Source organism: Miscanthus floridulus, chromosome 6, assembly GCF_019320115.1.
Source record: "Miscanthus floridulus cultivar M001 chromosome 6, ASM1932011v1, whole genome shotgun sequence".
Taxonomy (NCBI): Eukaryota; Viridiplantae; Streptophyta; class Magnoliopsida; order Poales; family Poaceae; genus Miscanthus; species Miscanthus floridulus.
The window spans coordinates 23,302,237-23,425,007 of record NC_089585.1 but is presented as its reverse complement, the minus strand read 5'-3'; the positions used below and the strand labels follow the sequence as shown (position 1 = coordinate 23,425,007).

The 122,771-nt window shown below is 47.6% G+C and overlaps 3 protein-coding genes and 2 pseudogenes across 3 annotated transcripts; 3 read left to right on the top strand and 2 right to left on the bottom strand.

The window, feature by feature from the left end:
* The first annotated feature begins 8,262 nt into the window (after window positions 1-8,262).
* On the top strand, window positions 8,263-9,201 carry LOC136460354 (E3 ubiquitin-protein ligase SINA-like 10; annotated as a pseudogene).
* Window positions 9,202-11,882: 2,681 nt separating this feature from the next.
* Window positions 11,883-13,330, top strand: LOC136457853 (uncharacterized). Its single transcript, XM_066457858.1, has 2 exons — window positions 11,883-12,379; window positions 12,496-13,330. Exon 2 carries the CDS (start codon window positions 12,698-12,700, stop codon window positions 13,130-13,132), a length of 435 nt encoding a protein of 144 aa, XP_066313955.1. The 5' UTR covers window positions 11,883-12,379; window positions 12,496-12,697; the 3' UTR covers window positions 13,133-13,330.
* A 17,744-nt stretch (window positions 13,331-31,074) lies between these two features.
* On the top strand, window positions 31,075-65,169 carry LOC136460353 (E3 ubiquitin-protein ligase SINA-like 3; annotated as a pseudogene).
* A 12,117-nt stretch (window positions 65,170-77,286) lies between these two features.
* On the bottom strand, window positions 77,287-87,564 carry LOC136460351 (putative E3 ubiquitin-protein ligase SINA-like 6). Its single transcript, XM_066460087.1, has 4 exons — window positions 87,532-87,564; window positions 86,972-87,017; window positions 78,135-78,205; window positions 77,287-78,003 (listed from the first exon to the last, which is right to left on the bottom strand). The coding sequence occupies exons 1-4, from the start codon at window positions 87,562-87,564 to the stop codon at window positions 77,287-77,289; spliced, it is 867 nt and encodes a 288-aa protein (XP_066316184.1).
* Window positions 87,565-102,566: 15,002 nt separating this feature from the next.
* LOC136460350 (putative E3 ubiquitin-protein ligase SINA-like 6) lies at window positions 102,567-105,626 on the bottom strand. The gene is made up of 3 exons (XM_066460086.1): window positions 105,512-105,626; window positions 103,536-103,641; window positions 102,567-103,418 (listed from the first exon to the last, which is right to left on the bottom strand). The coding sequence occupies exons 2-3, from the start codon at window positions 103,596-103,598 to the stop codon at window positions 102,567-102,569; spliced, it is 915 nt and encodes a 304-aa protein (XP_066316183.1). The 5' UTR covers window positions 103,599-103,641; window positions 105,512-105,626.
* Between the last annotated feature and the right edge of the window lie 17,145 nt (window positions 105,627-122,771).

Below are 122,771 nucleotides of genomic sequence, written 5' to 3'. Positions count from 1 at the left end.
TGGCATCCCTCCCACTTGAAGAGCAACGCTCTTCTTCGGCGCCAGCGCCAAAGAATGGCCTCGTCGCAAGAATCTGCAAGAGGTAAAAGGCATAAAGTCAAAATAGAAAAATAGAAAAAGGGGGAAAATAGGGGAATCGATGACCTACTCTGGCGCTTTTGGGCGGCGGGAACGTTTTGGGGACGATCCCCTAGATCCCTGCTCCAACTCATCTGGGCGGGATCGTTTCGAGCCTGACCCCTACTCTTGGGCAGGGGGGCTCGTCTCCCTTATCTCCAAGGGCATGATGGCGGAGCCACCCCTCTCTATCGGTACCTCAAGCGCGGCGGTAGGTCCGCCCACCCGCATCGGCTCATGGGGCGCGGTAGTGGAGCTGCCCCCTCCATCAGTGCCTCGGGGGTAGCGGTAGATCCACCTCCCCCCATCCACCGATCCTCCACTGGCACCCTAGGTGAAGCTGTAGATCCTTCAGCTCCCACCGGCCCCGAGGACGGGTCGTTGGTTCAATCCGCCTCCGCCAGCCTCATGGACTCACTTCCCCCCACGTGGAACGGGAAGGGTCCCTATGTGGACAATTAGGTGCCTATCAGCTAATCCTCACCCATCAGGATATCCCAATCCACGTCGGCAACTACCTCATCATCATCGTCATCGTCATCATTGTCATCACTGCCTGTCTCCTCTCCTCGATCCTGTGCTTGCTGCTTCCATAGCATATCCTTCTTCTTGAACTCCCTTGTCCTCTTATCCCACTTGGCCGTGGTGTGATTCACTGCCGCTAGGATCTAGTCCTTCGGTAGCAGAGCCGGGCTATCCCTAAGGATGAGTCTCTTCAACTGGTCTCGCTATCCCGAGGTCAGCATCCAGGGGTCAAAAACTCAAATGAAGAAAAGGCATGGGAAAGGGGAACTTACGAAATCGATGAACCTCGGTTCTGGCCGCATTGGAGGATGTCTCAGCACTAGATATATAAAATCAAGGACAACGTCGGTGGTGTCCTTCGAAGGCTCCATCACCTCCTTGATCCGCCGCACCACTTTGATGGGGGAGCGCTTCATCGGTGAGCGTCGTCCCTTTAGGCAATGCCCCGAGCCCCATCAGGTACAGGGGGAGCGCGCAGCTCATCAGCGGTGCCACCCTCCACATGTGGTAGGTGTTGATGATCCCCAATCCCTTCACACCCCTCTCCTTTAGAGTTTGGTGGGCAGCGAGATGGTCCTTGATCCTCTTCTTGTCTTTGTCTGGGACACCCCACTTCTACGACCCTGGGACCTCTTCGATGAGGCGCCTAGAGTACACCGGCAAGGGGGCGGCCATGTCATCCTTAACGTCAAACCATTGCGAATGCCACCCCTTTTTGGAGGTCGACAGACGCATCAACGGGTAGTCATTCGCCCGGTTGTTGCGCAGATGAATGCTGGCACATCCCATCGGCGTGCTCAGCTCCTGCTTCCCAACCCGCTTCTTTGATAGGTTGACAGCAAAGAAATACCACCATAGATTGAAGTGGAGACTAATCCCCAAGAACCCCTCACATAGGGTGACGAACGCCGCAATATGCTGGACCCCATTGGGATTAAGGTGCTGCAACTCCACCTGGTAGTACTCCAACAGCCCCCAAAGGAACTTATGAGTAGGTACGGTGAATCCCCGCTCATGGAAGAGAGCAAAGGACATGACATACCCTTTGGGCGGTGATGGCTTGTCCTCATCACTAGGCAGCCGCCACTCCTCGATGGCGGACAACGGGCGAAGGAGGCCATGGCGAACGAGGCCCTCCAGGCATTGAGGGGTAATGTTGGATCTACACCATGGCTCTATTGAAATGATGGGAAAGGGGGTGGATGCGAGCTCAACGGCGGCTACGATGCAAATGCGAGCTCAACGGCGATAGCAATATGGGTGCGGAAGGCTTAGGCGATTGGCGGCGGAGGTTGTAGATACGAAGGCGAGGAGGCCAAGTATGAAACCCTAGGGGTGAACCTCGTGGTTTTATAGGGGCGATGGATGCGAGAAGAGCAACCGTGCACCTCGATCTCTGAACCTACCAAGACACACCGCCGCGTCACATCACGGGATACGTGCCCGTGATCCCTATCCTTTCCCACCAAAATCGCGCTGGACGGTTCGCCTTACCAAGCGGATCGGACTCTTTTCCCACAGAGGGGATACGGGTCAAAAAGCTTCTTCTCTGGCCCACATGGGCCCAGGGGTCCAAGGGCCAGCCCAACAGTCTCGATGGCCGGCCCAATGAGGGATGGGCCCACGAGCGACTAGGATTTAGGTACACGAGCATCGATGGGGCCTTGATCCGTAGTCGAGCCCTAGCCAGGCTGACCCTAGACGAAATCCCCATGAATGAGATACCATTGTTCCCTTAAAGCTATCTAGTTGATAAAAACCAAATCTCATAGCCCTCCCCGTGAAGGGCCCAAAATTACCCTCGGGTGATTCTGTGCTCTAGCAAGATGAAACACCCCCCGGGCGATTGTGTCCGAATCACCTAGGGGCTCGGGGGCTATTATCGAGGACCTCATACCAGGGTACCCAATGAGGTGGAACTAATAACCATCGAACATTGACACTTCCGGTCAGCCAAGAACGCTACTGCGCTTCTTGCCCGAATGATGGAAGATTGGTTCTGCCTCGCCTGACCACCGAGGGCTAGACTCCGCCTCGCCCGATCACCGTGGGCTAGACTCCGCCTTGCCTGACATCCAAAGGGTAGGCTCTGCCTCGCCCGACATCCGAGGGTGGGCTCTGCCTCGCTCAACGGCTAAGGGCTAGACTCTGCCTCGCCCGACCCCCGAGGGCTAGACTCCGCCTCGTCCGACCCCCAAGGGCTAGGCTCTGCCTCATCCAATGGCTAATGGCAGGCTCCGCCTCGCCTAATGGCTAAGGGCTAGACTCTGCCTTGCCTGACGCCTGAGGACGACCGAGGGCTAGCTCCACCTCGCCCGACGACTGCACCCTGATCCTTTATAAAGACGAGCACGGGGTACAACAGGACATTCAAGTCAACTGCAGTATCAAGGGCCATGCCCTGTACGCCTGTGGGAAGGCATCACCAGGATACGATGGGACAGGCGCTTTAAGCCCTTTCCGACCTAACAGTGCCCGAACAGTGTTGTAGGCGCTGACTTTTGTCCCACAGTATTGTGGGCGCCACCATCAGTCCTCGAACGTGGATACTAACACAAGCATGCGACAACCACTATGATCCAAGGTAGAATTCACATGACCTATAGTGACAGACGTAGGGTCACTTCCCCGCCTACTCCCCGAAGGGTCGTAGCTTGGCCCTCTGACATGCCGCACCATCCGCCGGTGAAGGATGGGAAGCATCCACTTGCTGACAGAAGCCAGGGCATGGCCCTATAAGGATCAGTGAACACGCCATCTCTGACACAGTCTGCCATGTTAGCAGGACAAGCACACGGGAAAAGGAAGAACCGGCTCCCCCGAAGGACCTTCTCTACCTTTGTTTTTTCTCTTTCTCCCATCTGTAACCCCTGCTTCCCCTTGGTCTATAAAAGGGAGGGAAGGGCACCCCACTAAAGAGACAGACTTTTTGAGAGATCAGTTCGACACACAACACATCACTCATACAGCCAAGCAACGATCGAGCTCTTAGCGTCCTTTCAACCATCCCATCAGAGACACCTATCCCTCTCTCAACCATTTGTACCCACTACTATGAACCTTTTTCGGTACTAATAACATGAGCAGCAGCAGACTGGACGTAGAGACATTCAGCCCAAACCAGTATAAACCTTTTGTCCTTTAGTGCATCATCTGGGCCTAACGCGCAACAATTATAAATTTACTAGCCGGTGTTTGTTCGAAACACCGACATCACTCCTCTGCAACAAACATGAATTGAAACTTTTTCCTTGATGTTTGCAGATACTAGTGTTGAAAGTCTAGAGCAAATTCAACTAGATATCATTGGTGCATCATTAGCTATTCCTTCTCCTCAGATAGAACCAGCTTTGAGCTACTCTTTCAATTTTGAAGAGTATATAGATGAAGATGAAATCAGCTCAACAACCATCTCCTCCAAAGAAGCTTTGTTAGAGAAGACTAAAAATTGGCTAAAAGACATGTTGCCAAAGCTCAAAAAGGACATAGCCGATTTGGTGTAGGATGTAGATCCGGTGAGAAGAACTTTCCTAGTCATTAAGGGTAACTTGCCTTCAAATCTTGCTAAAGTTCTGACACCTTTGTCTAACATTGTGGATCAAGCTCCAAGAGTGAAAAAGGGCTCAGAGAAACCTAGCTGATTGTGAAGCTTTATTGGCCAAGAAGAACTCCAACAAACAAGAGGCCAAAGAGCTAGCACAGCTAATTGATGATTTGAAGAACTCCCCTTTCAAGATTAAACCAGAACTGAACCAACTCAGAGCTAAGCGCGCCAAACTCGAGAAAGAACTAGAGAATGTGAAGGATGCCATCGACCGTCATGAGTCCAACCTAGCTCAAATACCTAATGCCATCAAGCAAAATAAATACATGTTGACCAAAGTCAAAGAGGGTAAAGCCATCCATAGCAACCTCGAGAACATCCCTGGATCAGTTGAAAAAGACAGGCAACAAATTGCAGAAGTTGACGCCATCTGGCTAAGAGCTTTGAAGGCAATCTAGGATGTTTTGAACTTGTAATCTAAATGTCACTATTTGTAATATATATACTGTGTGAAACTAATGAGAACCAGCCTATCGATCTGTTTATCCCCTGATTCGGCTAAAAGAGCCAATTTGAAAATAGTCGATCCTAGACTTCTGACTTCAATCTAATTAAGTCTGAAAACACGACCTCCACTAAGAAAACTCTTTCAACTTCTATCCTCAGTTATCAATGCCGCATTCTCTTCGGCATTAGTGGGGTGGCGCTTCATCCTTCTATTAATTGCGGTTACCCTTTGCACGTCTTGAGATATCCGCCACTTCACTTCGTAGCTATAAATACCACCCGAGAGCCCTGGCCTCAAACACACATCTCGCAATTGCTTCTGTTTTTGCACTAGAGGCGATACCCTTTGGTATCGGCCATTAGAGCCGACAACTAACAAATCGACTATCAAGCATTAACCCAAACACTAAGATAATACTTCTTTAGATATTTTCCATTGACCACTCTATCAAATTCTTCACTCCCTTCTAGCGTTTCAAAATGTAAGCATTGCCAGGCGCACAACGACTAATCCGATAAGGACCTTTCCAATTAGGTGACCATTTGCCAAACTTGCTGTCCTTAGACCCAATCGACAATTTTACTTTCCAGACTAATTCTCCTTCACCAAACTGCTTGTTCTTGACCTTTTTGTTATAATGTCTTGCAACCCTTAACTTATTGGCTTCAATATTCTCAAGAGCACATAGCCGATGACAATTTAAGTCCTCTAAATCATCCATCATTAGATTCTTGTAGACTTCGGCTGTCAAATCATTCTGTAATGTAACACGTCTTGATCCAGTCTGAATTTCCCAAGGAAGAACTGCATTATGGCCATATACTAACTCATAAGGTGATGATTTAATCGATCCATGGCAAGCCTCATTGAGTGTTAAGTATCACTTTCCTTGGTTGCTCCTCAATTTTCTTCTTAATCAATTTAATCATAATTTGATTGGACGCCTCTGCCTAGCCATTAGCCTAAGCATAGTAAGGAGAAGAATTTAATAACTTAATTTCCATACTGACAACAAAATCTCTGAACTCTTCTAATATGAACATTGTCCCCTGATCAGTAGTGATAGTTTGAGGAATTCCAAAATGATACACAGTATGTTCCTTGACAAAATCAACCATATTCTTTGAGGTTACCGTCTTTAAAGGAATTGCCTCAACCCACTTGGTAAAGTAATCTGTTGCTACCAATATAAACTTATGTCCTTTACTTGAAGGTGGAAAAATCTGGTCCAATTAAATCAATTCTCCAACCTCGAAATGGCCATGGTTTAATTATTGGATTCATAGCCGAGCAGGCGATTTCTGAATATTACCAAAACATTGACAATCCTGACACCCCTTGTAATATTCAAAACAATGTTCTAGTATTGTTAGCCAGAAATATCTAGACCTACGAATAATTCATTTCATCTTATAAGCCGATTGATGAGCTCCACATATCCCTTCATGTACTTCACCCATCAACACTTTAGTTTCTTCTTGATTTAAGCATTTAAGCAATATCCCATCGACTGTCTTGTAATATAACTGATCATCTAACAAAACATACTTGGTCAATTTATATCTTAGTTTCCTGGTAACCTTCTGTTCCGTTACTTGAAAGCTAGAAGGCATCAAATGTAATAAACTTGATTTGGAGTATTAACGTGAAACCAGAAATCACGTTGACACTAGAAAAGAAGATAAATAAGAAAACAAAAAAAATTAAAAACATAAATATATATTCATCAGTTCCACAAACTCTAATATTAATGATGATAAATAGTGGATCTAACTTGCTTCTAAAATTTTCGCAAAAAAAACCTTGCTTCTAAATTATTCACCTTTGCTTTTATGAAAACAATATAAACTAATCCTCTAAATATATACATTTAAATTATCTATCACCCACTATGAAGGAAATCTAAATTAAACCTCTAAACTTAAATCTAAATCTCCACTTTTATTATTATATAAGTTATCTAGAGTAGTCGTCTAAATCCAATACTAAAATAAGCTAAATACCCCCTAGATCTACGTCAACTTGACCATTGTGCTATTATTATGGAATAAAAACCCATGAAGTACCTATATATATGAATCAATATTAATATATAAAAATACAATTCAAAGTAAGATACATGTTCTGTGCAATCATGCAGACCAATATACAAAAAAAAAGCATGAGTGATAAGTATATATATTTTCATAGTTTAGTAATGATAAGAAAATGTTTCTTGACTCTCTGGGAGAAAACATTGTTGTCTAGTGTGTCATCATTTTTAGATAATGAAAAGAACAATTGTAGCTTCAACATATTGTGTCTTGGAAAAAGCATCAGCTCAAGCTATTACAAAATACTATTAGCCTAGTTTTCCGAAATCCATGTATTAGAAACAATGTATACTATACTAGCTTCATCCCTGTGAAACTCATTTTATCCTATAAAATTTTGATCATCTCTCTCTCTCTCTCTCTTTATTTATATTGAAATTATATTGAGTTAGTAGTTTATTTTAATGCACACAAAACTCACACCGAGACTGAGAAATCACTAGATATGGAAGCTTCATTTAACTCGTGAAAGGAAACCAAACGAGCACTTTCATAGAGACTTCTCCATATATTTTCCTACCACCATGATTTAAATGTTAGAGAAACTCCAAGAGACCCTTTATATCCTTCCTTATTAATAGGAATGGATATTTGTAGTAAAAAATGTCCTCTAGCAGCTTCTTTAATTAGATCTCGAAAATATTATTATTCTCTATTTCGGATTTCTTGGTAGCCAAAGATGGTGAGTGGAATTTACTCTCTACAATGCATACAAGATAAAGAAAAGTTGTTAGATGTAGGAAAGATATAAAGAATATTTTATGTTCAAATGTAAAAAACCAAATGATGATTTAGAGAGCCAGTTTAAGACTTTGAGTATACTCTAGAGCATCTCTAAACTCTCTAAATCATTACATTTAGATTTCATGACAAGCCTCTAATCAGTATCAAGTTTTCAAAAGGTCATTTGAATAAAAAATGCTCTCTATATTTTCCACCCTCTGATAGTTTTTTTTATATCTCGTGCGTATTATAAAGAGCCAATCTCGCTCTTCATTTTTTGCTAACAATAAATTTAAAATAGTGGATGACAATATTTTTAAAGAATGAATCAAGCTTTTCTATGGTTATATGGAAAAATATACAAGATCTCTTGGAGTTGCTCGCAGTTGCATGCATGCAAGTAAAAAAAAAAACGGAAGCAATAAAGAGGCAGGAAGTTGCACCGGAAAGAGCACCACAGCTGGGAACAGGAGACGCTAGAGCCGAACAGCCGGATCCAGTCCATTTCTGTGATTCTGCCTCCTCGGCTTCGTGTCTTTTCATCTTCAGTCTCACTATAAATCCCCCAACTATCGGCATGAGGTTCTTTCACAAGTATCAGTGTAGGTAAGCACCTTTCCAAATTCCAAACATATAGGAGTATATGTGTATATTTGAATTTGAATACGCATAATCTTCTTCGATAATGCTTGTTTCTTCCTACCTGATACTGATCGAGCAATCCTCGTCTGCTTCGTTCTAGGTGATAAAAGATGACTGGGAAAAAGAGCATGGCCTCCTCTGCTGCTGGCACGGCAAGTGCAAAGAAGCCGAGGACGACGAGGAAAGCGACCAAGGCCAAGGCCAAGGACGTGCCGGTGGGTGGTGGTGTTGGAGGATGAGGAAGAGGAACAGGCAGCTCTGATTCTATCCGTGGAGGAGAAGGACACGCTGGACTGCGACATCTGCTGCTTACCCTTCGAGTCTCAACTTTTCATGGCAAGTTCAAATTACCTTGCATGTACATCTGTTCTTATTCGTTATCATCACATACAATTTGTTTTCTTCTTTACCATGCATACCAGTGCAAGAACGGGCATTCTGGGTGTGCCAACTGTTGCCTCCGCACGAATGGCAAGTGCTGGACCTGCCCCGAGCCCATCGGCGACATCCGCTGCCGGCCGCTCGAGAAGCTCCTGGCGGCGGCGACCACCTCCGCAAGTTCAAGAAGAACGGCTGCTACAAGGCCGTCAGGCTCACGGAGAAGCTGAGGCACGAGGAGACGTTCCCGCGCGCGCCCTACGACTGCCCCGTCGACGGCTGCGCCTACAGCGGCCTGCTGGCTCTGCCACCACGTCGAGCAGGACCACGGCGGCCTCCGCGGCACGGCGGTGACCGTGCGCAGGGACGCGCCGTTCCGCGTGCTGCTGCAGCGCGACAGGGAGCGCGTGTTCCTGCTGCTCAACGGCCGCGACCTGCTGCAGGGGCGCTCGCTGTCCCTGCTCTGCCTTGGCCCGCGCCCCGAGGGCGGCGTGCAGCTGGATTACGAGATGGAGGTTGGCGGCGCCGCGCCGGGCGAGCTCTCGCTGTCGACGTCGGGCACCGTGCCGTGCGCCCGGCGGCTAGAGGGATTCCAGGCCAAGGGGTTTCTCTTCGTGCCGGATGCGTACTGGGGCTCCTCCGGCAACGTCTCCCTCAGAGGTCGTGTCTGACGTCGCCCCATGTTGGTGGACAATAATCAGTTGATTCCCTAGTGGTCAGTTGTTCGTCGAGTCGTTTTTATAGTAAGTACTCCTTATCATGGTCGTGTTCATGGGTTCCCTACCTACTTGCCATGGTCGTGTTCATGAGTTCCTTATCTACCGTCGCACCATACGTGCTGGTGCAAGTACTTTTGTCATGTGCATGTGCATCCAAACCCTAGGTGATTAGTGGTTTTGAGAGTCGCTACAATACATATTTCATGTGCAACATACCTCTGAAACATCTGAGATACTTGAAACATACACTTGCAACATGCGCTTTTAGCTTACCCTAGCAGACGGACGGGCAGGTGGAGCACTGCACAGTGGGATCCGGTGCAAGGTCGCGGTGGAAGAGGATGGAGGAGCCGTGACGCCACGGAGGAAGTGGGGCCCAGGACAGAGTTGGCCACGGAGCGCTCAGGACCCACCGTGTCGGCTCAGGAGGAAGGAGGCATGGTGGGATGAGGGTGGTGGAAGCGGAGAGTGCGGCATTGTGGAGCAGTGTAGAGAGGAGCGGGGACGAGACTCAGAGGAAGGCAGCCGAGAGCGCCGCCTCGGAGGTCGATGCGGGCATCGAGGCTGCGGCGATGAGGAGAACTGCGCAACGAGTGATTGTGTCCATTCTGTTTTTTAGATGGACCATGAGGGGGGAGTAGGCTGGGCTGGTCCACAGGTCTAGGGAGGCACGTCCGGACGAAATGCTCTCACCAAATCATTATCGTTATCCTATTCTCTGTATATCAGAGAGTGGAGTGTCACACGAATATTGAATTTCCTATTGTTGATTAAAGTTTGATCTTATTTCTCGTATGGAGAATGGTCATGCATATGAATCACCGGTATGTCTAGTATCGGTGGATATAGATCAGTATATGAAAATACATCCATTCCATACCGATCAGGTCTTGCAACACAGTACCGCCACATGCGTGAGACATCCAGACTGGCGATTTCTTTCCCCATGAGCTCTTTGACGACCTAGAGGGTAGTTCAAGTGGTATGCCATTGCTAGCCAGTCTAGGTCAATCTACATGTTGTTCAAGGCCCGAGCCTTCGAACACCAGGTTGTCACGCGAGCCAACTCAGATGCGAAATGAAGTGAAAGGAATACGTATGCGAAACAAAATGGACAATTTCATTGATCTTGTCCCTCCCTTTTTACACTCCCCCGACAGGGGTTATTTATACACGCCCGTAGGCTTTTCCCCGGACAAGAATGCCCTTCCAACTACAATCACATTCGGGGAATATTCCCCGACACCATGGGCTTGTCCGCCATTCGAAGTTGCCGCCCGCCTTGGGTGACACCGACCCTGAGGGCCCCAACCGGCCCTGCCTCATGTCGCCTTCCGACTGACCGTACGGGCCCCGGTGAATGGAGGCTACTGGCACCATGAAGGACGACTGGCTACTCCTCTAGCGAAACCTGCAAAAACAATTAAATGGATCACCAGGCGAATAGTCCTAGTCGATGCAATGCCACGGCCAAGCCTTTCCTTTCGCCAAGGCGAGAAGACTGATCCCCGCCTGACGGCGTCGCCTTCCCATTCGCCTAAGCGAAATGACCGGGCCGGCCGCGGATCGTGGGCGACATTGGTGAAAGGGTGCTGTTGAATCCGCCATCGTCCCGCTTTGGCTGAAAGACAGCCTAGCGGCATAAAGCCTTGCCCTTCTGCTTATATGTTTTGCCATTTCGCCCAAGCGAAATGCTAGGTGTGCCTTTACTCGCGAAAGTAGGGCGGCGTCCGGGACTCGACTGGGGTGCCCAAAGGACAGCCCTGCCCCCAACACTACAAATCCTAAAGCAGCCAACAACGGTAGATGATGGTACGGTATATACTTCATACTTTCATGGTGAATTGGTTCATGTTTGTTCAAAACTAGCGAGGCACCAGTTGGGACTTCGTGAATCTCGAGATCTGTCGGCTCGGTCATTCGGAGGTGCTCATCAGGGATAGGGTTTGCGTACGTGTATTCATAGGGGTGAGTGTGCGTACGTATTGTGGGCGTCTGCGTTGTACTGTGTATTTCTAAAAAAACTAACGGGCTTTAATTTGGAAATAACAAGCATGCACATGGAAAAACTGCTATATAAATTAGGATATAATATATACTACCTCCGTCAACAAAAAAATTACAATTTTAGTACAGTACCAAATACCAAATTAAAATATCTTGAGTTATAAATAGAAAATATCAATATTTATAATAAACATTAATAATTATATATATATATATATATACATTTGGCTAGACATTAAACGCCTTAACTAAGAATACATCTAAAATTACATTTCTTATAGATGGAGGTAGTACTCGATAAAAGATGGTGCTTTTTAAGGAGTGAATGGATATTAAATTTGACCACTAAATACATTAAAACTACTAATAAGTTATTTATAATAACAAATAGATGCTATTAGATAATCACGCAACATATTTTTATAGTAATTATAATTAAAAATATAAATGTTGATATCATTTTATATGAATAAGATTTAAAATTTAATTGGCTCCTCGAAAAGGACTCTTTAAACAAGAGAGTCCAAGGTATATAGTCCTTCCATCCAGAGAACAAAAAAATCAGACGTCGTACTTATCTCCAGCCAGATCGACCAATCCTGTCGCCTCGCGCAGGGCTGCGGCGGCCGCCGCGGCCGCCGCCGCCGCCGACAGGCCCAGGCGTAGGAAGGCGAAGCGCAATCGTAGATCTCCCTCCTACCTGTCGTTGCTAGACCGTGATCAGGAGGGCCGCAGCCGCAGCCCCAGCCGTAGGCGTGGGCGCCGCTACTTCGATGACCAAGTAGAGCGCCGCAGCATGAGCCGCAGCCCTAGCCCCATTCGTCGGCGACAGAGCCGCAGCCCTAGCCCCATACGTTGTCGACGTTCCGCGTCGCCAGATCGCCGCAGCCGCAGCCCCAGACGTGGACCCGCCGCGCCCAGGAGCTGCCGAAGCCGGAGCCGAACCCGCAGCGAAGAGTGCGAGGACAGGTTGTGCTGCCGCCGGTCGAGGTCGCCAGGCGACGACGGCGAGCGCTCTGTGTCGCCGCCACCCGAAGAAGACTTCTACTTGCGCATTGATCGCTCCGACGATCTGTTCAAGTGCGCCCATTGCTTCGAACTGCTCTCCTCTCCCGTCTACGAGGTGACCCGTTAATCCCTCTCCATCTGTTGCTTTTTCGATTGATGTTCGCATGCAATCTTCCCTGACCGACTCCGACCGTTTGCGACTCGATCCATCGCCGACTCGTTGATTTGCAGTGCGTCGACGGGCACGTCACCTGCGCTGTCTGCCACGGAAGCACCAACGAGGGGATGGCGAGGGCGACGACAGGTGCAGCAGGTCAGGTGCGGCTCGACGGATTACAGACGGAGCCGCGCCGTCGCCGGCTGGCTCAAATCCATCTTGTTCCCGTGCGGGAACCACGACTACGGCTGTCCGGCCTTCCTCCCGCGTCACAAGATGGAGGCCCACGAGCGATCGTGCCACTACGCGCCGGTCTTCTGCCCCGTCGACTGGCGCTGCGACTTCCCCGGCGGGCCGACGGACGCGCTCGAGCGCCACGTCACGGCGGTCCACGGCTGGACCGTCGTAGGCGTGCGCTACGGCGAGCCGGTCCGCGTCCGCGCCCGCCCGGGCCCGTCGCGCTCCCTCCTCCGCGCCCGGACCTCGTACGTGAAGTCGGCCGCGGGCGGCGCCGGGATGCAGCACCGCATCCAGATGCAATCCAAGGTGTGGGGAACCTCACTCAGGGACGGGGTGCTGTACACCAACCCTGTCAGCGTCAAGGTGCCTGGCAGCATGCTGCCGATGGAAGGCCCTGAGCAAGACTCCGTCGAGGTTCGCATCGTTAAGGTGTCGCCCGCCGGCGCCGGTGACAGTGTTAATAGTAACTAAACAGCTGGGGTCATCTCATGATTCCCTCCAGTAGTTAGTGGGCATTCCCAGTTTGAAACACGAACATTTTCTCCAAATAATGTGAGGATTTCATTAAATTCGTTTCCAATTAATCGATAGGTTTCCCCCACTAGGGCTTGCATTACTCACATACTCCATTACACGGAGGTGTAATAATTTGATATTTGATTCATTTGCTAGTACTATTATCTTTCGTGCTGCCATATATACTCCTACAAAAATTCTTATTTTATGTCTGCGCAACGAACGAGGGTGTCCTCAACGGAAACGTGCAAATCGGTGTGAACGGTTGTGCGAGCTATGAAGGTGTTTTTGGACTATTGTGCTAATTACTCTGGACTCGCTAGCTAGTTCATCTCTCTAAATTCTGCTAGACTAGCTATTTGAAAACTGTGTTGCCTCGTCCTTCCTGTTAGCTAGGCAGGGGTAGCGTGCTCAGACGAGGCGGCAGACGTGACGCCGTCGACGGGCTTGCACATAGTTGATTGATGGTTCAGTCCATTTACAAGAAGCCACCAGTGGTGTCCTATTCGAAGCTACGCAATTAGGTTTTGTTTGGAACATGATGAGATCGTTTCTCCTCTCTCTTGGGCATTATTGAGATGTTATCGTGTAAATCTTTGTTGCAACTTTGAAGCAAGGTATGGGCACATTCGTTAAAGACCGCTGAGTCAGATCTACAAACTCCCACATCGTAGTAAGGACGGGCCTCGCCTCGCGACTCGCTCTAGCGAGAGCCACCGTCGCCTCCACCATCGTTGGTCCCCTCCTTTTAGTGGGGATCCATCGTTTTAATATGTTTTGCCGAGCCGCCGCCACCGCCGCCTCCGCCTCCAACATCATTGATCCCCTCCCTTTAGTGGGGATCCATCGTTTTAATAAGTTTTGCTAGTAGATCCAGTTATTTAGGGTTATGGTCTCTCCATGCCAAGTTTTTTGTGCTGGGGATTTATCTCCTCCTCCCTAGCGACAGTGAGGGGCAAGATGGATTGGTTTTCTTCGTGGCGGCTCTATTGAAGATGAGAGTGACAACTACAGCATCAGCAACTTCCTCGGCATGACGACATGGAGACTTGTTTTTCCGAACGGCGACATCAAGGCAGAGATGATGTCGCCGCCATAGAATAATTTTCTCCAGTTTCTTCTCCATTTTGTTGTGGTTAGATCTGACCACAGTGAAAGGACAAATAAGTCTTTTTTATTCTTCGGTAGCAGAAAGAAAAAGAAGGAAGATACAAGAAAGAAGAAGCTTCTCAACTTCATCTGTAGGAATGTTGGCCATCATTCGTTGGACATCTGTTATCAGGCCTTTTGCCAAGTGTTTGCCTGTGCGGGATCATCCATACGAATCGTCATACAGGTTTGAATTTGAGATTTGGAGCTATACAAAGCGTGAGTACAACATAAATGAAGATTGGTTTCTGGATATACGTAGCATATTCCAGAGTGCTTATAACATGATGATGTACTCAGCTATAATATATTATAATTCTTCTTTCGTCTCAAAAAAGGTATGGGTATCTTTGTTCCACTCTAAGAAGTCTTAGCCTGTTAGTTTCTATTTCCTCCATTCCAAATTATAAGACGTTTTGGTTATTCTTGATTACTATTATTTTATACTAGACATAGTTGTCGGTGTTTCGGACGGGGGGGGATCCTCAACCAACCAGTGAATTTGTTCTGCGTGCTCCCGATTCTGGATGGTGATGCAAAGAGACACAAGATTTATACTAGTTCGGGCAATCGGTGCCCTACGTCCAGTCTGAGAGATCGAACTTGTATTCCTTGCACCGAAGTGCTCGTAGTAGGGGGTTACAAGCTAAGGGGCAGAAGGAACTAGTCCCAGGTCTCAGCAGAGTGTCGTGTGGGCCGTCTGAGACGTTGCTCTCAAGCGGCTGGAATGTGTGCGTGTGTGTTACCCAGTGTCCTCTCTCCCTAAGTGGCCCAAGTCCTCTCCTTTTATAGTTGAAGGGAGGACAAGGACCGTACATGTATTACTATGCGGCGTCGTGCCAATAGGGGTGGCACGTCCGAGCCCTGTGGCCTGTTCCTATGGCGGCGTGGTCGTAGGAGTGGTCCGTCCTTGGAGCACTAGGGCGGCGTGGTTGTCCCATCAGACCCTATGCGTCGTGGGAGCCCCGGGAATGCCTTGGAGCGGACGTGGCGACGAACGTGCAAACCACTGTGTACAGACTGTGCGCGAGGCCGAGACTTGGTCGGTGCCGAGGCTTGCACTGTGGTGGGGGGGTCTCGGCGGGCACGAACCCCAAGGTCGCCGAGGCCCTAGTGTACAGTGCTTTCTTCATTTTTGCGTCTAAACGAGCAGTTTCTTGTTGCATTTGCCGAGCCCCCAAGCGCAAGTTCGGGTTGCGGGGGTCTCGGCGAGGCTGCAGGAAAAAGCCCTCTAGCCTCCGCACGGAGCGAGAGGTTTGTCAGGGGTCCCCTAACTTTGGGTATGATCCTCACGCTTCCTTTCGCTCAGAAGGAGGGGTGGAATGTGCCAGGCTACACTCGATGGGCACGAGCATGGACACTTTCGGTGAGCTGTTAGCGGGTAGTCCGAGTGGAGGCCCGAGCCCCATTCGCTGGGGGACGGCTAGTGGTCCAGAGACGCACTCCAAGAGTACCAGGGGGTTTCTCTAGTGGGTGCCAAGGCCGTTCGTGGGCCTCGGTGGCTCGGTGCCTCCCTATGGTGGGATCCTATTCGGATACTTCCCCGCCGGTCTCGGACACGACTTAGGATGCCCTGAACGACCATTTGCTCGGGCCTGGGCCATTCGTAGGCTCGTCCCGATGTCGTCCCTGACTCTGTTGCCCTGGGGTGGCTATCGAAACCTTTTGGAGGCCCAGCCTTCGAACCCCTGGACCATAACGGGCTCGGTGCCCTTTATCGAGTTTGTAGCGAAACCTCTAGCACGGTTTTGGACTGTTTGCCTTCGTCTTGGGTGTTCTGGCCCTTTCATCTGATCTTCACATGTCCTTTTCATTCAGAAGGAGGGTTAATTTGCCGAGCCCATTCTGGTCTCGGCAAGGTTGCAGGAAAAGCCCCTAGCCTCTGCGTGAGAGGGCTATCGGGAGTTCTCTTGACTTTTTATACGCCCCTCGCGCGTGAGGGTTTGTTTGCCGAGGCCCCTTTGGGCGTGAGCCCGGGTCATGGGGTCTCGGCATATTTGCAGGAGGAGTTCCCTAGCCTCTGCATAGGGCGAGAAGGCCGTCAAGAGTTCCCCTGACTTTTTATGCGACCCTTGCGCTTCCTTTTCGCTCAGAAGGAGGGGTGGAATGTGCCTCGCTACCCTCGATGGGCACGAGCGGTGGCACTTCCGGTGAGCTGTTATCGGGTAGTCCGAGTGGAGGCCCGAACCCCGTTCGTTAGGGGACGGCTAGCGGTCCAGAGACACACTCCAAGAGTACTAGAGGATTTCTCTAGTGGGTGCCGAGGCCGTTCGTTGGGCCTCGGTGGCTCAGTGCCTCCCTATGATGGGATCCCATTCGGATACTTTCCTGTCGGTCTCGGACATGACTTTGGGCGTCCCAAGCGTTTCACTCGCTTGGGCCTTGGCCCCATATAGGCTCGCTCGCAGTCGCCCCTGACTCTGTTATCTTGGGGCAGCTGTCGAAACCCTTTGGGGTCCAGCCTTTGAACCCCTGGATCGTAATAGGCTCAGAGCCCGGTTCCTTCCTATGAAAGGAATAGGCCGCGGGGAAAATCTTCCCTATTGGCTCGGCAACGGGTGGCGCGCCTTTTGAGGCGGTTTCATGGGGAGGCGAAATGACGCCTGCTGCCGTAGTGGCCGAGCGTGACGTGATGGACGGGACGTAACTGTCCTCGCATTTAATGCGGGAAACGTGGGTGCGTGGGCCGACGAAATCGGCTCGTGGTTAACCGCGCCGGACAGGGGAAAACCTCCCTGATTTCGTCGCCCGTTCGTTTCACCTCCTCCCTGCATAAATACCCGAGGAGCCTCGCCCCTCCTCATCTTACCTTGCCTGCATTAGCACCGCCTTCGCCGAGCCGTCGCTAGAGCAGCGGGTGCCGAGAAGAAGAGGAGAGAAGAGCGAGCCTCGGTAGAAAGCGAGAAAAAGCGAGAGCGTGGGAGGGAGAGAGAAAGACTCACCGCTGCACCCGATTCCTCCATCGCACCCATGGCCGGCAACGTCGTCATTGTCGAGGCGGACCCTTGGGATTCGTCGGACGTCACCGAGGAGATGCTCCAGTCGCTTGTCAACGGTGGACTCCTCCGCCCGGTGACAGACCCTAGTAGGCCGAAGTGGATTGCTTCGTACGGTGAGTCGGAGCCGAGGCCCCACGACGGCTACGTCGTGAGCTTCGTCTCCTTCCACGAGCACGGCCTCGGTGTCCCGGCGGACCGGTTCATGCGGGCGCTCCCGCACTACTACGGCGTGGAGCTCCACAATTTTAATCCCAACTCCATCGCTCAGGCGGCTATCTTCGTTGCTGTCTGCGAGGGGTATTTAGGGATCGCTCCCCATTGGGAGTTGTGGCTCGACCTGTTCCGGGCGGGGCACACTACCAAGCCGACGGGCACGTCGGGCAAGAGGAAGGCGTCGAGGGCCGGAGGCTGCACTCTCCAAGTGCGTCAGGACCGCCTGCACCTCTACATCCCGGCCCAACTCGTGTCCTCCAACCGCCGATGGTACACGAGTTGGTTTTACCTCCACAACGACGATGGAGGACTTCCCCCCTACACCGGGCGGATTGTGGGGAGTTGCCCGGAGAAATGGAAGTGGGGTGTCCCGAAGGTCGACCAGCCCAAGCTGGAGCCGCTCCTGGAGGGGCTGGCGAGGCTATGGGGCCATGGCCTCACCGTAGCTGTGGTCATGGCCGCCTTCCACCGTCGGAGGGTGCTGCCGCTGATGGCTCGGCGGCGGTGGCTGTTCGAGATGAAGCCGGGTGAGCCCATTGAGGGCACCCGGATGTCCTCCTCCACCCTCTCTAATGAGGAAATTCTCCGTCGGGTGGGGGAGACGGTAGATGCAAAGTTAAGGGGCGGCAACTTGACCCCTTTCGCGATGCGACCGTCGCGGGGGTTCCTTTCACTGGTAAGTTGAGTGCTGCTGTAGCCTCTGAGCCTCCTCAATCTCTCCTTATCCCTTGTTTCCTTATGCGCGTTTGTCGTTCCTTCATGGGATGAGGGACGTGCGCTCCTCTCCGCCGCCCATTCCTGAGGACGCGGGGCGGTGGGTGATCAATCGCGCACACGCCGATGCGCAGAAGAAGCGAAAGGATGCTAAGGCGGCGAAGCACACGAAGCACATCCTCGCGCGCGAGGAATTGGATAAGCGCCGCCATCAGCAACGGAAGGATGGTCTCCCGTTGGAGGAATCCCCATCGATGTCGTTGTCGACGGAGGCCTCGGACGGGAACGACAAGGGCGAGGGAGGGCAAGGCCCCCTAGACCACCTTCCTGACGTCATGGAGGTGGCGCCCAGGGCGTTGGCAAGTAGCTCGGCACCCCTGGGAAGGGGAGGAGAAGCAGACTCAGGGCCGGCGGTTGCCCGCTCCGGGGCCGACGCCGACACGCCCGAGGCGCGGGCGTTAGGCAAGCGCGCCGTCGGCCTGGTAGGCTCGGCGGCCGTGGTGGAGCAGGTGGCGGTGGAGGCGACGCCACCGCCCCTGTAGAGGATCAAAGGGGCGCCGGGGTCCGCTGAGGATCGACCGGCGCCGATGGATACGGATGCGACGCCACTACCGTCGCCTCCGCCGTTGCGGATGAGTTTCGCTGTGGCGAAGCGGGGGCCGCCCCGTTCAAAGTAAGTGTATTTTTGGCAGGGTCATAGTGTCTTCTGTTCGTTTTTTAGGTCTTGCGCTAACCCTGTAGGTTAATTTTTCTTTAGTCGGAAACGACCTGCGGATGACCTCCCCTTGGCGCCCCTTAAGGCACTTAAGGCAAGCCCCGGCTCCTCCGCCCACTAGGTGGCGGAGGCACAAGCCGCCATTCAACGCGGCGCGGCGTCGGCGAGGGTCGACCCGAAGGGACCGGCCGCCCAAGGAGGGGTTGCCGAGGTGGCCCCTACACAGTCGGATGGGGCCATCGTGCCCTTTGTTGCCGAGGCTCCCAGGGCCTCTGAGGCTGGGGTGATGGACACCACGGCGCCCACGACCGCCGAGACCGCAGTGGCCGTGGTCGGCGTCTCTGCGTCCGCCGAGGCCACTGTGGCGGAGGTCGGAGCCCCCAAGACCGCCGAGGCCATGATGACAGAGGCCGGAGCCCCCGAGGCCACCAAGGCCGTCGTGATGGTAGCGAGGCCGTCTGTGTAGGAGGTAGGGATGCCGGCAGTGGAGGCCTCGGTCATGCCCTTGGTTCAGGGCCCGCCTTTGTTGCGGGAGAGCGCCCGGGAGATAGAGGTCTATCCGATTTCTTCCGACGATACTTCCTGGGCGCGGGAGGTGGTTGACGCCGGGGAGACCGATGCCGTGGAGCAGCCGGCACCGCTCTTGGACGAGGGAAACTCGGCCCTCGTGCGGGTGCGACCCGAGCCTCGCGGGTGGGATCACCCACGGGTACTATGGCAGAGCTGGGACGACCTTGAGGGGGAGCCTTTGTTCGCCCTCGAGGACGTGGCCAAGGGCGGGCGTTGGAGCACCTTCGAGCAGTACCGCGAGCTGGCGGAGCGATCGCTACGGACGGTGCTGTCCGTGGTGGCCGACGAATTGCCCGGAGTCGCCTAGGTTCGTGTTTTCCTTTCTCGCATGACGTTGTTCTTTTCTCGGTTTTGTCGTAATCGATGACCTCTGTTCTGCCTCCTCAGGAGCTCGAGACCTGGTCCCTCGGGAAGTCGGTCTTTCTCCGGTGGGAGAGGGGAATCTAGGACCAGCTTCAGCGACAGAGGGGCCTTCTTGCCGATGCTAACGAGCTTTTATCGGCACAAAGCGCGGAGGTGGAGGACCTTCGCCTTCGCTGTGCCAACGCGAAGGTCAAAGCGGCTGCAGCCCAGACGCAGCTCGCCCCCTTGGCGGCGCGGGTCAAGGAGCTGGAGGAGGAGCTTACCCACGCCGTCAGCGATCGGGATGCCTTCAGGTCCTGGGCCGAAGAGGCGATGGCCTCAGGCAAGGCCCTCGCCGGGCAGCTGGGGGCAGAGGAGAGTGCGCACCGGTTGACCAAAGGTGCTTTGAACGAGGCCCTTACTGCGGTTGAGGCCTCGCAAATCGAGGCTGTGGTTTTAAGGGGGACGGTCAAGGGTGAGTTCCAGTCCCCTTGTTTTGTTTCCTTCTCCTTGTGTTCGCTCCCGAACTTCCTTGTATGACGTAGAGCTAGGGAGTGAAGCTTCCAGGGCGGCCGAGCCCTCTCGAGTTGAGGCCCAGCGGTTGAAGGAGAAAGTTGAGGCCTGTCAGGCCAAGACACGACGCTAGGAGCAGAAGGCCAAGGGTGAGTTCCGTGGGCTTCCGTCCCTAGCTTAGGTTGTTTTTTCTCTGGCTCAACCTCATTCCATTTTCCGTGGTGCAGAGTCAGAGGCGGAGTTCGCTCGGGCTGCCGAGGCTTCCAGCGTGGTGTAGACAGTGCTCGACATCGAGATCGAGGAGCACGAGGCGCTGAAACATGCCATCCTTTCCGCCTACGAGGCCTTGGAGGTCGAGGGGGTTCAGTTAGGCAGCTCCCTTGGGAGTCGCTTGATTGCACTGAGCAGCCAGATGCGCGAGTGACTCTGAGGGGCGCTGCACACGGGTGTCAAGTGGGCGATGGCCGTCATTTCCTCTCACTACCTTGGCATCGACCTCCCGGCCATCAATGATGGCTATGTTCTGCCTGATGATGACGAGGAGGCTAACACAGCGGTCGCGAAGCTGATGGAGGCGGTGGAGGGCCCTGGGACGGCGCTGGCGACGCTCTTCGAAGAGGAGGTGGTTCCTCCCCTACCAACCGCTGGTGCTGAAGGCCCTGAGCCTTGACCTGGGCCCCAGGGGTTATGTAAAAGTAGAATAGGGGTTATTTTTGTATCATAATGTTTGCGGCCGTCGAGGCCTTTACTTTTGAAGTACTTGTGTTTCTTAGTTGTTTTTCTTATGTCTCCGAGCCTCTACCCTCTGTTGCTCCTGATTGGATTTCATTTGCAAGACACCCCCTGGGGCCTAAGCCGTCCCTTGAGCGAGAGGTAGTGAGGGAGTGCCATAGCCCGGAGGTGTAGGCAGTCTCGTGACTCTACTGACCTCTTGCTTAGGAACAGACCTTGGTCCAAGGAGTTTTTGCAAATGATTTGTCAGAGCCTGCTAGAGTCTTGGCATAGGATTTTTTTGCGAAAAACAACTGAAGAATGGTGCGTGGGACTTAGGGGGAGTCCCCCCTCTAGCCCCCGAGGGAGGCTTGGTTCTGCCAAGGCAGAGCTGAGTCTCCCTTGTCATGTTTATTGTGCTGCTGAGACCTACGATGGGCTCGGGGGGTTTCCCGAAAAATTAGACCAACTAAAGAACGCTTTTTAATTGTATTTCGAGAAATGACATATACAATGCTTGGAAATTTAGGGAAAAAAGCGACATAGCTGTTCTATATTCCAGGCGTTGGTGAAGACTTCGCCCTTCTCGTTGGCCAGCTTGTAGGTCCCGGGCTTCAGCACTTGGGCGATGATGTACGGTCCTTCCCATGGCGGGGTCAGCTTGTGGCGACCCTTGTTGCTCTGTGCTAGCCTCAACACCAGGTCGCCTACCTTCAAGTCTCAGCCTCGGACATGTCGGGCCTGATAGCGCCGCAGGCTCTGCTGGTACTTGGCCGAGTGTAGTAGCGCGACGTCTCGGGCTTCCTCCAGCTGATCAAGGGCGTCCTCTCGGGTGGTGCGGTTACTCTGTTCGTTATAGGCTTGCAGCCTTAGGGAACCATATTCCAGGTCGGTGGGGAGGATGGCCTCGGCCCCATAGACTAGGAAGAAAGGTGTGAATCCCGTGGCTCGGCTTGGAGTGTTCCTCAGGCTCCAGATGACCGACGGGAGTTCGGCGAGCCATTTCTTGCCAAACTTTTTCAACCGGTTGTGAATCCTTGGCTTGAGGCCTTGTAGGATCATGCCGTTGGCACGCTCTACTTGGTCGTTGGTCCTTGGGTGTCCTACGGCCGACCATGCCACACGGATGTGGTGGTCGTCGCAAAACGTTAGGAACTTTTTGCCGGTGAACTGCGTCCCGTTGTCGGTGATGATGGTGTTGGGGACCCCAAACCTGTGGATAATGTCAGTGAAGAATAGCACCGCCTGCTCGGATTTGATTCGACTGATCAGACGAGCCTCGATCCATTTGGAGAACTTGTCGATTGATACCAGTAGATGGGTGTAGCCCTTGGGGGCCTTTTGCAGAGGCCCGACCATGTCGAGCCCCCACACGGCGAACGACCATGTGATGGGGATGGTTTGCAGGGCCAAGGCCGGGAGATGCGTCTGCCGAGCATAGTACTGGCATCCTTCGTAGGAGCGTACTAGCTTGGTAGCATCGGCGACCGCCGTCGGCCAATAGAACCCTTGGCAGAAAGCGTTCCCTACGAGCGTCCGAGGCACCGCATGGTGCCCGCAGGCGCCTGCGTGTAAGTCCCAAAGCAGGGCTTGGCCCGCCTCGGCACTGATACAACGTTGGAGGACACCTGAGGGACTTTGCCTATACAATTCATCATTGTAGAGGGCGTAGGTCTTGGCTCGGCGCGTGAGCCATCGCGCTTCGGTTCTGTCGTTAGGAAGCTCCCCCCGATCAAGCCAATCGAGGAACGGGACTCGCCAATCCGCGTCTTGATCAGTCTGCGGAGGCTCGGCGTTGACTTGCAAGACCTCGGGCTCAGTCGAGGGGGTCTCGGCAGCAGAGGGGGCGTCGGGCTTTGCTATGGGTTCCATAGGTGGGCCCTCCTCTATTGTCGTGGTGCAACCGATGGAAGGTTTGTGGAGGTCTCTAGCGAAGACGTTTGGGGGGACCGGGGCTCATGCCGAGGCCATCTTTGCCAGCTCGTCGGCGGCCTCATTGTACTTTCGCGCGACGTGATTTAGTTCGAGACCATCGAACTTGTCTTCTAGGCGTCGTACCATCTTGCAGTAAGCCTCCATTTTGGGGTCGAGGCAGTTTGACTCCTTCATCACTTGATCTATGACGAGCCGCGAATCGCCTCAGATGTTGAGGTGCCGTGCCCCAAGCTTGATGGCGACTTGCAAGCCATTGATGAGGGCCTCGTATTCGGCCGCATTGTTGGAGGCGGTGAAGTGGAGCCGCACCATGTAGCGCATGTGTACTCCGAGGGGAGAAATGAAGAGCAGGCCCACGCCTGCCCTGGTCTTCATCAGGCATCCGTCGAAGTAAAGGGTCCAGCACTCCGTCTGAATTTGAGCAGGTGGCAGTTGGGTATCTGTCCATTCAGCCACGAAATCGGCCAAGACCTGAGACTTGATCGCTTTTCGAGGCGTAAAGGTCAAGGTTTCCCCCATAAGCTCGATAGCCCACTTGGCTATCCTACCCGAGGCCTCCCGATTATGAACTATCTCTCCCAGGGGGAAGGATGATACCACAGTCACTGGGTGTGACTCGAAGTAGTGGCGCAGTTTGTGCCGGGCCAGGACCACGGCGTAGACCAGCTTCTGGACGTGGGGGTAGCGTGCTTTGGTCTTAGAGAGCACCTCGCTGATGAAATAAATAGGTCGTTGGGTGGGCAGAGTATGCCCTTCTTCCTGCCTCTCTACCACTACGGCGGCGCTGACCACTTGGGTAGTTGCGGCGACGTAGAGTAAGAGGGCCTCGTCCATGGCCGGGGGTATCAGGACAGGAGGATTGGTGAGCAGCCTCTTGAGTCTATCGAGGGCTTCTTCGGCCTCAGGGGTCCAGGAAAAGTGCTCGGATTTTCTCAAGAGTCGGTAAAGAGGTAACCCTTTTTCGCCGAGGCGCGAGATGAAGCGGCTCAGGGCCACAAGGCATCCCATGACCCTCTGCACTCCCTTGAGGTCTCTAATTGGTCCTATGTTGGTTATGGCCAAGACCTTCTCTGGGTTGGCCTCAATGCCACGCTTCGAGACTATGAATCCCAAGAGCATGCCTCGGGGGACCTCGAACACACACTTCTCAGGATTGAGCTTGATGCCCTTCTCTCTAAGGCATTTGAAGGTTATCCTCAAGTCATCAATGAGATCCTCAGCCTTTCTGGTTTTGACCATGATGTCGTCTACGTAGGCCTCGACGGTCTGCCCGATGTTGTCGCCAAAGACCCGGGTCATGCACTGCTGGTACGTGGCACCTGCATTTCTGAGACCGAAGGGCATCATTAAGTAGTAGTACATGCCGAATGGTGTGATAAAAGAAGTCGCGAGCTGGTCGGACTCTTTCATCTTGATTTGATGGTAACCAGAGTACGCATCAAGGAAAGACAGGGTCTCGCACCCTGCAGTGGAATCGACGATTTGATCGATTCGAGGTAATAGGAAGGGGACCTTTGGACAGGCTTTGTTCAAACCGGTGTAGTCTACACACATCCTCAATTTCCCATTTTCTTCTTAACTAACACGGGGTTAGCCAACCACTCTAGGTGGGACACTTGATGAACCCAGCCGCCAAGAGTTTCTATATCTCCTCACCGATGGCCCTATGCTTTTCTTCATCGAAGCGGCGTAGGCGTTGCCTCGCGGGTCTGGATCCGACCCGGATGTCTAGGGCATGCTCAGCGACCACCCTTGGTATGTCCGGCATGTCCGAGGGACTCCATGTGAATATGTCGGCGTTCGCACGGAGAAAGTCGACGAGCACGGCTTCCTATTTGATGTCGAGGGTGGCGCTGATCCTCAGCGCTCGGTCGTCGGGGCAGGTGGGGTCGACCGGGATGAGTTTGATGGTTTTAGCGGGCTCGAACGCCCCCGCGCGACGCTTGGAGTCAGGCACCTCGCCACTGAGTTGGTCGAGGTGGGCGATGAGGGTCTCGGCCTCTGCAAGAGCCTCAGCGTACTCGATGTATTCGACGTTGTAGTCGTATGCATGTTCGTACGTGGATTCAATCATGATGACACCGCTAGGGCCTGGCATCTTGAGCTTGAGGTAGGTATAGTTGGGCACTGCCATGAACTTGGCGTAGCACGGACGCCCCAGAATGGCGTGGTAGGCTCCCCTGAACCCGACTACCTCGAAGGTGAGGACTTCCTTGTGGTAGTTAGAGGGGGTGCCGAAGCAGACAGGAAGGTCGATGCGCCCGAGGGGTCGCGTGCGCTTCCCTAGCACGATGCCGTGGAAGGGTGCGACGTTGCCTTGGAGCCTCGACCGGTTGATCTCCAAGAGCTCTAGGGTGTTGGCATAGAGGATGTTGAGGCCACTGCCTCCGTCCATCAGCACCTTGGAGAGTCGGGTGTTGCCGATGATCGGGTCGACGACCAGTGGGTACTGCCCGGGATTCGGAATATGGTTAGGGTGGTCATCTCGATCGAAGGTGATCGCCTCTCGAGACCAGTCAAGGTACTAGGGGGTGGCCACCTTGACCGAGAAGACCTCTCGGCGTTCCCTTTTGCGCTGTCGCGCCGTAAGGCATGCCGAGGGCCCACCGAAGATCATGAAAGCGTTGCGTACCTCGGGGAACTCGTCGTCCTTGCCTTCATCCCGGTCACCGACGCCCTTCTGCTTGGCGTCATCGTCGGGGAGCCCGAGCCTAGCGTAGTAGCGCCACAGCATGGTGCAATCCTTGAGAGCGTGCTTGACCGGGCTCTGGTGGTAAGGGCAGGGTTTCTTGAGCATGTCGTCGAAGGGCCTAGGGCCTTTGAAGCCTCGAGGATTCTTGCGCTCTGTGGCCACGACCAGATCAGCCTCCAGGACCTCCCGCTTCCCCAAGCGCCCCTTTTTCTTTCTCTTAGGGAGGTGGGAGGCTGAGGCCTCGGGGGCCTCGTCCCTCTGCTTACCCTTGGTGTCGGTGTCGAGGAAGATGGCTCCGATAGCCTCTTCACCCGAGGCGAAGCTGGTGGTGATGTTAAGGAGCACGGCAGCAGAGCGCGGCACGTTGCGACCTAACTCTCGGACCAAGTCCCGACAAGTGGTGCCGGAGAGGAAAGCTTGGACGATCTCCAAATCACCGACGCTGGGTAACTCGATGCACTATTTGGAGAAGCGCCGGATGAAGTCTCGGAGAGACTCGTCTGGCTTCTGGCGATAGCTCTTAAGATCCCAGGAGTTCCCAAGGCGCACGTATGTGCCCTGGAAGTTCCCGACGAAGATCCTAACCAAGTCGCGCCAGTCGTGGATTTGCGAGGGAGGAAGGTGCTCGAGCCAGGCTCTCGTTGAGTCCGACAGGAGCAAGGGGAGATTGCGGATGATGAGCAGGTCATCGTTCGCGCCACCTAGCTGGCAGGCTAGGCGGTAATCGGCAAGCTAGAGTTCCGGGTTGGTCTCACCGCTGTACTTCGTGAGATTGGCCGGCTGCCGGAACCGGGCGGGGAAAGGAGCAGCGCGGATGGCCCTGCTGAAGACCCGAGGGCCTGGTGGCTCAGGGGAAGGACTGTGGTCCTCCCCGCTGTCGTAGCGACCGCCTCGGTGTGGGTGGTAGCCCTGAGCGGGCCCCTCGTTGTCGTGGCGTTGTCGTCTGCTGACCACCTCATGGTCTCCCTGCACCTCGCATCGATTGCTGAAGCAGTCCAGAAGCACAGGGACCCTGTGGGCTATTGGCGCTCGGTCAGGCTCGGGACGAGCCGAGGCTTCCCTGTCCTGCCGAGGTGGTGCCGTGGGAAGGTTCGAGGCGCCCCCGTGCCGTCGGGAGGCAGAACTCTCGGCCTGCTAAACCGCAACGGTCTCTAGGAGATCGCGGAGCTCGCCGTGGACCCGCTGCCCCTCTGTGGTAGAAGGCTCAGGCATTGCGCGGACCAGCATTGCCGCAGCCGCGACGTTCTGGCTGGCGCGATTGAAGACTGGGGGTTGCTCACTCCCTTCGTCGTCATGGATGCGGTGATGCACATCGTGGGCCCTCCGTCGGGCACCCCCATCTTTGCCACGGCCTTGCTGTTCTTGTTTGAGAGAGTCTCGAAGCTGCTGTAGAAGGAGTTAGTCTTGTTCGACCTTGGCCTAGAGCTCACGGAGCTGCTCTAGGTCTAGGCGCTGAGGTCGTGCAAGAGCAACGTTCTCATTTCGTGCGGCTGGCAGGACATTGCGTGGGGGCGTGGCAGCGCCCGCCCCTGGATGAAGCGGGGATCGGCTACCTGCCCCCTCATCCTCTTCGCCGGCCCTCGGCATCCCGAGCCTGACGTGAAAACACTCGCGAGTGGGGTCATAAGTGCCTTCGTCGTCGGAGTCGGAGTAGCCGAGGCAGCAGTCACTTGCAGCTAAGAACTGGCGCAAAGCCTCAGGGTCGTGGAGCCTGGAGAAATCCGCTCTAGGCCCTGCCTCGTCCTCATCTGAGGAGTCGGCATGGGTGCTTAGGTCAAGAGCGAAGCGCTGGCGACGTTCCGAGGGATCCTCGTGAGCGGCAGTGTAAGCGTAGGCGTAAGAGGCGATGGTATTTCTCAACCCAAAGGGGTATGGGGATGGTGCCGTTGCCAGATTCTGCTCCGCCGGGGTCGGTTCTTCAGGGAGTGGTGGAGCGGAGCCCGATGACTGGGCATCGCCGCGTGTCACCGGTGATTTTCCTTTATCTAAGCTCAGGCCAGACAGGTCCCCAGCCAGGGACCCTGTGCCAACAGCTGGTCGTAGGATATCGGCGGGGAGTGGCGCGCCGCCCCGGGTTCGCGTAGCGTCAGGGTGGCCCTACTCGCGTCGTGCCCGGTGAGCGCGGCGAGAGCAGCCGCCTGGGCGCCGCCTGCGCACGGGCTGCCGGTGCGTAACTTCATCGTCGGACGGTGGGACTCGAGGTGTGAGGAGTACCATGTCATACTCGTGCCCTAGAGACATGAACTCTAGGCTCCCGAACCAAACTACGGTGCCAAGACGCAATGGTCGTACGGGGTCTGCCATCCAGGACCTGCTGGGATGACGAAACTGACACGCAGACACCCCCTACCTGGCGCGCCAACTGTCGGTGTTTCAGACCGGGGGGGGATCCTCAACCAACCAGTGAATTATTCTGCGTGCTCCTAATTCTGGATGGTGATGCAAAGAGACACAAGATTTATACTGGTTCGGGCAATCGGTGCCCTACGTCTAGTCTGAGAGATCGAACTTGTATTCCTTGCACCGAAGTGCTCGTAGTTGGGGGTTACAAGCTAAGGGGAAGAAGGAACTAGTCCCAGGTCTCAGCAGAGTGTCGTGTGGGCCGTCTGAGACGTTGCTCTCAAGCGGCTGGAATGTGTGCGTGTGTGTTACCCAGTGTCCTCTCTCCCTAAGTGGCCCAAATCCTCTCCTTTTATAGTTGAAGGGAGGACAAGGACCGTACATGTATTACTATGCGGCGTCGTGCCAATAGGGGTGGCACGTCTGAGCCCTGTGGCCTGTTCCTGTGGCGGCGTGGTCGTAGGAGTGGTCTGTCCTTGGAGCACTAGGGCGGCGTGGTTGTCCCATCAGACCCTGTGCGTCGTGGGAGCCCCGGGAATGCCTTGGAGCGGACGTGGCGATGAACGTGCAAACCACTGTGTACAGAGTGTGCGCGAGGCCAAGACTTGGTCGGTGCCGAGGCTTGCACTGCGGTGGGGGGGTCTCGGCGGGCACGAACCCCAAGGTCGCCGAGGCCCTGGTGTACAGTGCCGAGGCCTTGTGCGAGTGGCTAATCGTGGGTACAGCGTTAGGACACAGTGGCGGGTAATCCCCGTCGTACCCTATCCCAGCCGGTATGGCGCGGATCGTGGTCACAGTGTTAGGACACAGTGGCCGGTAATCCCCGCCGTGCCCTATCCCAGCCGGTATGGCGCTGATGCGACCTCGGATCGCGTCGGCCATTCTGTGGCGTTGAGCCACCGTCCGGCTGAGATTGCGGGAGTGGTTGGAGTATTAATGAGACGTGACGTGCTGTCGGGAGGTTGACCGAGGCGGGGGCGACGGGCTGCGGACGAGCCGGCCTCGAGCAGTATGGAGAATGAGGCCTCGCGCGAGACGGAGATCCGGCTCCTTGCCGAGGCCTTGCGCGAGAGGCCTCGGGCGAGGCGGAGACGGCGTTCCCTACCGAGGCCTTCTCCGGAGAGCCTCGGGCGAAGCGGAGTTTGCGTCAGGATGCCGAGACCTCCTGCTCGAGGCTCGAGGCGAGGAGGAAAAGGACCCAGTGGGCTCGGTCGTGGCTCGTGAGGGGCCCACGACTTGCCTTCTAGTTTTTATTTATTAGATGGGACTTTAGCGACCCTTTCGATGTTTGCTTGGGGTACCCCGTTCTAAGGTACCCGACAATAGTAATATCTAAGTGTATAACAAAAAGTATGTATCTAGAAAAGTTAAAATGTCTTATAATTTGAAATGAAATGAAGGGATTACTTTTTAGCTGCAGGCTACGGCTGCACAAGCTTAAGTACATTATGAGAAGTTAATTTTGGTGCAGCAGAGCCGGCGGCGAACACGCCAAATTTTTGTGCTGAGCTACAGCGAATGCACCAGAGTATTGTTTTATAGGGGTAAAGCACTTTTTCAACTTCCAAGTTCAACGCCAGTTTGATTTTCAGCCTTAAACTACGAACTGAGTAACAAACAACCTCTAACTGTCTAAACCGAACAAACTTAATCATGGGATTAGTTTCAAAGGTGGTTTTCCATTTCCTCAAAATAATACAATTATGGGTTTGATCTCTAAAAAATCATAACTTAATTTATTAAATCAGAAAAAATGAACGAGTATCAGTTTTCACCTAAAACTGTTAGCTATATATTGGTACTCTATTTAGAATTATTTGGATCTTATTTCTTTTAAATAAATAATGCGCACAAGTATGACCAATAAAGCAATATGAACAGAAACAAATTAGTTCTAGATAACTCCATATAGATCATAAACATGTAGATAATGTTTTATTTATGATTTTTTAAAATGTAAATCAAAATTTTTTATTATTTTTAGAAAATATAAAACTGCCTTTGTAACCCGCAAGATGACTGAATTTGTTCAATTTTGACAGTTAGAGGACATCCATTACACCGTTTCGCTGTTCAAGGTTAAAAATCAGACTACAGTCTACAGTGCAAGTTGGAGGTTGAAAAATGTATTTTACCTTTTTTAAAAAAAAAGAGAGATATATGTATCTTTGTTCTCTTGTAGCGAATTCTTGAAGCGAATGATGGACGAGGATCTCTGAACCTGGGTTCATTATGTAGTACTCCTTTTGTTTCAAAGTAGGAGCAAGCATACATCTTGTATTTCAAGTAGTCAACTAATTTAAAGTTAAACTAATTTGATATAAAAAATATTATCAGTGCTATAAAAATATTTAGCGTGACTAACCTAATGATACTTATTTATTAGTATTTCTATAAGTATTATGAATATTAGTATTTTTTATATATTTAGTTAAATTTAAGATTGGCTGATTTATCAAAATACGAGACATGAATTTATTTTAGGATGAAAATAGTACTCTAGTATAGTGTGGACCCTTTCTTTGGCCAGGCCCGTGCCCATGGAAGTGTGGCCCATGCGATGGAACAGGCCCATGGAAGTGCTATAAAAAATATGGTCTGTACGGGAACTCGGCAAGTTGGAGGAACTCCGTCGTTTCGTCTTCGGCTCTCCGATCGCGTCTTCACAAGTCGTCGGAGGCTCGGAGCGGAGTTGCTTCAGTTCAGCCACCGTCCACGGCACCGCCGCACCGGCGCTGCAGGTCCGCAAGCGCGGAGCGCGGAGGGACAGGCCGTGGTGGTGGCGCCTGCATCTGGCACCGTTGCACGTGTTAGCCTTCTGCGCTGATGTAGTAGATTCTATCTAGTTCTCCAGTTGATTTATATTCTATCTCCTGCAACTAATGTAGACCGATCGGTGTAGTCCATAAATTGTGCACTCTGTCACTCAAATGCATCAGCGAGCAATGAATATTTTGGCGTGATTGGTTCTCTTCTATCTCAGAAATCAGACACGTATGGAGAACAAGATGGAGTCGAAGGAGGAGGTACAACGACGACGGCTGCAGGAGGAAGACGACAGTAGCAGCAGGGGCAGGGCAACAAGGTGGGTGACGGCCACCGCCGTCGAGATTGAACTGGAGGTTCTTGACTGCCCCATCTGCTACCGGCCTCTCAAGCCTCCGGTGTTTCAGGTTGTTTCCTTTCTCATCGTCTCGATTATTCCTTGTGGAAACTAGAAACACAAACAACACATCGCTTTTGCACGGAGCATTAGCATTATTATTCGTCCCATGTACATATGCAGTGTGCAGTTGGGCATGTGGTATGCTCATCTTGCCGTGGCAAGCTCGCTGGCAGGAGCTGTCACATGTGCGGCGGCGCCACCGGCTTCAGCCGCTGCTTCGCGGTGGAGCACATCGTGGAGTCCGTCCGGGTCTCGTGCGCCAACGCCAGCCGCGGCTGCCCCGCCAAGACGCCGTACCACGGCAAGGAAGAGCACGAGAAGACATGCCAGCACGCGCACGCCGAGGTCAAGGCCGTCACCGGCCCTGCCCCTGCCCCTGACACTCCCGACGTCCCAGAGCAAGGTGGAAGAAACAGAGGCAGCAGAGGCGGAAATTTGGTCGCAGGACTAGTGCTTGCCAGTATTGGTATTCTTCCAGTTGCGATCCCGGTTGTCCGTGGCATCATCATACATTTTAACCTAGCAGGTGCTTGCTCACGCGTTGCAACGGTAGCGACATGAATTTTCATAAAATGTTTGATCTTTTATGAGTACTTTACCCTTGACGTGTCTGTTCACATTTTATCTTATCTTAGGTGTTTGTTCATGATTGAATTATCGGCACAATCAATCTATTAGTTATGCATACTATGACAACTTATTTTATCTTGGGTGTTTGTTCATGATTGAATTATTGGCACAATCAATCTATTAGTTATGCATACTATGACAACTTTTTAGTGTACTAATTATTTTTATTTTTCATGATTGGATTGGAGTCAAGATGATTGGATTCTTGAATGTGAGTATGTAATGGGTCTCCCCGGTAGGGGTGAAAACAGTACGGATATTTTCCGACCGTATTTGAAACCGAATCCGTTTAGAGGTTAGATCTGTCCGTATCCGAGTCTGGATATCCAACATCTGATACCGTATTCGTATTCGAATACTCAAATCGTATATTTATGATGTCGATATCCAATTGTATCCTATTTGACATAGTTGACACTATCTGTATTCGAATCTGAATCCGAATAGAAATATGAAAACAAATGTAATATCGTTAATATTCGTCCGTTTCCGATCCGTTTTCATCCCACTCCCCAGTGGACCGCTGTCGCGGCTAAAGCATGGCAGCAGCGGCACGGCAGCATACAGCAGCAGCGATGAGCCGATGACGCACAGGAACGGGGCAGCGGTTGAGATAGATATATGGAAAAGGGAATTAATCCCTAACCTTCCTTGCCTTTCATTGACTTTCAATAACGGATCCCCTCTATATACAGAGAGAGGTCTTACAAGAGTCCTAATGGCTTTGGTCCTATTTAATTAGAGTCTGTTTTCCTTACCGTTGCTTCTAATCTAATTCTATAATCAGCAATGCTCGGCCACGGGCATCCGTCCGTCCGGACGTGGCTCCCGGGCCTGCACAGCGGACCAGCCCCTCATCTCTCACTCTCTCAGAAAGAAACCCACTCCGCTTCACAATGCACATGCCGAGCCGAAAAGGCCTTCCCAAGTCCCAAGCAACGACTCCGCTACCCCCGCCGCATGACTTGCAACTCGCACCGACAGGGCTGATCTCCATCGACTGCTGCTACCTCTCTCTTCTCCATTCGGATCCGGCTACCGGCATCTCTACTCCACCAGCAGCAGTAGCAGGTAGTTTTCAAAAAGTGTTAAAATTAAAAAAAAATCTCGACGGGCGCTAGCTTGGCCAGAGCGACGGGCCACGCCGACGAGCGCGAGCGCGTGGAGCGATGCCCCCCTGACCCGATCTTGTTGGCTATCGCAGTTACTCACCATGTAGGCTGTGGCCGCCAGCGACGCCGTGTTTCAATGTTTCAGACTTATGTTTCAAATATTTTGTCTGGATGTTGCAAAAGTAGATATGGAATGTTGCATATGTTGCAATGACAAGATACGCATGTTGCAAGCCTATGTTTCAAGTGTTTCATGTGTTTCAGACGTATGTTTTAAGTGTTTTATCTAGATGTTGTTATGGCTATACACGTATGTTTCTAGCCCATGTTTCTAGTGTTTTAGATGTTTCAGACTTTTGTTACAAGTGTTTCATCTGAATATTGCTAAAGTATATCTGAATGTTGTATATGTTGCTATAGCTATATACATGCATGTTTCATCTGTTTCAGATGTATGTTGCAATTGTTTCATTTGGATGTTTTAAAAGTAGATCTCGGGGGAGCACATGTTGTGATGGCATGGTGTGCTGTTGTGTGTGGGTCACCGTATGTTTTCAAAAATATGCTGCTGCTGCTGTGTGGGTCACTGTGCCGCCGTGGGTCACAATGCCGTATGCTGGTGCTACTGTTGTTGCGTGCATGTGGGCGCGTGACTGCACCGTCTACTAGGCTGATGTTGCTGCTATGTGCGTCTGCTGGTTCTGCTGCTGCGTGCATGCGGGCGCGTGACCGCATCTCCTGCTGGTGCTAGGGCTATGTGCGCCTGCTGGTGGTGCTGCTGCTATTGTGTGCATGCGGGCACGTTACCGCGCCACGCTGTTGCTGGTGTTGCTACTGTTGTGTGCATGCGGGCGCGTGAAACAGAGTAGGCTTGAATGGTCCCTACACATGCGTGGGCATGGGCGAGCGAGCCGTTAGCGGCGTGGCTTTTTCTCGCGGGCGCGCGTGACAGAGGAGCCTTGGGAGCAGCGACGGAGCCAGCGGTGGGGCTGGGGGGCTCTAGCCCCCCTACCGATCCTGGGCACGTGGAGCCCCCTAAGCACTCCCTTAAAATTTTATGCATATATGTATTATATAGGAGGGGCTAAGGTTAAGAGAAGATAAAAAAGCCTCTATTCTTTTGTTCAGCCCCTCCTAATTTTTTTTCTGGCTTCGACCCTGCTTGGGAGCTACGTCGTGACGCGCCGTTCGTCCGGATGTCCAGACGCTATCCCTTCCATTCTATAATAGCTTCTAGACCTCTTTATTAAATTAACCGGCAACTATATTATGATGTATCCTCCTACTATACTTAGTACCGACCATGACATCTTTCCCTACCCGAAGAATGAGCAAAAGAAACTTTCGACACTGCACGAATATCACTAACTTTGTAAATGTATAAATTGATGAAAAAGTACTAGAATAATATGAGGATCTTCAGCTGCAGTGAGAAGATATCAAAATTGAAGTTCTTTAGTTGTCACATGTATTTCCAATCAATCAGATAATAGAAAATCCAGAACATTGCTTTCCAAACTGTGCTTCACTACACCAGAAAATGCTTCTGTGGTAACATGTCCTCGATAAAAAAAATGCTCTTCATTGTGGACAATGTTAGTTCTGAACATGTGAATAAGATATGTACATGATATTACTTAGTCTAAAACATGATCATTAACTCAACATAATGTGGAATTTACTTAGATGAGTATAAGTGTATAACCATAGCCTTGTGATGCCATGTATTCCTCTGATATTGAAGATGAGTTGATGTAAATAGTGTAGATTCTTAGTCTTCACCATATTAGGACTTACATCCTCTTGGTTGGTGAGAGCTTGTAGTTTTTCAACAATAGCAATAGGACGTGGAGACCATGCTTCTGAAACCCTCCACAGCCCTTTGTTCTGGTTTAATTGTATGTGGCAACTCATCTAAAGCCCTATTATAGGTTTTGTGGGACTGAGGTTGGTTTCTAGACAGTGAGGTTAGGGCATCCGCAATGGGTGATTTATAAGTTAGCTCTAAGCATTTTTTTTTCATATTTTAATAGAACAGAGAGAAAAGTTAGCTCTTATCAAGAACTAGGCTTATACACACTCTAAGATAATGTGAGAATGTTATGTGGAACTATTCATGTTATGAGCTATATGCTAAAATTAATATTATTAAAGAAGTGAGCTTAGAGCTAGTAGCTAGTTGCCTTAGGGTTTGACACAGACCATAATAAAAGGCTATATTAAGTAATATATTATGCATTGTTCGGTGAAGTTTAACTTATATAGACCATGTCCACATGATCGCCTGGCCCTGGCCTGCATGCGCTGCTCCTCGGAAACCGCGGCGCCAAAGACACGCTGATGCTGCAAGCAGGACCGACATGTTGTGATGATGACCTGATGTGCTTCATCGTCTGGTGGGTACTGTGCAAGTCATGCTGACGCAGTGTATGCATGCTGCTAGTACTGATGGTAGTACATACTTCCTTCGTCCCAATTTAACTGTCGTTTTCGGTGTCTGTGTAACGACTTTGAATCAATTTATATCAAATATGTGCAACATTTGTGTCTCCAAATAAATTTGTTAAAAAACTGGATTCAAAGATCTTTCCAATGATGCTAATTATGTATCATAAATAATAATATTTTTTAATATATATTTTGTTAAAGTTATTTCTCAGAAAACGACAACGATAGATATTCTGAGACTGAGGGAATATACATGCAGTGGTGTAACCCCGGAGAGAATTCCTTCATTGTCATAAAAAATTAGTATTTGCTTCGTTGTCATAAAAATTTCCAAAATTCTCTCAATGCCATCAAATAAATTGTGTGGCCATCTCTCTCAAACAGCACGCAGCAGTGAATCGATCGATGTAGTAGTACTTGGAGACAGTTTCCCCAGGCTTTGCGTCTCGGCCAGTTTGCATGCCAAAATTTTTGGCAAAACACTACTGTAGTGTTTTCGTTGTTATTTAACTATTAATATTTAATCATAGTCTAATTAAATTTAAAAGATTCATCTCGTGGATTTCGTCTAAACTATGTAATTAGTTTTATTTTTTATTTATATTTAATGCTTCATATATGCGTTTAAAGATTTGATATAACAGAAAATCTTGAAAAATTTGACATTTAGAGCTTGGCCACCCTGACCGACCCGTCACCCTCCAGAGTTCATCGCAACCGGACAAGGGCTACGCAACCAACTGATGTATGAGCAGATGGTGAGAGAGACGGTTTCAGAAGGGCAGGACGACGCATGCGAGGCCGTCAGTTTCCTTGCCCATCATTGGATGCCAAACTGCCACAGGCATCCTTGTACCTATACTATAGGTCTGTTTAGTTTTCAAAAATTTTTATGTAGTATTTGCCACATCGAATCTTGTAGCACATGCATGGAGTACTAGATGTAGACGAAAAAAAATTAATTACATAGTTGGGTGAGAAATCGCGAGACGAAACTTTCAAACCTAATTAGTCCATAATTAGACACTAATTACCAAATACAAACAAAAGTGCTACAATAGCCCAAACCTAAAAAATTTTACATCTAAACGCGCCCTATGTTTAATTTTGGTGTTTCATTCAATTCAGATCAACTGATTTGTTTTTGGAGTTATACTCCAGTCTTAGCAATTGAGTCTGAAACAGCTGAATTTCTCTTATATACTAATACTTTCCAGGGGCAGCTAATCTGGAGTTCTGGACACGGATGATGCCATGGTGGCAGGTCAACTACACAATCCAGTTCTGAACTTTTGGATTGACAGATCATTGAGCAGCAAATCTCTGTCAATCTGTTGCTGTCATGTGGAATGGCATATTGGCATGGCTGCCCTTGCCCTAGTGAGGAGTACTGTACAATAGTGGCCCTCCACCTCCAGTACGTGAGATGGTTGTAGCTATCTGTAGCTGGTACGGCCTCGACTGGACATGCACAGCCCAAGCAAGCATGCATGCTCTAGCAGAGCGGAGGAAAGCAGCATGTACGACGTGCTCGCTTGTTTAGTTTGTGAAAACTTTTTCTAAAAAAAGTGCTACAGTAATTATCATATCGAATCTTGTGTTTATAGAGTATTAAATATAGACAAAAAAATTAATTACACAGTTTAGTTGAAAATTATGATACAAATATTTTAAGCCTAATTAATCCATAATAAAACATTAATTACTAAATAAAAATGAAAATGCTACGGCACCAAATTTTCAACTACTAAACACGGACAAACTGGTGATGGCAGCAGTCACAACGTTTCCGAACCGACAGAGCCCATAGCCCTGTCACCTACTCATACATGACCGAACAGTGCCTGGACTGGACATGCTCAGCACAAAGCATGAAGCATGGATGGCTATCCTATCACCTACTCATACACGATGACTGATGAGCAAAGGAAGGAATGGCATGCAGAGAACACCAGTGAACTGAAATGCCCTTTCCATCTCAATCTCATACATGGCCCGAATGGTGCAGTACAGCCTTTCTTCATCAAGGCCTCTGCTCTCCTCCTCCTCCTGCCCCCGATTTTTTACTTTTTAGCTTTTTTTTTTAAAGTTTCTCACAACTAGACCGTGACGAAAAGAATTCAGAAAATAGACCCTAACTAGGCGCCAGTATACCTGACGCCGAGCTCCTGGATTGGGACGAACTTACATGGAAGCTCGACGTCAGTCGTTATGGCGCCGATCATGCTGTTTCATTTTTCTCACGTGTCTGCCTCGTGCGATCCAGCAGTTGGCTGCCTCTCCTCGTGTTATGTGGGACCTGAATCGTAACTCTGATCTTCCCCTGAGATCAATCATCATGCTATCATGCTGTTTCATTTTTCTCACGTGTCTGCCTCATGCGATCCAGCAGTTGGCTGCCTCTCCTCGTTACGTGGGACCTGAACTGTAACTCTGATGTCTGATCTTCCCCTGAGATCAATCATCATGCTACGTGCGACTCCTACACTTTGAACAGCACATCTTCTGTTCCCAAAACCAAGCACTAATCAATCAATCAATCAATCACTTCAGCTGAAGTTGAGTGATGTTTACTCGAGTTGATTGACTGTAGAAGAGACACGACTCGTCACAAGGTTTTCTCAAATTTCTTCGTCCTTGGCAGTACGACCGAATAGGATCAACTACCCTGCCCTGCTGCTCGAAGGAGAAATGGGTTGGTACTCGAATAGAGACCTCGTGATCCGTGCAGATTTCGGGCTGTGCGTCCTGCCCGCACTGAGCTGCAGCTTGCTGCTCGAAAGGTTTTTAAAATGCAAAATGTTCCCGTGATCACATCAGCACGGCACGGAGCGGGTCGCTCGTCCCTGCCGCACGTCGCCAAGGCATGGCGCCGCTGCGCTCTGGTCTCCAGCTGCAGTTGCACACGTCGCTCACCAACACTGCAGCGGGCCAGCGGCGCCAGCAACGGCGTCACCGCGCACCAAAAGCGCCAGCGGCAAGCACCACTGCACCAGCACCAGTGCGCCACCTCAAAGTATACTGTCGCTACACTGCCGGTACGGAAGTGTGCAGGTCGCCGGGTGTAGTGTAGGAGTACGGTACTATGCCAAGTGTGAGGAGTGACGAGTGACGAGTGACGACGACCCTGATCTGAGGCATCGATCAGCCTTGCGAGCGGCAACTACTGGAACTGGCAGTCTGGCGATGGCGTGGCATCTGACAAGGGGAAGGGGACTGCATCGGCGCCAGATGCCATGTGTGTCTCGTCCCAACCCGTGGCGTGGCGCCTGGGGGCTGGGGCAGCCGGGCAGGGCCACTCGGGACGCGAACGCAATACAGGCAATACGCAAGGTATGGGCACGCACGACGGGAGCCCGGAGCGGCGGCCAACTGCTGGATCGCACGAGGCAGACACGTGAGCAACGGCGCAGTATATATGGCGCCGAGCTCGGCGTCAGGACGATTGGCGTTGAATTTTCTTTTATGTAAGTTTGCCTTAGCCTAGGGGCTCGGCGCCAGGGACGCTGGCATCGAGCTCGGCGCCAGCGTCGATGGCGCCGAGCTAGGGTCTATTTTCTGAATTCTTTCCGTAAGGGGTCTATTTATGAGAAACTTTCGAAAAAGTGCTAAAAAGTAAAAAATTCGGTCCTCCTACTCCTTCTCCTGCCGTGTTTAGTTCGCGAAATTTAGGAATTTGGCTACTGTAGCACTTTCGTTTTTATTTGGTAATTAGTGTTCAACCATGAACTAATTAGACTCAAAACGTTCATCTCGTGATTTCAAATAAAACTGTGCAATTAGTTTTTTTTTTCATCTTCATTTAATGCTTCATACACCAAGATTCGATGTAGTGGTTAGTTTTTTTGGCTACTGTAGCAATGTTCTCTGCTGCTTCCTTTTTATCAAGGCCTCGGACACCACACACCAGATATAGAGTTCAGTATTCCGAAAAATGCAGCGCACCATAAATGAATTCTACAGGATTTTGAAATGAATTCTGCGGGATTTTGAAATGAACCTCCTTGTGTATTCTAACAAGTTGTGAGCTTTCTTGGTGTTTCTTTAGATGGCCATCAGACTCATCACACTGTGAACCAGATACTGTTTCAGTGAACCTTTTAAGGGATGCATTAATTCTGAATTCTAGAATTGCAAGTTTACAGCAGCAGCTTCACCATGACAATTCGTAGAGAGAAAATCAGATTTTTTTTTTGTGCATAAGGAATCAACAAGTTACAGAAGCATATATATTATATATATATAAACTAACTGCAAGATGCAGGCTGCAGCGTTGCACACAGCTGAACTCACTCCCAGTATCTTCCTTCGTCGTCCATAACTTCTTCAGCTCCTCACTTCTGGCCTTCTCCAGTTCTCCTGCTTCGACGCCACACTCGGCTGCACTCAGCAGCAGCTGCTACTCTGCAACGCAGTCTGCACACATATGTACTTTTATCACGGCAGCGGACTCGATGTACTAGCACACATATTGTTGATCTAGGTCCATGTTTGATCTAATTTGAAAAATTCAAAAGCATACATAATCTATAGTCACATATTACTAATTCAAGGAGAAGTTGTCTTGCTTAAATATGGAAGTCTCCTCTCTATGCAAAATAGGTGAAAATGAGAGAGAAGGAGACTGTTGCTACACGCTCGCGTGCATTTTTCGCGTGAAAAATCGAGTGACTTATGACTTGCGACGAGCGCGACGCGTACGTGTACAAGCAGGCTATTATTTATGCAGTTTCTATTTTTTATGCTAGGCGTAATGGCGCTTCAATGTGATTGAAACTGCCGTTTTAAACAGAATAAGGTGTGTCAGTTTCTGCTATTTGATTGTAGCATTTTCTATCATTAAATTGGGTAGTTTTTACTGCTTGATGAGGGGAAATTGATGCACTATGAAAGGCCTATAAAACCAGGAGACGTCCTGGTTGAACAGTGCCAATTTTGTTCAAAACAAGAAACAATTTAACAAGAAGAAGGGTCCCAAGACGAATAAGGTTACTAGCCTTTAAAAATAAGAAAACAGAGAAGAAAACAGAGAAGAAGGATTTGAAGAATCTCACCTGTTTTGTGTGCGGTAATCCTGGTCACTTTGCCAAGGATTGTCCTGACCGCAAGGACAGGACCACTGAACTGAGCAAAAAGTTCACTAATGTGACCATTGGCGAGGCCTCGACTTTAGGAGGGTACGGTAAATCTCCTGTTGTTTATTCTGCATTTCAGTCTATCGACTGGTGGGTTGATACTGGTGCAAATGTTCATGTGTGTTCTGATGCTTCCTTATTTTCTTCATATCAAGCAGCAGGGACTTTCAGCGTCCTAATAGGGAAACGGAACGCGTGCTTCTGTTTTTGGTGTTGATACGGTAGATCTGAAGCTCACTTCAGGGAAAACCATCCAATTGAAGAATGTCCAGCACGCACCTGCGATAAACAAGAACCTGCTGAGTAAGTCTCTCCTATGTAGGAGTGGTTATAAGCTAGTATTCGAGTCGAATAAAGTTGTAGTGTCTAAATTTGTGGCTTTTATAGGAAAAGGCTATGATAGCGGAGGCTTGTTCCGCCTAAGTACCATGGACTCTTCTTATCGTTTGAATATTACTACTGGTTTGAATAAAAATTCTACTGATGTATGGCATTCGAGGTTTTGTCATGTTGGTTTTGATACAATTGCTAGAATGTCTAGATCTGAGTTAATTCCTAAATGTGATATAGTCAAGAATTCTAAGTGCCAAACTTATGTGCAAGCAAAACAACTTCGAAAACCTTTTAAGGCATTAGAGTCTGAGAAGAATCTGGCACCACTAGATTTGATCCATTCCAATTTATGTGAAATGAATGGTGTTTTGACTAAAGGAGGAAAAAGTATTTTCTTACTTTTATTGATGATGCAACACGTTACTGTTATGTTTACTTGCTGAAGTCTAAGGATGAAGCGCTGAACTATTTTAGAATATATAAGGCAAAGGCTGAGAACCAGTTAGAAAAGAAGATTATGAGACTTAGAGATGATCGGCGAGGAGAGTATATCTCTAATGATTTTTTCTAATTTCTGTTCTGAGCATGGGATTATCCATGAATTTACACCACCCTATTCACCACAATCAAATGGTGTAGCTAAGAGGAAAAACCGGTCACTTATAGATTTGGTGAACGCCTTATTAGAGAGTGCCGGTATGCCAAAGATGTGGTGGGGGAAGCAATCTTACTATAAATTTTGTGCTCAATCGAGTTATCACCAAGAGAAGTGACATAACTCCATACGAGACATGGAGGGGCAGAAAACCCAATGTCAACTTTCTACGAACGTGGGGATGTTTGGCGAAAGTCAACATTCCAGAGCCGAAGAAAAGGAAACTTGGGCCGAAAACAGTTGATTGCATTTTTATAGGATACGCTCAGAATAGTTCTGCCTATAGATTCTTGGTAGTTAAATCCGATACTCCAGAGATTATAGTAGATACAATAACGAAGTCTAAGGATGTTACTTTCTTTGAGGATATCTTTCCTATGAGACCAAGTAGCAGTACTTTAGAAAATCTAGATGCAGCCATTCCTAACTCTGAACAAGTTGAGAACATACCTCTGCGAGAGAATAATGAGGAGGATAACAATTCAGACATCACTCCGCGCAGGAGTAAGAGACAAAAGGTTCAGAAATCTTTTGGAGATGACTTTATTGTATACCTTGTGGATGACATGCCTATGACTCTAGCTGATGCTTATGCGTCTTCGGATGCTGACTATTGGAAAGAGGCAGTCCGTAGCGAGATGGACTCCATCATGACAAATGAGACTTGGGAAATCACTGAACGTCCTGTTGGGTGCAAACCTACTGGATGTAAGTGGATTTTCAAGAAAAAGATGAGACCGGATGACACGATTGAAAAATATAAAGCGAGGCTTGTGGCCAAAGGCTTTACCCAGAAAGAAGGTGAAGATTATTTTGACACCTATTCACCTGTGGCCAGGTTAACCACCATTAGGGTGCTCATTGCATTAGCTGCTTCCTATGGTCTACACATTCATCAAATAATGTAAAGACAACTTTTCTTAATGGAGAGTTGGAGGAAGAAATCTATATGGAACAACCTGATGGTTTTGTGGCTAAGGGACAGGAGGGTAAAGTTTGCAGATTGTTAAAATCATTATATGGCCTAAAACAAGCACCCAAATAATGGCATGAAAAATTTGATCAAACCTTAACCTCTGCTGGTTTTGTTATAAACGAAGCAGATAAGTGTGTATACTATCGCCATGGTGGGGGTCAAACAGTGATCTTGTGCTTATATGTGGATGATATACTCATATTTGGGACTAACACTGCCGTGATTGACGAGGTCAAATCATTCTTATCTTCATGCTTCGACATGAAGGATCTGGGTGAAGCAAGTGTTATCCTGAATATTAAGTTGATCAAAAATGAGAATGGGATTATTCTAAATCAATCTCATTATGTGGAAAAAATACTGTGTTGCTTTGGCTTTGAGAATGCCAAAGTATCCCCTACGCCCTACGATGCTAGTGTAAAGCTAAGGACAAATAAAGGCGAAGGGTTGGACCATTTGAGATATTCACAAATAATTGGGTCCCTCTTGTATCTCGCTGGTGCAACATGTCCCGATATATCTTTTGCTGTGAGCAAATTAAGTCGTTTTACTTCCAATCCAGGGAAGGATCATTGGGATGCACTAGAGAGAGTGCTACGTTACCTGAGAGGTACAATCGAATATGGAATTCACCATACTGGTTATTCATCTGTATTGGAAGGATATAGTGATTCTAACTGGATTTCTGATGCAGATGCAATTAAAGCCACGAGTGGCTATGTGTTTACACTAGCAGGTGCTGCAGTTACATGGAGGTCATGTAAACAGACCATTTTGACGTGGTCTACCATGGAAGCTGAGCTTGTAGCACTTGACACGCTACTGTTGAGGCCGAGTGGCTAAGAGAGCTACTCATGGACTTGCCACTGGTAGAGAAACCAGTTCCGGCAATCCTTATGTACTGTGACAACCAAACGGTATTGATCAAAGTTACAAGTACTAAGGATAATTCGAAGTCCTCGAGACATGTGAAGCAGAGGCTTAAATCTGTTAGAAAGCTAAAAAACTCTGGAGTAATTGCTGTGAATTATATTCGCAGTGAGAAAAATCTAGCAGATCCCTTTACAAAAGGGCCTGCAAGAACAACGATTTCTGTTGCAAACATGGACATGGGGTTGAGACCCATTTAGTTACAAAGTAATGGCATTTCATTTCCTTTGATAGGAGATCCCTAATTTGGAAAATGAGAAAAACAAGTTACTGTTGTAACAGGGAGTACAGACTGTTAAAAAAATTAAAATTACCCATGTTCTATGAAATGTACTCTCTTCTGTATGGAAGGTTGGCTATTATGCTTTAATGTATTCTAGTGTCTACCGAGGGAAAAGGTATCGTCCTACAGGATACCTAAAATGAATATACCTATGTGAGTTAAACTGTTAGGTCGCAGTTCATGAGAGTGGGGTACTCTTTGGAAAGCTCATGAGAAGATCGAGGAGCAAGACCTTTAAAAGCTCTATTTGGACTTGGCGTTCTTGCAGCCTAGTACCAGTTGGATCTTCAAGAGAAATCTGACAGCAAAAAGCTATGAATTCAAGGCTTAGTCCATTCACAAGCTGCTGGAAGATGGACCTGGTTGATCTAGGTGTAAGTTCAACCCGTACAGGACTTATACTGAAAATCTGGTATATATAAAGAATGTTCAGTACAGCAGCTTTAGAATTGGTGAGGGATTGTTGGATTTTAGGCTCATGTTTGGCCTAATTTGAAAAATTCCAAAGCATGCACAACCTATAGTTCCATATTGCTAATTCAAGGAGAGGTTGCCTTGCTTAAATATGAGAGTCTCCTCTCTATGCAAAATAGGTGAAAATAAGAGAGAAGGAGACTATTGCTACACGCACGCGCAGCTCGCGCGCATTTTTTGCGTGAAAAATCATGTGACTTATGACTTGCGACGAGCGCGATGCGTACGTATACAGCAGGCTATTATTTGTGCAGTTTCTATTTTTTATGCTGAGCGTAATGGCGCTTCAATATGTTTGAAACTGCCGTTTTAGACAGTAATAAGGTGTGTCAGTTTCTGCTATTTGATTGCAGCATTTTCTGTCATTAAATTGAGCAGTTTTTACTGCTTGATGAGGGGAATTGATGCACCATGAAGGCCTATAAAACCAGGAGACATCCTGGTTGAAGAGCATGCATTCACACGCTCACCTTCCCACTCGCTGTGCTGAGCTTCTCGCTGCTGCGCCTCGTCGACCTTTGAGTTCGGCGTGCACCGGACTTGAAGAGAGCGGGATCTTCGAAACCACTGCCGCGAGACTCCTGCACGGGACGGTAATCAGGTTTTTGGGCAGCGTCTATATGCGATCGCTTGGTGATCTGCAACATCTACTTCAACACGTTCGACTACGTTCTGCACGGGATCATTGAGTAATTTCCTTGGGTAATCCTGTTCTAGTCAGTATGTTGCCTATTTACTTGTGTTATATTCTTGTATCATTTTTTATCTATGAGTTTTTCCTCTAAACAAAATCTGGAATGTATTTTAGGCACATATTTCCAACACATACTCCCTCCGTCCACGAAAGAATGTAATTATCACTTTTCGAGGAGTCAAACAGTTTAAACTTTGACTAAATTTGTATAAAAGAGCACTAACATTCATGATATAAAATAAGTATCATTAGATTGGTTATATAATATATTTTCATAACAAATTTACTTAGAGATATAAATGCTAATACTATTTACTATAAAGTTGGTCAAACATTAGCTACTTTGACCGGCACGCTTCCCACAATTGCATTCTTTTGTGGACAGAGGTAGTTTGAACTTTTATCACGGCAGCGGGCGGGTACGCAGCCTCGGCGCCCGTGCCCTACGCGGCACAGGGACGGGACAGCCGGAGCGACGGTGCCAGAGCCAGACCCAGACGTTAAGTCGTGGACGCGTCTCTCGCCTGTCTTTTGCGCCGTGGTTTTCAAGGAGCAGCGCATCGAACCTCGTGCGGGCAGGCCAGGGCCAGGCGATCACGACGCGTCGCTGCCGTGCCAAGGAGCAGGGCGCGACACTGCCGCGCCAAGATCGGTGGCGCGGCAAGCCCTGCCACGTCATCGGTCAGCGATTTCGGTCGTCGCCTCGTCAGCCCGTTGCCGCCCCACCATGCATGGCGTGGCACAGGTATTTGACCGCGCCATGGCAATAGGCGCGGCCAAAAGTGTTAGTTTTAAAAATAAAAAATAGTCAGTGTTAGATTTAGAATTAGTTTTCAAAAAGTATTAAAATTTAAAAAAATCTCGACGGGCGCTAGCCTGGGCCAGAGCGATGGGCCATGCCGACAAGCGCGAGCGCGTGGAGCGATGCCCCCCTGACCCGATCTTGCTGGCTATCGCAATTACTCACCATGTAGGCTATGGCCGTCAGCGACGCCGTGTTTCAATGTTTCAGACTTATGTTTCAAATATTTTGTTTGGATGTTGCAAAAGTAGATATGAAATGTTGCATATGTTGCAATGACAAGATACACATGTTGCAAGCCTATGTTTCAAGTGTTTCATGTGTTTCAGACGTATGTTTTAAGTGTTTTATCTAGATGTTGTTAAGGCTATACACGTATGTTTCTAGCCCATGTTTCATTGTTTTAGATGTTTCAGACTTTTGTTGCAAGTGTTTCATCTGAATATTGCTAAAGTATATCTGAATGTTGCATATGTTGCTATAGCTATACGTGCATGTTTCATCTGTTTCAGACGTATGTTGTAATTGTTTCATTTGGATGTTTCAAAAGTAGATCTCGGGGGAGCACATGTTGCGATGGCATGGTGGGTCACCGTATGTTTTCAAAAATATGCTGCTACTGCTGCGTGGGTCACTGTGCTGCCATGGGTCACAATGCCGTATGCTGGTGCTACTGTTGTTGTGTGCATGTGGGCACATGACTGCACCGCCTACTGGGCTGATGTTGCTGCTATGTGCGTCTGCTGGTGCTGCTGCTGCTGCGTGCATGCGGGCGTGTGACCGCATCTCCTGCTGGTGCTGGGGCTGTGTGCGCCTGCTGGTGGTGCTGCTGCTATTGTGTGCATGCGGGCACGTTATCGCGCTGCGCTGCTGCTGGTGTTGCTACTGTTGTGTGCATGCGAGCGCGTGAAATAGAGTAGGCTTGAATGGTCCCTACACATGCGTGGGCATGGGCGAGCGAGCCGTTAGCGGTGTGGCTTTTTCTCGTAGGCGCGCGTGATAGAGGAGCCTTGGGAGCAGCAACGGAGCCAGCGGTGGAGCTGGGAGGCTCTAGCCCCCCTATCGATACTGGGCACGTGGAGCCCCCCTAAGCACTCCCTTAAAATTTTATGCATATATGTATTAGGTAGGAGGGGCTAAGGTTAAGAGAAGATAAAAAAGCCTCTATTCTTTTGTTCAGCCCCTCCTAAATTTTTTTCTGACTTCGTCCCTGCTTGGGAGCTGCGTCGTGACGCGCCATTCGTCCGAATGTCCAGACGCTATCCCTTCCATTCTATAATAGCTTCTAGACCTCTTTATTAAATTAACCGGCAACTATATTATGATGTATCCTCCTACTATACTTAGTACCGACCATGACATCTTTCCCTACCCGAAGAATGAGCAAAAGAAACTTTCGACACTGCACGAATATCACTAACTTTGTAAATGTATAAATTGATGAAAAAGTACTAGAATAATATGAGGATCTTCAGCTGCAGTGAGAAGATATCAAAATTGAAGTTCTTTAGTTGTCACATGTATTTCCAATCAATCAGATAATAGAAAATCCAGAACATTGCTTTCCAAACTGTGCTTCACTACACCAGAAAATGCTTCTGTGGTAACATGTCCTCGATAAAAAAAATTGCTCTTCATTGTGGACAATGTTAGTTCTGAACATGTGAATAAGATATGTACATGATATTACTTAGTCTAAAACATGATCATTAACTCAACATAATGTGGAATTTACTTAGATGAGTATAAGTGTATAACCATAGCCTTGTGATGCCATGTATTCCTCTGATATTGAAGATGAGTTGATGTAAATAGTGTAGATTCTTAGTCTTCACCATATTAGGACTTGATCCTCTTGGTTGGTGAGAGCTTGTAGTTTTTCAACAATAGCAATAGGACGTGGAGACCATGCTTCTGAAACCCTCCACAGCCCTTTGTTCTGGTTTAATTGTATGTGGCAACTCATCTAAAGCCCTATTATAGGTTTTGTGGGACTGGGGTTGGTTTCTAGATAGTGAGGTTAGGGCATTCGCAATGGGTGACTTATAAGCTAGCTCTAAGCATTTTTTTCTTCATATTTTAATAGAACAGAGAGAAAAGCTAGCTCTTGATCAAGAACTAGGCTTATACACACTCCAAGATAATGTGAGAGTGTCATTTGGAACTATCCATGTTGTGAGCTATATGTTAAAATTAATACTATTGAAGAAGTGGGCTTAAAGCTAGTAGCTAGTTTATACCATTACGGGTGCCCTTAGGGTTTGACACAGACCACAACAAAAGGCTATATTATGCATTGTTCGGTGAAGTTTAACTTATATAGACCATGTCCACATGTTGGCCTGGGATCACATTTCAATGGGAAATCCTATTTCTTATATGAGATTGAGTATTATATATATGAAATTAATTCACATCTATCTCACAGTTATAAAAGATAGTAGAATATATATTTGTTTTCAGGCCATGTAAACAATTCCAAATAGTTTCTTTCTAACTAAGGACATCTTCATAGGTAAAGCCAAACCCAAGAAAACATGAACAAGTAGACCAAGCTTATCGTGCATAAAGAATTTTCCAAGAATATGTGAATTACATAAAATGTTTAGCTATATAATGCAGCAATAAATCACTCCTGATGAATGTAGAATTTAGAAAAACTGGAATATGGATTATATTTTAAGAACTTACAAAATCAGCAAATGGAATGAGAGAGCAAACGGACTCCGAAGGCATGGCATGAAGCCACTAACATATAAATTCAGAATACCGCAGACTAGCAGAGGCGTGCGATTATTATGGCAAATGACATGAAGGGGACCGGGATTGAGTTTTATGGCAAACGGAACGCGAGTTCAACTATGGAATTATACTCAGATATATATAGTTGTCCCCTCTCTCCAACGATCTCGAATCTTTTTTTTTTCCTTCCTTTTGCCCTAAAAGGGTACTGATTTCACCCCGTTCCAATAAAGTATGAACGATTCAATCATAACACAGACTACTGTTTAGGAGCATGCAGCTGGGACCTGGGAGGCGACCGAGAAAGCATGCAATTCTAAGAGGCAGGGTAAGGGGGCCGGCCAATGGCCAAGAACGGCGACGACGCCACCAGCGTCACCTTGGAGCTGGATATCCTCGACTGCTCCGTCTGCTGGGAGCCCCTGTAGGCTCCAGTATTCCAGGTACATTATATTATTTTTGTGTCCCCCCACATTCACAATGTTTTCTTCTTCGTTTATTTTTCAAGTGATCCAATGAAGCAGCCGTGCGTTCTTTGAAGCGTTGAACTTTAGGCTAAAATTCTGTTTCATACAGAAGTCTCGCCTCCATCCAATTCTAGTAGGTCTACTATGAGTCAAGCTATACCAAGTTTGTAGTAAATATAGTATCGATATTTATTAGCCCAAATAGAGTTGAAACACTTGCAACGTACATCTCAAATAGTTGAAACACTTGCAACGTACGTCTGAAACACGAGTAAACATGTGCGTAGCAATTGCAAAACATATGCAACATTTAGATGAAAACACTTGCAACATATGTATGAAAACATATGCAACATCGGGATGAAACACTTGCAACACAAGTGTGAAACATATGCAACACCCAGATAAAACGCGTGCAACATCTATCTGAAACAGCTGAAACATTTAGAACAGACGCTTGCAACATATGTGTATAGCCATTGTAACATATGCAATATCGCGATCTACCTTAGCAACATCCAAATTAAACATTTATAATATGCATATGAAACACTTGAAACAACGTGCTTGCAACATCGGAGGAAGGAAGGGAGCGTGGGGTGTAGCCGGAGAAGCCCTCTCCGGGTTTGGCCACTCTGGATCTCGTGACGTCGCGAGCTAAGGTCAAGCGTCGCGGCGGCGCCGACGTCGACAGCGACCACGACCTCTTGGTGGGGAACGACAATGTCGGCAGCACCTCGACGCGGCAAGGGACGGCAGACATGGCACGGCTCGATGCGGGATGGGGGCGCCGCCGTGAGGCGGCTTGGGGCGGGCGGACAACGCGGTTAGCCACGACAAGCGAAGCGAGGAGTTGGGGATTTCTGTCGGCTGTCGTAGTGTAGATGGAGGAGAGAGCGTAGATGGCCTGTTGGGCCGGTCGCTTTGCTGGAGCGAGCACGGAGTAGAGCGTTCGATTGTTTTTAAGATTCCGGACATAGGTTCCGTAGCATTACAGTTCTTTTTAGAACGAAGGAAGTATGAGTGAATGGCTGCCGAGCAAGTGCATTCTACATAATTACTCCATCAAATCCAGGTTATAAGACATTCCGCATTCGTCAAGTGTCAAATTTTATAATCTTTGATCAATAATCTACAGCTTGTTCGTTTGCTCGTATACCATCGTAGATTATAAGCTGGAACAATATATTTCTCTCACACCAAACCAGCCAGCAGTAAATAATCCATGATCGTTTACGACGAAACGAACAGGCTGGCTAACAGCTCAAATACCTAATGTGTACCACACTGCGCTAGATTCTTCAAATAAGTGCATAACTGTGTATTTCGTTCGTCGTCTGTGCTGACCCTGCATCTATTGTTATAATATAAATATGCATCGAGCAATCATATACTACGCTCATGTATATTTCATCTCCTTTTCTCATCAGTGTGCTGTGGGGCATCTAATATGCTCCGCCTGCCTTGACCACTACCGGAACGAGGAAGTTTGCCGTGTGCCCACGGCACACGGCTAAGCCCAAAAAATAGTCAGCAAAGTCTTTGCCGAGTGTTACACTCGGCAAACGACACTCGGCGTATACAGAGTCGGCAAATATTTCTTTGCCGAGTGTTTTTTATCGAGCGTTCGGCAATTTACCGAGTGTTTTTTGAGCACCGACACTCAGCAAAAAAAAATTTCGAAAAATATATAAAAAAATGCCGCCGCCGCCACCCCGTGGCTCGCCCCGCCGCCGCCGCCACCACGCGGCAAGCCCCACTGCTGCTCGCCACCGCCACCACGTGGCTCGCCCCGCCGCTGCTCGCCCGCCGCAGCCCATCTTGCCCACCGCTTCCTGCCTGGCCCGTCGCCGCCACCACCACCTGTGCAAAAAAAGAGGGAGAGGGAGGGAGATGGGGGAGAGGGAGGGGAGGTGATGACGCCGGGAGGGAGGGTGGAGAGGGAGAGGGAGGGAGGGGAGGGTGCGGCGCCGGGGGAGGGTGGGAGGGAGGGGGCGGCGGCTGGTTGCTTGTATAACGTGCCGAGTTTGCCGAGTGTCGAATCGAGGACACTCGACAAAGCTGGCTTTGCCGAGTGTCAGATCACAGCACTCGGCAAACTAATCATTGCCGAGTGTCTAGGGTTTGGGGCACTCGGCAAATATATTATTTATTTTTTATTTCCTTGTTTTCCATAACGTGTTTTTCCTTTTTTGTTCGATGTACTTTGAAAATACTTTGTCAAATTAACTCAACAATATATATATATATATATATATATATATATGATTTTTCTACGAATATGATTCAATTATTTTATGCAGTTACAGCTCAAATTTAATTTATATCAATTAAAATTCTATAATTACACTTAATAAATTAAAATTATCAAACAGATCAAAAAAATTACCAAAATTTCACATAAAACAACCTATTTCTCTATTGCCTATACAAAAAAATTAAAGTCAAACCCCAATTTGACCGTCACTTTAACTTCAAATCTTACCAATTCCTTCTCAACGCTATAATTCTTCTTCTGTGATACTTCGGTTTGTAAACATCGTACGTGACAAATTGTGCGAAACCTTCTCAATTTTTTACCACAGCCTCCACGTATGATATCATCACATCATGACAAATCTCATGATTTTCAGACTTCGTTTGCTTTTTTAGAATTTAAAAAACATTTGGCCACACGTTCGTGGTCGTGTTTTCTGAACAAGATATTCGAAATTTCTTTTCATTTCCTGGGTAAGACCTCACACTGGACTCAATAAAATGAATATCATTTTTTACTCATTTTATTCTATTATTTGAATCACTTGTAGTTCAAACTTGACTTATAAAAAAATCCTAGAAATATAATAAATTAATTAAAATAGCAAATAGATCCACAAATATACCAAATTTTAACATGGAATACCACATGTTGTATGTTGAGAGTAGAAAAAGTTTCAAGGTCAGAAGAGAAAATAAAATAAAATTACCTGCCGAGTGCCAAATAGTTACACTCGACAAACATATTTCTTTGCCGAGTGCTAGACAATTACATTCGGCAAATATATTTCTTTGCCGAGTGCCTAGTTTTGCCGAGTGTTTTTTTCTAGTTTGCCGAGTGTTTTTTTGCATCGTTAGACGAGTGCATTTATTTTGCCGAGTATTTTTTTCGCAGCACTCGACAAAGAACTTATTTGCCGAGTGCCCGTAAAAATATACTCGGCAAACATAAAAACACTCGCAAGTAGCTGGATTCCGGTAGTGGACAAGCTCCGCAAGAGGAAGAAATACCACTACTGCTCTCGCTACGACGATTACAACCGCAGCTACGCGACAGAGAAGATCCTTGAATCCATGAAAGTTCCTTGCCCGAACACAGAATACGGATGCGACATGAAGACAAGCTACGATCACTGGTAGAGAACCGAGCTTTACTCCCGGTGAGGAACCCCCTCTAGTCCCGGTTCTCCACCCGGGAGCAAGCATCCAGGACTAAAGGGGGGTCCTTTAGTCCTGGGTCAGGAACCGGGACTAAAGGAGGACCTTTAGTCCCGGTGGGTAACACCAACCGGGACTAAAGGTGCCTCCTGACATGCCACGATGGCCGGCATCTTTAGTCCCGGTTGGTAATACGAACCGGGACTAAAGGTTTTTTTCTTTTCTTTTTTCTTTTCTTTTCATTTTTTTTGTTTTCTTTTCAAAATAGGTTTTCAAAGTCGTATTGTACGCTGCTAATTATACATTTATACGCGCATATAGTATGTTTCGGTTCAAGCACAATGAACGTATTAAATCATACAATTCAAGCATAGAAATATATATATATATATATATATATATATATATATATATATATATATATATATATGCATGCATCATATATATATTTACATGCATGCATGCATATGTGTATTTTACATTATATTATTTCATGTGCATATATTACAAAAGATTGCATTATAGTTGTTGTGACATAACAAGTTTCCTCTCATCCTCTAGCTTGGCTTCAATGGCAGTGTTGGGTCGAAGTAGAACTCGCCCTTGGAATCGATGACCTGCTCATTAAAAAATCCGGCTATAGACTCTTGAATTGCTTTGATTTGGTCTTGCCGTATGACCTTTTCCTCCAACCATCGAGTCTACAGGTTTGAATTAAAGGAAAATAAATTAATATATGTACATATATATATATAAAGACATAGTAACACAATCAATAATAATAATTAAATGAATATATAGTGTATTTTTAACGTACTTTGAGTCTCTCTGTAGGAGTTCTTTAGGAGAGCACCTTGATAAACTTGCAAACATAGTAATCACAAGTAGTTGTTCCCCTGTTCCTGCCTCAGACACCACTTTACGAGAAAAAGATTTGTCATCCAATCTGGTGATCCAGGTGAAAGCTATATGTTTAATTAATAAAGATGATGCGATTCAGGGGACTTACTTTCAAAGGGATTACATTCAGTGGCGCTTTGCATTTTTCCATGTGTTGCTTCTCAATAAAGGTTTTCCAAACACTGCCCAATAAAAAATTTGCCACGTCATCAGATATAGTTAATCATCATGTTTGTGTGTATATATAGTTGCTAGAGATCCCGAAATTACCTCTGGATAATATCTATCATATCTTGGTAGTCTTGTTGTGGTTTTCTCATCGAGTCATAGATTATCAAGTGACTTTTCACCAGATCGATGTCCATCAATATCCAGTGATTGCTGCATGTGTTTATAGGATATAACGCATAACACTCATTAATTAACTAGAATCAACATATGAGCCATTAAGGCTATGATCGACATGATTAACACTCACTTGAAGTTATAGGGAAAGAGTATATCCTTCTTGTGGCGTTGGTTCACTAAGAAGTTCATGAGGTTACTCTCTGACTCAGACTTCCAATTAGTCTTTGGAGTAATTGGGTCTTTGAATACTATATAGGGATCAACAAAACCAATTTCATTGCAGCCTTCCTTTCTGAGCTCTGTCATTGTAAATCTGCATATATATAGTACTTGTTAGGATAATTTATATGCATATACACACATATGATGAGTTTAATAATAGATCGAAAGAATTATTACTTACAGGCAATAGCAGCTAATGATAACTTTGTCCAGAGAGGTCAGGTGGCATAGTTGATGAAATTCTGCAAAGTCAACATACATAACATCATCGCCACAGGAACCAATGTTCGTCTCTAATTCTGACACCAACGCAGAAGTCTCCACTGGTAGACGCCTGCATGTACCACTTGTTTAGCAGGTACATTTGCGTCCCCAGATCAGATAAGGCTTGAGGGTTGTATAGACTCTGGCCTAGTACAAATTTTTTCTTCCAAATATCAACCTCCGCCGCACTCTCAATGTTTCCATCACCAAACATCTGGTAAAGGTCGAGACCAGTCTCATCAAGAAATTCACCAAGGTGATCCAAATCGACATCCGGAGGTATGTTTGCCTGATGCATTAATCCTAAATTCGAACCATATTCATTACCAACAACTAGCGGGGGGATTGATTGGTGCGCTTGTTGTCCGAGTTGGGCAACTCCTTTCCCTGCCCGCTTCTTTTTCTGTGCCGCCTCAATTGACTTGGTGAGAGTGCGGTCATAGTCTGATAACGTTGATTTGGACGGCTTACGAGATTCCCGCTGTTGTTGCTGGTAAGAAGTCACCTTTTTTCTTAGAATATCTAGAGCTACGAAGAAGTACGGTTTCTCCGGGTTTCTCCTTGCTTCTTGATTCATTTTAAGTTTGTCATAGAATCTAGACATGTCTTTTTTATATGCATCAGTTCCTTCTTCCTTCTCTTCAGATATTATTTTGGGAATAGCCCTTGGTTTCACGGTGGCTTTCTTTGCAGGCGGGGACTGGTTCTTCGTTTGAGGGGCTGGCCTCTTGCTAGGCTTCTTGGTAGGCGGGGGCGGGGGAGGCGTTGGAGACCTCCTTGGAGGTGTTGGCAGCGGCGTTGGAGACCTCCTTGGAGGTGGCAGGCTGCGACGTTGGAGACCTCCTTGGAGATGGTGTGGATGCAGCCTCGTCTTCCAACACAATGTCATCGTACAGAGCACTATGATGATCTAGGCGATTGAACAATTGGATTTAGGTTGGGGGAGGATCTGCTACAAAAAAAGGAATGACATATTATTATGAGCAGATTATTAATTATTTAAGCCAATACAAATTAATGATGTAGTGTTTTCATCCGCACGTACCTATGGTGAGGTAGTTCAGGAGGAGGTGGAGCCGACATCCCTGGAATGATGATGTAGCGCTTGCGCCATAGAATGAATGTCTTCTCCGCTTCTCCTAGAGTCTTCTCGCCATCACCTCCAGGAATGTCAAGAGGCAAATCACTAAAACCTTTTTCAGCTTTATCTACCGAGATGGTAGCATATCCTTCTTGGATTATATTCCCATGAATCCTTGGTGTCTTGGTTCGGTCGATAGGATTAACAAGACCGATAGCCACCTTGATTGTGGAATTCTCCTTCGGAATGTGTAGCTCACACGTTGTACAAGGTTCAGTGACTGTCATCCACAGGGAAGCGCAGTCCTGTGTCCCCTTGATTTGGTATCTCCGTGGAAGCGCAGCTGCTTTTCAACTGAACAGATTGGCTAATGTTGATTCCTGGCTCTGATGCCTGCTTGCTTGCACTCACTGCTATTTGCACTTGCCTTCTGATTTCCTCCTGCATTCTCGCTTCAAGGTTTTTTTCCCGCTCCTGTGCTTCACGCACCGCTTCCTCCAACCTCTGGAGCCGCTGTGCCTCTTCTTCCTTCTTTCTCTGGCGACTTCTGTAGGAAGGTCTGTCCTGAGGGAATCCATGCTCCCACGAGACACTTCCTTTGCCTCTAGTTCGGCCACCATGTTCAATAGTCCCGATGGCGTATGTCAGCTCATCCTTCTCTCTGTTGGGCCTGAACGCACCACTAGCAGTAGCTCTCTGAGCATAAAACAATCTTTCTGCTGCTTCTTGCAGTCTTGCGCCATAAACGCACTTCCCTGTCTCCTGGTCTAGTGTTCCCCCATGACCGAAAAAACCAATTCTTTGCACGTTCTCCCCACTCGAGTGATTCTGGTCTGATACCCTTGGCAAGAAGGTCTGCTTCCATTTTGTTCCACTTCTTAATGGCAGTCGGGTAGCCACCTGATCCCAAGGTATGGTGGTATGTCTTCTGTTGGGCATTACGTTGGTTCTTTATCACCCGACTCACACCCTCTTCCGAAGTCTTGTACTGTACAAACTCATCCCAATAGGGCCTCTGCTTTGAGATCGGGCCTAGGGACAGTAAAATCTGGTGCTATGTTCTTCTTGACATACGTCGTGTATAGGTGTTTCTTCCAAGTCTGAAACTGGGTGGCCATCTTCTTCATTGCCCAATCCCTAACTCGCTCCTTCAATTCATCACCATCTATTATATCATCATAACCATCTGTTTGGAGCGTGAAATGTACCAAGACATCATTCCAAATTAACGCCTTGTCACGATCGGAGACAAAACTGATATGAGGAGCATTGGTCTTCTTCTTCCATTCACGGGTACTAATCGGGAGCCGGTCCCGTACAAGGTAACCACAGTGGTGCACAAATTTCATTTTATTCGGCCCCCCCGGTTCTCCTGTATCCACATTGAACTCCGAGATGATGAAGCGACCCTCCAATGGCTTTTTGGGACCTCGAACATTTTTACTCTTCGTTGTAGTTGTTGATGTCGATCCAGAGGGCTACAAAACATAAACATTATTTTTAATGTCATGAGCACACATAAGACATATGATAATATATATAGCTAATAATAAAAAATATATACTTGGCCAATATGTTGTTGCTCATTTTGTTCAAGAGCTAAGTACTGACTCCCGTCATCTGCATCCTCTTGCACGTTATTTTTAGCACCATCATCGCCGGCAACTTGAGTGCCAGTGTTGATCAAATTCATCATCAACTCCTCCTCATCCATATTTCTTCGGGTCGGCCATCTAGCTTCAAAAAACAAAACCAATATATAGTACGTCAAATCTTTGCTTATTACATGCGTAAAATCTACGAACAATATGCATTATTAAATCTTGCCCCTCGGTCACGGACGCAATTTCGCCACACTAGGACGAACTACGTCGGTACTAGGGCGAATTAGGGCTATACATAAACGGCCGAGGGCAAATTGCGTCGGTGACTAGGGCGAACCACGTCGGTGATATCAACAGCGCGGTTCGCCCTGGTGTGATTGTTTAGCATTAACGATAACGATAATACGAATGTTGATCAACTAGGACCACGAGAAAGGGCGGTGTGACAAGAGTGGCGGTGCTCCACTCCGCCGTATATATGTCTGTACACATGGGTGAACGAGGGCGGCGGTGCTCCGCCGTATACATAGAAACGCATGGACGAAATGCATATGAATACAAATGACGTATATATACGTGTCGGCGCGGTGGCCGGTGTGCTGACGACGATGACGTGAGGCGGGCCGGGGCGGTGTCGGTGCGTGATGTTGTGATCCTATGTACCATGTGAACCATGTAGTCATTCATCATATGAGAAAATTCTATGTTAATAATGTAAGTGTAAGTCATTATGAAATGTAAGTATATGTGTCTTATTGCTCATATAACCATTACTATTTCCGAAATGATAAGAATTTATTTTCTTCTTCTACAGGCGATCTCTGATGCTATGATATGAAGTTTGAAGATATTCTTCCCAGAAAAAAATATGTAATGCTCATATTACTTTAGCAACAATAATATATTATATCTGTATATTCAAAGTTCACAAATGAAGAAACGTTGAAGTTTTCCTTCATTTGTCTGTAGCCATGCATGCAAGTCCAACCAAAACTGCTAACATCATCACATGTGATATTTTTGATAAACTAAAAAACGCTTAGTTTACAAACTGGGTATCAAAATTGAGTTCCTATTTGACCAGGATTTACAAATAATATATAGCAGTGTTTATTATACAAGCCATGGATTTACATCGATCTAATTAATTTCTAAAGTAATTTCATTAGGTGGTCCTTAATTAAACTTGTCATGAGTTCAGGTCCTAGTGATCTTAAAATGTATTTTTGTACCATAAAATGCAGTTTTTGACACTCTAATTAAACTTGCTAATTTATCCATATAATATCCAAATATTCAAAACTTGCGTTAAGATATGTTTTTTATTTAAAATCATTTAGAGTTCCAAATATCCATTTTTAGTTCCTAGATTTTGTGATTCAAAATTTGGAATTTTCAATCGACCTCGAGCGTTGACATGGCTTACAACAAAGTTGTAGTTTTCGACGTGATCTATAACTCGGCAGTGGAGGGCTCGGACGAATGTACAAAGAGATCGACGAATATATCACCTCGATCGAGCTCGGCAGTGTGGAGGGCCTCGGGCACGGTGGGGCAACGCGCGGTGGAGGGCCTCGGGCGCAGAGGAGGGCGCGGTGGAGGGCCACGGGCGCGTGCGGAGGAGGGGCACGGGCGCGCGCGGTGGAGGCCGCACGAGGAAGAAGAGGGCGGCGTCGGTGTCACGGAAGGCGAACGGACACGGCGCGAGGAAGAAGAGGGCGGCGGTGTTCGACGAGGAAGAAGACGAGCGGATCGATCTGCGCCAGGCGCATGGAGGTTATATATCAGAGAGAATTACTCCCGGTGCCAGCCACCAACCGGGAGTAAAAACCCTTTACTCCCGATGAGTATTACCAACCGGGAGTAAAGGTACCTTTACTCCCGGTGCGTGTTACCAACCGGGAGTAAAGGTATACCTTTACTCCCGGTTGGTAACACGCACCGGGAGTAAAGGGTTTTTTTTGGCGGGCCACGAAACTGCAGCCCACCTTTACTCCCGAGTGGGCTTTCCCACCCGGGAGTAAAGGTGGCCTGCAGTTTCGTTTCCCACCTGTTTTAAGCAATAGTCTTGTTAAATACAATAGAAATGCAATAGTTTTTGTTAAATACATAGTAAATTAAATAAAAGGCATAAAATTATTTTGTTAAAAATATGAATTTTCTTTTTGTTTATTGCACATAGGAAAAATCTATAACCTAACTTTTTTATTTTTTGTTAGAATTATAAAACATAATGTAACTAATATTTATTATTTCGTTAATGCAAAAATGTAGTGTTTAATTAAAATTATTAAAACTATTGGTTTTAGGACAGGAAATTTGTTTTCACATCATTTTAACGTTAATATTTTAATTTTTCATCACTCAGTATCCTAATTTACCTTTTTGAGAGAGAAATCCCACCAAATCAAACATTGATTTAATTTGAAACATGACATAATAAACATCTGAATTCACAATTATTACATAATATCTCAAACACACACTATATTAAATCACTATATCATCAAGTGGGCACAGCAGTGAACTTCTTCTTTACGTATGTCCCTTGGTTATGATCGCTTCGTAACCATGGAGTGTCCTCATCATTTACCAAGATGCTAGGGTCTTTGTTCACTTTGAAGGGCGGAATTCGGTCATCCTTTTCATATTCTTCTGACATGTCCGACTTGTCCTCAATTCCCACGATGACTCTTTTCCCTGAAAGAACTATGTGGCGCTTTGGCTCTTTGGTTGAGTCATTATCGTTTTTTCCCTCTTTTTGGTTTGGTAGACATATCATTGACATAGAACACCTGATTCACATCCTTGGCAAGGACGAATGGTTCGTCTTTGTACCCAATATTACTAAGGTCTACTGTTGTCATTCCATACTCGTTGTCTACTGTTACCCCAGCCTCCGGTCACCTTGACCCATTGGCACTTGAACAATGGGATCTTCAAAGTAGGTGCATATTCTAGTTCCCATATTTCATCTATGCGTCCATAATATGTCTGCTTATTCCCATTCGGGTCTGTGGCATCTATGCGGACACCACTATTTTGGTTGGTACTCCTTTTATCTTGGGCTACTGTGTAGAATATGTTCCCATTTATCTCGTACCCTTTGTATGTGACGATATGCCATGATGGTTGCATAGCCAATAAATACAGTTGCTCATGGATGCTCTCATCACCTTGACATTTTTTTCGCAACCAACCGCCGAAAGTTTCCATGTGCTTATGCGTAATCCAAGCTTCAGTCTTCCCTGGAAACTCGGATCGTAAGAGATCCTTGTGTGTCTCAATATACGGATCTACCAAAGAGGAGTTCTATAGAACTGTATAGTGCGCTTTATTGAAATAATCATCATCCGTACCAATATATGTTTTCCTCCCTAGTGTCCCTTTCCGCTTAGTCTCCCCTCATGTCTCGATTCAGGAACACCAATCGAGTCAAGGTCAGGGAATAAAGTCAACACAGAACTCAATGACCTCTTCTGTTCCATAGCCCTTGGCGATGCTTCCTTCTGGGCGAGCACGGTTGTGAACATATTTCTTCAGGACTCCCATGAATCTCTCTAAGGGGAACATGTTGTGTAGGAACACAGGACCGAGAGTGAAAAATCTCCTTGACTAGGTGAACTAGGAGGTGTGTCATAATATCAAAGAAGGAAGGAGGGAACACTAACTCAAAGCTGACGAGACATTGAACCACATCATTCTGTAGTTTAGCTAGATCAGTTGGATCAATTGCCTTATGAGAAATTGCATTGAGGAATGCACATAGCTTCACGGTGGCTAGACGTACATTTGGAGGTAGAATTCCTCTTAATGCAACTGGAAGTAATTGCGTCATGAGAACGTGACAGTCATGGGACTTTAAGTTACAGAATTTCTTCTCTGGCACATTTATAATACCCTTTATATTCGAGGAGAATCCAGATGGTACCTTGATGTTGTTTAAGCATTCAAACATGATTTCCTTCTCCTCTTTGCTTAGAGTGTAGCTAGCAGGACGTAAGTAATGGCGTCCATCATCTGTCTTCTCTGGATGCAGGTTGTCTCTTTCTCTTCAAACAACGCAGGTCCTGTCAGTGCTTCAAATGTGTCCTTAGGCTTTCCATACACACCCATAAAGCCTAGCAGGTTCACACAAAGATTCTTCGTCAGGTGCATCATGTCGATCGAGCTACGGACCTCCAGGACTTGCCAATAGGGTAGGTCCCAAAATATGGACTTCTTCTTCCACATGGGTGCGTGACCGTTAGCGTCTTTCAGGAATAGGTTGGCTTCCATAGTCCTTTTCCAAAGACGACTTTCACATCATTGACCATATCGAGTACATCCTCACCGGTTCGGTTGCGAGGCTTGGTCAGGTGGTCTGCCTTCCCTTTAAAATGCTTGCCTTTCTTTCTTACGGGGTGATTTGCAGGAAGAAATCGACGATGGCCAAGGTACACGACCTTTCGACATTTTTTCAAGAATACACCTCTAATATCACCGAAGCAGTGTGTGCATGCATTATATCCCTTGTTTGACTGTCCTAAAAGATTACTTAGAGCAGGCCAATCATTGATTGTTACGAACAACAATGCTCGCAGATCAAAGTGTTCCTGTTTAGTACTCATCCCACACACGTACACCTTCTTTATTCCACAAAATGAGAAGTTCGTCAATAAGTGGTCTCAGGTACACATCGATGTCATTGCCAGGTTGCTTCGGGCCTTGGATGAGCACAGGCATCATAATGAACTTCCGCTTCATGCATAACCAAGGAGGAATGTTGTAGATACTTAGAGTAACAGGCCAAGTGCTATGACTACTGTTCTGCTCTCCAAAAGGATTGATACCATCTGTACTTAAAGCAAACCTTAAGTTTCTTGCGTCATTTGCAAACTTCGGGAATTCTTTGTCGATTGCTCTCCACTGGGACCCATCAGCAGGGTGTCTCAACATATTGTCTATCTTATGGTCTTCTTTGTGCCATCGTAACAATTTTACATGTTCTTTGTTTCTGAACAGACGTTTCAAGCGTGGTATTATAGGAGCATACCACATAACCTTGGCAGGGATTTTCTTACGCGGACGTTCGCCCTCAACATCACTAGGGTCATCTCGCCTAATCTTATACCGCGACGCATGGCATACCGGGCATGCATCCAATTTCTCGTACTCTTTGCCACGGTATAGGATGCAGTCATTAGGACATGCATGTATCTTCTCTATTTCTAGCCCCATAGGATAGACAACTTGTTTTGCTTCGTAGGTAGTGGCGGGCAATTCATTGTACTTCGGAAGCATCTTCTTTTGGATTTTTAGTAACTCTCTAAATCCCTTGTCAGATACACCATTCTTTGCCTTCTATTGCAGCAATTCTAGTGTGGTTCTCAACTTTTTCTGCCCTGCATCACAAGTTGGGTACAATAATTTCTTGTGATCTTCTAGCATCCGCTTGAACTTGATCTTCTCCTTTTCACTTTTACATTTTCTTTGTGCATCATGAATGACCTGACAAAGATCATCGGCCGGCTCATCTTCTGCAGCTACCTCTTCTTCAGCTTCTCTCATTGCAGTATCATTGAAGCACGCACCATCAGGAATAATATCATTGTCGTCCCATTATTCTTCTTCACCTTCTTCCATTACAACACCGGTTTCTCCGTGCTTTGTCCAACAAATATAGTTTGGCATGAAACCCGACTTGAACAAGTGTGAATGAAAAGTCCTTGAGCAAGGATATTCCACCGTATTCTTACATATGGCACATGGGCAGCACATGAAACTGTCGCGTTTGTTTGCCTTGGTCGCACGTAACAAAGAATGCACGCCGTCAATGAACTCTTAGGAGCGGCGATCAGCATTATACATCCAATGACGGCTCATCTGCATTACACGACATAAATTTCATATTAAAACCTAGATCATAATTAATTATTTATACAACATGCGTGCCACCACAAAAGATATAAATTTATGAAAGCATCGCTACAATGTAGACAATCCCAACTACCACTAAAAGAACTAAAGCTAAAATATATTTCAGGAGCACAAGGATTTCGCGACCAATCTCAACTAAAATAGATAGATCCCCCGATTGTGCAACATTTTTGGGCTTCTTCGGCTGGATCACTGCCTCATTAGCCGCCGTATCTGCTTGTTGTGCAAGATATTTTTGCACGAGTTCAACATACTCTTTCTCCCAGTAGAAGCCTGAACATCGTCCACTGCCATCCCACTGAAATTAAAGTAAAAAATTAGAACTTTAATCACAACCATCATGAAAATAGGTATAAACTAACCATAATCATTAAATACGATAAAATAACTCACATTGCGATCCGGACACTTGTAGAAGATACGATCTTTGTTGGAACTCTCCTTCTTCACTCGGTACTCCATCACAATCTTCGTCTCATCACGACACTTGCCGCATGGAATGAGAGGAAGGCCCGGCCTAAGTCGCTTTGGAAACCCATGAGAGGCCGAGGACCCGGAAGCAGTTGCCATCTACTCTCTATACTCATTTTTAATACACTATAAATTTCTCCTTTTATAAACAAATAAAATTAACAAACTATAAAATTATCTAAATCTCTAAACAATGATATTTTTAATGGTCATTGTGTTCTCGTCTTTTACTGCGGCAGGTAAGTAATTCACATGATATTTCCGCAAATTAACAGAAGAATGGGAGTGTACACACATAACAGACTACTACGACAATATCGGGACGTGTGAATAAATAACCATCCGTACTAGTTGACCTTGCTTACGTGATCATCTCGGCGAGCATTTCTCCACCGGACGGCACCGTACTTGGCCACGGAAGAGCTCCAATTCTACGAGGAAGGGAACACGGTCTTCCACAACCGTTGCCGCTCTCCCTCGTAAAATCAAAGATCATCCTTGACGTCCGTTACCGCTCGGTAGAGAACATACTCGCCGAAATGAACACGGTCCGCTAGTTCAACTAGTACGGATTTTCTATAATTTTCTAACTATTTTCTAAGTTTTTATTTATATATACTACGTTTAGGTACGGTGATTGACAGACTACTGCGACGATATCGGGACATGTGAATAAATAACCATCCGTACTAGTTGACCTTTCTTACATGATCATCTCGGCGAGCATTTCTCCACCGGACGGCACCGTACTTGGTCAAGGAAGAGCTCCGATTCTACGAGGAAGGGAACACGGTCTTCCACGACCGTTGTCGCTCTCCCTCGTAGAATCAAAGCTCCTCCTTGACGTCCGTTACCGCTCGGCAGAGAACATGCTTGCCGAGCTGAACACGGTCCGCAAGTTCAACTAGTATGGATTTGCTATAATTTTCTAACTATTTTCTAAGTTTATATTTATATATACTTTAACTTTCTTTCATGTAAATATGCAAGCTTGAAGTGATTTTGAGCTCAAATTGCTTACAAATGAAAAAAAAAACCACAATAAAGAACCATAAATATATATAGTGAACAAAATGGCATAAGAAAATGGTGAAAATGAGAGTATGAGATTGGTAACCTTTACAACTGAAGAATCGACGGAGGAATCGAAAAAATCGATGGAGGAATCGAAGAATGGATGGAGGAACAATGGAGGGAGGGAGGAAGCAAGAACACTACTGCAGTGAGCTTTAAAATATGCTGAGCTCGGGCTCGGGGAGGAAGGAGAAGATAGCCGATTTATAAAGGGAGAACATTTAGTCCCGATTGATGGATCCAACCGGGATTAAAGGTAACTTTCCAACCCCGGGCGCAGCCACAGTCCGGGAGTATACCTTTACTCCCGGTTGGAGCCACCAACCGGGAGTAAAAGTATACCTTTAATTCCGGTTGGTGGCTCCAACCGGGACTAAAGGTCCCTGCCACCTCTGTCTGGCGCAGTAGCCGTTGGGCAGAGACCTTTAGTCCCGGTTGGAGCCACCAACTGGGACTAAAGATATCTCCAGTTCCGAGTACAAAAAAAAAATTCCAGGACTAACCATTTTAATCGAAGATTGCTTCTGCCCTGAACCCGGCTGCAGGTTCGCCGGATCAGCCGGAATGCTCGTCGCCCATTTCACCACCGAGCATCGCTGGCCCGTCACCAAGTTCAGGTACGGGTATTTCTTGTGGCCTGACGTGCGCGAAGGGGTACACGTCCTCTCCGGCGAGGACGGGCACCTGTTCCTGCTCAACATGGCGCCGGGGCCGCTGGGCTGTGTCGTCGTCACGGTGTTCTGCGTACGTCGTCCTCGTGACACCGAGCCAAGATTCCCGTGTGCTGTGTACTTGAACTATTGGGAGAACAACTCGTCGCATGCCCAGTCTTCAGAATTCCAAAGTGCCAAGCACGACGCTCGCTGATGGGATACCGCGGGACTGCTCAGTGTTCGTTCTTGTGCCAAGATTCTATCTGGATAAAGAGAGCAAAATCCGTGTTACTATATATTAAGTTTTGCAGGGACAATTATATCAAAAAAAAAAGTTTTGCAGGGACAAACTAGTTCAACCCAAAAATTTAAATAAATGAAGATGTATGGAGAATTCAGTATATCTTAACTTTTTTTGTGATCCTGAATATTTTAACTAACTTTAAGAATTTCTTTGCTTTGGTTCTCAGTGGAGCAAAGAAAGAAGTACGTCCCTGTAATTTCAGAATAGCTAACTAGAATATCTGTTGTAATTTCAGTTTTGTTTTTGTTTTCTCTCTTTTCCTCTTGTAAAACTGTACTCTGTTTTTCTCTTTCTGTGCATTTTCAGTAGGGACATAGCATCTGTTTCCCCCAAAAAATAAATAACGTGAAACCTCTAACAAGTAATAATAAGATATGTATCCATTGGCTACTCTTATCGATATGATTGTGATTCGATCTCCCACATCGGTAGTTAGATATTTACCCTTTTTGCTATTTTTTTCCTTTTTTGGTTGGCGCACCATGACGGGTTCAGTGCCTAGACTCCAAATAGGAGTAATGGTAAGATAGTTTTATCACATATGATGCCATGTAGGTTTCAAGTAACCCATGAAATCAACGGGTTCTTCTGTCAATGTTGATATTAGAGTAAAATTTTCGAACAATCTCTAAACTTGCACAGTGATATTATTCAGGTCTCCAACTCTGTAATTTTGATATTTGAGTCATCAAATTTGTGCAATAGTGTTGTCTGGGTTTCCAACTTTTGAATTTTGATATTTGAGTCAGTGAACTTGTATAATAATGGTGTCATTTGGGTCCCCAACTCGGCAACTCCTGAATTTGATATTTGGATACTTGAACTTGCATGGTGACTAGATCAGTAAACTTGTCCTGGCATTGGTCCAAATAGGCTCTGGTTCACTCAGTAAACTAATGTGACATGTTGATTATGTGTTGACATCAACCCAACACAAACAGAACCCACATGCAATAACAATCTACACACTCTTAAGCTCCTTACTTCTCCGATCCACTGCGCGCTAGCCAGATGGCTTCTCCCAGCTCTAAATCTGGTGAAGGCGTCTGCACTGTAGTCCATCAACGCAACCTTCGGCAAAGGTGCCAATTTGGTGGCCAGGGTCCATGGAGGCGACATGCGAGGTGGCATGATAGGGGTAGAAGATGGTGCAAGAAATATGGCCCGCTACATGCTAATGCCCATGCTCGAGCCATCCCTTTGCTGAAACAGCCTAAGCCATTCACTACTGGATTCAGGTTCTTTGCCAAGTGCCTGAGGCACTCGGCAAAGCACACACGGCAAAAAATTGATTGGCAAAACACTCTTTGCCGAGTGTCTTTTATCGGGCACTCGACGGGGCACTCGGCAAAGAAAAGCAACCGTCACGGCGCCGGTCCCGTTGACGGTCACTTTGCCGAGTGTCAACCCTGCAGGCACTCGGCAAAGATTTTTTTAATTTTTTTTAAAATTTCTTTGCCGAGTGCCAACCCGTGAGGCGCTCGGCAAATTTTTTTTTTAAAAAAATTCTTTGCTGAGCGCCAAACCGTGAGGCACTCGACAAAGAGCTTTTATTTTTTTTTTGAAAATTTTCTTTGCCGAGTGCCAACCCGCCAGGCACTCGGCAAAGAGTTTTTATTTTTTTAAAAAAATTATTTGCCGAGCGCCAACCCGGAAGGCACTCGGCAAAGAGCTTTTATTTTTTTTTTTTTGAAAATTTTCTTTGCCGAGTGCCAACCGCCAGGCACTCGGCAAAGATTTTTTATTTTTTTTAAAAAAATTCTTTGCCGAGCGCCAACCCAGAAGGCACTCGGCAAAGAGCTTTTATTTTTTTTGAAAATTTTCTTTGCCGAGTGCCAACACGCCAGGCACTCGGCAAAGTTAAATTTTTTTTAATCTCTTTGTCGAGTGTTGTAGTCACAGCACTCGGCAAAGCTGGAAAATCTGTTTTCTGGTCGCCCATTTTGCCAGCTTTGCCGAGTGTTGTGACCATTGCGCTCGGCAAAGGGGTCCTTTGCCGAGTGTAACACTCGGCAAAGTGACCCAAAATGGCAATTTTTTTGTATTCCATCATGACAAATACATTCATACAAACATATATCACATATATATCTCATCCATCACATATATATCTCATCCATCGCATATATATCTCATCCATCACATATATATCTCATCCATCCACACATCCATCCGCCCATATCACATCCATCACAATATATAATAATAAGTGCTCAAGTCCATCCAAATAAGTCCACAAGTCCATTAAAGTCCACAAGTGCATCACAAGTATATCACAAGTCCATCACCAAGTGAACAACAAATGTAAAAAATACAACATGCACTCATCTCGGCCACTGCGACTGTGGTGAAGGCCCAGATGCATCATTCGTAGGTGCATGAGGTGGATTATTCGAACCACCGTCAGATGGAGACTGCACAAAGGAGAAAAGATTGCATGTGAGACAAGATTATTTTGATAGCTAATCTAGGACGATAGAGGCCATACAAGCAAAGCACAGGCGAAAGTAAAAAACTTTGATACTCACAGGAGTAGCTGCAACTGCAGAACGCGGAGGCGGAGGTGGAACCAACAGCCTAGGTGGCAGAGACAAGCCCATACGTTGCCCAAGCCCTTGTAGAAAATCCGTAATGTCCATCAGCCTCTGCGCCTGGGCCTGCCGCTCGGCCCTCTCGGCCTCCAGTTGGGCCCCCAGCTCCTGACGTTCCTTCATTTCTTGTTCCAGCCGGGCCTATAATATTTCACTCCAATGTTTCAGTAATACAAAGCTAATTAAGGTGTGTAAAGATCAATGTATGACGAGTAAAACAGAAATAACCTCGAGTGCGTCGACCCGATGCTATGCAACGGTCGGCCATGTGCGAATGGCCGGGCTCTTGCTCATGCTCCGTGCTCGGATCTAGGAGAGAGAGGGAGTAGAGGCCGTGTCGATGACGCCATCGCCAAGCCAGAACCGCCCATGCTTCTTGCCTTGCCCCGCCCTCATGATGGCCTGTCCATCAAAGTCCTGGGTGCTCGGATCGTGGTCTACCCCATAGAGCGACCTCGCCACCTCAGTGTACTCACTGATGCGGGAGTGGACACTAGGGTTCGTATATGCCTCGGGCGGGTCCTCCAGGTTGAAGGAGATGTCGGACGTCGCCTTGCCCTTGTGGGCCATACACCATGCCTGGAAGTCTGAGCAAGCCTAGCCACTATGTGACGCCGACTGCGAGAAAGACAGCACGATGATTAAAAAACAGACAGAACTGAGCGTGACAATAGATAAATCAATTCGCGTACCCGATGCTTGTTTGTATCCGGCGAGGTTGCGGCTACCTTGATGGTGTGCTGGACCTTGCATCAGCAAACGACGGTCCCGGGCATCCCTGTGCATCTTGAGGTACTCCTCCATGAACCACCTGTCCACCATCATCGCCCAGCACTCGGGATACGCTTGGCACCACCAGGGAATCACCTACACGTCATCAAGTATTGGACATATAAGAAGATCAAATTAAACCAACTTAATCTCAAAATGAATCAATATTGATGTTCTTCATTTACCTCAAGGTACTGCTCTCGAGTCAGCTGCATCTCTCTTGCGTCTTTCTTGGTTTTCCTCTCTCCAAGCTTTGACCCGTAGTAGGTTACGATGGCCTGGATACGCGCCTAGTGATGCATGTTGGTGACGAGTTTTTTACAGGCTTTGGTAGTCGCCTGCTCCGCCCTAGCCTTAAATCCCTCCTCGCATCTGTAATAAGTCTGCATACAAAAGCGATGTATCCATTCATTATTTCAAGAAAAGTCCAATGAATGCGACGTATTGAGCAATGTTGTGCAAGGGAGACTTACCCAAAACTCTGCCTTCACCCACGCCGCCTTGTTGGGGTACTCCGCATCGGAGGCGACGACATAGTGGTCAAACGAGTAGGCCAGCTCCGTCTTCGATGCGTACGTGACAATGTCGGGGAAGTGCTGCCTGCACAGAAGACCCAGGATGCCGTTGACTAGCCGTGCGCTACCACCCGACACAACCACCCAGTTCCTGCACAAGTGATTAAGAAAAATTATTAGTTTTTTTCATCATATCATATGAAGTAGTGGTGATAACATATATAGTTACTTATTTTTGTCCTTTGGGGCAAATCACTGGGCGTTGGTGAGGAAGCGGAACCTGTGGGAGGCTCGCGGGACCTCGCAAGTAGACACTCGAAGAGGAGTTGGAGGAAGCGGAACCTGTGCCTACCGCCTCCCCCCCTGTCCTCCTCCTCCTCCTCCTCCGTCTGCCGAACCAGCTCCTTGTCTGACTCGTCCACGGACGCCACCTCCTCCTGCGGCTGGCGGTCCTCCTCACATGGCGTGGGAGGAGACGGCCCCCTCCTGCGGCTAGCGGTCCTCCTCCTGTTCGATCCCTCTGCCACCCCTCCGCCCCCTCCTGCGACCGACGTGGTCTTTGGTAAATCGAGTTCACAGACCTATGACGGTCGCCCACCATCTTTGTTCAATCACCTGCAATAAAAAAGAAAAACAAGACGTAATTAGAAATAGGTGCAAAAATAAACAAAACATAATTACAAAAAATATAGTATTACATGTATTAGAAATATATGCAAAAATAAACAAAACATAATTACAAAAAACATAGTATTATATGTATTAGAAATAATCTTCATGATTGAAATTAGCTGGATCATAGGTCTCGTCATCACTATCAATATTGTCCAACTCATCAACACTATCCGAAGAAGGATTGTTGTCTTCATTGTCATTGCCCAAATGTAATCGCTCAAGCATTTGTATGTCCTTCAGATTTCGCACCTCGTCTCCAGCGTCCTCATCATCATCCCTTTCATTGTCTACTTCCATTCCTATCTCTTCGGTTAAGTCTATGTCAAACCTCCCTTGTAGCCCCTCTTCTTGATAGAACTCTCCATCATATGTGTTTGGGTTGAAGTTGTAATCTTCATCGTTTGGGACAGGTAGTTTACCGTGTGGCGATACCTTGTGCACAATAGACCAACCCTTAAGATGCTCGGTGTCTTTGCACGCGTATGACGTATAATAAACCTGGACGGCCTATTGAGCCACAATGTAGACATCTTTTCCTAGATAAACGGAATCATGTCGAATCTCGACTAGCCCAAGCTTAGGGGTCCATCTCATTACACCAGGATGAAACCAGTGGCATTTGAATATGACAGGAGTAAGAGGTTTGGAACCATAAAATGATAGTTTGTAGATTTCTTCAATTCTTCCATAATAGTCGAGTCCATCAGTGCCGGGCGTAACAACTCCGCTATTTGTGGTTTGTCGATTGGGCCGACTTTGCTCATAGCTTGCTGTGTGAAAACGATATCTATTCACGTCATAACCGGTAAATGACTTGACCCTAACGGCACAGCCGTTTGCAACCTGTCTTAACTCATCACTTATAGGCGCATCAGTTTGGGCTTTCTGTTTGAACCAACAAATGAAATCGGGGCTCCCTGGTCCCACACCCTGTGAAAGAAGGGTATCATTTTCTTGTGGGGTAGGTTGCCTTGATCCATGCCAGGATTGACGAAGAAATTCCCTATACCAACGAGAAACAAGGGGGTTGGACGATGAAACAAGGATATACAGCGAAATGAAACAAGTTCGTTTAGAACTTACCAAATGAACGGTTGCACCTCGACAAGGTTGGTCAACACATATAGCATGATACTGCGCCACTCTTCATTTTTCAATTGCTTAGTGGTCGATGCACTTGCGCTTCCAAGTTGCCCTTGGAAAAGGCTGAGGTTCGATTCATTTTCGCCAACATTGTAACGAGGGGGTGGATTATGAACGTTAGGAAGTTTCTCAGTGTAGTATTTCTCTGTGAAGTTTGACACCTCCTCTAGAATGTATGCCTCTGCAATGGAAGCCTCAATTCTGGCTTTATTTCTACATTTTTTGCGAAGAGTCTTCAGACATCTCTCGATTGGATAGCACCAACGGTTCTGCACGGGCCCCCCATCTGTGCCTCATATGGGAGGTGCACAATCAAATGCTGCATCGACAAGAAGCAGGCAGGTGGAAAGATCTTCTCCAACTTACAGAGCAACACAGGTGCCGCTTTTTTCAAGTCATCAATGACGGTCTGAGAGAGCTCCTTGGCATAAAGCTGGCGGAATAAGTAGCTCAACTCTACCAGCACTTGTCAGACATGCTCCGGGACATAGCCTCGAACCATCGCTAGAAGAAGCCGCTCAATCCATATGTGGTAGTCATGACTCTTCATCCCATTGACTCGCAGAGTGCCTAAGTTAATTCTCCTCTTTAGATTCGCTGCATACCCATCAGGGAACATTAGCTTCTTGATCCATTCAAGTACTTCCCTCCTTTGGTCCTTTTTCAAGACGAAATCGGCCTTAGGCCTTCTCTAGGTCTTGCCACGACTAGGAGGTTGCATCTCTTGATTTGGTCTATCGCACAATGTTGCTAGGTCTACTCTAGCCTTTGGGTTGTCCTTAGACTTTTCAGTGTCCATAAGTGTTGCCCAAAGTGCCTCGGCGACATTCTTTTCAGTGTGCATTACATCAATGTTATGTGGTAGAAGAAGGTCATCGAAATAGGGGAGCCTCGTCATGTCCAAGATATGAGTCCACATATGCTGCTCACCATATCCCACAAAACCACCTTCTTCATTGGGCACGAGAGCACCTATCTGAGCATGAACCTCGGCACCATTCATCATCCATGGTGCAGGGTTTGTCACTTTGACACCTTTCGTAAAGTTCTTGATGTCTTGTCTGAATGGATGGTCAAGAGGTAGGAATTGACGATGTCTGTCAAACAACGAATACTTGCCACCCTTCTGCAACCAAATAAACCTCACACCTTCCTTGCATATTGGGCATGAGAACTTCCCGTGAACACACCAGGCATAAAATATCCCATACGCCAGGAAGTCATGCAGGGAGTAGTGGTACCAAAAGTGCATTTTGAAGGTTGTCTTTGTAGCTCGATCGTATGTCCATACCCCTTCGTCCCAAGCACGGACCAATTCATCAAACACGGGCTCCATGAACACACCCATATTACTCCCTAGGTGTCCAGGAATTATCAACGACAAGAATACATTATATCGTTGAAAGGAGACACCGGGGGGGAGATTAAGGGGGATAACAAAGACAGGCCAACACGTGTATGGGACATCCATCATTCCATAAGGATTGAACCCATCTGTTGCCAACGCGACACATACATTATGAGCCTCATCTGCTTTGTCACGATGTTTGTCATTAAAGCGTATCCAAGCTTCACCATCGGATGGATGTACCATCTTGTTAGGATTGTACCATTTGCCATTTTTATGCCATGTCATCTGTTTCGCGGATTCCTCGGTCATGTATAGCCGTTGGATCCTCGGTAGGAATGGAAGGTACCATAGGATTTTCATAGGGATCGTAAGTTGCCTCTTCTGGCCATCATTAGAGTCTACCTCCAGGTACCTAGAGGATTTACACTTTGGACAGAACTTTGCATGCTCGTGTTCTTTTCTAAATAGGATGCACCCTTTCGGACAAGCATGTATCTACTCATACGGCATCTTAAGTGCTCGAAGGAGTTTCTATGACTCGTACATGATCTTTGGCAGAATGTGGTCCTCCGGAAGCAGGGTGTAATCACGGCCAACATCTTATCGAAGCCAGGTCGACTCAAGTTTAACTCAGACTTCAACCCCATTAAGCGTCCAATGGCATCCAGTTGAGACACCGTTGACCGATCGTGAAGGGGTTTCTGTGCTGAGTCCATCATATCGTAGAACGCCTGTGCGGCTGCCTCCATCTCCTCCTTCTCACGTCCCTCATCGAACTGTCCTTGGTGAAAGTCATCTAACATGTCTGCTACCCCGGCATCAACATCAAAAGCCTCCACCCGTGGTCTCACCACCTCCTCTCTCATACGATGGGCTTCACCATGGTGGACCCACCGGGTGTAGTCCGGCGTAAATCCATTCTTCACAAGATGTTTACACATTTCTACTTTATTTACCCTTCTTCTGTTTCCACATTTGCTGTAGGGACACAAAACTAGGCAATGTCCTTTAGCAGTGTTGCCAAATGTACTGTTCAAGAAAGCATCGGTCTTGTTCATCCATTCCATGGTGTAATCACTCTGACTTCTCCAGCCCGTGTACATCCACTGACGGTCATCCATCCTCTAACATATGTGTCGGCGACTAATGTAACCATCAATTGCATCTACATGGTGTTCCTACTGTCTAATAGATGAGGATAGGTCCTAATCCCACCTACAGATGCGTAGATGAGGTTAGTTTCCATGCTCTACTCCTATCCGAGACAGAATTTCGGTAGCACCTCCCCGCTGTTCTCCAGATACACGTCCTGCCAAAGAAGAGTGTGTATCCGAAGAACAACAGGGAGGTGATGCCGAAACTCTATCTCAGACCAGAGCAGAACATGGGAACTAACCCATCTACGCATTCGCGGACTGTCCAAAAAGCGTGGACAATCCGAAATAGATATGGTCATAGATATGCAAAGATCTGCATACCTCCAACCGTATCTCTTTCGAACGGGAGACGCCTAACTGGGTTACGCGATCTATGACAATGATACGAAAAGAGGGGTTATACCTAGGGTGGCGGCGGAGTCAGGCTAGCGGGGCCGTGGTGGGTCGGTGCAGTGGCGAGACGACGCGGTGCAGGCAGACCGGCACGGTGGCGAGAACTCTGACTCAACTCCGACGGGCTCTTCTCTACAAAAATGAAACAAAATACTATCATTTACAAAAAAAATCAGCAGAACCTCCCCGGCACGGTGAGGTTTCCAAAACCTGCAAAAAACAACGGCATGATGGCCGACAAGCACATATGGCTCAACAGAAGCCATGTAGTTTGGATATCAATCCATGCAGAAGAATATATCCAAGTAGTACCACTACTTGTACTACTACTTTCACTATTGCTACTACTACTACCATTGGTTCTTCTACTACTACCACTATTGCTACAACTACTACCATTAGTTGTACTACTACTACTACCACTACTTCTACTACTACTACCACTAATTCTACTACTAATACTACCACTAGTTGTACTAATACTACCACTAGTACAACTAATACTACTACAACTACCACTACCTCGACAATAATAAGTGAGAAGGCATACCTGACGGGCGACGGGGCAGGGGCTGGCGGAGTCAGGGACGGGGTCGGGCACGGACGGCGTCGGGGCGGGCGGTCCACGGGGCGCGGCCGGGGGCAGGGCGCGGCAGGGGCGTAGGGCCGGCCGGGGTCAGGGCGGTGCGGCCGGGCGCGTGGGCAGCCGGCGGCGCGGCAAGGGGAAGGGTCGGCCGGGGGCACGGCGCGACCGACGGCAGGGCGCGCGGGCAGTGGGCAGCGCGGCCGGGGGCAGGGCCGGCCGAGGGCACGGCGCGTGGGCGCGCGGGCAGCGCGGCGGCCGTGCGGAGCGGGCGCGCGGGTGGCCGGTGGCTGCGTGGGCGAGCGGGCCGGTGTGGGCGCGGCGCGCGGCGCGGAGGCGGGGGCGGGCACGCGTCGGCGTGGGGCTGGCTGGCTGTGACTGCCCGGCTGGCCAAAAACCACTAAGTCCCCACGCCCGCGGCCTTGCCGAGTGCCGGATCAGGGAGGCACTTGGCAAAGATTTGTTTTTTTTAAATTTCTTTGCCGAGTGCCCCAGATCTAGCACTCGGCAAATATTTAATTTTTTTTAAAATTCTTTGCCGAGCGTCTCAGATCTGGCGCTCGGCAAAGAATTTTTTTTTATTTTTAAAATACTTTGGCCGAGTGCCCCTGGGACGGCACTCGGCAAAGATTTAATTTTTTTATTATTTCTTTGCCGAGTGATGCACTCGGTAAAGAGGAAATTTTTAAAAAAAATTAAAACATTCTTTGTTTGCTTCGTACGTGACAACGTGCACAAAATCTTCTGAAATTTTTATCATAGCCTCCACATATGATATCACGACATCTCAACAAGTTTCATGATTTTCGGACTTCGTTTGCTTTTTATAGAATTTAAAAACACTTCACACATAATTTCGCGAACATGTTTCGTGAACAAGATGTCCGAAATTTCGGGTCCGTTCCTGGATACGACCTCTCACAACACTCACTAACATGACTATCAATTTTCGAATCATTAAACTCCATTATTCGTACCACGTGCAGTTCAAATTTCTAATTTCCGTAAAAATTCAAGTAAACGAAATAAAGTAACTAAATATAACAAAAAGCCACAAAAAATCCCCAAATTGTAACTAGGAGTTTCTGGTGCTTTAAAAGGGCTGCACAAAAAAATTGGAGGCCAAAAACAAAAAAACAAAAAAACTTTGCCGAGTGCCGGGGCATAGCACTCGGCAAAGGGTGTCTTTGCCGAGTGCCAGCCATCAGGCACTCGGCAAAGAATGTTTTAATTTTTTTTAAATTTCCTCTTTGCCGAGTGCATCCACAGGAGCACTCGGCAAAGAAATAATAAAAAAAAATTAAATCTTTGCCGAGTGTCGTCCTAGGGGCACTCGGCAAAGTATTTTAAAAATAAAAAAAATTCTTTGCCGAGCGCCAGATCTGAGACGCTCGGCAAAGAATTTTAAAAAAAATTTAAATCTTTGCCGAGTGCCAGATCTGAGGCACTCGGCAAAGAAATTTAAAAAAAAACAAATCTTTGCCGAGTGCCTCCCTGATCCGGCGCTCGGCAAAGAAGGCCGTGACCGGACGCCGTTTTCACGGGCAGCCTATGCCGAGTGTTGAGATTTTGCCGAGAGTCTGACGCTCGGCAAAGAAGTCCTTTGCCGAGTGCCCGTGTTTGCCGAGTGCCCGGCACTCGGCAAAGAAATCTTTGCCGAGTGCAATTCTTTGCCGAGTGCAGCACTCGGTAAAGAAGTTCTTTGTCGAGTGCCCGATTTTTGACACTTGGCAAAGAATTTTGCACTCGGCAAAGTCTCTGTTTCCGGTAGTAATTGTTGCCAATATGCACATGGAAGAAGGTGTCACCGTGTGAGCTCAAGAAAGAGGCAGAGAATACATGGGGTCTAACATATCGGGTCCATGTCAACATAGAGTCATCATATCACGACAACACATGGAGCAAATTAGAGCCTGTTTGAATCAATGCTGACGCCTATGACAAGTTGAGGGACCTAAATGCAATAATGTACAAGCCAAGGAATGAATTATCAAAATTCAAGAGTTGGGAACCCGAATGACACCACAGTATAAATTCAGAGGCTCAAATATCAAAAATCAAGAGTTGGGGACCCAATAACACAAGCACAGGCGTACATGTTTAGGTGCCAGGTCATAGTTTTTAGGATCATCAAGTGTCCAATATAACGACCATTGGGATTCTAGGTTGAGATGGCCATTACACACGTGTGTGAACAAAGGAAAGCACCCACCACTTGATTCATGAATAGCATCTCCTATAGTTTGCAAATGCCAAATGGGTTGGTCGCTTATACGTCTTTAGGATTCAAATTTTGTCCCATAAGACCTAAATTTATATGTGTTGTGTCTCCTATGGCTTCCATGCCAACAGGTACAATAGACACTGCGAAGAAAACAAAAACTAACACCAACAAATCTGTTGGAAATGAGTCACTATAACTCTCGACGGACGGAGGTAGAAGATGAACAATGGACAGATAGACTTGTTGGCGATGAACGCCGCGGTGACGAAAGCTTGTATCTTCGCTTCTATTAATCAAAGCATGACTCAGAACAAGTTGAGCTGACACATAACATTGGCTAATATAGCCCACGGCCTTAGCTCATGCAAGAGCCATGAACTCTGCGTGCATGACGGACGCGCACGATCCACGTGAACCGCTCAGTCCTCTCCTATGCTTGCTCCTCCACTGCATCTCTTCAACGCTAGCTGCTAGCTCTAAAGACTCGGCCACCACCTTAAGTCCTTGACTCAGCTAACAAACTAAAAATAGAATGCATGCACACACACGCACTATACCAGGTAGAGCACGTACTCTTGCCTGGCGCATGCGTCCGCAAGTTGCCCACACGACGGACTGGACTCGGTCCATGAACTCCAACACGAGCTCGAGCACGCGCGCCCTCGACGACCCCGCCTGACACACGCCATGCACGAACATGACGTGGTTTATTCTAACAAAATCGAATGCTTCCCGATCCCGTGAGGCGTGGTGTCGACCGCCGACGACCTCTGGACAAATGGACGTTGACGAAGACGGAGTTGAAGGAGGTCCAGTACGCGTCCGGCACGAACAGGAACCCGTCGGTAGGGTGTTGCCCTGCCCAGCTGCGCATGCAGGGCACGGAGCCCGATGCTGACAGCCAGAGCGCGCCGGGTTCACCGGCGCCGCCCACCTCCTGCTTGTACTCTAGCAACTCGTTGGACGCGGGGCGCGGGCCGAGGCAGACCACCGGCAGCGAACGACCCGAGCGAACGTCCCCGCCGTTGAGCAGCAAGAACACTCGCCGGTCCACCTGGTCCAGGAGCACCATGAACGGCCAGCTCCGGCGCAGCCACACCCACCACGCGGACCTGGCGAAGCTGACAACATAGTCTATGGTGTGCGCGTCGTGGATGTGGTCGTAGAGGAGCAGCCCCGAGTAGGCGCACCCTTGGAACGGGCACTCGAACGGCGCGTGCTGGCAGAGGAACGCCTCGTGGTCCCGCCTCTCGGTGTGCTTGAGCAGCTGCGTGCACCCGTGGCTCCTGAACGAGCAGGGGAGGGCCATGGCGGCGATGACATTCTCCAGCGCCCGGCACCGGATGTCGCCGACGGGCTCGCGGCAGGACGGGCAAGTCCCGTGGATGTGAACGCTGCAGGCATCGCATACGACGTGCCCGTTCTCGCACTGGCCAACAAACGCACGACGAATGACCAGTCAGATTCACCACTGCAGCCGCAAGCGCACGCACGCAGAGTTTGGTTTTGCAAAGTGAAATTAGTGAATGAAAGAAAGGCTGAAAGATGTGAGCTGCTTGCCTGGAAGATGGATCCTTCGAAAATGGAGAGGCAGATGGGGCACTCAAACACGTCCAGTTCCAGATCCATTGCTTTCACTACCCCAGTTATCGACATCACTGCCGGTTCAAAATCGGCCTTCACTACCGGATTTTGAACCGGCAGTGGCATGTCGGCAGTGATGCTCGCTGGCTACTGCTGCCGGTGCTTCACCCGACAGTGATAAGATTTAGAAAAAAAAAGCAATCCAACAAGCATGCTGGCTGGAGCATGCTCGTTACCGCCGCTACCGCCACCATGCTCGCTGGCTACCGCCGCCACTACATCAAGCATTTCATCCAAGAAAAAAATTCATACATCACAGATAAATGACGGATTCAACACATCAGAAAAACTCATCCACAAATCGATTCGTGCATCGCAGACGAAGGAGAAGGGTTCAACACATCACAAATCAACCCATCCACAAAATCGATTCTTACATCACAGAAAAGGGAGCAAATTGATTCACACAACATTATCGTGCGGAGAGACACAGTGCGGAGACACAGTGCGGCTGCCTCCTCCTTCTCCGGCGGGCGCGCGCGGTTGCCTCCTCCTCCTTCGGCGGGCGCCCCCCTCCTCCCCTCAGGCGATGCGGGCGTGGAGGCCGGATCCGGCGGCGGGGAAGCCGGATCCGGTGGTGGGGAGGACGGATCCGGGCTCCTATCCTCGCCCTCACCGCCGGATCCGGGCGCAGGCGAGCGGTGGCGGTGGCCGTCTCCCCACGGCAGCGCTCCTCCCCCTTCAACTCCGGCAGCGGCGTGGACTCCAACTCCGGTAGCGGCGTGGAGGCCGGATCCAGTGGCGTGGAGGTCGGATCCGGCCTCCCCACGGCAGCGCTCCTCCCCCTACTCCGGCGGCGGCGTGGAGGCCGGATCTGGTGGCGTGGAGGCCGGATCTGGCCTCCCCACGGCGGCGCTCCTCCCCCTCCATCTCTACGTCAACTCCGGCGGTGGCTGTGCTCTTACCGGTCCCCGCACGACCGCGCGGTGTGGTGTGGAGGCGTGGTGTGGAGTGGAGGCGTGGTGTTGCCGTGGTCTGTCGGGTTGCCGTGGTGTGGTGTGAGGAGGTGTGGTGTTGGGAGGGGGAGTTGGAGCGGCAGATAGAGTTGGAAGGCGTGCGGAGTTAACGGGGATGAATAAAATTTTCGGGTCCGAGAGTATGCATCAGTGCCGGTTCCGTAATTTAACCGACAGTAAATAGATATTACTGTCGGTTTGAATTAATAACCGACAGTGATGTGGTCCTTCAGTGTCGGTTTTAGCCCAGCCTCAATCATTTTCTCGTTTTCAAGCTCGGAAGCGTACATCACTGTCGATTCTCACGAATCCGACAGTGATGAGGTCGACAGTGATGTCTAAATCTGTAGTAGCGTTTTTGCGCTGCTAGCTCCTTGCTTCTCGCTGTCTCTGGCTCCGGCGGTGCCTGATGGTAGTGAAAACGATGGTAGAAAGCTAAATTAAAAAGGGCAGTCCTGAATGAACACCGTACCCACCACGGCGATCGCTGGAGTTTGAAGAATATAGATTGATTTCTTTTCAGAAGAACTGCTGTTTACTATCAGGCCGTATATATAGAGACCGGTAGCTAAGATATCCTAGAAAATCTTAAGCCTAACTGAACTAGGTAACAAACTAAGGACATCTAATACGTATCCTTTTTTAAATAACTAAGGCACCTGCTGTGTCTACTACGGCTCTTGCTGCCTTCTTGCGCCGGCGCTCATACGTGCATCCGCACATGACACACACACACACACACACACAGAGAGAGAGAGAGAGGAGAGAGATAATAGATATATAGAGAGATATATATATATATATATATATATATATATATATATAGATATATATATATATATATATATATATATATATATATATATATATATATATATATATATATATATATATAGGGAGAGGCTATTCAGTAGCCGGCTACAAAATAAGTTATTCTGTAGCCACCTCCATTTACTATAATTTTATATACTAATTTACCATAATATAAATACATATTTACGATAGTTGGGTTACTATAACACATGGGGATATTTACCATAACGTTATATTAAACCACTTAGTAAGGAGTTACTATAATCTCGTAAAATAACATAGTAATTATCGTAACTCAAAGTGGCTACAGAATAAGTTATTCTGTAGCCAGCTACAGAATAGTAGTTCTATATATATATATATATATATATATATATATATATATATATATATATATATATATATATATATATATATATATATATATAGGGAGAGGCTATTCAGTAGCCGGCTACAAAATAAGTTATTCTGTAGCCACCTCCATTTACTATAATTTTATATACTAATTTACCATAATATAAATACATATTTACGATAGTTGGGTTACTATAACACATGGGGATATTTACCATAACGTTATATTAAACCACTTAGTAAGGAGTTACTATAATCTCGTAAAATAACATAGTAATTATCGTAACTCAAAGTGGCTACAGAATAAGTTATTCTGTAGCCAGCTACAGGATAGTAGTTCTATATATATATATATATATATATATATATATATATATATATATATGCGCATAATACTAACGATTATTTTGCAGCTTCAGCAAACCAGATCGGTCATGGTTGGTTTGCAGTTAAAAAAAAAACTCAATCTTCTCAATGGTGAATCCCGTGCAACACCATTTCATAATTTCGTTGCTTGCAGTTTAAATAAATCCATTCTTTTAATTTCTTACACAAAACATAGCTTATTACCTCCTCAGATTTCACAGTTGAACTAAAGCTGCTGTTACTTATTATTACCAACCCGGCCATTCCCGGCCCAAACAAACAAGGCATTCACTATCGAAAACCGGCACTTTGCCGAGTGCCAGAGACTTTCTCGAGTGTATTTTATCGGACACTTGGCAAAAACAGTCTTTGTCGAGTGCCAAATAAAATACACTCGACAAAAAAAAAAACACTCGACAAAATGCGTCTTTGCCGAGTGTCTTTTTTCTGGCACTCGGTAAAGATGTATTTTGCCGAGTGCTATTTTTCGGCACACGGCAAAATGTCTTTGCCGAGTGACTTTTTCTGGCACTCGGCAAAGATGTATTTTGCCGAGTGCTATTTTTCGGCACACAGCAAAATGCGTCTTTGCCGAGTGCCTTTTTTCTGGCACTCGGCAAAGATGTATTTTGCCGAGTGCCTTTGTTTTAGCACTCGGCAAAGAGACATTTTGCCGTGTGTATTTTTTTGCCCTCGGCAAATCAGTTTTTCAAAGTAATTTTTGAGGCCCTAAATGAATTCAAATGAAAAACTTTTCAACTACAAAGTTGTATAACTTCTCAAGATCTACAAAGTTTATTTTGGTCATTTCTTCATTTGACAAAGCGACAATAACATTGTTAATAAAATATACATCTCTCATATTAGTTTCATGAAAGTAGAAGAGGGATATATAAGATTTGTGAACAATGTTACTAGCACTATGTCGGATGAACAAATGACCAAAATAAACTTTGTAGATCTTGAGAAGTTATGAAATTTTGTAGTTGGCAACATTTTGATTTGAAATCATCTTGTCATGCAAAAACGACGTTTGAATTTGTAAATTTTAAAATTTAAATTTTTCAAAAGACCTCGGATGGAAAAACTTTCTAAATAAAAATTGTAGATCTCCAAAAGTTATGAAACTATGTAGTTGACAATTTTTTGATTTGAAATCATCTTATCATGCAAAACTACGTTTGAATCTCTCAAATTTGAAATTCGAATTTTTCAAACGACCTCGGATGGAAAAACTTCCTAAATGAAAATTGTACATCTCGAAAAGTTATGAAACTTTGTAGTTGACCACTTTTTTATTTGAATTCTTTTAAGGCCTCAAACAAGCAATTTACTCTCGGTTTAGTATAATATATGAGGATAGGTAACGGAATTTAGACATAAGTGACAGTGTAGTGCAGTGGTAGAGCAGCAGACACGCGAGGGAGAGGTCGTGAGTTTGAATCCCGCGGGCCGCGTTAACCACGAATTTAACGCAAAAAATGCACCGACTTCGATGAAGACGGGCGGGCGCTGGCTTGTGGCGGCCTCCCTCGAAAAAATTGAAAAATTTTGCTATTATTTTTGGGTTTTTTCGCATTTTCATTTTGCCGAGTGCTGTTTCGGCACTCAGCAAAGGCTTTGCCGAGTGCCCGACAAAAAACACTTGGCAAAGAAGCCTTTGTCGTGAAGAGATATGAGCCTTCTTTGCTGAGTACAATTGCACTCGGTAAAGCACGCGTCTGCTGTAGTGATTAGAGCATCTCAAGGAGTACTACCTAAAACAGACCCCTACTTCTCTGTTTGAAGTTTTGAAGGAGGCGGAGAATAACAGCACCGCGTCTTTTAGGGGCTGAAGCACGGAACAATACGAATTTGAAAACCAGTTTCCGTGCAAGTGCGATCGAGGCTACCGCATGTTGTTGGTGGATTCAAAGGTACACAGACCGTTCCACAAAATCACAAGCTACGGGCATACCCATCGGGCCGGCAGTCTGACTCTGGTCCAGTCTGACTCTGGTCCAACCTAGGGTTTCTTGCGTTTTACTAGTACAAGCAAATGTGTCCGTGCGTTGCAATGGAACTCAATATATCCTAGAATCGATCCTCATGTCATCGCTAGACGTGAGTTGTTGTAGCTAACTGATACGAGCACGTATCATGAATCTAAATCACATACAAGTGCCAAGCACGACGCTCCCTGATGGGATACCACGGGACTGCTCCATGTTCGTTCTTGCCGAAATTCTATCTGGACAGAGAGCAAAATCTGTGTTACCATGTATTTCATGTACGAACTAGTTCAACCCAAAAAATTCTATATGGAGAATTCAGTATATTTTAACTTTTTTTGTGTGACTAATAATTATTTTAATTAGCTTTAAGAATTTCTTTGCTTTGGTTCTCAATGGAGCAAAAAAAAAGTACGTCCCTGTAGTTTCAGAATAGCTAGCTAGAATATCTGTTGTAATTTCAGTTCTGTTTTTGTTTTCTCTCTCTCTCTCTCTCTCTCTAAAGATCCGGTAGTCCGGTTTTGCATTAAATAAGGAGGGTTACAGAATTTACGTCTCACAAGCACGAGAGGTGCTGCCTCCCGCAGAAGACTGATGCAGGACTGCAGGAGGTTTAGGAGAAACTATGCTAATTACTCGCTAAGAGATGAGCTACCAATAGAGGAACTAAGTACTTTCCCTCTCGCCAAGGCCCAAGGGGAGCATTCTTCACTGATTTCTACGGCCACAAACTGTGCAGACTTCCGAGTGTTCATGAAGATTTCATCATTTCTTTGTTTCCCAATGCACCACAAAGTTAGGATTGACCGCATGTGTGCCTGCTTCATACAAACAGCGGGGAACCAGCCCTCCATGTCTGCAGCATCCGTCCACCTTGATGTGTGCAGATTGTGGCACTTGCTCCAGATAGCAGCATTTGGCCAGCAAACTTGACTACCTCTAGAGTTCAACAACATTACACCTTCCCCATCACCTGTGGCGACAGCCCCACCTATTGATCCACCATGAACTTTCAGCCGATCCTTGCCACCAAGCTCCAAACAGCACATCACCTTGGGTAAAGATTTCCAAACGGGCCGCACGGGCACTACATGGCACGAGCACGGCTGGGCACGGCACGGCCAGGCACGGCACGGTAGCCTTGCCGTGCCGTGCCGTGTAGTGCCGCCGTGCTCAGCCTCTGGCCCAGGCACGGCACTAAGCACTCCAGACCGTGCCGTGCCGTGCCACTGGGCACGGCAGTCCAGCGTGTTAGTGCCGTGCCTTGGCACTAACCCACAAAACCACATCAAAATTTCAGAAAACAGAGAACAGCTCAAATATGAAGAAATCAAAATCAAGAAGAGAACACCAGGCAACAAAATATCAAAAGGAAGAGCTGTGCAATGGCTGCCTCATTAAAAACCTGTCCAGGTAAAACTCACCCTTGTGAGAAACCCTGGACAGGAAAAAAGAGTGCAACCAGCCCCTTAGTGTAATTCAATTGTTCATTACATCCAATCCACAGGTCCAAAGCATCCAAGTCCAACTCGTCGTCTCCGGTCATCCCGCAGAGGCGCAACTCGTCGTTGATCGTCATGGAGAGACCGATGTCCTCCTGCTCATCCGACATCTCGTCGTCGCCGGCCTCCGGTCCCTCAACGCCAGTGGCTTCAAAAAAAGAAACAGATCTAGGGTTAAATCAAGAAGAAGAAAAAGAAGTAAAAAACAACAAAGCAAGATCAACAAGAAGAAGAAGTGAAGAAGAACAGCGAATCAAGAAGAAGAAGAAGAACAAAAAACAGATCTAACTCACCTCGCTTGACGGAGCACCAGAGGCAACGGCGACGACGACATCGCTCAGATCCGGCGTCCTGGTACCTCAACGCATCATAGCGGAGCCCCAATGACGCCGGAGTCCGGCGAGATCGACGAGCGCGGCGAGAGAGAGACGAAGACGATTCGTTGGAGATCTCAACGACTAAGCTACATCGCCGGTCAGAGAGAAGAGAAGGGGTGTACAAGGCCGTGCCGTGTGCCCGTGCAAGCCACCGCCGCTGTCACCAGCCACCGGACGGCGAAAAGAAGAGAGTGAGCGGCTAGGGTTTCGAACGAGAGAGCAGAGCCGAAGAGCGAGGTGCGCGCGGCGCGGAGGGGGAAGAAATGAGCACAGTAGCTTCCCCCGGGCGGCTCCTGGCTTATATAGGCGCCCCACCGCAGCCCTTCATCCAACGGCCAGCGCTCACCGGGGGCTTCATCCAACGGCTCTTAGCCGTGCCGACCCCGTGCCGGCCTTTGGAGCGGGCCGTGCCCGTGCCGTGCCAACGGGCTAGCATAGCGGCCCAGGCACGGGCACGAGGCCGTGCCGTGCTTGGCACGAGCACGGGAGAGGCCGGGCCGGGCCGTTTTCGGACCAGGCCAAATCAGCACCGTGCCCGTGCTGGCCCGATGGGCCAGACCCGTTTGGAAAACTTTAACCTTGGGAAATAAACCTAACTCAACCGGTAGAAAAACGGCCAGCTGACACTAATCTAAGGTACATGGATAAATAATCTAAGTGCAACATCCACTGCATCTGTAATAACACCATCATGGGATCTCCATCTCGGTCGCCCCCGACTCCGCTGCCATTGCAGCTAGGGCCTTGGAGAGCTTCCTGTTGCCCATCTTCGTCGCAGCCTTTTATTGCCTTGATCGCCTGCTCTGGGAGGTCCTGTCCAAACATGTCAACGAACTCCGTGACTGCTGCATTCTACAACTGGCTGTTCATGAAGTCCAGCTCGTGCATGAGCTTGTGCTGGGCACGCTGAGCCACCGGTACTGGAGATGGACGGGCGGCCAAGCGCAGGCTGGAGCGCGGGTGGACGCCATCGTCCTCCTATGGCCTCTGGTACTCGGCCTACTGGCCCACCAAGGTGGAGACGCCGGCGTCGGCAGAACTGGATCCGGCACATCCGTGAACATCTTCTCGCAGAATGAGGCGCAGCCACCATCATCTTCTATCCCCTACACAACAGCTTCCAAGTGCGCTGTCGCCACCAGGTCAACAACATCAGAGTCGGGACTGGCACTCCGGCACACGATGGAACCGAGGGGCCCTGCATCAATGTCAATCCTGTTGACTGCCTCAGCTAGTTCGGCCTCGTCGATGTCTGCTTGAGGGGTGCGAGCAGTACACCGGGCTCAAGGGTGATCTCCTCCTGGCCTCCTCCGCAGTTGGCCTCGGGTTGATGGGCCTCGGGATGGGTGGAGGCACCACCAGACCAGAGACCGGAGAACGAGACATAGGCGGGCGAGCCAGAGTCCTCCTCGCCGTCGTCTGGGGCGAAGTTCGGGGCCGGGGCAGCGATCGCCAGGTCGTGCAGGAACTTGTGGAGCATGGGGTCGTCGTCCCTAGAGACAGGAGCGTGCCAGCCACGCACTCCGGTCCCCAAGTCCTGCTCCAAGAGGGGGTCCACGCTCGCCGGTTCCTGCAGTCGAAGTGTATCATTGGTGTCATAGGTCCTCACCCGACCAGCCGGGGAGCGTGAGCGACGCCACTCCCAGTCTCCCACATCGGTAGTTAGATATTTGCCCTTTTTGCTATTTTTTTTCTTTTTTGGTTGGTGCACCATGACAGGATCAGTGCCTAGACTCCAAATAAGAGTAATATAGGATCTGTTTGGCATGGCTCCACTCCAGAACTTCAGCAACTCTAGCAAAAAATCCAGCCAAACACCCTAGCTCCAAAACTCCATAGAGCTGCCAACTCCATGGAGCTATAGTGCAAATGGGGGTGGAGTTTTGGAGCACCTCTTTTGCTGCTCCAGAACCCTCTCTTTTGAACCTTTTCATGGAGTTGGTGGGTAATTCCCACCTGTGCCACTGATTACACAGAAAACGGTTCGTTTCTATTTTTTCCGAGCCCCCGCGCCGTGACTCCCTCCCTCCCGCGCTGTTGTCTTTCTCCCCCGCAGCTACGGCAGGTGCGGCGCGTTCAGCGTCTGCAACGTGGTCGACGCCACGCCCTGCAGATGCGTCAGGGGGTTCGCGCCGAGGTCGGCGGCAGAGTGGTACATGCGGAACACGTCCGGCGGGTGCGCCCGGAGGACGCCGCTCCAGTGCGGCGGCGGCGCCGGCGGCGGGGACGGGTTCTACCTTCTGCGTGGCGTCAAGCTGCTGGACACGCACAGCTGCGCCGTGGACGTCGGCGCCACCCTCGAGCAGTGCGCGCGCAGGTGCCTGGCTAACTGCTCATGGACACACGGTTCGTCGACGGCGGGCAGGACCTCTATGGGGGTATTAATCCCTATACCCTTACGACTAGGCTTGGGCCGGCTCGGACCAGGGGGTCTGGCCCACTAGAAGACGACGCGCGGCCCGGCCAATCTGTTCGGAGTCCCGCGTAAGGAATCAAGGCAGATTTGGAGATCAAGCAAGATCCTAGTCGATTAGAATAGGAATCCTTATCCGGCCACCTATGGCAATTATAACCGGTTAGGATTAGTTTCCAGATCTGTAACCCTGCCCCCAGACTATATAAGGCGGGCAGGGGACCCCTCTAAAAAACATCTCTCATTGACATACAGCAATACAATCAGACGCAGGACGTAGGTATTACGCCTTTACGGCAGCCGAACCTAGATAAAACCTCGTGTTTGTCTTACGTCACCATCTTGTTTGTAGCTTGCGCATCTGTCTACCGATAATCTACTACCTTGGGCATACCCCTAGGTAAACTGCTGACCATATTTCGTCGACAGTGATGCGTCAGGTAGGGGGTATGCGTACTGCTCTCCAGGCGAACAAGATGGTCATCATCACCGGTTCCACGGCTACGCCGAACGGCCTCACTTTCACCATCGGTCAGATCACCTGGACCACTGGCTCCGACGACTTCATCGCCATGATCACGGAGGAGGCGCGGATTCAATCTGCGTCGACCACTGCTTCACCTGCATCGGCTACGGCTCCGACCACGGTGGATCTGGCTCCGGCCATGCCAGCATCGTCTTTAGCCACGCCGACAACTCGTCGTCCGCTTCCTCGCTACAAAGGGAGGCAGATCGACAACACCGACCTGCTCGACTCCATCGATCGGGTTGGCACCAAACTTGCTAAAACCCTAGCTCTGGTAAGTTCGATTCAAAGTCAACCTAATGAGCAGGTAACCACTATCCACAACAGATCTACCCGACCAGCTCGGGGCAGTCGTCCTGCACGACTCGATACGGATCTCATGGTCACATTTACTCCTGAAGGGCGCTCTGTTCGTCGCCGGCCAGCCCCCACGACGGGTCTCCGGCTCTCCGAGTACGAAGCCTCGATGGAGAACTACCAGGCCCAGCCCTACGACCTGCGCAACTTCGTTAACATGGTCCGGATTGAGGATTATCAAGAAGGATAGGTCCACATAGTTCAAGAGGGTGGCTCAAGCTCCTCGTCCGGCATCGCATCTAATGGCTCCGTCCACACCGAGCTCCAGCATCATGACAATGAAGGCGTTGAATATGATCTGGATATCCCAGACCACGCCCCGGGGTTCCCACGATTCCCATCCTTCCCACCAAGGCGAGGAGACTTGATCAATGTTGTCAGTAATGATGAACCACCAGCAGTTGGTGAAACTGAACAAGAAAGGCTAGCACGCGAAGCACGCAATATTGACCAATTTAATCGCCGACAAATCGAAGCCGAGGCAGAAGAGGAGGCACGACGCATAAGGGTCTAGCCGCGCGACCTTAACAATGCCTTTGACAGGGTGGGGGACAAGCAGGTCTTCAGGACTCCAAGCGCCAACGTAGCTGTTGCTATGGCGACAATGCAACGACTACCCAATACCTCGGAAATCCAGGCAGTTCGTGCTGATATACAAGCTTACCTGACGGCTGTTATGGCCCAGACCGCAGAGATTGTAAATCAAGTTCGGGCTCCATCCGTCTCAGTCGAATCAAGCCACAGCTGCCAGTACTCAAGTCGCTCACAGCCACCCAACCAATGTGGCTCGCGCAACAACGACCCATCAGACAACCGTCAAGGCGAAAACAGTGGCCATGATGGTGGCCGGGACGACAACCGTCGTGGCTACCGGGACGACAACCGCCGAGACAAACGCGATAATTGACGTAATAACCGCGGTCGCAGGGTTAACCAGGGTGGCAACCGGGATCGCCGTGATAGCAATAATGATCTCTGCCATTACCTCCAAGAACGCGATCTGCGCGATCGCATTAACCAAAGAGCCAACGATCGTGCATCCCATGAAAGTTATCGCCGTATGGAATATGATACTACCCACGGCCCTCCGGGTTTGAAACAGTTTACTCCACACCTTCGCAAAGTCATATTCCCTAAGAACTTCAAGCTCGAAAAACTTCAGAAGTACGACGGCAAGGAGAACCCCGAATTATGGGTCATGCTCTACGAAACCGCGTGCAGATCAGCCATGGCTGACGAGCACGTCATGTCTAATTACTTCCCAGTCGCCGTCGGCCATGCAGGCCACCAATGGCTGGTCAGCTTGCTGGCGAACTACTTTGATTCTTGGCAAGAGCTCAAGCAAGCATTCATCGACAACTTCATTGCTACTTGCGAGCAACCCAGCAACAAATATGATCTGCAGCGGATTTAAGATCGCAAAGATGAGCCACTGCACGAGTATGTCCGACGCTTCTCAGAGATGCGCATCAAGGTCCCATCAATCTCCGACAACGAGGCAATCGAGGCTTTCATCACTGGTCTCCGCTTCCACGATGCCCTAAGGGACAAGCTCCTCCGCAAGAGACCTAAATCAGTCACAGCGCTCCTGGCCACTGCTAAAAAATATGCGGATGCCGATGATGCTAGAAAGATAATCATCGAAGAAGCAGCAAGGGTTCCACGCTCTGACCACCCCCCACACCGCGACGACTACCGCGGCAACCATGGTCGGAACGACAATTTTGATCGTCGCAACCAGCGCAACGATTCCCACGACCACCGCGACCAGCATAATTAGCGGTATAATCGCCATGACGATTACAGGGGCAAGCGTGCTTGGGAAGACGACGGCGAGGTCAACACCATTAAAAAAGGTGGCGGACGTCGCAACTACGAAGACGACTACGCCAAAGCATTGAAGGGACCCTGCCAGCTCCATCCCAAGTCAAACCACACCATGGAGAATTGCCATGTCCTCAAATCTATCTACACGCGCCAACAGGCTCTGGATACATCCGACAAGCCTAACGACGCAGGGGAGCAGCGTAACGAGGACAACGACGATGAAGACGTAGATCCTCGTCACAAGTACGTTAAGCCAACCGATCGCGTCCACACCATCATTGGAGGCAAAGTGTCCATCGAGACCAAACGAGAACGCAAGCTGCTCGCCCATGCTTGCTTGAACGTGGCCAATGCTGACAACCTCATCGTAGATCCACGGCTCCCTCCTTGGTCTCACCACGAGATCTCTTTCAGCAGAAAGGGCCAATAGGCTGCAATACCTGAGCCAGGACGTTTTCCTCTAGTTCTCGATCCTTGTATCAACAAGGTTCAGTTCGACAGAGTGCTGATTGACGGTGGCAGTTCCATCGATATACTGTTCAAGAATAGTTTGCCAGCCCTAAAGATAACCTAGGCTGATCTCAAGTCATACGAGGCATAGTTCTAGGGTGTTCTCCCCAGATAGAGCTCCACACCTCTCGGGCAGATCACGCTACCTGTGCAATTTGGTATCCCGGACCACTTCCACACTGACTACATCAACTTCATGGTCGCTGACTTCGACGGCACCTACCATGCTATCCTTGATCGACCAGCGCTCACCAAATTCATGGCCATACCTCACTATAGGTATTTGGTGCTCAAGATGCCTACCGAGAAAGGGGTTCTAACTCTCAGGGGCAATGTATACGCAGCTTATACCTACGAGGACGACAGCTTCAAAATAGCAAAGGCTCACGACCTCTCTATCCGCATGGCCGAGACCACGCTCGATGCCAAGAAGACCCCAGCCGACCACCTGGAGATCCTAGAGCTCGAGGCCCCACGCAAGAACATCAAGTCTAAAGAGCATAAAGCGATCCAGCTGGTCGACGGTGATCCCAGCAAAATGGCCCTTATCGAGGCCAACCTGGATCCTAAATAGGAAGACGCACTCGTCAGGTTTTTGAGGAGCAACGTGAGTGTGTTCGCATGGAAACCCGCTGACATGCTCGGTGTACCTCGGAACTTGATCGAGCACTCCTTAAATGTCGACGGCAAGGCCAAACCTATCAAGCAGAAGCTACGACGGTTCGCTCGTGACAAAAAGGAGGCTATTAGGGTAGAAGTTACATGGCTTTTGGCAGCCGGATTTATCAAAGAAGTGTATTATCCGGAGTGGTTAGCCAACCCGGTTCTTGTACGCAAAAAGAATAATGAATAGAGAATGTGCATTGATTACACTGATCTCAACAAACACTGCCCTAAAGACCCCTTCGGCTTACCTCGCATAGACGAGGTCGTAGATTCAACTGCCAGTTGCGAGTTGCTTTCCTTTCTCGATTGCTACTCTGGTTATCATCAGATCGCTCTCAAAAAGAACGACCAAATCAAGACATCCTTCATCACGCCCTTCGGCGCCTACTGCTACATGACCATGTTGTTCGGGCTCAAGAACGCCGGGGCTACCTATCAACACGCCATACAGGCCTGCCTCAAAGACTAGATAAAAGACGACCTTGTCGAGGCTTATGTTGATGATGTAGTTGTTAAAACCAAGGAAGCATACACCCTTGTTGACAACCTTGAATGTACCTTTGCAGCTCTTAACACATTCCAATGGAAATTAAACCCAAAGAAGTGTATCTTTGGTGTTCCATCTAGTATATTGCTCGGCAACGTCATCAGTCACGACGGCATATGCCCTAACCCAGAGAAGGTAAAAGCTATCTCAGACATGAAGCCGCCCAAAAAGGTGAAGGATGTTCAGAAGCTTACCGGATGCATGGCTACCTTAAGTCGTTTCATATCAAGATTAGGCAAAGAAGGACTACCGTTTTTCAAGCTGCTTAAAGCATCCGAGAAGTTTGAGTGGTAGGAGGAAGCGGACGCTGCCTTTACATAGCTGAAACAATTCCTTACATCACTTTCAGTCCTCACTGCTCCCAGAGAAGACGAAACCCTCCTGCTTTATATTGCGGCAACTAATCGAGTGGTCTCCACTGCCATGGTGGTCGAGCACGACGAGCCTGGCCATGTCTACAAGGTACAATGACCAATATATTTCATCAGTGAGGTGCTCAATAAATCCAAGACCAGGTACGCACAGATTCAGAAACTGATCTATGCCATACTAATCACATCCCAAAAGTTAAAACACTACTTCAATGGATATCGCGTTGTGGTCATGACTGAGTACCCTCTGGGAGACATCATTCGCAACAAGGATGCAAACGGGCGCATCATCAAATGGGCAATGGAGCTATGCCCTTTCTCCTTGGAATTTGCAAGCCGTACTACAATCAAGTCTCAGGCACTTGTCGATTTCATCGTCGAGTGGACAGACTTAAGCACACCTGCCTCTCAGGGGGCCGACGAGTATTAGAAGATGTACTTTGATGGCTCTCTCAACATCGACAGCGCAGGAGCAGGAGTCCTTTTTGTGTCACCATCCAAGGAGCAGCTCCGATACGTCCTTAGGATTTATTTCCCGGTGTCTAATAACGCCGCCGAGTACGAAGCATGCCTACATGGTCTGCGCATTGTGGTCAAGCTCGGTGTCAAATGTCTCTATGTCTATGGAGACTTGGCTCTGGTTATCAACCAACTCAACAAGGACTGGGATACGACCAGCGAAAAGATGGATGCATACTGCAAATCGATCAGAAAGATGGAAGGCAAGTTCTATGGCATCGAGTACACACATGTGGTCTAGGACAAAAATCAAGTAGCAGATGCGCTGTCAAAGTTAGGATCATCCCGAGCCAAAGTCCCACATGGCGTATTTGTTCAAGACCTGCTCATGCCTTCCATCGAAGAAGAAGATCCTGCGGTCGACAAGCCTCCAGACCAGCCATTGGTGGCTACGGTTCCGGCATCAAACACCACCGAACCACCTCCGACCACTAAGGAGCCTGACTGGAGAGTACCTTTCATCAAGTACCTGACAGATGGTAGCGGTTACACCGATCGAATAGAAAACGAACGCCTAATGCGTCGTAGTAAGCAGTATCTGCTCGTTGATGGCAAATTGTGGCGCAAGAACGCGAAGGAGGAAATCTTGATGAAGTGTATAACCCAGGAGGATGGTGAACATCTCCTGGACCAAATCCACTCTGGCTCCTGCGGCAACCACGCGGCCTCGAGAACGCTGGTTGGCAAGGCTTTCCGAGCAGGGTTCTATTGGCCGTCAGCCGTAGCCGATGCAAAGAAGCTAGTCTGCCATTGTAAAGGTTGTCAGTTCTTTGCCAAGAGAATCCACGTACTAGCACACGAGATTCAAACAATACTAGCCTTCTGGCCCTTCACATGCTGGGGACTGGATATGATCGGGCCTTTCAAACCAGCCCCTGGGAAATTTACATGCGTCTTTGTGCTGATCGACAAGTTTTCCAAGTGGATAGAGTACATGCCCCTGGTCAAGGCATCTTTAGAAATGACTGTTGCGTTCATCGACCAGGTCATCCACCGCTTCGGCATACCCAACAGCATCATCACTGATCTGGGTACTCAATTTACCAGGAACGCTTTTTGGGACTTCTACGATGAAAGGAGCATAGTAGTAAAATACGTCTCGGCGGCACACCCTAGAGCTAATGGATAGGTCGAGCGAGCAAATGGTATGATCTTGGACGCACTTAAGAAGAGGATGTACAGAGAAAATGACAAAGCTTCCAGAAGATGGCTCAAAGAGTTACCAGCCGTGGTCTAGGGCCTCAAAACCCAGCCCAGTCGCAATACTGGTGTATCACCATACTTTATGGTTTATGGCACTGATTATGGAGACGGGGATCCTGATCTTCCGTCAGGTGATGGTAACTATCGTTGTGGCGGAGAATGACACACCGATCCGGCTTCAGATCGAAAGATCGAACCCTGCAATCTTAGCACCACAGCTCCTCTGGTTATCAACCGAGTCACGGACTAGATTGACCTCGCCAAGAAGGCTAATCCTTGCCTGCGCAACGAAGAACACAAGCAAGAACAAGAAAGATCGCAACCAAATTGCAGATGTATGATTAATCTCACGAGTTGGGGTCTCACAAACCGAAGAACGGCGAAACTGTTTCTTGACAGAATAATCTAAGCAAAACACCAAACCCTAAAGTAGGTGGTGGCTACTGATTATTAGCCTAAGGGACGTCCAAGGATCCCTCTTCACATCCTAAAGGTGTCCCAACCGTTACAAGGCCCAACAGCCCAAAAGAAGGTGTCGCAGCACCCTGGCAGATTCTGGACGCTAACTTGTTTTGACGATTCCCGTTGATTCGAAGAGCTTTTGACGTGAAACCACTTGGATTGGCTCCTTATCAAATTATCTTTCCATCCATATGTGGATCATCAAAAACGGAGTTCGGATGCGTCCTAGACGTCCGTTTTATGGCAGACTGGTCCTGATAGCCGAGGCAGACTCGAACTCGGATTGGACTGGGCCTCTGGCTTGGCTTGGACGTCCTTGCTGGCCTCCTAAGGTGGTGGCCAAGGAGGAGGATGTCTAAGGCCATCTCTTAGGTGTTCTCCATCTCTTGGGGCGTGCTTCCAACTTGGGCCTGGGTCCCAAGGATGTCTAACAAGCCCATGACGACAGTGTAGCTTCCGCCAGACAATAGCGACAGAATATATTGATGATTTGGAGGCCTTGTTGACGTGATATTGAGATGGAACCAGATCTATTTGAAATCTTATCAAACAAGCTTTCCATCAAGTGCTCATTGACCTCGATCGCACTCCGGATGGATGAGTTATGGCCTTCCCATGAGGCACTGTCGGGCTACCGACGAACCAAAAGTTCAACTTTGATGAACTTCCTTATGAAACATATTTGAACCTACAATCAAATAGTGACATATACATGTGGAACCAAGTGAATTATAACCAAAGCCACTATGCAAATGTAGGAACGAGCGCACCTTATAATCATTGTTCGTATCCGAAGGTGCCATGTCCTCCATCAACTGAGGCAGTGCTCCCAGTGGATATAGCCTTCTGATCGGCATGGTAGAGAACTTCGACGAAGACAAGGCCCAATGAAGTACGGGAGCTAGAAGTGAATAGTGCAGAAGAGAAGTGGCTCGATTCTTGCGTTGCGTACAGCTAAATACCTTGCTGTTTTGTGCAGGTACTACAACAAGAACGTCAAGGAGCGGTTCTTCATGGTTGGGGACCTGGTCCTGAAGTGGAAGACGAATCAGGCTGGCGTCCACAAACTCGCAACCCTATGGGAAGGGCCCTTCATGATCAAGGAGGTTACACGACCAACATCTTACAGGTTAGCTCACCTTGATGGTACAGACGTACCCAATTCATGGCATATCGACAAGCTTAGGCATTTCTCTGCTTAACTACTGAGATATGTACCCCTCTTGTACTTTTGATTTAATTCAATAAAGCTATTATGATTTCTCCAACCACTCTAATGTGTCACTTCGAAGTCTATTGTTATTCTAACTCAACCAGTAAAAACCGACCACCATTCCTTCTTAGATTTCGGAGCAGGTCCTGTCTCCGGTTCCTCCAACGTATGCATGGGATCTACTCTCTACGCTACAGGTGATCGGCAGGTCCTCTCTAGTTTGACTTGTGTGTGTCTACGTGTGCACAAGCTATGCACCTCACACTCTGACCAAAAGACAAACTAGGGCCATACAAACCTTTTAGGATGACGTGTCGACTAAACTGGTACAACTAAACAGAACGCTAACATGTTCTCACTTAGTTACACCAACACGATATCCAAGCTTAAATACGTTTTCTACAAACAAACAAGCTTATGCAGATATACAGTACGTTATTACAAGCTTGCCTGAAAAGGTCCAAGTTTACAATAACACAACTACATCTTCTTCCACAGCTATAGCCTATACTATTGGCTGGTCGGGGCACGCGACACCTGCCTGCTCGCTGGGCCTAACATCGTGCAAGGGTCTCAGAGACTCTGGCATTGATCGAGCTGAAGAAGATGGCCCCATCGATGCTTGGCTGGTCGAGACCGCAGGCTTCGCCGGTTGGCTTAAAAATGACGGCGCTTCCAGCTAACTTGTTGATGGCGTTCCCTGTACAGGTGGTGTCACGCCTCCACATAGGTTAATTTCACCAATTATTTTCGCCGACAAGTCTAGCTGGGTCATCCGTAGCTCCTCAACCTTGTCTGGATCTACCTCCTTTGGATATCCAGCCTCCAGGCGCTTGAGATCGATCAAGGGGTAGTGAGCACGTACCATGCTTAGCACATGTGCGCATGTGTACTCACCCGCCTCCTTCATGAACTCCTGGAACCATCCCCATGCCTTTCGGCATCTCTCGATCAATCCCAGCTACGGTGTCGTTGGCACGTCCTCTGCTAGCGCCGGATCGATGAGGTTAAGGACTGGCAAAATGCCCGTTGCCACCTCCTGGCACTGGTTTTTCCAGGTGTCACGATCCTTGGTGATCTCTTGGCACTGCGCCTTCCAGCCATCACGGTCTTTTATCACGGCCTCCAGATGCTTCTTCTTCGCATTGATTTTTATAACTACAAACCGTACATGCTATTAAGACGCTATATTACGCCAAACTACGACAGGCAACAAAAATGGGCAAAGGGGTTTGGAAAACTTACCTTTCAGCTCCTCTGTCATCTTGGTCGTGTGGTCCTGGAGCTACGACTGGTCTTACGCCAGTTTTCTGTTGTCCTCTTTCAGGCGATCACACTCCATGACCGCACTACTGTTTTCCCTCTTGGAGACAGACCACTTTGGCTTCTAAGCCTGCACTACAGCTGTTACTATCAACAACGCAACAGCACTTGTCAGTAGTCGTTGTGATAAAGTGGGTACTTACTTGTTCTTTCCCGCTCTTTATTACTGAGCTGGACGACTAGGTTCTGGTTCTGGGCCTCTTGCATCGTCTTTTCATGGGTGGTGGCTTCAAGTCGCTGGCGCAAGCGTTCCACCTCCGCCATCAGCTCCTTGTTGCTTGCAGCGATCCCCTCGATCTGGTCGAAGTATTTCTTGTAGTACCTTGCGGTCTTCATTAAGTCCTATGCGCAGATAGCTAAGTAAGACAACCGCGACTAGACAGCGAGATCAGGGGGTGAAGTGAAGCTTACCTGCACTTCCGTCACCAGCCGTTTCGCCGCCCGTTCAACTTTCTTGGTTTCTTTGACCTCCGGGATTTCCTCATGGACAACCCATTGGTCGTTCCGCCAACACGACACATACACATGTTGTCGCTTGTCCAGCGGATGGCCCAGGACCTCCTCCACTTTGTCCTCTTTGTGCTCTTCTTCGGGTCTCGGTGCTGGTCCGACGTCAGCAGCTTCTGCGATCACCAAAGCCTTCCCACGGGCTTCAGCGTCGGTGAATGTGGGTTGTGCTCTCACCTCCGGTTGTTGCTCCTCAGTCTGCTCCATCACCCTCGATGCTGAGAGCACTCATGTCTGTCTCAGTTGGTCCCTCAACCACCAACTCGGGGACTGTTGTCTGACTGCTCCCTTGCTGAGGCCCCGACGGATCTTCTGCTATGGCTTCCTCGGTGGCTGGCTGCTGGGCAGTCTATTCTGCACTTATTGGTGGAGCCACGAAACTTCCGGCTAGCTGGTCTAGACTTTCTGTGGACGCTGAACTAGTACATCCGAGAAAAGTTCAGAAGACAACCATATTCAATGCAAATTGCTAACTTATAATAAGGTTACAAATACTTACATGTTAGAAGCACGGAATGATGTGGTGAATGCGCGTCTCTTCGGCTGCACTTTCTCCACGTGCTGTGCGGGTGACTCCTGGTCTCCCTCTACATCCAGCACTGTCACTAGGCCTTGGTGCCCGACACCTACGCCGCTTGTCCTTCGCGCTGCAGTGGTCGGTGGTGTGCTCGGTCAGGTTGTCGCTCCCGTCGCCGATCGCGTTCCTTGCTCAGGTACTCCCGAGGTCGACCCGGCTGCATCCTTCACCCCCGTCGGCAATGTGGGTCCCATAGTCATAGAGGAGACACCATGCTCCATCGACTCTAGTTGTTTCCTCCTCTTTCGAGGGACAAGTCGAAAGGTGTCTGCATCCTCTCCCTCCTCTGCGTCATCGTCCGACCAGGAAAAAATCGCCTGTCGACGCTTGCTGGCAGGTTTCTCCTTCGGGCCCTCCTCAGGCTCATTGATACTTAGCGCCCCCTCGGTGAGTAGGGTGGTTGCTGATCTCTTCTTCGGCTGTTTGGGGGCAGTCGGCCACTTACCAGCGGCTAGGGCCGCTGCCTCCTCTCCAGCTCCGAGCACCGCCTAGTCGACGTCCTCGTCTTCGATCTCGATGCTGGTCTGGGTGGTGGGACCAGCTCCTTGTGGCCACTCCACTCTAGGGGGTGGCGACGCAAACACTATCGCTCTATCCCAATCATTAACCTGGGTAACAAAAATGGGTGAACACAGTAAGTTTCCACTTATCCTACCACAATATAAAACTACAGGTACAGGGCAAGACAAGTTACCTTTGGGGGAGGTCGGGCAAGCTTGAAAGCGTGCTCGATGTCGTTTAATCTGGCATAATTTGGATCAGCTAAGTTAAATAGCTCTCCAATTCTGGCTTTGACTTCGGTTTTGTCAAGCGCCATCCTGCCTCGTCCTCATCGGGTCCGCGCTACCTTGATATTCATAGCCAGGATGTACTCTCCTCTAGCAGGGCTGGATCTATCAGCTGATGAAGTTCCCGACCATGCTCGGACCATCCAGTTTTTTCCATGGGATCATTCCAAATATTTCTGGAATATGTCCCAGGTGCTCGGGTTTCTCTGACCAGCTTGTCCTCTTCTCCGGAATGTACCCCACGTTGCACAATGTAATCGTGTTTGGCTCTTCGCGGATGTAGAACCATTTCTTGTACCAGTAGTCTAGCGACGTGTTCCATGGGCAGTGCAGGTACTAGGCTTTCATGCCGTCATGGAGGTTGAGGTACACACCCCCAGCTATCTTCGAACCGCCGCTTCCTTTCTTCCGCAGACAGAAAAGATGGCGAAAAAAATCGAAATGGGGCTGGAAGTCGCCATATGCTTCACAAAGATGTATGAAAGTGGTGACAAGGAGGATCGAGTTGGGATGCAGATTGCAAATCCCAATCTCGTAGTAAAGACAGAGCCCCTGAAGAAAAGGATGTACCGAAACCCCAAATCCCCGCTTAAAGAAGTCTTCGAACACCACGATCTCACCTGATTGTGGATCGGGGTACCCCTCGCCCTCCGGCGCATGCCATCCTGTGAGCTCCTTGTTGTGGAGTACCCCCATGGTGACGAGATCTTCAATGGTCTGCTCGTTGCTTCTCGATTTCCACCACTCCTTCGCCATGACTCCTGCTTTCTTCTGCGTATCGCTTTTCGCCATGACTCTGGCCTTGCTGATGAACAAGGAAATGGCAGAGGATTGATTGGTGGTAATTTTGGAGGTATTAGGGTTGGCTAGAGGAAGAAGATGGCTGCGGCTACGAATGGCAATGGGGTTCAGTAAAAAGTAACTTACCTATCTTATACTGTATTTAACCTAAGAGTTATGCCGTTTCGTCTGCCCGAGATTCTTAGGAGACGTGCGCACGCACCGTAGACGGTTATTTTTACAGCCTCGAGATCTATGCCAATATATGTGCCTCTTTGTTGCCAGTGTGGGAGGGCCCACGCTGATGCACCTACTTACAGGTGCCACGCAACTGTTTGCTTGAAAAGACAAAGAGGCAGTATGACGTGCTATACTCATCTACTTCTTTGACCAGACGTGTCAGACTAGACTTGACAAAGGAAGTAAATAAATAAATACAAAAAATAATAGTACAAGTGGCATATAGTTTTTTGTCACACTTCTCGTGCTTGGGGACTGTCGCGACTATCCTTGTGCTCGAGGACTGTCCAGACCACCATCGTGCTCAGGGACTGTCCAGAACACCATCGTGCTCAGGGACTGTCCAGAACACCATCGTGCTCGGGGACTGTTCCGACCACTCTCATGCTCAGGGACTGCTCCGACCACTCTCCTAACATTTCTCGGAGATCGCTCTCCTCGGCTACATGTGATTTGTACTCACATACAGTTGAGAGGCATTTATTTAGACATTACTACAAGGCTGATACCTCACCTTCCAGCAAGCTCGGAGACTACATCGGTACGATGCACCTGCCGGTGCATCTCGTATTGCTTGTACGACGATTGGATTCTCAACTTCAGTGGGAATTCTTTTTAGACCCTGGACCACATGCCTACGTCACCTACTACCAGACTCAGGGACTAAGTGGGCACACTTCACCTTGCGGTGAATGTGCTTATTTTATCAACCCATACGCTCTGACTGTTGGCCATAACTACTATTGTACAAGGGTCACTTACATTTCTTTTCAGAAATACAAGTGGGCACACTTCATTAGGAAAGAAATCTTTTTCTTTTTTCTTTAGAGCACCATGCATTCTTCGGACAACCGGAATCTTTGGCTATAATCGTGGTCTACTGCTTTCTGTTCTGACCAGAATACTGGCACATTCGCTTGGTCAATGTTTCAACCAGTTGGAGGTGACATGAAAACAGATCGCATTAGCCGAAGGAGATCGAACGGCGTGTCACAGCATAATACATGGTGCTCGGGGACTAGCTGTGGGGGTATTAACTCCTATACCCTTACGGCTAGGCTTGGGCCGGCCCGGACCAGGGGGTCTGGCCCACTAGAAGACGACGCGCGGCCCAGCCAATCTGTTCGGAGTCCCGCGCAAGGAATCAAGGCAGATTTGGAGATCAAGCAAGATCCTGGTCGGTTAGAATAGGAATCCTTATCCGGCCACCTATGGCAATTGTAACCGGTTAGGATTAGTTTCCAGATCTGTAACCCTACCCCCAGACTATATAAGGCGGGCAGGGGACCCCTCTAAAAACATCTCTCATTGACATACAACAATACAATCAGATGCTGGACGTAGGTATTACGCCTTTACGGCGGCCGAACCTGGATAAAACCTCGTGTTTGTCTTGCGTCACCATCTTGTTTGTATCTTGTGCATCTGTCTGCCGATAATCTACTACCTTGGGCATACCCGTAGGTAGACTGCCGATCATATTTCGTCGATTGTGTTAGGCTTGCATTGTCTGAACTAGGTATGCCTGAATTCATTCCCTGCTGCTTCGTCATGATTTGATTCACTAGAAATCGATTGCGTTGTCATTCAAATTCGAACTAAATCAATTGACTTATAGCAAAGTAGATGCACAAATTGGCTATGGGCCAAACGGTTCCATACGCGTCCTGTCGATGTAGCAGCTTCGGCATCGCAAGCAAGGCGTTGCTGTCCCTGAGGAAGAAAAGAGAAGAATAAGAGGATGACAGGTGGGACCATGAGTTGGGGGCAAGAATGCCAATTCACCTTCAAACTCCTCTTTTCTGGAGCTGAGGACATCCTCTCAGCCAAACACCTCAATCAGACAGCGCCAACTCCACCTAGAGTTGGCTCCACCTAGAGTTCTGGAGTGGAGCAGCTCCACCCAGAGTTGGAGCCATGCCAAACAGGGCCATAGTAAGACAGTTTTATCACATATGATGCCTTCTAGGTTTCAAGTAACTGATGAAGTCAACAGGTTCTTCGGTCGATGTGATATTTGAGTAAAATTTCCGAATGATCAATAAACTTGCACAACGATATCAATCTGATCTCCAACTCTCAAATTTTGATATTTGAGTCATCGAATTTATGCAACAGCGGTATCTGGGTTTCCAAGTTTTGAATTTTTATATTTGAGTCAGTGAACTTGTATAATGTTGTCATTTGGGCCCCCAACTCCTGAATTTTGATATTTGGATACTTGAACTTGCACAATGACTAGATCCCTAAACTTGTCCCAAGTGTCAGCATTGGTCCATATAGGCTCTGGCTCACTCCGTTCACTAATGTGACGATGTTGATTATGTGTTGACATGAACCCGAAACAAACAGAACCCACATGCAGTAACACTCTACACGATCATAAGCCTCCTACTTTTCCGATCCACTGTGCACTAGCCATGGCTATCCCCAATTCAAAATCTGGTGAAGGCGGCTGCACTGTGGTCTGCCAAAGCGGCCTTCGGCAAAGGTGTCCATTTGGTGGCTAGGACCCATGCATGGAGAAGGTGGCGGCATGCGAGGTGGCGTGATATGGGTAGAAGATGACGGCGCAAGAAAGATGGCCCGCTACATGTTGGGCCATGCTCAAGCCACTCTTTGCTGAAACAATATCTCCATTGTTGCCAAGATGCATATGGAGGAAGGTGTGAGCTCATGGAAGAGGCAGAAAATACGTTGGGTCTAACATATCGGGTCCATGTCAACATAAAAGTCAGCATGCCACGTCAACACATGGAGCGAATTAGAGCCTGTTTGAACTAATGCTGACGCCTATGACAAGTCTAGGGACCTAAATGGCACTAATGTACAAGTCAAGGAATGAATTATCAAATTTCGAGAGTTAGGAACCCGAATGTCACCGCCATATAAATTCAGAGGCTTAAATATAAAAAATCGATAGTTGGGGATCCAATAACACAAGCACAGCTGCACAAGTTTAAGGGCCAAGATATACTATTGATATCAAGATAGGCGCTAGGTCATAGTCTTTAGGATCATCAAGTGTCCAATGACCATTGGGATTCTAGGTTCAGATGGCCATTACACGCGTGTGTGAACAGAGGAAAAACACCCGTCACTTGATACATGAATAGCTAGCATCTCCTATACTATACTAGTTTGCAAATGGGTAGGTCTCTTATACAGCTTTTGGATCCAAATTTATACGTGTTGTCTCGTATAGCTTCCATGCCAACACGATAGCCATTACGAAGATAACAAAAACTAACACCAAAAAATCAAATGCTTCCCGATCCCGTGAGGCGTGCTTAAAGCAACGTACTAAACTAGCAAGACTACCTAGGGCACTGGCGACCGCCGACGACCTCTGGACACGGACGTTGACGACGACGCAGACCAAGGGGGTCCAGCACGCGTCCGGCACGAACAGGAACCCGTCGGTAGGGTGTTGCCCCGCCCAGCTGCGCATGCAAGCCACGACGCCAGATGCCGACAGCGAGAGCGCGTCGGGTTCACCGTCACCACCCACCTCTAGCTTGTACTCGAGCAACTGGTTGGCCGCGGGGCACGGGCCGAGGCAGACCACTGACAGCGACCGGCCCGAGCCAACGTCCCCGCCATTGAGTAGCAGGAACACGCGCCGCTCCACCGGGTCCAGGAGCACCTCGAACGGCGTGCTGCGGTGCAGCGCCACCCGCCACCCGGACCCGATGAAGCGGACATCGTAGTCGACGCATAAGGTGTGCGCGCCCTGGATGTGATCGTAGAGGAGCAGCCCGGAGTAGGCGCAGCCATGGAGCGGGCACGCGAACGGCGCGTGCTGGCAGAGGAATGCCTCGTGGTCCCGCCTCTCGGTGTGCTTGAGCAGCTGCGTGCACCCGTGGCTCCAAAACGAGCACGGGAGGGCCATGCCAGCAATGGCGTTCTCCAGCGCCCGGCACCGGATGTCGCCGACTGGCTCGCGGCAGGACGGGCAAGTCCCGTGGATGCGAACGCGGCAGGCATTGCACACGACGTGCCCGTTCTTGCACTGGCAACAACAAACGCACGACGAATGAACAGTCAGATTCACCAGTGCAGCCGCAAGTGCACGCATGGAGTTTGATTTTGCATAGTGAATGAAAGAAAGATTGGGTGAGCTGCTTGCCTGGAAGATGGATCCTTCGAACAGGGTGAGGCAGATAGGGCACTCAAACGCGCCCAGATCCATTGCTTTTTTCGCTTCTCCTTGCCGTCTCTAGCTCCGGTGGTGCCTGATGGCAGTGAAAACAATGGTAAAAAGTTAAAAGCACAGTCCTGAATGAACGCCTACCACCTATAAAAGCGCAGTCCTGAGAATATGAACCTAGACAATGAACTGAACACGACGAGAACATGGATCTAGACAATGAGCTAATAAAATATTACAAGTTTCAAAAGACTAGTACGTCTTAAAACAGCTTCAGAAGCATGCAAAAACTAGTAGTACTGAAACCAATGTCTGCAAGATATGCTTTATGTTACACAACAAAAAGTAGAACAATGAAAAGTAGACAGATAGATGTGCTGGCAGCGGTGGCTGACTAAATCCTACGCCAGCCTGAGCTCTCGACCGCGGGATGCCAGCAATGGCGGCCGCAAGCTTGAGACAGGATGGAAACGCAAGGAAAGGAGGAACCGATCTATTACTTAAATGAGAGCACAATGTTTACAGAATGCATCTTAAAAGTCCAAATCCAAACTGACAAAAGCCACAAATTAGCAACCACGAAAACTCTAGCTAGATTCTGATCGTGGCCCCTGTGTGGTCACTGCAGTGTGTCCAACTGCGCGACGTGCAAGCCTAAGTCGCCCGGCAGCAACCGTTTCCTTCTTCCGACATCTTGCATAGGATCTTTCATACATGACAACAGGTCAGGAAGAACTTTACTCCCACCTCTTTTTTATGGGATCCCATCTCATATTATACCATAACCTAATCAACTTCAAGAGTATGTCCATGTGCCAATAATTTAAATTTCATGAGTAAACTTGCTATCAGTTAATTTGGAACTCCGAGGGCATTATGCAGCTTTTTTTTAATAAATTGCCAAGAAAAAAATACATTTAAAGCTGAGTAATAGTAGAATATACATGAACTGGTCAGACATATTGTGATGGCAGAGGTGGTGGGTAGTATAATCTTCACGTGACCCTGAACTCTTGTCTGCAGGGATAGCTAGTGATGGCCTCTGGGAGCACAAGACAGGAAGACACAAAGAGAGAATAGATTGATTTCTTTTCCGAACTACTGTTTGCCAAAACTAAAATTACCTAATGTGCCAATGATCTAATATGCAAAGCGCAGGAAAAACTGAACCACAGTTACATTTAGTTTGGACTAATATCCCAACGATCAATTCGTGCATACAGAGCACTACAATGATAATAATTGCATGTAAATTCACTAATTCAGTAGCAAATTGCATTTTCTTGCAGTTGCAATTAGCATGATAGAAAAACCCTTTGGAACAACATAATATGCAAGCACAATATACTTCTAAAAGCAGATAAACTACATATAGAAGATGCATCTGAATAACAAATCTCTACTGTCTGAATTTTAACATGAATGATGTCCAATCTAGGAGCTGCTAAAGTACAGTGACATTCTCGCCGAGCAAGTAGAGCCTGAACAAGAACAACCACCCTAATTGAACAAAACGAACAGTATATATATAAATATAAATAAAAGCAAAGTTTTGCTATCAGCTTATTGGCAGGCACGAGATAATTTTACTATCTGCGGAACTACATGTTTCAGGGTCCGTATATATAAATAACGCAAAGTTCCACTGGGACACGTGAGATAACTGTCTCAATTTTAGTGGGTTTCACTGAAATCAGAAAAGTTCCACAAAATAAGGGGTTTTCACTCAAAACCGCGATTGTCATGCCACTAAGAAGAGCATTGTTCTAGAGGGTACCCGCAATCTCCGGCGCGGCGCTTCGTTCGTGTGCTCCCGCAGCAGATTCACTCACATGTCCAAGCGCCGCGGGTCGGGTCCTCGCACCCAAGAACCCTATGGCGGAAACAAGAATGCGCACCGTACCCAGGAACCCTAGGACTGAGGGCAGGGGAGGAAAAGGAGTGCAGTGCGTTACCGGCGAGAAGGCGGCTGGAGATGGTAGACCTGGAGGACAGAGCGCCGACTCACCGTCCCGTCCGGGTAGGCCCCCGCGGGAGGTGCTGCAGGGCCGCCGTACCTTTTCTTTCTTTTTTTCCGTTGCTGCGCCTAGCACTCGGGATTCCTTACTTGTCGTAGGAGTCCGGGGGTCGTTCCCGAGCCGAGGTGGAGGGGAATCGCGAATTCCACGTTGGGCTGGACCAACCCGGCCATTCCCAGCTCAAACGTACAAGGTCTAATTTTTTTTTAGAAAGACAGCAAAACCTTTGCCGATTTTTTATTAGACGAATAACAATTACAGTGTGTTCTACGTGGAAAATGAAGCTCCCAACTACCAAAATTAGAAAAGACCAACAGACCACTACGGTGCACAGGCCGACAAAGCTACCACTACCGGACAGACTCAGGGTCTTTACCGAGTGCCTGTGACATTTGGCAAATCCGCATATACATTTGGCAAAGCCTTTGTCGAGTGTAACTCTTGGCAAAGATCACTCGGCAAAGCCGGTGACGGCAAATGCCTCTTTGCCGAGTGCTTTTTGTCGGGCACCCGTAAACCACTCGGCAAAGAAAAGTTGCCTGACGACGCCAATTGACGGTGACGGTCGCTTTGCCGAGCGCCTCACGGGGAGCGCCTCACGGGGGGCACTCGGCAAAGCCCACCCTCTTTACCGAGTGTCGCACTCGGCAAAGGCAGGGAGGCTTTGCCGAGTGCCTTACTTGTGGCACTCGACAAAGACAGGGAGGCTTTGCCGAGTGCCTTACTTGTGACACTCGGCAAAGCCTCCCTTCCTTTGCCGAGTATAATGGCTATAGCACTCGGCAAAGCCTCTCAGCTTTGAGGCTTTGCCGAGTGTCTTGGTCATTGCACTCGGCATAGCTAGGAAATTTGCTTTTTTCATTTTTTTGTTTATTGCATCCACACATACATATATCACACAACCATCACATATCACACAACAATCACATATATCACACAGCCATCACATATAATCCATAACCATGACAAATATCATCACAAGTTGTCCACAAGTATCACATAATCCACAAATATCATCATTAGTTGTCCACAAGTATCACATAGTCCACAAATATCATCCAAGTGCCGCCACAAAGTGCCACCATTCACAAATAAGCATCACAAGCACAAGTCCATCTACCTCTATTCTTGACGGCCACTCCACCGGTCCCACTGCGACGGAGGTGTGCCCTGAGCTGGAGGTGTGCCATGAACATCATTCGACGCCGCCGATTGCCCTTGCACAAAAGAGAAGTGATCAGTTACTGGCAAAGCTGTTGAAACTGTTGGCTGAACCCGATGCAACGGCTAGTGATCAGTTACTGGCAGCAACGACGCATTGAGCATGGTTGTTACTGTTTACCGCTAGAGTATTTACTACTGTGGTTACTTGGCTGTGAAGATAAATTGAGTTATAGGGATTTTTTTCGGCGTATTTAATTTGGGTTTCATGTTAACGCAGACAGTAGTAATTCGGTAGTATTATATTAATTGTAACTTTCTCTCTATATTTTTTTTGCTGTATTATATTATAATATTGTACTACAAAAGAGGAGCAAATAAATGACCGGAGCATGCATTTCGCTGTGTCCTGAGCTGAGGGCTGCTGCTGTGAACGCGATGGAGAAAAATTTCAGTTCAGTCACTGTTGATGTAACTGGCTGTTGAACCGTAGTGCAGTGCAGAACCGTAGTAACATATTAGGGTCGTATATCCATATCCATATCCATATCCACGTTCACATTTAGATTTAAGGTAGAAAAATTCACAGGAGTGACAGCAGGATCATTTGGTGGAGTGAATATCATCGGTGGTGGAACATAGCCTGAGTGAGCTCTAAGACCTTGAATATACTAAAACATCTGCTCCATCCTCCGTCGATCCTCCTCAGCCCTCGCCTCAGCCTCCTCCGGTCGCCTCCTCTCTTCCGCCACCTCGGCCTACAATATTTCACCCTAATGATACAACGCAAAGCAAAGGTATGTAAAAATCAATGAACGACAAATAAAACAGAAATAACCTTGAGTGCCTGCACCGTGTGCTGTGTACAGTCCGGCCGTGTGCGTATGGCCGGGCTCGAGCTCGTGCTTCTTGCTCGAATCTGGGAGAGAGACCTAGTACGGGCCGGGTCGATTGCGCCGTCGCCAATCTAGTACCGTCCATACTTCTTCCCTCCTCCCAACCTCATGACGACTTCTCCATCAAGGTCCTCGGAGGTGGGGTCATACTCTGGCCCATAGACCTCCCTTACTATCGCTGTACTCAGTGAGACGGATGTGGACGGACGAGTTGTTGTACCCAAGTTGATGATGATGATACTTTTCACTTCAGAAGCCAAGTTGGGCCCCAAGACAGAAAAAGCTCTGGCTCTCCTGGCTCCTGCATGGCTGCATGTAGAAGAATTCGCAGGGCACCACCCCTCGTCTCCTTCTCGTGCAAGCTCCCAACAATCTTCACCATTGCATTGGACCACAGGTTCTCGTCACATTGATTTTTATTAAACACGTGTGCAGTACTCATTCAGTGCAGCTTCTCAACTCCCACAGCCCACAGCAGATATATGTGTATATATATACCATCAGGCTTCAGCTCCACACGGAGACACTGAACTGAAGAATGTTTTTCTTACACCAGACCTAAACAATTTGCAGACCCTTCGTCAGGGGAATCTGGCACAACAGCTATATCATATACCATCACACAGCATAAACAAGCACATACCCATGCGCGCATTCAGTTGACGAGTTGCAAGAATCGAACCCCACTCAACTTTTTTTTTAATGAAAGGCCACTCAGCTAGTACTACCTAAGGATCTCACGAACGACCGCCGCCACCACACCTGGAAGGCTCTGATCAGATCGGGGCATTCCCGGCCTTGGCCGCTGAACGCCTCGAACCACTCCAAGAACAGCGCCTGCTGCTGCTTCAATGTGAGCGTCAGCAGCGCTTGCCCGATTCCTTCCTCTAGGGCCGTCATGTTGAGGCCCTTCGGGTATCTCCGGAGCCAACCGAAATCTACCAGCAAGTAGGATTCAGCGTGGCTAATGATCTTGAAGTAATTTGGTTGTCTCATAATTTGTTTTTAGATTCCTCTACTTTCATGGCATCCAAATTTTTAGTTGATCTCATCATGCTAATATGCTTTGTTGTTGTGTCAGGAACCATGCCCATCAGGCTGTATTTGTGGGCAGCAGTCAAACTGGCAAACTGAGGAGCTTGTGTTGGTTTCCCTACAAGAAATAGAAATCCAAGGATTTGGACGATCTGAACATGATATTGGTTTTGTGGAGCAGCTATTTGGTTGGGCGACATATCACTGACAATGGCGACAATATTTTTTGATGAATCGGCCACTGAAGGCATGGCCAAGGAGTTGTGCTGGATGTTTCAGTTCTTCCGTATGCCTAAATTACATATAGACTTTAGGTATCATAACAACAAGAAGGTGCCTGAAGAATCTATTCTACAATCTGTTAGCTTTTGGCAGCCGGACATGGATACTACTTGCTGTAAATATGTATCTTTTCTGCTTAGTTATCAGTCTGTTTGAACTTTGAAATATACAGAGGTGGAAATATACAATCCCTGAAGTTTCAGTAGTTTTATTTGTATACTAAAAAAGAAATCATTTTAGCATAGAACAATCATAACTACTTCCTCTATTCCAAATTACAAGGTGTTTTAGCCTTTCTAAATACATAGCTAATTTTGTTATGCACATAGATATAATTTTGTTATGCACATAGATATACACTATATCTTGATACATAGTAAAAGCACACTATAGAAAAGTCAAAACATTATATAATTTGGAATATAATGGAGGGAGTATTTGTTCTGCAATGTGTGTTAGCTTTTGATGATACAGTATATCTCAGGGTATTTAGGCAACAACATAATCTGATAACCTTAGGCATGCTGCTCTTCTTATCTGATAGAATAACAGCAGTTAGTTTTGCAAGGATTTGGTCCCTGTTTCAGGCACAAACACTCCATCCTCATCCGACACAGAATTCCAGGGAGCTCTAATGGAATCTCCTTAGACAAAGTAGAAATCCATGATGAGTTGTGAGGATCTGAACTTGAAGCTATTTTGTGATCTGACAGTCCAATTGGGTGACAGTGCTAAAATAATTTTACAATAAACATTGTCAAGGAAATAGACACTACTAGTTATCAGATGCTCTCTGGAGATCATCGTGCACTATATATATAGCGTCCCTGGCTATCAGAATTTTACAATAAACCTTGTTATCAGATGCTCTTTGGAGATCATCGTCCACTAGTCCTCAATTCCAAATAACATGAAAGAGATGAACAAGGGATTACCTAGGTACTGCACAGGAGGCCGGGCGCCGGAGCCTGCGTCGTCGGCGCGCGGGGGAGGGCGCCGGGTGCGGGATGCCGGGGGCCAGCCGCGGGAGCCTGCGTCGTCGGCGCGCGGGGACGGGCGCCGGGTGCGGGCGAGACGAGTCCAGGCGGCAGGCCGCCGGCGGGAGCGGCCGGCGTGGGCGGGCGGGCGCGCGCGGGGCGGCGCGTAGGCGCGGCGTTGCAGGCAGGGTGGCGTGTGCACTACGGGAGAGCCTGGCTTTGCCGAGTGTCGCCGGCTTTTGTAGGGCACTCGGTAAAGAGCTCTTTGCCGAGTGCCAGGAACTCGGCGAAGACTGGCACTCGGCGAAGACCGGCGCTCGGCAAAGGACGGCCCTCGGCAAAGAGCTGACGGGGGTACTTGCCATCACCTTTGCCGAGTGCCCCCCCCCCCCCCCCCCCCCCCCCCCCCCGTTAGGCACTCGGCAAAAAGGCTTTGCCGAGTGCCAGAGTTGGGCACTCGGCAAGACATAATTTTTTTTTGTTTTTTGCCTCCAAACTTTTTCTTCAACCCTTACGCATTAAGTTGAAGTACATCCTCAAATTTGGCACATTTCTCGATCTTTTTGCTATATATCCTTAATTTATTTCATTTAATTGCATTTTTCCGGGAAATGTAAGTTTGAACTGCAGGTGCATCGAATCATGGAATTCGACGAGTGGAAAAATGATATTCGCGTTACTTATTGTATTTTGAGGCCGTTTCCAGGAGCACGCCCGAAGTTTCAAACATCTCACGCACGAAACATAGCGACAAAATTGCGGGTGAAGTGTTTTTTAATTATATAAAATGCAAACGAAGTTCGAAAATCATAAAACTTGGTGATGCGTCTTTACATCACATGTGGAGGCTATGGTAAAAATTTGAGAACATTTCGCGCACGTTGTCTCCAGTAATGAGCCTGGTATGCCAAAAAAATTTGTAGATTTTCTATTGCTGCTCTACCTAATGATATATGCTCTAGAAACCTTAAACAATCTAGGCTTTACATTAGGCAGTTAACAATACAATGGTTAATTTAGCACTGCTTTAAAAAAATATATTGATATTGATAGGACATCAGTGTCACCTACATAAAAAATTATGACAGATATGTTATATCCTGAAAATAGTGATGACCAGGACACCATAACAGATGGTGTCCTACTTGCTCACTTGGTTAATCATACTTCTGTGGTTGACTTTGGTAACGTATACCTGGACACAAAGATTTGTGATCTCATGGCCTCTAGTAGAAAGTCAAGGTCATATTATAAAAAAAGGCTCGTAAATCGAGGGATGGGAGGGTTGGGGGCACTAAAACCAAAAAAGTTTCACAATGAATAACATGTACTAGAATAGCAGAGGTCTCTTAGACTTGGCTAAATTCCCTCATGTCTCAGATGCAATAAAACAGTATAAGCTTAGCTTTCGTAACTATAATAGAAACCGGTAAGAAAGATTTGTCAAAAATGAATCAGACTCGCTTATCTGAGAGTCCTAATTTGATTTGGCATTGCCTTCCCTCGCGTGGTAGATCAAGTGGGGTTCTGCTAGGAGTTAATGCTGCCACCTTAGATCTTTCATTTATTGTGGAAGGGAGTTTTGTATAAAATTCCATCTTCTACAATAAAGTGAATAAATTTAAATGGATTCTTGGTCCGGCTCAAGATGGCAAGTCTGTTTTTTAGTTAAACTTGTAATGGCTCGTCAAGAAAATCCACTTCCTATGTTAATTGGTGGAGATTTTAATATATTGCACAACAATAGAGGGAAACAATAGTCGATATAGTGATCGATGGCCCTTCCTGTTCAATGTTGTTATTGACGCTCTTTTGATTTTAGAGAGATCAATTTAACCGATCATAGTTTACCTAGGAAAATTCCCTACCAATTCCAAACTATGAGAAGCTGGATCAATGTTGACAAGTTATCCTAAAACATCGTTAAAGAGGTCAGCTAGCATGCTTGCAATTGAGTATCGACCAGATAGCTCGGCCAATGAAATTAAGGATATTTTTTCTTGGCTTACGCTCTAATGTTAAAGAAAAGCTAGAACACTTTGAGTCCCTCACACCGTTGGAAACTCGAATTGCCCTGTGGGTGACGAATTTTTTTGTGCGTTTTTTCGATACGCACAGAAAAATTATGATTATTCTGTCGGTTTCAAAATATCCCGACAGAAAAATACGAAAACCCACATAATAATTGTATGATTTTTCTGTGTGTGACAATACACACACGGAAAAATAAGCACTCACAGAAAAATGCAATTTATTCTGTCGGTTCTTTAAAAACGCACAGAAAAAATATATGCACGCATAGGAAAAAAGTTATTATTCTTTCGGTTATTTTAAAACGCACAGAAAAAACATACACACGCACGGAAAATTTAAACGACCACTAGGACCCCTCCCTTCTTCTTACCCCAGCGCCCCCTCCCCCTCCCTTCTTCTTCCTCCGCACCCGGACCCCAGCGCCCCCTCCCTTCTTCTTCCCCGGCACCCGGCCCCCAGCGCCCCTCCCCTTCTTCTCCCCTTCTTCCCTGGCGCCACCCCTCCCCGGCCTTCTTCTTCCCCGGCGCTGCCCCTCCCTCTCCCGGATCCGGCCGGTGGTGGCCGAATCTAGGCTCTGGTGGTGGCGGGTGGTGTGGCGGTGGGCTCCGTGGTGCTGGCGTGGTGGTGGTGGTCCCCGGCGCCGCCCCTCCCTCTCCCAGATCCGGCCCTCCCTCTTCCAGATCCGGCCGGTGGAGGCCGGTGGCGGCCGGATCTAGGCTCTGGTGGCGGCGGGCGGCGGGAGGATTGGCGGTGGGCTTCATGGTGCTGACATGGTGGTGGTGGTCCCCGGCGCCGCCCCTCCCTGGCCTTCTTCCCCGGTGCCGCCCCTCCCTCTCCCGGATCCAGCCGGTGGAGGCCAGTGGCGGCCGGATCTAGGTTCTGGTGGCGGCGGGCGGCGTGCGGCATGGCGGCGGGCTTCATGATGCTGGCGTGGTGGTGGTGGTCCCCGGCGCCGCCCCTCCCCGGCCCCGGATCCGGAGCTATTGGAGCTACTACCACCATGGGTATGTATTCACTACTGGAGCTGCTTCCTGCACTGCTCCTATTTTATTAACAGTAAGATGACCTCTTGGTTGTATTGTTGGGTTGTTCCAGCTGGTTTAGTAGTAGTAGCACCTCTAATTTGTTGTATGAAGAAATTGCACTGCCATTTTGATTCATGAACATCACAAGTAGAACTATACTAACATAATTCACTATTAGTAGTGCATCAAATATTTCTTGAACATATATGAGCAATGAGCTGTCAGTTTGATCCAAATGGGAGCTCTTCATTGTCTTTTATCAGTAACTTGACATCTTTGAAAATCACAAGTAGAACTATACTAACATAATTTACTATAATGTAAGAAATATACATGGATGGACCACTCAAATAATGTCATTATATTTGAATTTGAGGGAGCAATGTAATAAGAAGATTTTACTGCAAAGTTAAAATACAATTTTAACTTGTTTGTTTTGTTACCCTGGTTGCTTTTCAGGTGAGATGCTATGAAAATAGTATCTTGAATATCTTGCATATATCAACCTGATCAATCATTTTGATATGTGATATTTGCGGAGCTGAGATGATATGGAACCCCAGTCTCGTGCCGCGCTGCTCTCCCCTTTCCTAACTATGCCTTGTGACTTTTTTTTGTTTTGTACTACTCTTGAGTGGCTGTGATGAATCATGTTTCCATTAGATAACTTCTGCACTTTAGCACCTTATGAGCTGGTACTTGGGATATTTTGTTCTGTTTGCTGCTTAACTAGGATGGCTTGTACCAGTACAAGCAACCAGTTCTGTGGCCAGTTCAATTCCCATTAGAGAGAGAATTAAATTAAGCTCCAGATGAAATTAAGTTGCAGTTGTCATGCTGATAATGGGTAAATCTAAGCCATTTCTCGAGTTCTTTTGCACTTGTTCTTTTGCTCCAGGTGAAATATATGTAGTTCTTGTGCTTTTGACATACTGCTCTCTAATGGATTAGGAATGACCAATAGTTTCTTTTCTATTAGCTCAGTTCAATAGAGCTCTGTGATTTTTGCATTGCTATTTGTAGAAGAACATGACTTTTTTGCATGCAAATCATATATTTGTTGCTTTGGACTGTGAAACTTAGGTAATACTTTCAAATATGAAATTTCTGGAGATGGTCACTGCCTGTGTGGCATTTCTTCTGTGAAATTGTGGTAATTATATACTTTTAAATGTGAAATTTCTGAAGATGGTCACTGCCTGCCTGTCATTTCTTTTGCACTTGTAGATTTATAAGTTCTTCATGTCTCTTGTAGCTGTACTGCTTTGTGAAGGCTAGAAGTAATTATGGGCAGCATTTGTATTATGAAAACTTGAGTATGTGTAAGAACTAAGAAGCTTGTATGCTATGGCCACTGCTTTAGGGTCTTACCATAGTCCCAACACTGCACGGTTTAATACTAATTTTGTTTGCTTGACTGGACCGAGCTGGAACTTTTGTTTTATTGACCAGTTCTATCGAATGCATCTTTAGTTTTATTTTGTTTAGGCTTAGTTTTATATTCAGTGGTACAGTAAAAAAAGAGATGATGGGTCATTGTGGTTTCCCATTTGCATCTTTAGTTTTATTTTGTAGGTAAAGTTGAATAAACTGATCAGGTGCTGCCATGTGTAACTTTTCAATCTTCTTCTGGTGACTTGCATATTACACTACTTGAACCCTTCTTTTTTTGATAGTATAGTTATTCTTCTCTTTTTCCCCAGTATAACAGAGTGTTAAAGAAAATGTTAACATCGTTGCTCGCGTCCCTCCATGGTTCTTCATTGAGTTGCTTGGAGATACTAATTGAGGTGCAGTATTTTGTCACTTCAGAGATGATGCTTGCCCCCAAACTATTTCTTGTCAATGGGGTTCAACAAATTTGATTGTGCGATTCCTTAGATGAACACAATTGCAGGCTGGTGCTGATGTGAATGGGACTGGTTGTTCTGTACCTCCAGTAGTGCTAGCTGCTTATAAAGGCTTAGATCGCTGCATCCAGTGTTTGTTGAGAAACGGTGCTAATCCCAATGTATCGGATGAAGTTAGTTCTACCTTGCTATTTCTCAATTTCAATATTAGTTGTCAGCTTCTTGGCTTTATGCCTATTTTAATTGTACATAATCTTCCTGGACAAATGTTCCATACCACACTAGGATCTTTACAATTTTTAGGGTAGTTATTATGACTCTGTTTGATACTCCAACAAATTTAGGGTAATTAGCAAAGGTCCTTAAATGTGGCAATTTATTGTTTGAGATTTAATGTTGTGATTTCAAAAATACATTTGTGCTTACTAGCCTGTTTAGGTCTTGATATCTAGATATTGATTGTTGGAACTTGAAAGAATTGTGATACCTCACACTGATGGAATTATTTCCTAACTAGAAGTTTAGGATAAAATACCCACATTAGATTTGCAGTTTGACATCTGGAAGTTAGCTACCAAGTTACTACCTGGAACAAAGTTGTGCTTACTACCTGATGTATGCCAAGTTGATATTATCTTGCTTACTGTGCTTTATTTGCAGGTCGATAGGAGCAGCAATGAAAGAGCTAAGAGCTGCTCATTTTCAACGGTAGCAACATCGATCTGGTTGTCAGCATAGTAGTGAAGTAGTTCTCAGTAGTGAAATTCATGAATTGCTGAGATGAGATGGTAATGCTTTTGAATGTATTGATGCCAGAACATTTGGACATCATCTACATGTAGCCTGGATGCTATGAATGAATGTGCTGAACATTTGGACTCCATCTTTATATGTTGTGACGAAATTACTATATGGATAGTCCATATTTTAATATGTTGTTGCTACTGTTTCTAAATAATTATTGTATCCAATTTGTTGCATGGGTAAGTATATATTATTCTGTCGGTGGTCTGTTAACACCTGACAGAAAAATACAATTTTTCAGTGCGTTCATTTAACCCGACAGAAAAATACAATTTTTTTCTGTGAGTGCACCTCTGCAACTCTGACGGGATAACACTAACAGAAAAATGATTTTTCTATCGGGTTTTTCTTTTTTCTGTGAGGAATAATGCACAGAAATTTTATTTTTAATCTGGCCGAACATAATTTTTCTGTGCGTGTAAGACCGACAGAAAAATTGTTTCTTACGGCGAACACACAGAACAATTGAATTTTTCTGTCATTCTATTTCCGTGTGTATTTTTCTGAGGGTACACCATCAGAAAAATATTTTTTGACGGTATTCGTATTTTTCTGTGTGTTTTTGCACACATATAAGTAATCGAGTTTCCAGTAGTGTCACACACTACTGCAGGATTGATTTTGGGTGCCGTCACCCTATTTTAAACGGAGGCGGGCGTCGTGGATGGCTGCCTCGGTTATTTCGGGGCCAGCCGGCCGTCTATTAACCGAGGCAGTTGGCTTATAGCAACCGCCTCCGTTAATGCATTAATGGAGGCGGACGACGTTGACGCAACCGGCTCAGTTAACAGGTATTAACCGAGGCGGTCAAGTTAACCTGACCACCTCCGTTAAGCCATTAACTGAGGCAGACGTTGTGACATAACCGCCTCCGTTAATATGTAATTAACGGAGGCGGTTTTCCTTACATTGTCGTCTCTGTTAATGCTGTGGCTATAAATGCACCCAACCGTCGTCCCCTTTCTTCTACCTCACGGCTCCTCTTCTAATTTTTAGGGTTTTGAGATCCAAAACCCTAAAAATTGAGCAAAATCTAGGGGGAGAAGTTTTGCTCTTGGTTTGTTGAAGGAGGACACCGCAAAAGGTAGATCACACCCTCTCCAAATCTCATTCAATTCCTCTCTCTCTTCATCATCATTTGGGGCTCTAGATCTAGATTCAAATCTAGATCTAGATCCACATTTTCATGGAGGAGAGAGAAAACTGCTATTTCTTTAGCTCTAGATCTATTCTCTTCTCTGCGGCTATTTCTTTGTAATACTGCTTTGTTGTTGCTTGTGGAATAAGGTTTGTAGGTATGGACAACATGTCCAAATGGATGTACCGGATGTCGAGACTAGAACCGTAGTACCTAGTTCATGTGAGGAAGCTTGTTGCCGCTGCAAAAACTCACTGTCAGAGTCTGAATCGGATGACAACCATATGTCTGTGTTCTCACTTTATGAACATGAGAGCCCACGCAGACAGCGAGGTGCAATCTCACTTGATCAGGTTTGGTTTCGTCAAGGATTACACGGTCTGGACTTTTCATGGAGAAAAAGTAGATGCGACTGGCGGTGCATCTAGAGGGAACTCGTCATCGTTGACAATGGTCAATGCAGACCATGTAGGATGACAACCCTCCTCATCATCAGCAGGAGCAAGCAGCAGCCGGCGACGACAATGCTTGTGATTACATCACGATGGAGGATTTATTCCAAGACATGGCTGCTGACATCGATGGTGGTGGGGATGGTGATGAGGATGCTATTGTGATGGGCCCAGAGGGTGCGGAGCTTTTGGAGGAAATAGCTAACTGCCTCGATGAAGATGACATTCAGTTTGGGAGCCTGAGGTAGATGGAGAATTTCAAAGAGATGAAGTAGGCGGCAACTGATCCGCTCTATAAGGACTATCCGAAGCATTGGATGGTGCTGAGTTTTAACCTCCATATGCTAATGTTGAAGGCTCGGCATGGCAGGTCCAACACTAGCTTCAATGAGCTCTTAAGTGTCCTTGCTGACACATACCCAAAGGATAACAAGGTGCCCGCCAATACCTATCAGGCAAAGAAGCTGATCTGGCCAGTGGCGATGAAACTTAAAAAGTTTGATGCCTACCCTAACCATTGTATCCTTTATCAGAGCCAGTATGAGAAGTTGGAGAGCTGTCTGTACTACGGCATGAGTCAATATAAGAGGAATGCCGGTTGTTGCGTGGATGCAAACGACAATGGAGCCTTGGGTGGGCCAAATAAGAAGGGGCCAAAAAGAAGAGGGCGAAGAAGCAGATCTCATCTCAATAGGATGAGGAAGAAGAGGGTTACATGTAGAGGAAAATTCCTACACTATCGATGTGGTACCTGCCTGTGATTGATCGTCTATGGGCTATATTCGGGAACCCCGAGGATGCCTAGCTGATGTCCTGGCATGCATCTGGTGATCGCACGAAGGACGATGGCAAGCTGCGGCACCCTTCCGATGGCAAGCAGTGGAAGGATTTCAACGCCACGTTCTCGGAGTTTGGTAAAGAGGCGAGGAACGTTAGGTTCGTGCGGAGTACCAACGGGATGAACCCGTCGGTGACCTTAGCAGCTCGCACAACACTTGGCCGGTCATCCTCACCATCTACAACCTACTTTCCCTGGCTGTATCAGAAGCGCAGGTCCCTTTTGCCGACCATGGTTATTTCCAGACCAAGGCAGACCAGTGGCGAAAGGAGAAGGTCGACCAAAACTTTAGACAAACAGTAGCGGACATATGTAAGTTTGTCACAGAGAGCGTGCATGAAGGGCGAACGTTCTTCAACGAGTAAAGCGAGTTAGCGCAGGATCCAAAGTTCGAAAGGATCAGAAACTGGAGCACCAAGTTACAAATCAAGGATTACATCTTGCCGGACCTCTTTTCCTTGAAAAGTTGATAGCAGGGTGATCTTAGTTTTACATGTAAACATATGACATCATGCATGTGTAATAACTTTGAATGATGTTGGTTGATGATGGACGACACCAATGAATGTGTTATATGTTTGTGCTCGATATGTATAATATGTGTTTATATATGTCTTGATTCTTCTTTTATATGTGTTTAATTTGCAAAAATAGAATTCAAATTCAAATTCAAATCAAATTGCCGAGGCTATTTTTTTAAATGGGAAAATATTAACAGAGGCAAGCATGTAACAAAAAGCCGCCTCCATTAATCCTGTATCTGTGGCGGGCTGTAACACCCCTGGTGTTAAGCATCACTAAAACTTGGTCATGTCATCATCATGCATAGAAGGCATCCATAACAACTAAAATCAATTTTATTTTGTTAGCCATCTAATGCATATGTGTGGTGTTTGAGCTAGAACCAAAAATCCTTCCAAGGTACCTTGTGACCTTCTATTTTTTTAATTTCACTTAAACACTTGAAATTATGCCCAAATAAACCTTGTAGTGTAAAGAGTGTAATTTACACTAGGATCAAGTGTGGGCATGAAATCAAGTTCAAACCTCTAAAATTTGCACCTCAAAAATTGAATTCAGAATTGGAATCCATTATTTAGACATTTTTGCTTAAGTCTTGGAATTCATTGTTTGAATTCATTTTTGGAGGAATTATTAAAATGAATTTCTCAAATAAAGTTTCTTCAACCATTGTATCATTGATTGGTACAAAGATTGTACTAACCAATGGTGGTTTTGGTTGATTAGTTTGACAATTAATTAATCACCAATTAATTACCAAAGTTGCTTAAACAAAACAATTTTTTTCAAACCCTAAAAACAGATTTCAAATCTCATCTCCAAAATTCAAAATCTCTTGATCCAATTCAAATTAGGGTTTGAGCCTTAAAGCAAAGTTGAAGATCTTGAAGAGTTGAACAACTTTTATTCTTGGAAATTTTCAAGTTGCTATATGAAATCAAGAGCAATTGGTAAAAGAAGGAGAAATTCACTTCTACAGTGCATGGCCGGCAACCAGCCTGCCTGTCTGCTTCACCGGTGGCCGCTCGCCGCCCTCGCTCGCCGTTTCCTCATGCTAGGACACGCAGCTGCCTGCGTGGAGAGGCCAAGCAGCTGCTGGCGCTTCTCGTCGCTTCGTCCCTCGCCGTTATAGCCCGAGCCGGCCGTCGTCGTTCTCCTCTTTCCCTCTCTCGGCCGTCGCCGTCAAGTTCGCTCCCGTCAGCACAATCCAACGTGCCCGCTCGACCTCAGCGCAATTCCTCGCGTGCATACCTTCGCCACATCCTTGCGCTCCTCCTAGGCCTGCTCGCCTCATCCCTAACCGTTGGAGTCAGTCGCGCCGCCGTTTCCCGTTGTGACAGCTTCGCTGCATCGCCGAGCTTCCCCTCACCGTGGCCAGGCCACACCGGTGAGCAACTCAGCCAACCACCCACTGTTTTGAGCTCGTCTCGATGCCGTGTTGCTCATCACCTTAACCATTGATCGATTCATGCTCAGATTTCACCGGACTGCCGTCACACCGCCATGTCTGCGCCGTCGCAGCCGCCCTCGTCGGCGACAACGTACCTCCGTCGTGCCTTCGCCACAACCGAGTGGACAGACAGGTCCGCGGTGAGCTCCTGATGCTACCTGCCACCTTCGTTTTATCTCTACCACCTCATCGTGTCTAGCGCGTCGCCGCTGCTCCGCCGTGGCCGATGTTGAGCTCGTCTAGTAACCCTAGCTGCCAAGTTATCACCCTAGATCGGTTTGCGATGTCATCCTGAGCATGAAGGTGCAAGCCGTGTCGCCGGAGGCCTCACCGGCGGCGAGAACCCACCGGTCAGCGCGGGGAGGCTGCTGGAGTTCACTTGGGGCCCGCTGTCAGTGAGCGCGTGTAGGGAGAGCATGGGTAAGGAGACTCGATCCTCTGACCATACATCATAGTTAATCAATGAAACAATGTTTCATATGATCATGAGGTGTGATGATTAAACAAGTGGTTGCTTTAGCTCAGGTGCAAACCGGAGACTAATAATGACTTAACTTGAGCTAAAACATTGAAAGTAAGGATCAATCATTAGTAAGCTTTTCTGCAAAAGTTAATCTTGATTCTTACTAAGACTTACCTTGATTTCCCCTAAGCCTGCATATCCTTGGAGTCCTTACTTTTCGTCGGTTAAGTCTTGTTGAGTATCTTTGTACTTAGGGTTCGTTAACCCTTGTTGCAGGAGGAGAGCCAGCAGTAGAGAAGTTTGTTGTGTAACCTTGGGCAGGGTGAATATCTCCTGTGTGTACTAATGTGGTACCTGTCATGCTACCCTACTGCCTAGTTGGCTAAAGCCTATAGTTTATAACAACTAAATGAATGATTTGTAAACTTATGGTTGTAAGTCTTCCGCTATTTACTCCGATGTAATCTATTTGTTTAAAACTGTTGTATTACTGCAATTTCTTCTATGATGTATCCTGCTCGGAATGAAAATGTGGATGGTTCGGGTTTCACGAGGACACCCGACAGACTACCAGGATTGTGTGGCTTATATGTGCTACACGGGCGCATATGGGCCATATAATTCGAGCGGTTCTGCCACACGGGCGCATTATAGTGACCGCCTCGGTTAAAATGTTAACGGAGGCGGGCACGCTAGGGCAACCGCCTCCGTAAAGTCACGATTAACCATGATTTTTGATCGGAGACGGTTGCAATGCCCGCCTCTATTAACCCTTTTCACCCGCCTCCATTAAGATTTTTGTAGTAGTGACAGTTAATCAATCGCTACAAAAAGCTTCAGTCATTAAAAGTCGAAGCAATGTTGGAGAGTCTCTTAAGTCACATCGTCCTAACATGCATGCTACTAAGTATCCTTCAGAATAGCTCGGACGATGAGAGCTGATTTCCCGTGGGAATCAATCTCAATCCACTATGCAAAAAGTAGAGCAAAGTATTGTTGCAAGTAAGGATGAAGTTGAGAGCAGCAAGGTAGAGTCCAAATACTTTCGACCTGTTAGATATATTGTGGGTTTGACCTATATAATATTTAATATATCAAATAATTGGAAGGGTCATATAAATAATGTGCACGTGCATGTGATGGTTTAATACCATACGAATTGTGATTAGATGTGGGAGGCGAGGCGTGCATGCCGTGCCATGGCTGTGATGTTTTGCCACTTAAGTCGAGTAAGTGTAGGAGTTTCTCTTATTAACGCTGGTTAAAATTAGAGTTTCGGAAGTTATATGAGTTTCCAATCCTAATGACGTGAGTTACTAGAATTTTCATTCATGATGACAGGAGTTTCTCCTGTGAGCGTTTATTCCGTGATGTTTCTTGATGACAGGAGTTTCTCCTGTGAGCGTTTATTCCGTGATGTTTCTCCCGTCTCCTGATCTCATGCGTCCGCTCATCTTCCCTGGCTACAAGATAAACGTCTCATCCCGTCATCCATTCATTTTCTTCTTCGACACTTGCAAAAACCACAGCTTCCGCTGGTCATAGTTCTCCTCATCCCGGACCTTGCGCTCACGAGTTCTGGGAGAGTAGGCCTCCGAAACACTGTTGTCCTTGGGTTCACCTGCTCGGGTGAAGGACGACAATCACGTTTTTGGGGAGTGTCGCTGACGGCACGACTACTCGCTACGTCTTCTTCTTCCCGGGTGTCTTGTTGGTCTTCTTCTCGGCGCACGGCGAAGGCTCTTTGGTGATCGGCACTGCTTTCCTTCTACACTGCATCGAGCGGGACGACTACACCAACAGGCATTATGTCGACTAGTGCATCTGGCTCTGTCGTTGGGTATGTTTCCGTTGTTCGCTATCTAGTAAAGTTTTGGATCAATATCTTGCTGGTTAGTATCATCTACATGCTATTCATGCTTAGATCACACATGCACATATATGACAGTCACAAACATATTGTTTATCATTTTCTGGATTAACTTGCTACTAAGTTTGTCTAAATTTCTAACACGACCAAGGTGGTGCCCTTCCGGTTTGACCAAGACACAATGGTGTAAGCTTCAGCATGCTCGTTGTAAAAAAAATCAAGGAAGAAGCCTAGGAGTTGCCTGGAAAACGGCCGATATACACACATCACCCTTAGAACAGCATGGCCAACTGTATACATCACCTTTAGACCAAAAGATAGTCGATGAACTCGGACATCTTTGCTATGGTCATGTATATCATGTGTTTTTAAACTCGCATGTACTTCGCTTAAAAACAGG

Bases quoted from the DNA above. Each gene is read 5' to 3' on its own strand.
- LOC136457853 (XM_066457858.1), top strand. From the start codon at position 12,698: ATGGAGGCCCACGAGCGATCGTGCCACTACGCGCCGGTCTTCTGCCCC.
- LOC136460351 (XM_066460087.1), bottom strand. From the start codon at position 87,564: ATGGCGATGAAGTCGTCGGAGCCAGTGGTCCAG. The intron at 87,018-87,531 runs GTGATCTGACCG...GTCGTCTTCTAG, and splicing joins CGTCGGAGCCAGTGGTCCAG to TGGGCCAGACCCCCTGGTCC. The intron at 78,004-78,134 runs GCAAGCAGCTCA...TTTGTTGGCCAG, and splicing joins TCGAAGGATCCATCTTCCAG to TGCGAGAACGGGCACGTCGT.
- LOC136460350 (XM_066460086.1), bottom strand. From the start codon at position 103,598: ATGGATCTGGGCGCGTTTGAGTGCCCTATCTGCCTCACCCTGTTCGAA. The intron at 103,419-103,535 runs GCAAGCAGCTCA...TGTTGTTGCCAG, and splicing joins TCGAAGGATCCATCTTCCAG to TGCAAGAACGGGCACGTCGT.